The sequence below is a fragment of the Podarcis erhardii genome (genome assembly GCF_964252035.2).
Source record: "Podarcis erhardii genome assembly, chromosome: 1".
Taxonomy (NCBI): domain Eukaryota; kingdom Metazoa; phylum Chordata; class Lepidosauria; order Squamata; family Lacertidae; genus Podarcis; species Podarcis erhardii.
In genome coordinates, this window is record NC_138497.1 from 84,561,776 (window position 1) to 84,683,671 (window position 121,896).

Consider the following 121,896-nt stretch of genomic DNA (forward strand, 5'->3'; position numbering starts at 1 on the left):
GAAAAATGGATGAGTTTTTCAGACTAAAACCAGGACTGAAGATAGAGCTATATTGATTCACAAAGGCGGCTTCAACTAGCCAGTGGTATTGGGGGGGGGGTAATAAATGGTGTTGTTGTGTAATATAGAAAGTTGAAATGTCTGATTTTGGTGTGAAAAGAGGTCCTTGCCATTGTTATTTTGGTGGACTACAATTCCCATCTTAAACACTGACTTTGAGGAATAAATGTTGTGTGTGTTTCAGTTTAAAGCAGAGGCTGGGTAGGAGTGCTTTAGTTGAAGTGCAGTACTTGGAAAATCCTGTTTTGATATCCAGTGCAGTCTTCCAGTTGTTTAAAACACTAACAGAGAAAGTTCCAGTATTTTCCCTTTAAGTGACTTTAGCAAAAACAGATGTCACCGGAGACAGATTCCAGCCAGGAGCATTTGTTGTTCCAATTACTGTTAAACATTTTCTTCATGGTTTCAGCCAACAGGAGACTGAATCACTGTGACATAGTAACATGCAGACACACTTTGTGTAAGGGAGTAAAGAATTACAGGAATGTGACATTCAGGACTGTCACAGGACTGTGTAAGGACTATGACAAATGTGGTCCTCAAGTAAGTCTAAGTCCATAGGACCCTTCCAAGCTAACACTTCCTCACTAGACAATGCCTTTCATTAGCCTACCTTCCTCAAGGATTTTTGCCTGCCTGGAAGGTGATACTGAATTCTCCCACTGAGCTTGAGGTTATGGGAGGTGATAGGAAGAATCAGTCCCAGATTTTTGAGTGGATTTTTGAGGTCCACTAGCGACGAAGGTTAATTATTTATTTATTTATTTATTTATTTATTTATTTATACCCCACTCATCTGGCTGGGCCTCCCCAGCCACTCTGGGCGGCTTCCAAAAGAATATTAAAATACTGTGATACATCAAACATTAAAAGCATCCCTAAACAGGGATGCCTTCAGATGTCTTCTAAAAGTCTGGTAGTTGTTGTTCTCTTTGACATCTGGTGGGAGGGTGTTCCACAGGGAGGGCGCCATTGAATTTTGTTTGCATTTTAGTGGAAATGATTTAATTTGTACTTCTTGAACCAATATGCAAACCAAAATTCAGCTATCCTTAGAAATGTGAACGTCCCTGTATTTTATGATGCCACCTTCTAAAAAGAACATTAGGTACAAAAATGCATATATTAGTGAAAATAATCTTCAAAACAGGATTACATTAGGGAAAATCACTTCAAAAAAATTCGTATTAGTTAAACAGCATAGAAAAATGTTCTTATTAGAAGAAATTTGCACTAAACTGCTAGGAAATTTTCATGAGGATTAAAAATATATACAGTACTTGTTTCACAATTTCATTTTCTTCCTCCTAGGGAAACTTTGGGGTAAATAATGGAATACATGAATCAAAGCATTGTGACTGAATTCATCCTTCTGGGCTTCATGGACCATCCAAAGTTGTGGACCATTCTCTTCCTGGCATTTATCTTGATCTACATTGTCACAGTCTCAGGAAATCTTGGCATCATCATCCTAGCTGCTCTTGATGCAAACCTTCATACCCCAATGTACTTTTTCCTCAGCAACTTATCCTTGGTTGACGTTGGCTATTCCACCACTATCGCTCCTAGGTTGCTGATGACCTTTCTACAAAAGAATAGCACTATTTCGTTCACAGAGTGTACTGTGCAATTCTTCTTTTTCTGTCTGTTTGTCACAGTTGAAACTTGCCTTCTAGCTGTTATGGCTTATGATCGCTTTACTGCCATTTGCAACCCGTTACTTTATTTTGTTGCCATGTCTAAAAAGCTCTGTCTGGTGTTAGTAACAAGTGCATATATTTGTGGCTTTGTAAATTCAGCTGCTCAGACTTCATTCATATTTAGCCTGTCCTTCTGCAGCTCCAATGTTATCAATCATTTCTTTTGTGACGTTCCTCCCGTACTGAAACTTTCCTGTTCAAGCACAGCAGTGGCTAACACTGTGCATTTCATCTTTGCTACTGCAATAATCATGAGCACTTTGTTGATTATCCTCATCTCCTATACCTACATCATTTTTGCCATCCTGCGGATTCGCTCTGCCCAGGGCAGACACAAAGCCTTTTCCACTTGTGCCTCTCACTTTATGGCCGTTACAATCTTCTATGGGACTATCATCTTTATGTATCTGAGGCCCAATTCTGGGGTGTCAAACGATGAAGATAAAATTGTTTCAGTGTTCTATACTCTTGTGATCCCAATGCTAAATCCATTGATTTACAGTTTGAGAAATAAAGATGTGAAGGATGCTTTCATAAGGATGAGGGGGAAGATTTCATTAAATTAATTCATTTCCTTTTCAAGATGAGTTTCAGTTTCCAATAGATATTAACCAAAAAAGAAAATGTGTATTTGTTGCTTGTGAGCAGCCTACCGAGTTGCTTCTTTTTCTACACCTGCTGAGTGGCAGTTGTAGTCCATAGTGTGTAAATGGGTTGATTCAATCACTTTTGGTGGTTAGGTGCAGGAAGCAAGTTTAGCCTAAGCGATCTTCTTAGGAGTTGGCCACAAGGCTGGCTTTTTGGACTCTTTGGCCCAGGGGCTCCCCTCGGAGTTCACAGTTGATTTCTGCACTTACAGAAGTTTCCTTCTGCAGGTTTTGATTGGTTTGGTTTCGGAATCAATAAAGTGGCTTAAAAGCCAACCTAATGTGTCTGACATTTTATTCAGCCATCAGGTCACAACAGCAGTACTCAGTGATCTAAATACTGGAACAACTGCTAGACTGTGAGTGAATGGTCTTTGTCCACTCTATGTTACTCTCTTTTATTTACTTTAAAAATTATACCTCACATTTATTTATCAGATTAATTCACAGTGGCTCCCATCTTAAAAAGCCAATATAAATAGTCCAAACTGCTAAAATCAATATTTGTACTCCCTTTAAATTAACAATTTACACCAACAGAAGGGTAAAATAAAGCCACACAAAAACTAGGCAGAGTAAAATGGTTCTAGCTGCTAATCTGAAGTTAAAAGTGGGGAGATAAGATGAATGTCTCTCAGGAGAGTGCTTAGAAAGAAAAGGCCCTGTCTTGTATCCCAATCAGTTATGCTTCTCAGCATGGTGAGACACACAAAAGAACCTCTGAGCTTGGTCACAATTGATGCACAGGACTGTGTGAATTGCAATGGGTTTTATTTTAGGCTGAAATAGGCTGGGGCCCCTTTTGCCTGGTGGGGTAAGGACTAGTGGAGTGTCAACTGAGGGGCAGAGTTCTGTCCATGTCATGCTTCTGTGGGGTTTCACAGGAAGAAGATCTCCCTTTGAATTTTGGAAAAGAAGTTTGTTTGTACAGATGCAGAAATGGCACTGGGCAGGATTGACTCTCCTTCCAACTTGACAATTCCATGATTCTCTAATATAGGGGAATAGTAAAATGCTTAACTCATTGTGTTGGTATAGAATTTTAAAATATACAGGGGAAAGATTTGGGGCTGTATGATCCCCAAGGGCTGACCTGAAGTCTCCAGTTTTGCCTGGCTTTTTCCAGGTGGCAGTGGGAGAGCCTGGATCTACTGGTGGGCAAGAGTGTCTTAAAAATATATATTTTTAAAAGAAGACTGCAGGTGGAGCTAGTCAGCTTCAGCCCAGCTGGAATCAACTGCAAATTATTGCATACATTCTCTGAGGAGTCTGCCTTCCTTCCCTCTCCCAATTAACTCCCATCTCTGCAAAATATTGCATAGGATCTCCACGGGGCTGCGTCCTCCCCTCCCTATTAGCCTCAGTCTCCAGGGCTCAGTGGTGGGAGGGAGAGCAGATGAAGAAAAAGAACTGGGCTGGCCTCAAGAGGAAGATGGGGCTTTGAGTCAACTTGCACACCTGGCGTGAGATGCAGGGCTGGAAACCAAGTAGAGCAAACTAAAGAGCTGGAGTGGCAGGAGACTAGCATTGCTGCCTCCACCACCTGCATTATTTTTTTGGATGGCCTATGGAGGCTGGAGTGCTGAGAGACAGGACTGGAAACTGGAGAGTGTGGACCAGAGGAGGTGTTTATTATTTATGTTCATTTGCAGTGCAGTGGAGACGAGAGGGATCATTTCTCGAAGTTGATGGGGTGGGAGGCTGCATCAGAGGCTGAATAAAAGTAAATGCTGGATTGAGAAATTCCCAATCCCACTACAGGACTTTTCCCCTTTTCATCTCCATAGAAGTCCCCACACTAGCTCATCCTTGAAATAATCCAGTTGGCAACCCTGGGAATGGGTATAATAAATCAGTTTGGATGTGGGAAAGAAAAGAAGGGAAGTGTATTTAAGAAAAATGGAGGACTTTTCTAAACTAAAATCTGGATTGAAGATAGAACTTGATTCACAAAGGGGACTTCAGCTAGCCCAGTGGGATTTTTGTCTCCCACCCCCTATGTTTCTTAAACTCAGTGCTTGGGGAATAAATTGTGTAGGTGTGTAATGTAGACGTTTAGAAGTGTCTGTTTTGGGTGTGAAAAGAGGTCCCTGCTATTTTTACTTGGGTAGACTACATTTCCCATCACATTCTGTGTCTTAGAAATAGAGTTTGAGGAATAGGGTTTTGGTTTTTTGTTTTGTTATGTGTTTCAGTTTAAAGGAGAGGCTGGGAAAGTTAATCTGCTTTGTGCTACTGTCCCCACTTCTGCCACATTGCTTCCTGTGCCATACAGGTAGACCTGCACAGGTGATCTTATTTGTGGATGTTAATGTTATGTGTTCTAATGAACTCAGGCAGGAATCCCTTGTGGCACCTTAAACAGTACCAAATTCTGTAATGGCATAAGTTTTGTGGGAGTGGGGGGTCAATCATGAGGTCAGGAGGAAAGGAAATGCATACAGCACTGACTGGCAATTGTGTCCTTATCACTGGCTACTTGCAAGAGTGGTTCACGACAAGTAAATGTTGCAAGGGCCTCTGTTCTTCCTTTGCATGTGCTTTATTTTGGTTAGTGCTTAAGGTGTGTCCTGCTTAATGCCATTGTTGTGGCCTGCCCAATGTGATTAATGAGGCCTGTCCCTACGTTTCAAGTTTAGAGCCTATAATATCAGCAACTCCTGACCTGGAATGCTTCTGACCTGGAAACCCCAGAAAGGATATATTTTTCAGACTTTTCCTTCTCCTAGATGGGCCATCTTCCCAAGTTGACCAGCCCCACCTGCCCCTCACCTCCCTCTACAGCAAGGGCAGAAATGGCCTTCTTGGCCATTGGACCCACTATTGGTCTTATCTGCTCAATTTGATGGAGCCTGTCTTCACGCAGGGGAAGTCCCTATCACACCAAAGGTTTGAGACCATTGGCTACCATCATGTGGCTTAGCTGACCAGTCGAAGCTATATCCCGGGGCTTAGACACTGTCACATGCTGATAGCTTCTAGGAGCCACAGGTGAGTATGGGGTGGGACCAAAGGTGGACAAAATACTCCTGAAGGAGCATGATGTGTCTCTCACAAGAAGTACTAACCATTCCCTGACGCCCAAACTACTTAACTCATACTTTTCAAACTAATATGCAAACCCAAATCCTTAAGTGGGCACTTCACTGAATTTTGTGGTGTAGTGCTCCAAAAAAGGGTTAAAAATGCATATATTGGGGAAAGTGTTCACAAAATGCGCATATTACTGCAAATAAACAAACTTTATCACCTTGGGGTAAATCCATTGCAAAAATCTGCATGTTACTCAAAACTGCATATAGAAATGTGTTTATTAGGAGAAATTTGCACTAAAATTCTGATAAATTTTCATGAGGATTTTTAAAAAATACTTGTTTCAAATGTATTTTTTTTCCTCCTAGGGAAACTTTGCGACAAATCATGGAATACATGAATCACAGTATTGTGATTGAATTCATCCTTCTGGGCTTTATGGAACATCCAGAGCTGTGGGCCATTCTCTTCCTGGCATTTATCTTGATCTACATTGTCACAGTGTCAGGAAATCTTGGCATCATCATCCTAACCACCCGTGATGCACACCTTCACACTCCCATGTACTTTTTCCTCAGCAACCTGTCCTTGGTTGATATCGTGTATTCCACTACTATCGCACCCAGGTTGCTGATGACCTTTGTAGTGAACAACAATGCTATTCCGTTCACAGAGTGCACCATGCAATTCTTCTTTTTCTGTATGTTTGCCATAGTTGAAGCTTGCCATCTAGCTGTTATGGCTTATGATCGCTTTACTGCCATTTGCAACCCATTACTCTATTTCGTTGCCATGTCTAAGAAGCTCTGTTTGCGCTTAGTAATTTGTGCATACATGTGTCGTTTTGTGAATTCAGCTATTCATACTTCATTCATATTTAGCCTGTCCTTCTGTAGCTCAAATGTTATCAATCATTTCTTTTGTGACGCCACTCCCATCCTGAAACTTTCTTGTTCAAGCACACAGGTGGCTGACACTGTGCACTTTATCTTTGGTATTGTGGGAATCCTACCCACTTTGATGATTATCCTCATCTCCTATACCTACATCATTTTTGCCATCCTGAGGATTCGCTCTGCCCAGGGCAGACACAAAGCTTTTTCCACTTGTGCCTCTCACTTCATGGCCGTTACAATCTTCTATGGGACCATTATCTTTATGTACCTGAGACCCAACTCCAGTGTCTCAAAGGATGAAGATAAATTTGTTTCAGTGTTCTATACTCTTGTGATCCCCATGCTAAATCCATTCATCTACAGTCTGAGAAATAAAGATGTGAAGAATGCTTTCCTAAGGATGACAGGGAATATTTCATTCAATTAAGTCACTTCTTTTTCAAGATGAGTTTGAGAATAACCAAGAAAGCGTGTATTTCTCTCTCCCTCCCTCTCTCTCTCTCTCTCTATGTGCATGTGTGTGTGTGTGTCTAATTGTCCTGGTGTGTTGCATTTTTTTTGCCCATTCCACACTTAATAGTCAGTAAGTGGCATTAATAGTACATAGCATGGCTGGATGGTATCTGTGTGTCTTGGGAGACAATGGATGAGTTTGTTCTCAGGGGTGAAGCTAAATCTATTGATCTACAGTCTGAGAAATAAAGATGTGAAAGATGCTTTCGTAAGGATGAAAGTAAAGATTTCATTAAATGATGAGTTTGAGTTTCAAATAGATAAAAATGTGGATTTGTTCTCTATGAGCGGCTAGATGCATGTTTGTCTACCCCTGCTGAGTGGCAGTTGTAGTCCATGGTGTGATAGGCTTGATAGGCTTGATTCATTCACTTTTGGTAGTTAGGTGGAGGAAGCAGGTTTAGCGTAAGTGATCTTCTTAGGAGTTGGCCCCAAGGTTGGCTTTGTGGACTCTTTGGCCCAGGGGCTTCCCTCGGAGTTCACAGTTGATTTCTGCTCTTGCAGAAGTTTCCTTCTCCAGGTTTTGATTGGTTCAGTTTCAGAATCAATAAAGTGGCTTGGAAGCCAACCTAAAGTATCTGACTTTTTATTCAGCCATCAGGTCACAATAGCAGTACTCAGTGATCTAAATAATGGAAAAACTAGACTGTGAGTGAATGGTCTTTGTCCTGCTCTATGTTACTCTCTTTTATTTATTTTAAAAATTATACCTCACCTTATTTATCAGATTAATTCACAGTGGCTCCCATCTAAAAAAGCCAATCTAAATAGTCCAAGCTGCTAAAATCAATTTTTGTACTCATTTTTAATAATCCGTTTACACCAACAGAAGGGTAAAATAAAGCCAAACTAAAACTCAGCAAAGTAAAATGGTTCTAGCTGCTAACCTGAAATTTAAAGTAGGGAGATCAGATGAATGTCTTTCAGGAGGGTATAAATCTGGGTGCTTTGAAAGAAAAGGCCCTGTCTTACATCCCAATCAGTTATGCAACATGGTGAGACACATAAAAGAACATCTGAGCTTGATCACAATTGGTGCACAGGATCATGTGAATTGCCACTAATAGCAGTGGAATTTATTTTAGGCCAAAATAGGCAGGGCCCCCTTTTGCCTGGTGGGGTAAGGACTAGAGGAGCGTCAACTGAGGGGCAGAGTTCTGCCCATGTCATGCTCCTGTGGGGTTTCACAGGAAGTTCTCCCTCTGAGTTTTGGAAAAGGAGGTTGTTTATACAGATGCAAAAATGGCATTGGGCAGGATCTACATAGTAAAGGGGGCTCCTCATAAGGCGTCAGTGGAGGGGGATGGGCCACGGCACCCCATGCTCAGATGTTGAATTCCTGGTTGGAATTCTCACCCTGATCAGCCAGCAAGATGATGCAAGCTTTGCTTGCACCAATAGGTCCAACGCTATAGGCACATACCTCCACATTTGGTGGGAATGCTCTAAAATTCAACACTTTTGGACATCAGTCCTACAAGAAATCTGCAAAATAACAAAACAGGTATTAGAAGCAACCCCAGAACTGATCCTATTAAATATCTTCCAAGAGAACAATGCACACTCAAAATACAAAGAATTCATAAGACACTATCCAATGACAAGTATTTTGGCACAATTGGGTTGGCTTCAATGTTCATGAGTTTGGGAATAGACTATGATACCCCTTTTTGAGGAGTGAGCTTATTACCCCTCTACTAATATCCATACCAGGTCTTTCTACCATTACTACTGTGTCCTTTCTTCTAGCAGATCAAGATAATCAGGTGACAGCAAAAACTGCATTTTTTTAGCAGGGGCAATTAGAATAAGATATTTTATTTGATTATTGATGTATACCTCCGGAACGTATTTTGTATAGTTAAGTATTTATCCCTGTCTTCAGTATATTCCATTTTATTTCATTGCTATGGCTAGTGGCTGATGCAAATAAAGAGTCTTCTGATTCTACCATACTCTTTATCAATGAGCTTATTTGAAAACAAGGTAGAGAACTAATGAGGATTGGGACCATATTGTGTGGGCTGCATGGAAAGCCAGTAGTCCTGTTTCAAACCAATTAAGGATGAACAGTGGGAACAAGAACAAATTCCCACACAGCATGTCCTCAGGTGATTATGCTGAGAGGTCCTACACAACATTTTAATGATACAGCTCTCATTCGTATATTTCAGGGATTTGGTTTCTAGACCAAATGAAGTATAAAATGAGCAGTTCTATCTACGCATCTTGATTTGGGGGGGTTTAGAAATGACATCTATCATCTTCACAGGTAAAGTTACTTGGGCTATGTTGACTAACCTGATAAAATCTCAGTTATACAGATTTATTTTCATTTTCTGTTCACAAAAGTTGTATGGCTGGCAGACCTTGCTACATGTTGTCTCCTGCATGTTGCCTGTGACTGTTAAGAGACCAACAGATAATGCAGATCTCCATAAATGTGGACTGAAACTAATTAGCCAAGCAGTGTTTTCATGAGGCTTTGCAGCCAAAGGGAAGAGATAGCTCAGTTGGTAGAGCATGAGATTCTTAATCTGAGGGTTGTTGGTTCAAGCCATATTGCAGGGGATTGGACTAGATGATCATTGTGGTCTCTTCCACCTCCAAAATTCTCTGGTTCTATGTATTTGCAGCTTAAACACTGCAGGCATGTTCCTTTTTTATTTGGCACAGCAGCCTAACAAATGAATGGGAAGACACCCTTTCAGTAGGAAGAATAGCACAATTCTTCCCAGCTTTAAATTTCTGTTTACTCAAGTGGCAGAGATGATGACATTAAAGTAAAAAGAATGAGAAAAAAGAAACATGAAACTACATGGAAGCCTAATATTGGATGGATTTAGGAAGGCTAGATGGAGCTGTCCCTTTGCTGTAGTAGCGTGCTACAAGGGCTGATTAAGGATGTTCTAAAAGATCAACGTTTTGTGAACAAAACATATGGATGATGTGGAGAAACTTGTGATGCTAGTCATAATTAGACATTGGTGAATCTGTCAATTTCAGTTTCTCTTAGTGCCTCATTTTTCCAGTGACTAATTCTATTTTCCCCGTTTCCACAGCAGTTTGCAAAGTTTTATTTTTTAAAAAAATGCATATCAATTTTTGATGGTATTTTGCCTAATCAAGAAAAAATATTACAGAATCCAAACACTTCCATTTATCATTATAAGCTGCTTGGGGAAAGTGGGTACTATGTTTGTAGATATCATCCACTCCTGTCAAAACGTATAGTCATTTTTTAAAAAAAATCCTAGTTAGTGAATGGGCAAAATGAATTAGGCTAAGACAGTGCCATTCAGTGCCACACTTTTCTAACCATTCTGTCTGTGCACACATTACTGCTTGTCAGATAAAATGACCCCTGTCTCTTTCCTCTGTGTACTGGTTACCCAACCCCCTTGCGTCAATTTCTGGGGTGTTGGGGGAAGAAGAGGGGGGAAAGTGTAAAAGTGTAAGTCTGTGTCTTCCTCTGACTGGGCTGGTTAGGTGAATCCTGCCTTTAGTTTCTAATCTCAAATTGCATCTCAGAGAAAAGCAGGTGTGTGAGCATTTTGCAGTGGAGAGCAGAGATAGGGTTCAACACCCTCTCCTGCCTTTCATTTGAAATTGCTCCCTACCCCGCTGTTTTGTGCCAATCTTTGGCACAACCTGCATTCTTAGGTCATAAGTCTGTCCTGTACTGACTTACAGTTGCATAACATTGAAACCTCAGCTCGGAGTTTGCAATATTATGCACATGTATTTGGGCATAAAATCTACTGAGGTCAGAGTAGCTAATGCCTCAGTAAAACAAGATAACATGGGATTGAAAATTTCCACCTTCCTTTAAAATATGGAAAAACTCTGCCTCTGCTATATATTTTATTAGAGGTCCTAAAATGTGAACAGTGAAAATAAGGAATGGGTGACAAACCTACATTTGTGCTAGGTCAAAATATTATCTTCTACAGAAAACAGCATATGATAAAATAAAGATGACTACCAGTGCATCACATCTGAGGTCGACAATATGAATGGCACATTGTGAATTATGAGTGAAATGACCATGGCTTCCATTGGTTTGGCTCAGAAATAAACCACACACACACACACACACACACAAAGAAATGGGGGAAAGGAGACTGAACATTTATGTGCCAAACTGTTTTTTGCTCCCTGACCCTCATTTGGTAACGAGAACTCTCCTGGTCATTTGCCATTAGTAGGCTGTGGAGAAGAATCCGAACATCCACAGAGGACCCTTGGGACAAGAGCAAGGGAAGAATTCCTGGTAGCTAATACTATTTCAACTTTTTTTTCATATTTTTATTTACACAGGAGAATACAACTTGTGACAATGTCAGAAGGAAACTTTACCACAATTACTGAATTTGTTTTGCTGGGATTCACAGATAATCGGAGTATGCAGTTTCTTCTCTTCATAGTGTTCTTACTGATTTACTTGCTCATCTTGGTGGGGAACGTTGGCATGGTGACATTAATCAGGATTGACTCCAGGCTTCACACTCCCATGTACTTTTTCCTGAGCAACCTATCAATCTTAGATATTGGCTACTCCACTGTCATTGCTCCCAGGACACTGATGACACTGGTAGCAAAAAGCAAAACAATTTCCTTCACTGGCTGTGCCCTGCAGTTTTTCTTCTTCTGCATTGCAGTATCCTGTGAGTGCTTCCTGCTGGGTGCGATGGCGTATGACCGCTTCATCGCTATCTGCAATCCACTGTTGTATACTACCATCATGTCCAAAAAGTTCTGTTATCTGCTCGTGGCTGTTTCGTATCTAACAAGTTGTGTGAATGCAGCGGTCCAGACTTCATTTATATTTAGTTTGTCCTTTTGCAGATCCAACATCATCAACCATTTTTTCTGTGATGTACCCCCTATCCTAAGGCTCTCATGTTCAGATACAGGAGTCATTGATATAATTCATTTTAGTTTCTCCACAGCAATCGCATTAGTAACGATCCTGACCATACTGATCTCTTACATATACATACTTGTTGCCGTCCTCCGGATGAACTCAGCTGAGGGCAGACGTAAAGCCTTCTCCACCTGTGCCTCCCACCTTACAGCTCTCACTATATTCTATGGAACAGCTGTTTTCATGTACTCACGGCCCAATTCAAAATATTCTGTGGAGCAGGACAAAATAATCTCTGTGTTTTATACCCTTGTAATACCAATGTTGAATCCACTCATCTACAGTCTGAGAAATAAGGAGGTCAAAGAGGCTTTCAAAAGGCTGCTTGGGGAAAAGGCTATCACTCAGAGCCATTGAACTTCATGTTAAGAGGCCTTATTTCATCCTTAACTGCAGTGTCCATATTATTAATTTTTGTCTACATTTTGGGTTTGGTCCTGACTACTTACCTTAAGGTAAGCCACTTTGAACTCTGAGAGTCTTTTTTCTGCATAGAGATGTATGTGATTGCTCTGTTCATTAACTGTATTTATGTCCCACTGAAATGGATGAAAAAGGTTGTAACTCAGTTCCCTTTAAAATTAACTGAAAAATTAACATGAACTTTACTGCATGTTACACCATCAAAGAAAATAGGATGAAAATGCAGTTTTGGTTGTACCTTACACCATCAAAAATCTCCAAAATGTATAAAAATAGTCTGAATAAGTGTTGGAAGTGTGGAGAAAAAAATGGAGATTTTTATCATATGTGGAGGACATGCAGAAAGGTCCAAAGATTTTTGGAATATTGTTTATGATGAGATGAAAAAAATGTTCAAATTAACATTTTTAAGGAAACCAGAAGCCTTTCTGTTAGGAATATTAGGTAGAGACATTCTGAAAAATATAAGAGAAATATTTTTATATACAACAGCGGCTGCCCATCTATTGATAGCATCCAACTGGAAAGGGAAAAAGATACCAACACTAACAGAAAGGCAAAATAAATTATTATACTATGTGGAAATGGCTCAATTAACAAATAGGTTAAGAGGTAACACCAAACAATTATTTTCTCAAACATGAGCAACGTTTAAGAGATACTTACAAAAAAATAACAGCAACATATTATCTATGGTAGTGTTTGAATGACACTTGTGTACATAAAATATTAAGAAATAAAGAAAAATTGGTACGCTAGGTTGTAAGAAAGTATTAGAACGTATATTAAGGGTAAGGTAATAATTATAAGTACATTCAAAATCACAAATGTCAACTATATCGGGAAATGATGGGAAGTCTATATATATTATACTTTAGTTTGTTGTTGTTGTTTTACTTTATTTTATGTACCATTATATGATTTTAGCTTAGCTGATATCTAAGTGGAATTAGAAGGTTAAATTAACATTCTAAGTTAAACTAATTTAAGAATATATGTGTGTGTGTGTGTGTGTGTGTGTGTGTGTATATATATATATATTCTTAAACACATACACATACATACTATATATATATACACACATACACACACACATACATAATTGTATGTATGTGTATGTGTGAAGTTAAATGTGTAATGACATTAATGAATTCTAATAAAGAATTTTTTCATATTGGACTTAAACATAACTAATTTAGGCTGAATGCAGCTTATTGATTTCAAGCAAAGTGCTGGAGTTTAAGTTTTATAATATATTAAATGAAACAGAGGAATTCAAATGTCTGTTCTCCATCAGAAAGAGAGAGAGTGAGGACTGGGCACTGCACTGAATAGCAACAGAGAGTTTGCTATTAGACATGTAACTGATTTAAATACTAGACATATGCCTGTTTACTCCCAATTATGCCTGTTTTTAGATGCCATAAAACATGGGAGATATGAAATGAAAGGGGACCTTCAAGCACAAACAGGTCTATCTAGAGGACTGGCAGAGGTAAAGTGTTGGCCTTATAGTTTCTCTGCTACAGGGGTGCAGAATCTGCAGCCTTCCAGATGTTGCTGGATTATCTCTCCCATCATCCCAGCCATTCTGGAGTCCAACAATGTCTGGAAGGTTATAGGTTCCCATCGCTTCTCTTCTAGATGAGTTAAGGTCCTTGCACAGGTATCATGAAGAAGCACATGTTTCACATATTGGCCAGTGTATCATTCTGTACATTCTAATTGTCAAAATCAGTTATTTGTGACCAGGTTCCCTCACAATCTCTTTGTAAAAGTCATTACAATATGGCCAGTCTCTTTTCCAATTGAATCTTTTTCTTCCTGGTTTGCCACCACCAGTTGAGACCCTAATATATGTGAAGTTAGATCCCCCCCCCCGAATGTGTCTCATTTTAAACTCGCTTATGTTGTGTTTTTTTTTAATGTTTTTTATTAAGGATTTTCTTGTTTTACAGAAGTGTAGTGCCTCGTATTTTTTTTTCCTTCTTCTTCTTCCATGTAACGTTTTTACAAATCCGTTTCATTTGTTGAGGCATTAGGGGGAAAAGAAAACAGAAAGAAAAAAGAAAGGGGGGGTGGGGAGAGGGAGGATGGATGGGGGTGGGGTCGGGTGGTGGTGTTTCTGTTATGTTTAATGTATGTAGAGTTTGGTGTCAGCGTTGCTTGTGTTGTTCACTTGTGTTCCTTTGGTGGTGAAACAGGTTGGGGTTGGCTTAGGGTGTGATTGTTTGCTTGTGATTGGCTGTGGTGATCTTTGATTTCGTGTGTGAGTGAGGTGGGTGGGTGTTTTGTTTGTTTTTTTATAATATTTATTAGAAATTTCCAATTACAAAAGAAATAAAAAGAACAAAACATCCCAATTTAAAATCTTATTTTCAGTAACATCTTTCCAGGACTTCCCCTCCCCTCCCCCTCTTGTATTCCAATTTTTACAAATAAATTCAGCAAATTCTTATCCCAGATTTTGAACTTATTATCATTAGCCCAGTTTTAAAAATATTTTCCCATCCCCTAAAATCGACCTGTTCCCTTCCGCGCGTTCCCTCCTTTAATATACAATACAGATTAAAATAATCAAATATAATTAATTAAAATAAAATTGTAAAATATAATTAAGATAATCAAATATAATTTTACGCCCTTTGGATTCCAAATTTCCCTCCCCCCTTTCCCGTTTGCGTTCCCAATGTTCATCAACGTCTGATATCTTCCTGAAGCTCCCACATCTATCTAGGCCATAGTCCTTTACCAGTCATCTTTAATTTCGAATGTCCAATCTTGGAAGGAGTCTATCTCAAAAAGGCCCATTTCTTCCATCCAGATTTTTATATTTAGGAGTAAAAACTCCAATTTTATTTCTTAGACTTTTCAAATCTGGATGTCCCAAATGTTCCCACTTCCAACTTTATCCAATTCTTGTTGTTCTTGTTGTTCTTGTTAATCCCTCTCCTCCTTTTTTTTTTTTTCCTGCTCTCCTGCACAAATGTTCTAATTCCAAAAGCTTCTAATTCCTCTGCAGAGGCTCTGTTATTCAGGAACAAAACATTATGCCAAGTCCCTTCCATTCTTCAATAGATAAATCTATTGTCTCCTTTAGTGTGTAGACCTCTGTAGACAAAATAGTGTTCCATTCCTGCAGTTTCCCAGGAGATAAAAAGTTCTATTCAAGTTCCAAGCCAACAATACTTGTAATATCCCTCAGCTCCTCTAGGTGGATTGCAATAACTCAGTTCCCTTCCAGATCACGCCCACCAGTCAAAATAACTTGTTATTCCTTGTTTTAAGCAATTTGTATCCAATTTATAACAAATGTAACCAGCAAAGTCCTCGTAACAAAGTTCTCATTTTTGTTCTTCCGCTTTGACAGCTCTTTGACAGCTGTCAAAACCTCTCTTTCTCTTCTCCCGGCGCTCTCACAAATCGCTCCCAGGATTCCGGGGGGGGGGGGGTTGCTTTTTAATTCAATTCCACTTTTCTCCTCCAGCTCAGTCTTATAATTTTCCATCGCGAAGTTAGTAACTTTGTCAAAATAGGGTTGCGCTCGATCTTAGTTGTCAAATCCTTTACTTTAACTCCTCTACGACGGGGGGGGGGGCTGACTTCCTTTTTGCGCCTCCCCCGCTGCTCAGAATTTTTTAAAAAAATTATCCCCCTTTTTAGTCCAGGTTCCAATTACTCACGGGTTATTCTTTTAAGTCCAAATTTTCAATAGAAGAAGTCAGCGCTCTCCATCGAATGGCATGCGGCTTCGCTCGGCAGGGGAAGCGGAGGACTCAAAGCACCACCACCCCCCGTCACCCGTTCCGCAGCCTTTAAAAAGGCTCCTTCGCGGGTCGGGGGGGCGCAAAAGGTGCCAGCCGAGTCACCATGTCCATGGGTTTCAGTGCCCATGGTTTTGGAGGGTCCCCGCGTCGCCGGCGCGGTAGGACCCAGCCCCTGCCGAGCAGGCTCCCTCCGGAGCTCGGAGGGAGTCCGCCATTCGGCGATGGCGCCAACCCGGAAGTGAGGTGGGTGGGTGTTTTGGATCAGGTTAGCCATATTGATTTGTATGCTGTTGGTGGATTATTGTCATTGTCCTGTTGGGCTGTGTATGTGATAAAGGGGAGCCATACGGGGGTGAAGGCGTCTTCTTCTGTTTGTCCCCATGTCAGTTTCAGTTTATTAGTTAATTTTTCTAGTAGGGCTGTTTCCCATACTATTTGGTACCATTGGTCCATGCTTACTCCTGACAGGTCTCTCCAGTGTCTGGTTATGATGTTTCTGGCTGCTGAGAGCAGGTGGGTTATGAGTTCTTTGTGGTGTAAATGGGCATTGTTGTCTTGGAAGATGTTTAGTAGGGCCAATTCTCGGGTGATGTCTATTACTTGCTTAGTTATTTTACATATTTATGTATGGCTGTTGTCCAGAATAGTTGAATTTTGGGACACTCCCACCACATGTGGAGGTATGTGCCTGTGGAGGTGCACCCTCTCCAGCATTTTGGTGAGGTTCCTGGGTGTATTAGCGCTAGTTTCCTTGGTGTTAGGTACCACCTGTAGGTGAGTTTCAGTGTGAGTTCTTTTCTTTTTGTTGATATGGATTTAAAGGGGGGTTTAGACCACATTCTGGTCCATTGAGTGGGGTTAATCTCATAGCCTATGTCATTCTCCCATTGTTTTTTGATTGTGTCTAGGGGATTTGCGGGATTTTGGAGTAGTATTTTGTATATTGCGGATACCGTCCCTTTACCGTTTCCCTTTGTTGTTAGGAGGAGGTTTTCGAAGGTTGTCAGGGGCCTAGTTGCTGCTAATTTTACTGTTGGGTTGTTTAAGAAGGCATGTAGTTGGTGTTGTGTTAACCAGGTCATTTGGGTGTCTTCTAGTTTGTCTTGTATTTCTTGTGTTGACAAGGGTTTGTTATTTTTATAAAAGTCTATTAGGCGATATAAGCCTTTGGTTCGCCAGGTTTTTGTCTGGAGGTTTTGTGCTGCATGGTAGAATAATGGGTGGTACGCCAGGGGGATTAGTGGGGATGGGGTTGGGGATAGTTTGCCTATTTGTGTTTTCCATGCTTTGAGCATGGTCTGTGTGTACCTGTTAAGTGTTGTGGGAATTTTCTTTAGTTTGTTTGGGAGGAGTGGGTATGTTGTGGTGCAGGTGTTTTCAATTGTGTCCCTCTCTAGGTGTACCCATTGTTTTGTCTCATCTTCTAGTATATATGGGATTATATGGCGTATTTGGTTGGCATTGTAATATGCTTCTATGTTGGGGATTCCCCATCCTCCTTCTGAGGTGGGGAGGTGCAGGTATTTGGGGCTTATTCTTGGTTTTTTATGTGAGAAGATGAAAGAGTGTAGTTTTCTCTGCAAACTGCGAAGTTGGGTTGAGGGGATCCAGATTGGGAGGGTTTGGAATAGGTAGGTTAGTTTTGGGAGTGTGATCATTTTGATCATGGCTATTTTGTCTGAGAGAGTGAAAACTCGCTTATGTTGAATTTCATTTCTATTTTGACATTCAAATATGGAGATATTCTTTTAGAGCTCCTCACAATCCCTTTTTGGAATACTATTCTACCGAGATGCAGGGGCGTAGCTAGCTGCTCTAGCAGTGGGGGCGGGGCAATCTGCCCACAGGGGCAGGGTGATCTGCTCACGGGGGCACCGTGGCGATCTGCCCGGGGGGGGGGGTGCCACAACGAGCTGCCCACGGAGCTGCCTGGCGGACGCAAGCCCCATGCTGCAGTTTCTGGCAGTGCAGGGGCCCACGCCACCGTATCACTCCCAGGAGAGACGTGTGGCTCTGGCGTGCTACAGGCCAGGCTCTGCGGTAAGTGCCACCCCCGTGGTGTGCCATTTTGTCACCCCCTCAGGGATGACACCCGGGGCAGACCACACACCCCGCACCCCCATTCCTACGCCCTGCCGAGATGATCACCCTGAAGGGGTGGAAGCTAACATACATTTCATATTTGGCCAGCTCAAGGGAACAAAGAAAGGAACTGCCCTCAGAGCCTTTTGTCTACTGCATGCTGATCCACAGGGGTGGGTTGGAGCAGCCAGTCGTGCCCTTGATGTGCTGTATATTGAGCACTGGCGCCAGCTCCAGTGGGCCCTGGGAGCTTGGGCACCCACATTTTTTTGCTATGGGTGCCTGGCCTCCCCCACATGCCACCGCCGCTTGCCGCCCCAGTAGGTGGCAAATTGTTCCACCTACTCATTAGACTTTGAGGCAGTTAGGGATCCTTTTGCTATTAAGATGAACATGAATGATTTGCTGCCTGGTTGTGTTGAGTATGTGTGTAATCAAGGTGTCTAAAGCAACACCTATATGCACTGTCTTTTTCATTCCATGTAATAAACCAAGCTTTCTTTATTCTGCTGATGTGCTATCTTTCTTATTGGGCATGAAGTTAAGAATAGAAACACAGAGTAGAAACACACATATTAACTCCAGCAAAATATCCTTAACCTATAGGGCGTGTGTAGAGTATATAGGGAACACATGAGTGGTGGACACAAAATGGGGCTTCAGTTGCATACTTGCACAGTTGTATTGATAGGGAACAGTTCTCTTTGAAACTAATTAAAGAAGAATAGTGGAAAGAACCACAAATTCCCAAATAGCAGGTGCTCAGGTAATTATACAGAGAGGCCATAGAGAGCATTTTAATGATATGGGCTTCACTCATGTGATTCAGGGATTTGGTTTCTAGCTTAAAATGAGTGCTCCTTATTCCAAGCATGTCATATTTGCCACAGAGCACTTTTTTTTAATGCAGTTGGTAAACTCCAGCTCCATAAAACAAAGGCAATATTTCCCAGACAGCTGCAGGTTTGTGGCTTGTGGGTGCTGTGGGAATGACACGTGCTGGACAAGTGTTTGGTTAAATAAAGCTACAACTTTATTGATTGTACAGCAGGTAAGTGGGGTTGGCATGGCAGTAGTGTGAGGGTTGACTCTTCATTCCCATCAGCCCTTGGCAATGGAATGACATTCTGTTTGAATAGTTGGCAAGCATCCAAACTTTTTCCACCCTTTGTACAGTGGTACCTCAGGTTACATATGCTTCAGGTTACAGACTCCACTAACCCAGAAATAGTGCTTCAGGTTAAGAACTTTGCTTCAGGATAAGAACAGAAATTGTGCTCTGGCAGCACGGCGGCACCAGGAGGCCCCATTAGGTAAAGTGGTGCTTCAGGTTAAGAACCGTTTCAGGTTAAGAACAGACCTCCGGAACAAATTAAGTACTCAACCCGAGGTACTACTGTACTGTGTTAAGGAACCAACAGAGAGAACAGGTCATTTGCAGAACAGAGAAAAACAGTGACATGCCAGCTAACTTACATTTAGTTTCTGTATTAAGAAAGCAGAAAAGAGGACACACAGAGACTTCTAAGGGTGGCTCCTGTCAGGCAGCTTCCACCACTCCTCCTCATCCAGCCAGTCCCTGACATGGTGCCTCGGTAATGCAGACATCTTATAAAAAGAGAGAAATGTATGCTGCAAGCAAAAGTAGTATTTGTGTAAGGAGGCCAGTTATAATGAAGCAACACACATTGTTTGGAGTAAACTAGAATCACCTTATGAAAAATAATGTTGGAACACAATAAACTTATGGAACTACAGAAAGCCCTCTATCAGGCTCCTATGGCTGTTGACTGGGTGACCCTACCCTGCAGGAAGTAAAATTTATGAGCTAAATGGATCAGCCTGCAAAGCACCTCATTACAAAAAAAATTGATGTGGGGAACAATAATTTCTGAAGTTTATAGCAGGGACGATTTGATCAGAGGAGGAAGTGTTCAACAGTTCCTTGCCATTCCCCTCCATTTTAATGCAAGGCCTCATGAAAATGCTTTTGGTTCTTGTTTTTGACAAATCAGTGGACAAGTTAATATGTGCAACATCTAGTGTTGAGCTAGGAGTATTTAAATATTCTCATTTTTTACTTTTTTACAGAGAGCACACCTTACTAAAATGTCAGAAGGAAACTTCACCGCAATTACTGAGTTTGTTTTGCTGGGATTCACAGATAACCAGAACCTGCAGGTTCTTCTCTTCACTGTGTTCTTTCTGATTTACTTGGTGATCTTAGTGGGGAACATTGGCATGGTAACATTAATCACAATCGACTCCAGGCTCCACACTCCCATGTACTTTTTCCTGAGCCACCTGTCAATCTTAGATATCGGTTACTCCACTGCCATCGCTCCCATGACACTGATGACCTTTGTAGCAGAAAGCAAAACAGTTCCCTTCACTGGCTGTGCCCTGCAGTTCTTCTTCTTCTGCATTGCTGTATCCTGTGAGTGCTGCCTGCTGGGTGCAATGGCATATGACCGCTTCATTGCAATCTGCAACCCACTGTTGTATACTGTGCTCATGTCCAAAAAGCTCTGTTTTTTGCTTGTGGCTGGTTCCTATCTAACAGGTTGTGTCAATGCAGCGGTCCTGACTTCATTTATATTTACTTTGTCCTTTTGTAGATCCAACATCATCAACCATTTCTTCTGTGATGTGGTCCCTATTCTAAGGCTCTCCTGTTCAGATACAAGAGTCATTGATATAATTCATTTTAGCTTCTCAACAGCAGTTGTATCAATACCTATCCTGGGTATTCTGGTGTCTTATAGTTACATACTTGTCACCATCCTTCAGATCAGCTCAGCCGAGGGCAGACGAAAAGCCTTCTCCACCTGCGCCTCCCACCTTACAGCTGTCACCATTTTCTATGGCACAGTTGCTTTCATGCACTTACGGCCCAGTTCCAAATATTCTGTGGAACAGGACAAAATCATCTCTGTCTTTTACACCCTTGCAATACCTATGCTGAATCCACTCATCTACAGCCTGAGAAACAAGGAGGTAAAAGAGGCTTTCAAAAGGATGGTTGGGGGAAAGATTATCTCTCAGAGGCGATAAGCTTCATTATCAAAATCCTGGTTCCGTATCTTATTGTACCCTTTATCTCATTTTCCATTTTAAATTTTTATCTCTAAAATGGGTTACATTCACACTTAGTCTACAATCCTTTACGTACTCCCATTTCTGAGTATGGGATTGTTCAATTTTTTATGTATAGTTAGGTCCCATTGAAGTTTGATTTGGGCCCTCTCGATTTTTATTGGAATGAAGTACAACTAATTCTGCCTGTTTCCAAGCAATGTATTACAATTTGAGGTTTACAGGCTATTGATTTACTGAAGCACAAAGGAATTCTAATGCCTGTTCTCTGTCAGCAAGGGAAAGAATGAGAACTGAGCACCATTCCATTGAAGGTTAACAGAGAGTATACTATTTAACCTGTAGCGAATGAAAATCCCTGGCTTTCCAGATGTTGCTGGATTACACTTCCCATCATCCAAGACCACTGTCCATTCTGGTGTCCAGAAACATATGGAGAGCCACTGGTTTCCATGCCTGCTCTAACAGATGCTGGAAGCTTCTGACACAGGTATGATGAAGGTGCACATGTTGCACATGTTGGCCGGTGCATCATTCTCTGTTACCGCAAGGATTAATATAAGCTATTTGTGACAAGGGAACTATATGTATGCCATGGCTCTGATTACCCCTCTTCGGACCAGGAATGGTTGCTTTAATGCTGATTTTCTTGGTGAGGATCTGAGGATACTTAATTTGAGTCTGGGTGCCTTCTTCAGAGGATTGTTAATGTGTTGCAGTAGTGATACTTAGACAAGACAGTCACACCATTCACTGATGGACATGGAGAAGTGTCTTGACTGTGAGTGAATGCCGCATTGCCTGCAGCCCATTATGTTGCTCCTTCACAGTAGGGTCCAGTGAGGGAGCCTGGGTGAGGCACCATTGCTCTTCTAGCGTTCCAACATAGCTAATTGCCGGCACTTGCAGAAAGAGAAAGGGGTGGGACAAGGGAGGGTGAAACAATGGTGCCAAACTATACATTTTCTATGGTTCACTACTGTATATATTTATTCTGGTAATAATCTTTATCTTAAATGTGACCGGGAAGGTATGAGTACATATCCAGACCTCCTAATCGTTAATGTAAAGAGCAGTGCACTCATCTGCTGTTACAAGCAAAGCTTATTACCTCTTCTAATGAAAAAAGCCCTGTTTTGCTTACACGGTAGGCTCTTCCTCAAAAAATAATGGTTTAGAAAAAAATATAACCAGCTAGTCATTTCTTATGGAGGTCATGCTCTTTCAACTTCAGACTGTACAAACTATACAAAATAGGGGGGGGATGGAAATTATTTATCATCATCATCATCAAATCTTTATTGGCATCACATACAAAAATTCAGAATAAATAGGCCAGTGCAATCTCATTGCCATTTCAACAGTACAGTCATTTGCCAAAGGGAAGAAGAGGCGAGCAATCTATTTCATCTCCATGGGTCTCCAGGATCCTGTAGTGTACTTCAGCGACAAAAATAAATTATTTATGATGGAAAGGAATAAGTATGTTATAATGCTCATTCCAAGAAGACCCCTCCCCTACACATCATGTTACATTGGCTCCAAATAGTATTTAAACCACAGATTTCCATGGTTGGATAGCTCACACACTTCAATGGGACCACCTTTTTGCCTTACATTCTCAAGGACCAGCTACCCTCTTTGCTGAACTGCAGACTTAGGATTGAGTGAGGGAACGGCTGGAGCCTTGCTGATATTAATGGGAAGAGCTTAACTCTCACATGGAAGGCACACATCTCTGATCCCAGACTTCAGTTCCTCTTTCTTCAGAAAAACTATACCCCCTCCCTTTTTCTCTTTACTTTTAGAGTGTGGCTTTGTGGCAAATTGCAGTACCTGCTCATCAGGCTTTGGGTAGCTTGGGATGCTCTTAAGATCAAGGAGCAACTGTACTGGGGGATTTGTTACCTATTGATATCTCTATAATCAGGGTGTCTGAAGCAGCACCCGTATATTCTGTCTGTCATTTCACGTAATAAACATAATAAAGATTCTACTTTCTTTATTCTACATTATTCTACTTTCTTGTTGAGAATAAGATTTAAGGTAGAAAAAACATGTGGTTTTTTTTAGTATATGTGCTGCCGAAGCGAGCACGAAACATGTTCTTAATGGAAAGAAACATTGACTCCAACAACATGTTGGGATCTTGTAAAGGGAAGATTTGGTTGCTGGGCATGCTTGTGGGTTCAGACGTGCACTTTTTTACATAGGGAGCTGAACCCAGAGAAGAATATGGCTGCAGAGTGAACCAGAAGGTCCTGCCATGATGTGCTGCACCAAACCCGTTCCCTGCACCTTGCACCTGCCCTCTCCCTCTCCTAGCAACCCTCTGTGTCGGGAACGTGGGAGTGCAAAACCCATTCCACCTCAATGGCCAAACTGATTTCCAAACTAACTCAGCAATCTTTGATCAAAAAGATTGGGCTTGTTTCTGAAATGTTTTGAAGCCCTTCAAAACCTCTTTGACCAGAAAAGATAATGGAAAAGGTGGGGGGGATGTAGGTGTCATGAACATTGACGACTCTGCAATCTCAAAGTTCCCAATTGCTGACGTGTGTGTATGTGAGGATGATGATGGAAATGTTTGCAAATGCAAGATGTTCCACTGGAAGCTCACACTTCACATTTTCAGTATGAATCAGCATGCCATATACTTGAAGAGCCTATTCTTGTGAAAGGCATACTACAAATTTCCCCATGAGAAATAGCTTTGCACAGTTGAGTTGGCAAGATTGGGACCAGACTGTCTTACAAGTTTATCAACAAACTTAATTTGACAGAAAATAGAGGCAAGTAATAAATAAAGATTCACATTGAATTGTGGACTGAATGGAGATGAAACACTTCTGCTTGGAACCAATTAAAGATGAAGAATGGAAAGAACGAATTCCCAAATAGCATGTTCTCAGATGATTATGTTGAGGGGTCATGGAGAGCATTTTAATGATATGGGCTTCACCCATGTGTTTCAGGGATTTGGCTTCTAGTTGATGCTAAACTAACTATAAAATGACAGATTCTATCTACAACTGTTGGTTTGGTGTTCTTGGAATGACATCCATCGTCTTCACAGGTAAGGTGAGATATGCTATGTTAACTAACCTGATAGACTCTCAGAGTGCTTGTGAATTTTTATGTCTAGCAGTCAGATCTAGCAACAGCTTGGTTCTCTGGGGGCAAATCAATTACCTTGAATTTATTTTGACTTTTTCTTTGACAAAAGACTTTTTTATTCTCTGTATATGATGTAGCCTGCTAGTTGCCTGTGACTGTAAGCAGCAGCGGATCATGGAGATCTGTAGAAATGCAGATGGCAGTCTTTCTGCATTGACTTGTTGTAGAAAACATAGTCATGTGCAGCTGAAGGATAGCTTACATACTGCATAACAAATATGAAATATTGGGCAAGAGGTTTTATAAAAAAATATTCCTGTTAGCTTACACAGTTCCAAAGGAGAGAATATGTCCCTCCATAGTTGTTTTCATTGTTGTTGCCTTTGGGAGGAAGGGAATGTATGTGAGCTTTTTCACATAGGTTTTGGAGCATGTACTCCCCTTTCCCAAGAGCAGGAATCACCTTGGTAGGCAGACAAAAAACCTTTAGAGTCATAGACTCTTACATATTGAAAGGGCATGATGGTGTAAAATAGGAACACCATCCAAAGCAGGTTCCTTCACACCTCAGGCTGCTGTAAATAAGTGAACAGCATTGACAATCAAAATTCCGCTTCATGAAGACCATCTAGTACCAGACAGCTAAAGCAAGTTGCTCAAGATGCCTAAGTAGCTGGAGCCTGGTGTGAAAGATTTTCCCATATTGGTAGAATGTGGATCTGTATTGAAAATAAATTACCACTCACCCCTTCCAAGAGGTGGGCGGGGTTTGTGACACCATGCAAGACTTAGTTCAGTGATGGTCAAACTTGGCCCTCCAGCTGTTTTGGGACTACAATTCCCATCATCTCAGACCACTGGTCCTGTTAGCTAGGGATGATCGGAGTTGTAGTCCCAAAACAGCTGGAGGGCCAAGTTTAGCCATCACTGGCTTAGTTCCATTAATTATTTTGTTTTTGTGGGAGTGTGGAGTCAAAAGTCAAAGTTCATTTTCAGAGGTTTGTGACATAATCCAGTTCCATAAAATGAATGGAATGTTGCCAATAATATCAACAGATAGTGCAAAAATCTATGTTTGTAGTTTGTGAGGCTGATTCATTCCTACAGTGTTCTCCTATGAGATATTGTTGCCATAATTGTGGTGATTCATTTTAACGTAGTGTGGTAGTCATCCAGCTGCGGACATTCTTTTGGGTTGCATTACAGAGCAATATGCAGTAAAATAAAATTATACTATTATGAACAAGTTCAGTTTTGTAGGATTCATTGATCACCCAGGGCTTCAGGTCCCCCACTTCATTTATAAGACTTTCCAACATTTCTGGTAATCTATGTTGCCATACTAGTGCTGAGCATTGTGATAATTGTATTAATGAGTGTTGATTCTTTGGCCTTGTCCTGTTCAAGTATATGAGGAGCAGAGAGTGGAGATGGACTCCTAGACTACAGGCTCCTCTGCTACATCCCATTACTGTATTACCACCCCTTGCATGCTGGAGGCAAATATCTGCAGTGAGGAGTCTTCTGTATGCATGTAGTCCCCATATATGATTTGAACTTTGCACAATCAGTGTTCTAAATGATGCAAGCAGCCCACACACACAGAAAAGATTTCTTCCTGGAAATCTTTCTCCTCCAATGTGTGGAAGGCAATAAAACAAGACAACACAACACAACACTGAATTATTTCATAGGTTCATGGTCAAGCTTTAAAAAAGCACATGATCAAGGAGGGCCGTTTGGTACGTACACATTTGTAGCTCTCAGCAACGTCATTTCTCATGACACATTTGAATACTGTTGCTCACATCAGAGAGAGTACCGGGATGTATTCAATCAACACACATGATCTTTTTGTTTCCCCTGACCCTGAAACAACATTTCTATAAGGTGTCATTTGTCTGTACTTGACAATTGCAATGGAATGGTTGCGCTCCTCTTTCAAGACTTAAACATGTGGTTTCCTGAAGTTTTTGGTGGTGATGGACATAGCACTCAGTGTAATATGGGATCTAATACTATTTTATCACTGTTCTATTTTTATTTGCAGAAGATAGCACACCTTACTAAAATGTCAGAAGGAAACTTCACCGCAATGACTGAATTTGTTTTGCTGGGATTCACAGATAACCAGAACCTGCAGGTTCTTCTCTTCGCTGTGTTCTTACTGATTTACTTGGTGATCTTGGTGGGCAACCTTGGCATGATAACATTAATCACAATTGACTCCCGGCTCCACACTCCCATGTACTTTTTCCTGAGCAACCTATCAATCTTAGATATCGGTTACTCCACTGTCATTGCTCCCAGGACACTGATGGCCTTCACAGCAGAAAGCAAAACTATTTCCTTCACTGGCTGTGCCCTGCAATTTTTCTTCTTCTGCATTGCTGTATCCTGTGAGTGCTGCCTGCTGGGTGCAATGGCATATGACCGCTTCATTGCAATCTGCAACCCACTGTTGTATACTGCGCTCATGTCCAAAAAGCTCTGTTATTTGCTTGTGGCTGGTTCCTATCTAACAGGTTGTGTGAATGCAGCGGTCCAGACATCATTTATATTTACTTTGTCCTTTTGTAGATCCAACATCATCAACCATTTCTTCTGTGATGTGGTCCCTATTCTAAGGCTCTCCTGTTCAGATACAAGAGTCATTGATATGATTCATTTTAGCTTCTCAACAGCAATTGTATCCATAACTATCCTGGCCATTCTTGTCTCTTACACATACATCCTAGTTGCCATCCTTCGGATCAGCTCAGCCGAGGGCAGACGTAAAGCCTTCTCCACCTGTGCCTCCCACCTTACAGCTGTCACCATTTTCTATGGCACAGTTGCTTTCATGTACTTACGGCCCAATTCAAAATATTCCATGGAACAGGACAAAATCATCTCTGTCTTTTACACCCTTGCAATACCTATGCTGAATCCACTCATCTACAGCCTGAGAAACAAGGAGGTAAAAGAGGCTTTCAAAAGGATGGTTGGGGGAAAGATTATCTCTTAAAGACATTAATGTTCAATACAATAAATCTAATCCTGCAGCTTACTTCATCCTTTATTACAAAGTCCTTATTACTATTATTTCCTTCCCAGTGAGTCAGATCCAGGCTAAAGCTACACTTCTATTCTTAATTTGAGTAGTTCACACTAAACTCCACAGGGTTTATTTCTCAGCAGGCACTTATTGTATTGTTCTGTACATTAATTTATATCAAGTCCCATTGAAATGTGTGTGAGTTCTAAGAGATAGGTATGGATCATTAACATTTTTGATCGAGTGCATAAACTATGGTGGTCACACCCAGTACGGAGACTGAAGAGAGTATTCCCATCTCTCTCCCCAAAATAGGCTACCCTCGCATATCTTATCACAATGTTTAGAAGTTATTATTCATTGGCTTTCCCCCTACTGCTGTCTCGTGTCATAATGCCTGGGGGTGATGGAATGATATGTGCACATATACATGAATAAATGAATGGAATAGGTTTACATGGAAATCTCTGTCATTTACTCATAATGTGGTATTAGAGTGGCCTGGCTTGGCCTTTAATGGTGGCCTTTAACGATGTTCATCTCTTTAGCATTGCTGGATGAACACTTTTACTGTTATGTTTTATTCCATGTTGTGAATTTTAAATGTTTAATGAGCTGTTTGTCTTCTAGTATGGTGTAAGTCACTTTTTCAGAAGTTTTGTAAAAGGCAATGAACATATATTATTAATAAAAAATAAATAAATATGTTTTAGCAACCAAAAAATTGAATCCTTTGTTCCCATGTCTATTTAGGTACACACATAGCCTCTTTACTTTAGTTTTTCAGCTCATTTAACTAAGCCATTTCTATTTGGCTCGGCAGGGGGTTAGTGAACATTCAGTGAACACTAACTCGAAACATTTTAGAGGTTCAGTCATTTGATGTTACATCATCTGTCACATGAGGGGGTGAACAGCATGACCATTATCTATTTGCATGTATTAATAACAGGACTTTTTTTCACCTGGAATTTACTGGAACCCAGTTCTGGCACCTCAGGTGAATAAGGGGGTGCTCATTTTGAGTTCCAAAAGAGTTCCTATTTTTCTAGAAAAATAGCACTGATTAATAATGTAGATCTTTAAAAAGCCATTCACCATATACAATGGGCTCATTCCTCAGCAAGGCATTATTCAGAGGTGGATCCTAGGCCCGCACTGCCCAGGGCAGGCGCACTCCCGAGGAGGGCGGGATATGGAGGGTGCCCTTCCAGGCGTGAGACAGCTGCTCGGGTGCACAGGGCGGCGCACACATGCCCTGCAGCCGGGGACGGAGTGAGCCGCCCATGTGGCCAGAGCGAGACATTTGGTGTGCTGCATGCCCACGACTGCTAAATGTCACCCCCCCCCCTCAGCGAAGACACCCTGGGCAATTCAACCCCACTGCACCTCCCTTCCTCCACCCCTGGCATTATTGCCATATATTTGGCATGTGTCCATTTACAGGTTCACATGGTGCCACTAAGAAATAAGGTATCTCCAACCCTCTCTGCCTGGTAGTGCCTCATTGATGCTGAATAGCTGGATGTAGAAAAGACTCAGAAGGAGCTTGAGGAAATAAAAAGTTATTCACTGCTTACCCAAAACTTGAAAGAGAGGTAGTCAACTCTGTGGAATGGTGATCTACAACCTGTGTGCCACAGTAGAAAAGGCCCTGTCTTGTGTCCCAACTAATCAGGTTTATGAACATGATGAGGCAGATTAGTAGAGCATAAGATTTTGAGCACAATGTCAGAAGAAACTTTGGAAAGAGGCTATCAAGCAGATTTCCTTCCATCTGCCCATTCAACAACACCTGCTGTGAAAGCTATGCACTTTAGTTCTCTGCAAGGAATGTTGTTCCTTCTTAATGTGTACTCAAATAGTAACATAAATTGCTTTGCAATATTTCATTCTCGGCAAAGGCAGGTGTACACTAAGACACTGCAAACCTAATTGTGTGTACTCAGAAGTAAGGCCCGTTGAATTCAGCTGGACTTATTTCCCAGATAATAGATTTAAGACTGTTCATTTGAATTTTATTACTGCTCCTCAGTTCAAGTCCTAGTCTCTTTATCAAAATGGATACAGTAGAACTGCCTCAGGTTACAAACGCTTCAGGTTACAAACTCCGCTAACCTGGAAGAGTTACCCTGAGTTGAGAACTTTGCCCCAGGATGAGAACAGAAATCGTGTGCTGGCGGCGCAGTGGCAGCAAGAGGCCTCATTAACAAAAGCAGTTAAGAACAGTTTCAGGTTAAGAACAGACCTCCAGAATGAATTAACTTCGTAACTAGAGGTACCACTGTAGAACCATCTGGATTTGACTGCCCATTTTTGACCACTATAGATATTCACTTTTAAATTTAAATTTAAATTCATTTCCCTGCCCCCTGACATTTTCTGGACATAGATAGTACCTACTCAATGCCTGAGTGAGGGCTATTAGACAGCATAACAATTTTATACTGAACTGTGAGATTCTAATCCCACGTACCCAGGAGTGACCTGCACTGTTAATGAAGCAGCTCAGCCCTACCAAGTGAACTGTTCTGGATGGCTCTGTCTAACAATCATCATGTTGCAAGCACCTTTCGGTCCTGCAGGTCCCAATGACTTTGTTGGTATTGTTAACTGGTGTTAATAGCTTTGGGAATGTGCAACAAACTTACTCTAAAACAGCGGTTCTCAACCTGTGGGCCCCCAGATGCTGTTGGACTACAACTCCCATCATCCCTTAGCCTTGCTGGCTGGGGTGATGAGAGTTGTAGTTCAACAACATCAGGGAAACCACAGGTTGAGAAAGGCTGCTCTAAAACAAGATAGAGGAAAGTAACTAGTGAAGATTCCTACTGAATTGTGGGCTGAATGGAGAGGGGCAACTTCTGTTAAAAACTAATTAAAGATGAATAGTAGAAAGTAAAAGAAATTCCCAGGCTGTATGTCCTCAGGTGATTATGCAGAGATGTCATACAGAGTATTTTAATTTATGCCTTTGAGGAATTTGGTCACTAGGTGGTAGCAAAACAACTATAAAATGAGCATTTCTCTCTACATCCCTTATTCTAGGGCTCTAGGATCAACATTGATCATCTTCACAAGTAAGGTTTCTTAGAATACATTTCCTAGCCAGATATAATCCAAAATTCCTGTTAATCTCCCCACTAGCAATCCAATTTATCAACAGTGCATTTCTCTGGAAGCATCCTGCAGCCAATTGGAAGCCGTGAAAGCCGTGCTGGATGTTCGGCTTCCAAAAATGAATCGAAAACCGGAACAATCACTTATAGGTTTTGATTGTTTAGAAGCCAATTTGTTCGGGAGCCGAGGCGTTTGAGATCCAAGGTATGACGGTACTTCATTATTTTCCACAGCAGCCTCACAAATGAATATGGGGAACACCAGGGCAAACAGCATACTTTAGAACATCAACCCAATTCTGCCTTGTTTTTAGATTCCATTTGTTGCAGCAAAATTTGATAGTGCATTCTTTTTTAAAAAGGGGAAAGATGGGGGAAAGATGCAGGAACCTTAACTTAAGGGGGATTGAGGAGGTTTGCTGCAGTGACATAGCAAGAAGTGGCCAGCATTTGAAGGATATTTTAAAAATAAAAAATGGGTATTAGGCGCATCAAATGGTGCTGGTTTTGGTGAGTAAGTGGTGGCACTGGTCACTAGTGGGAGCCAATGGCCAGCACAAGAGCTTTCTACAAAACCTGAATGAAGGCTGAAAGAGGCCATGTGTTTGAGAACCAAACCTCTCCTGGCAATTTGACGCAAGCAGACTGCAGAGTGATGGGAAGAATCCCAATTTACATACAGGGCCCTTGGGGCAAGAGCCAGAGAAGAATTCTGGAGCACTCATATCTTCTTTTTGACAAACATTAGGAGTTTCTGAAGCTTATATCTGAGGTGTTTAGATTGGAGGAGGAAACGTTAAGCATCTCATTGACATTCCTCTCCAGTGGCAAAGTGTGTGGAGGGCCACGGGGACGGCTACCCAGGGTGCAAAATTGTTAGAGGTGCAAAATTTCAACACCCTGTGCTGCCTCAGTACTGCTGTGCACTTCTGTCTCTGGGCTCCCTTGAAAATGGCTCCCCCATGTGAAAAAGGAAGTGACCTCTCCAGACAATTCTTTTCTTAGCTATGTGGCTGTGCGAGGTTTGAGGGAAATGCAAGGAAGAATAAGGACGGCCTATTACAAAAATGATACCATGTGTACATTGATCTGGGAAGCTTGGATGGTGATGGAGATGATGCAGGAAGGGTGGGTAAAGGGTATGAGAGCCCACCGTATGTGGTGGCAATGTAAAATTATTAAGAAAGCCTGGGAAGTGGTATATAAAGATTTGAAGAAAATGTTGAAAATTACTTTTATTTTTAAAAAAATGAAGCTAAGATCCTGGAAGGTACAGGACTTAAATCTATTAAGTCCCTTATCATGCAAAAGACTTTGAGAGCCAGTGTGGTGTAGTGGTTAAGAGTGGTGGACTTGTAATCTGGTGAACTGGGTTCGATTCCCCGCTCCTCCACATGCAGCTGCTGGGTGACCTTGGGCCAGTCACACTTCTCTGAAGTCTCTCAGCCCCACTCACCTCACAGAGTGTTTGTTGTGGGGGAGGAAGGGAAAGGAGAATGTTAGCCGCTTTGAGACTCCTTTGGGTAGTGATAAAGCGGGGTATCAAATCCAAACTCTTCTTTGTTCCTGCATCTGAGAACGGACGCCAGGGCAAGACCAGCCCATCCCTATAGAAGGAAGAAGCCACCGCCAAAGAAGATGAAAGAGATTGGCAAAACAAACTAATAAACTATAACTGGACAAAGCAGACAATTTCTCTCCCCCCCCCCTTTCCTCAAAAAGGGGATACGTGTATAAATAAGTATAGAAAATGGAACCCAGAGGAGGGGTTGGAGGGAAGTCAATTAAGATGTATGATTTTGATTGTGATGTTTTTTATGATTGGGTTTTTTTCTTTTTGTTATTATAAAATTAATAAAAGAAAAAAAGAAAATGGCTTCCCCATGTGAAAAAGGAAGTGACCTCTCCAGACAATGGAACGACTCTTCTTTTCTTATTTCTGTGGCTGTGATCTCCTGAGTGACACAGATGCTGTTAGGCAGTTAATGTGCATGCATACTCTATCCATTTCCCTTTCTCCACACCCCCCTTCCCCATGTGGCCACAGGTACTGGCAACCCATTCTACATCACTGTTCCTTGCCAGTTAAATGTGGTATCTCCGGAAACTACTTTTGGTTGTGGAGCTAATACTATTTCAACTTTTTTCTCATACTTCTATTTACACAGGAGAATACAACTTGTGACAATGTCAGAAGGAAATCTTACCACAATTACTGAATTTGTTTTGCTTGGATTCACAGATAACAAGAGTCTGCAGTTTATTCTCTTCATATTGTTCTTACTGATTTACTTGTTGACCCTGGTGGGGAACATCGGCATGGTAACATTAATCAGGGTTGACTCCAGGCTCCACACTCCCATGTATTTTTTCCTCTGCAGCCTGTCATTTTTGGATATTGGTTATTCCACTGTAATTGCTCCCAGGACACTGATGACCTTTGTGGCAGAAAGCAAAACTATTTCCTTCACTGGCTGTGCCCTGCAGTTTTTCTTCTTCTGCATTGCTGTATCCTGTGAGTGCTGCCTGCTGGGTGTGATGGCATATGACCGCTTCATTGCTATTTGCAACCCACTGCTGTATACTGCTATCATGTCCAGAAAGCTGTGTTATTTGCTTGTGGCTGGCTCCTATCTAACAGGTTGTGTGAATGCAGTGGTCCACACTTCCCTTATTTGTCCTTTTGCTGTTCCAACATCATCAACCACTTCTTCTGTGATGTGCCCCTGATCCTAAAGCTGTCCTGCTCGGACACAACAGTCATTGATATTTTTCATTTCACCTTCTCAGCAGCACTTATATTGGTAACTATATTGGCCATTTCCATCTCTTACACATACATACTTATTGCCATCCTTCGGATCAACTCAGCTGAGGGCAGACATAAAGCCTTCTCCACCTGTGCCTCCCACCTTACAGCTGTCACCATATTCTATGCAACAGGAGCTTTCATGTACTTTAAGGCCCAGTTCAAAGTATTCAGTGGAGCAAGACAAAATCATCTCTGTCTTTTACACCCTTTTGATACCTATGTTGAATCCAGTCATCTACAGTCTGAGAAACAAGGAGGTAAAAGAGGCTTTCAAAAGGCTGGTTGGAGGAAAGGTGGTCTCTAGGTAAATTCCTACTGAATTAAAGATGAATAGTAGAAAGTAAAAGAAATTCCCAGGCTGTATGTCCTCAGGTGAGATGTCATACAGAGTATTTTAATTTATGCCTTTGAGGAATTTGGCCACTAGGTGGTGGCAAAACAACTATAAAACGAGCATTTCTCTCTACATCCCTTATTCTAGGGTTCTAGGATCGACACTGATCATCTTCACAAGTAAGGTTTCTTATAATACATTTCCTAGCCAGATATAATCCAAAATTCCTGTTAACTGTTAGGATATAGTTCCTTTTCACCTTAAAAGTGTCAGGCATGATTGTTGTGTATCACATGCCTGTTTACTCCAAGCACTATCTGCTGGGAACTTCTGTTGTACATAGCTTTTGTATTCTGGCTGTTTTTCCTGGACACGGAGGCAAGCTGTCATGTTTTTCCTTTGTTCTGGACTACATTGAATAAAGCTGTAAATATGCTCTTCTGTCTCCACCTTTCATTACGGTGACTCTGCTCAAAGGGTATGCACGGGTCTTGGAATGTCTCTGAGGCTCGTGTCGCTAATTGACTGATGCTGTTCCACGGGAGACCGGTGATCGTCCAGAGACAACAGGGGGCTTGCCTGATGCCTCTGTCTCCCTGGCAGTATCCCAACAATAGGTTTCGGGCCCAGATTCACGGCGCTTACAGGAGAGTAAGACTGCTGATGCCTGCTGAGATCCTGGCAGCAATAGCAACAGAGGTATGTGGAAAAGCGAGGCTTTTCTGTGCCGTGGAAGCAAGCTACGTCTGATTTACGACGTGCTAAAGATAAGGAGCCCTTGAAGGGAATAAGGCTCATGGCTGAAGTAAAGTGCTGGGATGGATCTTTTACAAGCCTCTGCTGGGGCTCTGTGCCCAAAGCTTAATGGCCACAATTATCAGACCTGGGCAAGGTACTGTGAGGGCCAGATGAGAAGGCTTGGTCTGTGGCACACTGTTTCTGAGGACCCCCCCTGTGCCTCTGACAGATGAATGGGTGGCACAAGATTCAAGAGCCATGGGAGTGATTTTGCTCTCAGTAGCTCCTGAAGAGTTAATCACCCTGGCTGGCAAGGCCAGCTCGCATGAGATGTGGGAAGGGCTTCCGGTCTGTCATCCCTGACAAGAGGCTGGGTCTGTGTTGCTTTACTTCAAAAAGCTGCACAGGAAGCATTTGGAGCCAGGGGGAGACCTTGGAGCCCACGTTTTGCATTTGCAGCATCTCAGACAGGAACTGACTCATAGACGGTTGATCCGAAAGGCAAAGTGTCTAGCAGACAGGCTTCCAAACCCTATCAGCTAGTCCACGCAGACCTGGTTGGTCCACTTGCGCCCTCTTTGGGTGGAGCAAGGTACTTCATGGTTTTAATTGATTCTTTTTCCAGGTACATTCATGTGTTTATGCTCCAGCAGAAGTCAGAAGCGTTCCCTAAGTTCAAGGCGTTCTGTGCTTGGTTGGAGAATGCTCACAATAAATGCATTGGCTGTTTATTTTCTGATCAAGACGGTGAATTCACTTCTCATCAGTTTGAGGCTTTCCTGACTGAGAAGGGAATCCAGCACAACCTCTCAAGTCCTAGATCTCCATGGGAGAATGGACTTTGCGAGCGGGTAAGCCAGACTTTGCTGCAAGGCCTAAAGACCTTGTTGCATGATGCCAGTCTCCCTGAGAAATATTGGGCTGAAGCTCTATTGTGTTTCCTTTATTCCTATAACAGGAGACTGTCATCACCTATTGGTTGTACTCCCTATGAGAATATGTTAGGTAAGAAACCTTACGTCAAGCATATGAGAATCTTTGGTTCTGACATGTGGGTACACACCCCACAGAGCAGCAAGCTTGGGAAGCGAGGGGCACATGGTTTGTTCATGGGGTACGACAAAGGTGCATACAGGATATTCATGACTGACTCTCAGTCCATTAGGTTCACAAAAGTTCATAAATCCAATCCTATAAATTCATTCATTATTGCAGAGTTCATATCATCATCATCATTATGGGCAACAAATGGTGACCAGCAATATAGGATGCTATTCCTATGACACTGCTCTGATTAACAATCCTCAGACTTGCAACAATTATAGTTCAGAAATTTTGGGGTGTGGGATGGAGAGAGATGGATACTTGATCAGAGTCTGGGCACCAGCTTCAGTGGGTAAGTAATATGATGAGGCAACACTATCACGCCAATCAATGATCTACCTGGTGCAGTGTCTGGACTTAAATAAATGTCACATTTGTGCTGGTTCAGGGGGGAGGTTACAGTGGGGTGAGGTCCAGGACCTGAGTTGAGGGTTGGCAGACAGTCCTCCACGGGGGTCCACAGCGAGAAGCCGGGCAAGGACAGGAACTCTGGGGGAACAGGACTGGATGCTGGCCAAAACAGCTCTTCAACGACATTGCTCCCACAACCTGGGACCGGGCTGACTGGCCTTTATCTTCTCTGACGCCAGGGGCGGTCCCGGCCTCCAGGAGACCCGCCTCTCCTGGCCTTAAGGCGAGCACTCCTCCTGGGAGAAACCAGTTCCCTTCGCCTCTCTGCCCTGAGCCTCTGCAGTTCAGGAGAGGCTGAAGGATTACTGGACCCAGGGAGAGACTCACCTGTAGGCACTGAGTCCTCAACCACCTCCGGAGCCAGAGTGGATTCACCTGGTGCCTGCTCCTGAGGATCCGGCACAGGTGCAGGCGCTTCAGAATCAAGGCCCTGCCCCAGCTCAGCCGGCCCTGGAGGCGGGGACTCCTGTGCAGGCTGGGATTCCTCCAGTTCAGCCTCTGAATCAGATTCCCAGACCATCACAACATTACCTACAACAGACAGTGTCAATGGTCCTTTTATATTCCAGATAAGGGTGAACCCATGTTGACCACTCAAACCTCATTGAACATGGAGCAGCAACCAATCCTCACTTTCACGTCAATGTGTGATGAGCATGTTTTCAAAAGCATGTGGTTCTCACTTTACATTTTGAGTATTACTCAGCAAACTGTGCACGCCCAAGAGCTCACCCTTTTAAAAACCATACTACTACAATGGAGTGCACTGCTTGTTCCGTGTGTGCAGGATCCATTTCCTTTATTGCAACTGGGTCTGGGGGAAAGCTGCCTTGCTCACTTTTATTGACCTTTTCTTAGCCTTTGATACCATTGATGGTGATATCTAGTGACTTCTAGATTAGATTAATGCAATGAACTATATACGAGGCTGCACTTGAAGATGACTTAGAAACTTGAATTGGCTCAAAATGCAGAAGCCAGGCTACTGGCTGGGGTTCGACTGAGATAACATATAACCCCTGTTTCCAAAAAAAGTTACATTGGTTTGTTTCCAGGCCCAATTCAAGGGGCTCATGTTACTTTTTAACCCCCAAATATCTGAACATCAGCATCCTACAGACCTTCTTGGGTGTTGAAATCAGCAGAGGAGGCTCTATTGGCAGTTCCACCTCCCTAAAAATGTCATGTGACGGTGACCCAGGAAAGATAAATTTCTTTGGCAGCCCCTAAGTTGTGGAATTCCTTCCCCACAGAGATGCATCTGTCTTCATTACTCCCAACTTTCAGTGAAAACTGAAGATGCACATCTTAACATCTGCTTTCAGGGCAAACCCTCTTCCGGTTACTGTAATCTCTTTGAACTGTTTCGAATTCTGGTTTTTAGATTGTAAGCCCCTTTCAGTCCTGGTGGTCCCAATGACTTTGTTGGTATTGGTAACTGGTGTTATTGTTAATAGCTTTGGGAATATGCAACAAATTTACAGTACTCTAAAACAAATTAGAGGAAAGTAACTAGTGAAGATTCCTACTGAATTGTAGGCTGAATGGAGAGGGGAAACCTCTGTTAGAAACTAATTAAAGATGAATAGAAGAAAGTAAAAGAAATTCCCAGGCTGTATGTCCTCGGGTGATTATGCCGAGATGTCATACAGAGTATTTTAATTCATGTGTTTCAAGAATCTGGTTTCTAGGTGATACCAAAACAACTATAAAATGAGCATTTTTCTGAACATGCCTTATTCTGGGACTCAGGTATCAACATTGATCATCTTCACAAGTAAGGTTCCTTTTGATACATTTCCTAGCCAGATATACTCACAAAGTTCTTGTGAATTTTACCCCAGCAGTCAAATTTATCAGTAGGGTATTTCTCAGGAGCAAATTTAATGTCTGGAACTTATTTGGGCTGCCTGTTCATTTATTTGGGTTTGTGGGTTGACACACTTTATGATGCTGCATGAAATCTCTCCTGCATGTTGCCTGTGATTGTAAATGTATCTCCAGGAATGCAGGTTCTAATTGATTGGCTAAGAAGTTTATTTCTCTATTGTTTTCATTGGGCTTCACAGCCAGCTTCGACCCATACAGGGTAAAAAAAGAATAAATTTAATAGCCACAGCATATTACATGTGCATTGAGGGAAGGTTATTTCTTGCTTACAATATCTCTGCTTCCTACAAGTGCATATCCATTTTCTGGAGATCCTTCGAATGCTGACCACATCTTGATATGCCACTGCAACAAGGGAGATCCCCATCTAGCCTTCTCAATACCCCCTAAGTTAAGGTTACCCCATCCTTTCCTATTGTTTGCCCTTTAAAACAAGAATGGACTATTCAAATCTTGCTCTGCCTGCAACTTGGGTCAACAGAATCTAAAAGCAAGGCAGAATTCAGTTTATGTTCTGTAGTATGCTATTCCCCCTGGTGTCACCCATATTCATTTCTGGGGCTACTGTGGCAAATAAAGAAGTAAATTTCCCTGCAGGAGGAAAGCTGTCTTCCATTTGCTCATAAACATGTCTGTTGGACTGAGGTGATAAAGAGAGGATGCAAAAATACTGTAACTGAGTGTTAACTCGCTCACTTCAATGCACAGATTCAATGCACAATGTGTTTCTTAAATTCAATTTGATTTCCCCCCTTTTTGGTTGACTCCAATGGCAGTGCCAGATAAAAAAGATTAAGCAAATAAACTGCTTATCTGGTGATTTAAAATTTTCATTTCTGAATTTCTTATTACAATCACACACAACTTGCAGGAAAGATCTCATGCAGCATCATAAGAAGACAACCTCTCCAACTTCAATGAAACTAAGCCAAAATAAATTCCAGATTTTTTTGCTTCCAGAGAATTGAGCTCTTCATAGATATCATCTGGCTGTCAAAAATAAAATATCCCAAACACTCTGAGAATAAATCAAACTAGAAGGTTTACCTGTGAAGAGGACAGATGTCATTCCTAAAGCCCCAAAGTAAGGTTTATTGATAGAATGGCTAATTTTATAGTTGTGAGGTTGCTGCAGAAGAAAAAGAATGAATTCCTCTGCAGTATGTTGGTGTCCTTCATTTGCACATAAACATGTTTGCTGGATCAGTGCAAAAGAGATAGAATTCAGAGATACTGTAACGAAGCAAGAACACCCTCCCCTCAATGCTTAGATAATGAGGTGTGTCTCTTAAATTCAGTCTGGTGTTTTTTTTTTCCTGTGGGTTGAAGCTGGCAACCATGTCAGATGAAAATAATAAACCCAACAATTGCTTGGGCAAATATTGTATGTAAAATGAAGGGCACCTTATGTATTCCAGAGCAAAATACTTCATTCTTTGTGACATCAGCCTCTCAAATTAATGGGAAGGTACACTTTCTGCAGGAATCCCAATTTACATACAGGGCCCTTGGGGCAAGAGCCAGAGAAGAATTCAGGAATGCCCATATCTTCTTTTTGACAAGCATTAGGAGTTTCTGAAGCTTATATCTAGGGTGTTTTGATCAGAGGAGGAAAACTTAAGCATCTTGTTGACATTTCTCTCCAGTGGCAAAGTGTGTGGAGGGCCACAGGGGTGGTAGCCCTGGGTGCAAAATTGTTAGAGGTGCAAAATGTCATCACCCTGTGCTGTCTCAATAAAGCTGTGCACTTCTGTCGCTGGGCTCCCTTGAAAATGGCTTCCCCATGTGAAAAAGGAAGTGACCTCTCCCAACAATGGAATGACTCTTCTTTTCTTATCTCTGTGGCTGTGATCTCCTGAGTGATGCAGATGCTGTCAAGCAGCTGAATGTGCATGCATACTCTGTCTGTTTCCATTTCTCCCCCCCCCCCCCGCATCCCCATGTGGCCCCAGGTACTGGCAACTCATGCTACACCACCGTTCCTTGCCATGTAAATGTTAGTGTGGAGCTAATTCTATTTCAACTTTTCTCTCATATTTTTATTTACACAGGCGAATACAATTTGTGGCAATGTCAGAAGGAAACTTCACCACAGTTACTGAATTTATTTTGCTGGGATTCACAGATAACAAGAGTCTGCAGTTTATTCTCTTCATATTGTTCTTACTGATTTACGTGTTGATCCTGGTGGGGAACATCGGCATGGTAACATTAATCAGGATTGACTCCCGCCTCCATACTCCCATGTATTTTTTCCTCAGCAACCTGTCACTCTTGGATATTGGTTACTCCAGTGTCATTGCCCCAAGGACATTGATTAACTTTATAGTAAAAAGCAAAACTATTTCCTTCACTGGCTGTGCCCTGCAGTTTTTCTTCTTCTGCATTGCTGTATCCTGTGAGTGCTGCCTGCTGGGTGCAATGGCATATGACCGCTTCATTGCAATCTGCAACCCACTGCTGTATACAGCTATCATGTCCAGAAAACTCTGTAATCTGCTTGTGGCTGGCTCCTATCTAACAGGTTGTGTGAATGCAGTGGTCCAGACTTCCATTATATTTAATTTGTCCTTTTGTAGTTCCAACATCATCAACCACTTCTTCTGTGATGTGCCCCCGATCCTAAAGCTGTCCTGCTCGGACACAACAGTTATTGATATTATTCATTTCATCTTCTCAACAGCAATTGTATTGGTAACGATATTGGCCATTTCCATCTCTTACACATACATACTTATTGCCATCCTTCGGATCAACTCAGCAGAGGGCAGACGAAAAGCCTTCTCCACCTGTGCCTCCCACCTTACGGCTGTCACCATATTCTATGCAACAGGAGCTTTCATGTATGTCCGGCCCAATTCAAAATATTCCATAGAGCAAGACAAAATCATCTCTGTCTTTTACACCCTTGCGATACCTATGTTGAATCCAGTCATCTACAGTCTGAGAAACAAGGAGGTAAAAGAGGCTTTCAAAAGGTTGATTGGGGGAAAGGTTGTTTCTCAGAGACATTAACGTTCAGAACAATAAATCCAATCCAATTCATTCATTCAGTATTGCAGAGTCCATATTATTATTATATCATCATTATCATCATTATGGGTGACCAACATATTTAATAGGGTGCTTTTTTTATGACACTGCCCTGGTTAAGAATCCTTAGACTTGAAACAATTATCATAGACATTTTTGGTTTGGGATGGGGAGTGGGATACTTGTTCAGAGTCTGCGTACCAGCTTCAGTGGGTAAGTAATATGCTGAGGCAACAATAACACACCAATCAATGATCTTCATGGTGCATGTGTGGTGTAGTGGTTAAGAGCGGTAGTCTCGTAATCTGGTAAACCGGGTTCACGTGCCCGCTCCTCCACTTGCAGCTGCTGGGTGACCTTGGGCCAGTCACACTTCTCTGAAGTCTCTCAGCCTCACTCACCTCACAGAGTGTTTGTTGTGGGGGAAGAAGGGAAAGGAGAATGTTAGCCGCTTTGAGACTCCTTTGGGTAGTGATAAAGAGGGATAATAAATCCAAATCCAAACTGCAGTGCCTGGACTTGAATAAATGTCACATTTCCTACAACAGGCAGCGCCAATGATCCTCTTATATTTCAAATAGGGGTAAGCCCGTGTTGACCACTCAAACTCCATTGAACAGGGAGACGCAACCAATCCTCACTTTCACGTCAGTGTGTGATGAGCATATTTCCAAAAGCGAGTTGGTTCCACTGCTGACTCCCACTTTACATTTTGAATATTACTCAGTTGCCTGTGCACGCCCAAGAGCTCACCCTTTTAAAAACCATACTACTACAGTGGAGTGCACTGCTTGTTCCATGTGTGCAGGATCAGTTTCCTTTATTGCAATGTAGTCAAGCTGTTGAATAAGTGTGGCCAACCACTTTCCCATCTTGGCTTCTTGAAGCTAGCTGTTGGGGATTGACTGGGTGGGCCCAAGACTTCAATGATGCTTCACTGAGAGAGGGGAGAGTGTCACCTTCCTTGAAAGAGGCTGTGGGGCATCCCTTCCTTAAGAAGTCCTCCCTGGCCCCTGAACTGCTGGATAACTATCGCCCAGTATCTAATATCCCCTTTGGGGGCAGCGTTCTGCCAATCTAGCTTCAGGCATGCTTGAAGGAGACAGGGTATCTCTGGATCCATTTCAATCTGGCATTTGTTGGAAGAGAGATGGTGGGGGAACATATGCTCCAACTTTTCTCCAATGAAAATAGGGACGTCCTGAGGAAAAGCGGACACTCCAGGATAAAATCGGGACGGCTTCTTTAAATCCAGGACTGTCCCTGGAAAATAGGGACACTTGGAGGGTCTGGGGGAGTGCTGCCTTGCTCACCCTTCTTGACCTTTCCTTGACCTTTTGATACCATTGATGCATCTTTCTTCATCACTCCCAACTTTCAGTGAAAACTGAAGATGCACATCTTAACATGTGCTTTCAGGGCAAACCCTCTTCCGGTTACTGTCATCTGTTTGAACTGTTTTGAATTCTGATTTTTAGATTTTAAGCCCCTTTCAGTCCTGCTGGTCCCAATGACCTTGTTGGTATTGGTAACTGGTTTTATTGTTAATAGCTTTGGGAATATGCAACAAACTGACAGTACCCTAAAACAAGATAGAGGAAAGTAACTAGTGAAGATTCCTACTGAACTGTGGGCTGAATGGAGAGGGGAAACTTCTGTTAGAAACTACAGTAATTAAAGATGAACAGAAGAAAGTAAAGGAAATTCCCAGGCTGTATGTCCTCAGGTGATTATGCAGAGAGTATTTTAATTCATGCCCTTCAGGAAATTGGTTTCTAGGTGATACAAAAACAACTATAAAATGAGCATTTTTCTGAGCATGCCTTATTCTGGGGCTCTAAGATTGACGCTGTTTATCTTCACAAGTAAGGTTCCTTTTGATACATTTCCTAGCCAGATATACTCACAAAGTTCTTGTTAATTCTCCCCCCACCCCCAGTAGTCAAATCTATCAACAGTGCATTTCTCTGGAAGCAAATTTATTTTCTGGAACTTTGTTGGGTTTTCTGTTCATTTCTTTGGTTTTGAGGGTTGGCACACTTTATGATGCTGCCTGAGATCTCTCCTGCATTTTGCCTGTTATCGTAAACACATCTCCAGAAATGCAGATTCAAATTGATTGGCTAAGAAGTTTATTTCTCTAGTGTTTTCATCTGGCTTCACAGTCAGCTTCAACCCCAAAGAGGTAAAAACAGATTAAATTTAATAGTCACAGCATATTGCATGTGCATTGAGGGAAGGTTATTTCTAATTCCTTTGTTATCTTCTGCAGCAACCTCACAACTATAAATTAGCCATTCCACCAATAAGCCTTTCTTTGGGGCTTTAGGAATGGCATCTGTCCTCTTCACAGCTAAGGCTCCCAGCTTGCTATATTCTCCATGAGCTTGGGATATTTTATTCTTGGAAGCAAGATGATATCTATGAACAGCTCAATTCTCTGGAAGCAAAATATATATATATATATTGATTTTGTTTTATTTTCACAGAAGTTGGGGAGGTTGACTTCTTATGACGCTGCACAAGATCTTTCCTGCAAGTTGTGTGTGATTGCAATAAGAAATCCAGAAATGAAAATTTAAAATCATCAGATAAACAGTTCATTTGCTTAATGTTTTTAATCTGGCACTGCAGTTGGATTCAACTCCAAAGGGGCTGGGGAATCAGATTGAATTTAAGAGACACATAACCATATCTGGGCATTGAAGGGAGCGGGTTAACACTCAGTTACAATATTTTTACATCTTCTCTTTATGGCCTCAATCCAACAAACATGTTTATGAGTAAATGGAAGATAGCAGGCCTGCTGAAGGGCAATATACTTCTATATTTGGCTCAGCAGCCTCACAAATGAATATGGGGGACACCAGGGGAAATAGCATACTGCAGAAGATAGACCCAATTCTGCATTGCTCTTAGATTCTGTTGACCCAAGTTGCAGGCAGAGCAAGATTTTAATAGTCCATTCTTTTTTTAAAGGGCAAACAATGGGAAAGGATGGGGTGACCTTAACTTAGGGGGGAATGAGAAGGCTAGATGGCGTCTCCCTTGTTGTAGTGGCATAGCAAGAAGTGGTCAGTATTTGAAGGATGTTTTAAAAATTAAAAAAACAGCTATTGGATGCACAAAATGGTGCTGGTTTTGGCGAGTAAGTGGTGGCACTGGTCACTAGTAATATAACAGTAGCCAGTGGGAGCCAATGGCCAGTACAAGAACTTTCTACAAAAACTGAACGAAGGCTTGCAGAGGCTAGGTGTTGTAGGAGACATTGTAGGAGACATCGTTGTAGGAGACATTATGTAGTGCTCATCAACTACAAGGAAAATGTATGCTAGAGAAATTACACCTGTAACCACTGGTGGAGAAAGAGGAGTGTGGGCAGTGCGCCCCACCCCCAGGATGCACGCCAGCCCCACTGCCACCTGCTCTCTGCCCCCCCCCCCCGTTCCTGGAGCATGAAGCTCCGCCACTGCCTATAAGATGTGCAAGAAGATGGTGACACATTAGTAGATTTCCTCTGCCCACAGATTACATTTTGTCAGAAAGCGCTTGTAAATAATAATGACCACACTCTCCAACAGAGAGGCAAGGCAAGTTCCAGAAATAAAGTATTTCTCTCCACCCACCCCCTTTTTAAAAATGTAATTTTGGTACACGCTACCTTACTTAGGTTTGGGTTTTCCTGCACTCTGATCACTTAGGCATTTTGGCTGCTGAATTGAACAGGAATTCTTCCACAGAGGTTCTACATATACCCCTGATGTAGTAGTAAGGTACATCCTAGTGGGCAAACATAAAAGCCACTCCTAAATTGCCCTCAAAATCCCTCTCTATATTACTATATGCAGATGACATGGTACTCCGGTATCAAAACAAAAGTAGGCCAAAAAAGATTGATGAGGGCACTCTCAGGATGTTGCCAAAAAGAACAGCTGGTTGTGCATTACAATAAAACCAAAATCATGGTGTTTTCAAGAAACAATAGGGCCCATAGTTGCTACATGGATAATCAACTGATTGAACAAGTTAAAGGCTGGATCTAAACATAGGGGGGATAAAACCTATAAGCAAGTCAGAAATTAGATAATTATAACAGAAGAAATAAATCTCTGGAAAATCACAACTTGGGCCTGTTGGTCCTGGTCTTTCAGTCAACAGGGTCATGGGCAGCACATCAGAAATATGCAAAGAAAAAAGCTCTTCAAAGTGTCAAAATTCTGACATGCTTTTTCCATACAATAGGTGGCAATCAAATACCTTCAGCACTTGAAGAGTTTAAAGGTAAACCCCTAGCACAGTTATTATACGAGGCTCAGATCTGGACATGTACTCACTTTGGATCTACAGAAACTGTTCAGTCCAATTCCTAAGGCATTTCCCCCCCCCCCCTCTTCCATCCTTTGTTCCAAATGCTTCATTGTGCTTACAGGCTAGTCTTCCCTCTGTTGAATTACAGATTTGGCATAGAATATTTAATGATTGGCTTTGGCTCAATTTAACCCCCATCAATCTACTGCCTCTAGTATTGCAAGACCGTCATGAGTGTGCCTGGACTAAAATTGTCATCCCAAAGCTTTATTCCTCTGGTTTATGTCTACAACAGTTATTAACACTGGGCTTCATCAAAGCAAATAATTTAAATAGACAGTGCCTATATGACATTGAACAACTGAATAATTTGGCCACCATAAGGAAAAATTGCCCATGGTATGATTATTTTCCACCTAGTTTTCTTGATACATTGGCACCCTACTTGCAAAATTTAACAGTTCCAAAATACAGATGTAGAATCCCATAAACCTGATGTAGATTAACCCACAAAGCCTAAGTGTAGATAAATATGCTTCCTGCAGACCAGATAATATTCAGTGATACAAACAAGTGCACCACGTCACCTCAGTTGTTAGAACTCAATGTGGAATAGAGGGTTGTTGTTTTTTCTTTCCTTTATTCTTTCTTTTTTGCTTTGGGGTGCTTCAGCTGAGAGCCCAAGTTCATATGCACAGAAAGGTGGTCTATCAAAATCAAAAGAGGTATTGTAAGTTTTGGTAGAAACTTTTATTGATGATGTTTAAGAAAAGATGAAGTGTGGATAAAAGTTAATTTATTGCACAGTGAAATATTTTAAAATGTTGCTGTATGTAAAATCCAGTTTTATAAAATGAAGGGAATTTTGCCACTAATTCCAACTGAGTGTGTAAATAGCAGCTCCTGTAATTCAAGAATGGAGGTAACTGGACTCCAACTCCCATTATCTCTGACTATTGGCTCTGCTGGCTAGTGCTGATGGAAGGCCACAGGAATCTTGTAGTGCTGGTTTATTTTATTTTTAAGGAAGCCTGGTAGCCATCCAGGTTCAACTACCATGTTATTTTTAATTCTCTTACAGAGGGATATAGAATGAAGCAAAATGAAAGCACTGTAACAGAATTCATCCTTGCAGGATTCATGGTCCACCCTGACCTCCAAGTCCCACTCTTCTTCTTGTTCCTTATAATCTATGTAGCCACAATAATAGGCAACCTTGGGATAATCATAGTGACCAGTGTGGATGCCCAGCTCCAGACACCAATGTACTTTTTCCTGAGAAACCTCTCCATTATCGATATTGGTTATTCAACTGCCATTGCCCCCAAGATGCTGACAACATTTTTGGCAGAGAAGACAACCATTTCCTTCAAGGGATGCACAGTGCAATTCTTCTTCTTTGCCGTCCTCATAACCACAGAAGGTTGCCTTCTTGCAGTGATGGCGTACGATCGCTTCACAGCCATCTGCAACCCACTGCTCTATTTTGCTATTATGTCAAGGAAGCATTGTACCATATTGGTGGTGGTTGCATATGCTTGTGGACTTACAAGTTCAATTCTCCAGACTTCTTTTATTTTTACTTTGTCCTTCTGCAGTTCAAATATCATTAATCATTTTTTCTGTGATGTTCCCCCAATACTCAAGTTGTCCTGTTCAGACACCCATGTCACTCACACTGTGCATTTCATTATATCCACTATAATTGGGCTGACAACTTTTCTCATTGTCTTGGTCTCTTACATCGCTATTCTTTTTGCCATCCTGAGAATCAGCTCTGCCCAGGGCAGATACAAAGCCTTCTCCACCTGTGCTTCCCACTTGACCACTGTCACTATCTTTTTGGAACCATTATATTCATGTATATACGTCTTGGTTCTACTTTCTCAATAGATCAGGGTAAAGTAGTTTCTGTGTTCTATAGTCTTGTGATCTCCTTCCTTAACCCACTTATCTATAGCCTGAGGAACAAAGATGTGAAAGACGCTTTGGGTAGGACCATAGAGAAGGCAACATTCTTCAAGTAAAAATGACATTTTCTTTACACTAAAGAAAGATATAACAAGGTTTAGTGTGTACATAAGCTAGCCGAATGCTTTCTAACATGATGGCCAGGTTATCAAGCTACTGTGTAGAAGTAAGGTATAGTGCCTTTTGCAATTGATATATTTCATTTTAAGGGTATATTTTAGGATATGCCCTACCAATGAATCCAGTAACAGGGCTTTTAGGCTCCATAAGGGCCATATTCTGTCAGATGATAGAGAAATTATTAGACACCAACTATTGCTTGATTGACAATTTGTTAGCATTAGAGGAAACAAATCACAAACATTTGGGAGAATGTTCAGGTGGTTGACCTGATGAACATTAGAAGAGTAAGAGAAGATAGACAGGCAGAATCCTCTTATTATTTGCTGGAGTAACAAAATTTAGGAGAATGGAACCACAAATTGGATTGTGAGCTTTATAAAAATGTTATGATTTCTTATCTTCATGCTGTTTTTGATTGTATTTATTGTTCCTTTGTAAAATAAGGTGAATATTTTGTAATTACTTATTTCTGCTTTGTATCTATCAAAGGATGCATAATGTTGTGCAGTTGTTCTGGATCACTGATCAACTCCTCTTTGGGAAACATTGTCACCCTTGTCGGTTCAAGGCAGTTTAAGTTCATCCAAAAAGGGGGAGGGACTCTGTTAGGAGCATCCTACTCTCATGTAGGACCCTGGCAGAGACACAATCCCAACTGGCATGTTCTCGCCCTCCTGGTCGATCATTTGCGAGCTTCAAAATATTTCTCCAGCCCGAACATCACAGAGATTGATGCCAAGAAGCATCAGCACACTCAGGGATCCGAAGAGTATTCCCAATTTGTGTAACAGAACCAATAGCACAGCATTTAGGCTAATCTGTGTTTATTTACATATAATACATATAATACACTCGGATCATTCTGCTTTAGCTCCTTCCTCTTTCTCCTCAGACAGCAAAGAGAAAAAACAAAGGACAATAGTCCCACTTCATGTAACACAGTAACACAAACATCGTGTCTCCATCACTTCCCACACTGTGGAATGAAAGCATACACCGTCATGTGATAAACCACAATCTCATGACTGCAAATACAGAGCAGGAATCTTAACATTTGCTGTCACTGAATAGAAACATAATCTTATTGAGTTTGTCTCTTACACATACATACTAGTTGCCATCCTCAGCCAAGGGCAGATCAACACAGCCAAGGGCAGAAGAAAAGCCTTCTCCACCTGTGCCTCCCACCATATGGCTGTCACCACAGCTATTTTCATGTACTTAAAGCCCAGTTCAAAATATTCGGTGGAGCAAGACAAAATCATCTCTGTCTTTTACACCTTTGCAATACCTATGCTGAATCCACTCATCTACAGTCTGAGAAACAAGGAGGTAAAAAAGGCTTTCAAAAGGCTGGTTGGAGGAAAGGTGGTCCCTCAGAGACATTAACATTCAGAACAAAAACTCCAAACCTATAAATTCATTCATTATTGCAGAGTCCATATCATCATCATCATCATCATTATGAGCAACAAATGGTGACCAACATTATAGGGTGCTATTCCTATGACACTGCTCTGATTAACAATCCTCAGACTTGCAACAATTATAGTTCAGACATTTTGGGGTGTGGGATGGAGAGAGATGGATACTTGATCAGAATCTGGGCACCAGCTTTAGTGGGTAAGTAATATGATGAGGCAACACTATCATGCCAATCAATGATCTACCTGGTGCAGTGCCTGGACTTGAATAAATGTCACATTACCTACAACAGACAGTGTCAATGGTCCTCTTATATTCCAGATAAGGGTCAACCCATGTTGACCACTCAAACTCCATTGAACAGGGAGCCACAACCAATCCTCACTTTTACGTCAGTGTGTGATGAGCATGTTTCCAAAAGCATGTGGTTCTCACTTTACATTTTGAGTATTACTCAGCAAACTGTGCACGCCCAAGAGCTCACCCTTTTAAAAACCATACTACTACAGCGGAGTACACTGCTTGTCCCATGTGTGCGGGATCAGTTTCTTTTATTGCAATGTAAAGGTAAAGGTAAAGGTACCCCTGCCCGTACGGGCCAGTCGTGTCCGACTCTAGGGCTGTGCACTCATCTCACTTAAGAGGCCGGGGGCCAGCGCTGTCCGGAGACACTTTCAGGTCACGTGGCCAGCGTGACGAAGCTGCTCTGGTGAGCCAGGACCAGCGCAGCACACGGAAACACTGTTTACCTTCCTGCTATAAAGCGGTACCTATTTATCTACTTGCACTAAGGAGTGCTTTCGAACTGCTAGGTGGGCAGGAGCTGGGACCGAACGACGGGAGCTCACCCTGCCGCAGGGATTTGAACCACCGACCATACGATCGGCAAGTCCTAGGCACTGAGGTTTTACCCATAGCGCCACCCGTGTCCCTTATTGCAATGTAGTCAAGCTGTTGAATAAGTGTGTCCAACCACTTTCCCTCTTGAACTTTTCCCATCTTGGCTTCTTGAAGCTAGCTGTTGGGGATTGACTGGGTGGGCCCAAGACTTGAATGATGCTTCACTGAGAGGGAGGAGAGTGTCACCTTTCTTGAAAGAGGCTGTGGGGCATCCCTTCCTTTAGAAGTTCTCCCTGGACACTGAATTGCTGGATAACTATCGCCCAGTATCTAATATCCCCTTTGGGGGCAACATGCTTGAAAGCGTTCTGCCACTCTAGCTTCAGGCATGCTTGAAGGAGACAGGGTATCTGGACCCATTTCAATCTGGCTTCAGACCCTTTCATGACATTTGTTGGAAGAGAGATGGCGGGGGAACATATGCTCCAACTTTTCTCCAATGAAAATAGGGGCAACCTGAGGAAAAGTAGACACTCTAGGATAAAATCAGAAACTGATTAAATCCAGGACTGTCCCTGGAAAATAGGGACACTTGGAGGGTCTAGGGGAGTGCTGCCTTGCTCACTCTCCTTGACCTTTCCTCAGCTTTTGATACCATTGATGCATCTGTCTTCATCACTCCCAGCTTTCAGTGAAAACTGAAGATGCACATCTTAATATCTGCTTTCAGGGCAAACCCTCTTCCGGTTACTGTCATCTGTTTGAACTGTTTGAATTCTGGTTTTTAGATTTTAAGCCCCTTTCAGTCCTGCTGGTCCCAATGACTTTGTTAGTATTGGTAAGTGGTGTTATTGTTAATAGCTTTGGGAATATGCAACAAACTTACTAAAACTTACTAAACAAGCTTTGGGAATATGCAACAAAGTAAAACAAGATACAGGAAAGTAACTAGTGAAGATTCCTACTGAATTGTGGGCTGAATGGAGAGGGGAAACTTCTGTTAGAAACTAATTAAAGATGAATAGTAGAAAGTAAATGAAATTCCCAGGCTGTATGTCCTTGGGTGATTATGCAGAGATGTCATACAGAGTATTTTAATTCATGCCTTTGAGGAATTTGGTCACTAGGTGGTAGCAAAACAACCATAAAATGAGCATTTCACTCTGCATGCCTTATTCTTGGGCTCTAAGATCAGATCAACACTGACTATCTTCACAAGTAAGGTTCCATATGATACATTTCCTAGCCAGATATACTCACAAAGTTCTTGTTAATTCTGCCCCTCACCAGCAGCAGTCAAATTTATCAATAGGGCATTTCTCTGGAAGCAAATTTATTATATGGAACTTCTTTGGGCTTCCTGTTCATTTATTTGCGTTTGTGGGTTGGCACACTTTATGATGCTGCATGAGATCTCTCCTGCATGTTCCCTTTGATCATAAACACATCTCCAGAAATGCAGATTCAAATTGATTGGCTTAAAAATTTATTTCACTAGTGTTTTCATCTGGCTTCACAGCCAGCTTTGACCTATAAGGGGTAAAAACAGATTTAATTTAATAGCCACAGCATATTCCATGCACATTGAGGGAAGGTTATAGCTTGCTTGCAATATCTCTGCTTTCTACAAGTGCATACACATTTTCTGGAGGTCTGTTTACAATCTTAGTGAACCTGAGGTCTACTTCCTGCAGTGTGTAGAAAGGGTATCTTCCCATTCATTTGTGAGGTTGATTTCTCAAAGAATGAAGTATTTTGCTCTGGAGTACATAAGGTGTCCTTCATTTATACATACAGCATTTGCCTGAGCAATTATTTGGTTTAATATTTTCATCTTCAACCTGTGGCGGGGGGGAGCAGACTGAATTTAAGAGACACAACTCATCATCTAAGCACTGAAGGTGTTCTTGCTTGGTTACAGCATCTCTGCATTCTGTCTATTTTGCAGTGATCCAACAAACAGGTTTTTGTGAAAATGGATGACAGCTTTCCTCCTGCAGGGCAATTTACTTCTTTATTTGCCACAGTAGTCTCACAAATGAATATGGTGGACACCAGGGGGAATAGCATACTGCAGAACATAGTTCCAATTCTACCTTGCTTTAGATTCTGTTGACCCAAGTTGCAGGGGAACAAGATTTGAATAGTGCATTCCTGTTTTAATGGGCAAAAATGGGGAAATGATGGGGTAACTTTAACTTGGAGGGGGATTAAGTAGGCTAGATGGGGATCTCCCTTGCTACAGTGGCATAGCAAGATGAGGTCAGCATTTGAACCATGTTTTAAAAAATAAGAAAAACAGCTATTAGGTGCAGCAAATGGTGCTGGTTTTGGCGAATAAGTGGTGGCACTAGTCCAGGGGTAGGCAACCTAAGGCCAGGGGCCTGATGCGGCCCAATCATCTTCTCCATCCGGCCCACATAAAGTCCGAGAATCAGCATGTTTTTACATGAGTACAATGTGTCCTTTTATATAAACTGCATCTCTGGGTTATTTGTGGGGCACAGGAATTTGTTCATTTTCTTTCCAAAATATCGTCCGGCCCACCACATGGTCTGAGGGACTGTGGACTGGACCAGGGCTGAAAAAGGTTGCTGACCCCTGCACTAGTCACTAGTGATATAACAGTAGCCAGTAGGAGCCAATGGCCAGCACAAGAGCTTTCTGCAAAACCTGAACAAAGGCTGGCAAGGGCTAGGTGTTGGAGGAGACTTTATGTAGTAGTCATAAACTACAAGGAAACTGTATGCTAGAGAAATTGCACCTGTAATGTGTGCAAGGAGATGGCAAGGACACTTTGGTAGCTTTCCTCTCCCCAAAGACTGCATTTTGTCAAAAGGTGCCTGTAAATAACAATGACCACACTCTCCAACAGAGAGCCAAGTCAGGTTCCAGAAATAATGCATTTGTCTCCGCCGGACCCCTTTTTAAAAATGTAATTTTGGTACACGCCATTCAGTTAGGACTAAGATTACCTTACTTAGGTTTGGGTTTTCTTGCACTCTACTCACTTAGGCATTTTGGCCTGTGAATTGAGCATGAGTTCTTCCACATAGGTTCTACATATACCCCTGATGTAGTAGTAATGTACATCTTAGTGGGCAAACATAAAAGCCACTCCTAAATTGCACCAAAAAGCCATCTCTATATTACTATATGCAGATGACGTGATACTCCGGTCTCAAACAAAAGTGGACCTAAAATGATTGATGAGGGGACTCTCAGGATGTTGCCAAAAAGAACAGCTGGTTGTGCATTACAATAAAACCAAACTCATGGTGTTTTCAAGAAACAATAGGGCCCATAGGTGCTATATGGATAATCAGCTCATTGAACAAGTTAAAGGCTGGATCTAGACATAGGGGGGGATAAACACTATAAATAAGTCAGAAATTAGATTATTATAACAGAAGAAATAAATCGCTGGAAAATCACGTTTTCCTGCTCTTTGGCGCTGTCTGGTGTAGCATGTTTATAGCACATTCAAATCACTATTTCTTTACTAATGTAGCTGTGTCCAAAATCTTTAAATATCTTGGTCTTGTTGGTCTTGGTCTTTCAGTCAACAGGGTCATGGGCAGCACATCAGAAATATGCAAAGAAGAAAGCTCTTCAAAGTGTCATGCCTTTTCCATACAAAAGGTAGCAATCAAATACCTTCAGCACTTGAAGAGTTTAAAGGTAAACCCCTAGCACAGTTATTATGCGGGGCTCAGATTTGGACAGGTACTAACTTTGGATCTACAGAAGCTGTTCAGTGCTTAGAGGCTAGTCTTCCCTCTGTTGAATTACAGATTTGGCATAGAATATTTAATGATTGGCTTTGGCTCAATTTAACCCCCATCAATCTACTGCCTCTAGTATTGCAAGACTGTCATGAGTGTGCCTGGACTAAAATTGTCATCCAAGAGCTTTATTCCTCTGGTTTATCGATACAACAGTTATTAACATTGGGCTTCATCAAACAAATAATTTAATTAGACAGTGCCTATATGACATTGAACAACTGAATAATTTGGCCACCATAAGGAAAAATTGCCCATGGTATGATTATTTTCCACCTAGTTTTCTTGATACATTGGCACCCTACTTGCAAAATTTAACAGTTCCAAAATACAGATGTAGAATCCCATAAACCTGATGTAGATTAACCCACATAGCCTAAGTGTAGATAAATATGCTTCCTGCAGACCAGATAATATTCAGTGATACAAACAAGTGCACCAAGTCACCTCAGTTGTTAGAACTCAATGTGGAATAGAGGGTTGTTGTTTTTTCTTTCCTTTATTCTTTCTTTTTTGCTTTGGGGTGCTTCAGCTGAGAGCCCAAGTTCATATGCACAGAAAGGTGGTCTATCAAAATCAAAAGAGGTATTGTAAGTTTTGGTAGAAACTTTTATTGATGAGGTTTAAGAAAAGATGAAGTGTGGATAAAAATTAATTTATTGCACAGTGAAATATTTTAAAATGTTGCTGTATGTAAAATCCAGTTTTATAAAATGAAGGGAATTTTGCCACTAATTCCAATTGAGTGTGTAAATAGCAGCTCCTGTAATTCAAGAATGGAGGTAACTGGACTCCAACTCCCATTATCTCTGACTATTGGCTCTGCTGGCTAGTGCTGATGGAAGGCCACAGGAATCTTGTAGTGCTGGTTTATTTTATTTTTAAGGAAGCCTGGTAGCCATCCAGGTTCAACTACCATGTTATTTTTAATTCTCTTGCAGAGCAACACAGAATGAAGCAAAATGAAAGCACTGTAACAGAATTCATCCTTGCAGGATTCATGGTCCACCCTGACCTCCAAATCCCACTCTTCTTGTTGTTCCTTATAATCTATGTAGCCACAATAATAGGCAACCTTGGGATAATCATAGTGACCAGTGTGGATGCCCAGCTCCAGACACCAATGTACTTTTTCCTAAGAAACCTCTCCATTATCGATATTGGTTATTCAACTGCCATTGCCCCCAAGATGCTGACAACATTTTTGGCAGAGAAGACAACCATTTCCTTCAAGGGATGCGCAGTGCAATTCTTCTTCTTTGCCGTCTTCATAACCACAGAAGGTTGCCTTCTTGCAGTGATGGCGTATGATCGCTTCACAGCCATCTGCAATCCACTGCTCTATTTTGCTATTATGTCAAGGAAGCATTGTACTATATTGGTGGTGGTTACATATGCTTGTGGACTTACAAGTTCAATTCTCCAGACTTCTTTTATTTTTACTTTGTCCTTCTGCAGTTCAAATATCATTAATCATTTTTTCTGTGATGTTCCCCCAATACTTAAGTTGTCCTGTTCAGACACCCATGTCGCTCACACTGTGAATTTCCTTTTATCCACTATAATTGCACTGACAACTTTTCTCATTGTCTTGGTCTCTTACATCGCTATTCTTTTTGCCATCCTGAGGATCAGCTCTGCTCAGGGCAGATACAAAGCCTTCTCCACCTGTGCTTCCCACTTGATCACAGTCATTATCTTCTATGGAACCATCTTCTTCATGTATATACGTCCTGGTTCTACTTTTTCAATAGATCAGGATAAAATAGTTTCTGTGTTCTATAGTCTTATGATCTCCTTCCTTAACCCACTTATCTATAGCCTGAGGAACAAAGATGTGAAAGACGCTTTGGGTAGGACCATAGAGAAGGCAACATTCTTCAAGTAAAAATGACATTTTCTTTACACTAAAGAAAGATATAACAAGGTTTAGTGTGTACATAAGCTAGCCGAATGCTTTCTAACATGATGGCCAGGTTATCAAGCTACTGTGTAGAAGTAAGGTATAGTGCCTTTTGCAATTGATATATTTCATTTTAAGGGTATATTTTAGGACATGCCCTACCAATGAATCCAGTAACAGGGCTTTTAGGCTCCATAAGGGCCATATTCTGTCAGATGATAGAGAAATTATTAGACACCAACTATTGCTTGATTGACAATTTGTTAGCATTAGAGGAAACAAATCACAAACATTTGGCAGAATGTTCAGGTGGTTGACCTGATGAACATTAGAAGATTAAGAGAAGATAGACAGGCAGAATCCTCTTATTATTTGCTGGAGTAACAAAATTTAGGAGACTGTGGAACCACAAATTGTATTGTGAGCTTTATAAAAATGTTATGATTTCTTATCTTCATGCTGTTTTTTACTGTATTTCTTGTTTCTTTGTAAAATAAGCTGAATATTGTGCAATTACTTATTTCTGCTTTCTATCTATCAAAGGATGCATAATGTACTGGGCACAGATGTTCTGGGTCATTGATCAACTCCTCTTTGGGAAACATCAGATGATGCATTGCCTCGATTGCTTTCTTTAGAATCACAAAACAGTGGGGATATGCAAGGCTGGCATGGGAGGAGTGAGAAACTGACCCTGTGTTATGGACCTCTGATACTCCAGTAAGGTTCCTCCTGGAATCTTACTGGGTCATGATCCAAATTGGTGAGGGTTGAGACCACTGCTTCCTCTGTCCTGAGAGTCTCAACTGCCCTGCCATCTCCAACCCACTCAGGCTCTGCTGAGCCCACTTCTCTGCCACAACCCTGACATGTCCCTCCATATGTCCCATAAACTACTCTGAGCCACCTCAGGCCACTGATGCTGCCACCTGTCATGGACTGGCTGGATGCAAAGGTGTGGTGAGAGGCACCAGCTGGGGGACCTCAAGGGAACTCACAAGGGAACTTACTCAGAGCCAGGAGATAGGTGGTGGGGGGACGATCAGTGTTCAGACGAAGAAGAAGGAACAAACTGGAGGGAGGTGGTGTCAGAAGCTGAAGCGGTAACAGGGTTTAATGAGCAGGAAGACACTAAGGCAGATAGCGGTCCAGAATCAAAGGTAGAAGTGGAGGCTGGAGAGGAGGGGGAGCAAAATTCAGAGGTGAGGCAGGCTGCTGAAGAAGCCAGGGGGTCTCCTCCTTGTACTGTGACCAGCTCCCCCCCCCCCCCCGTGGTCTCCCAGATCCTGCAGAGGTTTGAAGAGGGCAGAGCACAAAGTCAAAGAAGTCCCAGATTGCTTGGAAAGGACCCAGAGGAGGAGGAGACATAGAGAGCTGTAGGAAGGCGGGGACCGTCAGCCCTCACAATTGCATCATTGGAGTAGGACCAACTGGTAAGAATTGCTGTGTTCACTAAGCCTGAGCTGGTTTTGTTTCATTGAATAAAGAGTTTTCACTGGAACCTTGTGAGTTTTTGCTGACCTGGCCCCCACTTCCGCCTTGACAGCAGCACTGCCAACAGCCTCCTATTCAAGGCCTTCCAGTGCTGGTTCCTCACTGCACACCTCCTTGCCACATCAGCATCTCGAGAAGGAGGAGGAGGAGAGGGTTGGGAAACCCTTTGTAGCCTCTGCCTGCTACTCCTCACTCCTCCTGTCTACTGAATATGCCAGTGATATCAATAGGAAGGGGCTTCTCACCCTCCTCCCAAAGGTGCACCCGCCAGGACTCCTTTTGGAGCTATGTAGTGGAGAGTGACATTATCTGTCCTGAATCTTTCACCATTAAGCTTCATTGGATGTTCACAAGTTCTAGTGTAAGGAGAAGGGGAGGGCGTGTTTCATCTACAGTGGTACCTCAGGTTAAGTACTTAATTCGTTCCGGAGGTCCGTTCTTAACCTGAAACTGTTCTTAATCTGAAGCACCGCTTTAGCTAATGGGGCCTCCTGCTGCAGCCGCGCAGCAGGAGCCCGATTTCTGTTCTCATCCTGAAGCAAAGTTCTTAATCTGAAGCATTATTTCTGGGTTAGCAGAGTCTGTAACCTGAAGTGTATGTAACCCGAGGTACCACTGTATTTCCTTTCCCTATGCCATGCATACTTTTATAAACATATTTATTTGTATTTATGTATTTTCTATACCATCCTTCATCTGAGGATCACAAGGAGGTTTACAGTATAAAAACACAGAAATACACAACAGGTAACAAACCGTCTATCATATCCCCTCTTATTCACCTTTCCTCTAAACTACAGTGCCTCCTCCAATTTAAAATGGGTGTGCTTTTGCCACATCCCAGCTCCCCTGGAAAGGAGGCTACACTTGGTTTTGCCTGTGGGAGAAGTAAAAGAGTTGACCATAGGGCGGTTTGGCCAATGCAGGAGAGCAGTCAGCCAGGCCATTTATTTGCCTCCTTCTCACCAAACTTTCCTGTATACTTTTGCTGCACCCTCCCTCCCTATTCAGTATTGGTCGTTTTGGTTAGCTGCCCTTTGAAGGTGCTTTGTATGAATTATTTTTTTGGGGGGGAGCCAATGTCACATAGGAAAGAGTGAAAGCTGACCACAAAACTGGTAAGAAATAGTTAAGGGGGAACCTAATGGCTGAATATTAAAGTGAAAAACAACCCCATATGAGGTACAAGGAGGATTCTGATTCCTGCAGGGAACAATAGATTAAGTTGCATTTCAGGGTCTGTAGTTGGAGGGGAAATGGTGAGGTGCTGGGATGGCAGAAGGTGATTGGTTGAAGAACGAACAGCTAAGATGCCCTATATTTCCTGCATAGCAGGTGTCATAATTGAAATGCTGTTGGAAGCTTTTTCAACTGGCCAGTAATGCAGTACTGAAAAAAGTTTGACTGATTTGGAATTTGGTGTGAGCCTCTGTACCTGGACTCCCAATGGTAATTTCACCCCAATACATTACATATTATATACCATATTACACCTAGGAATTGAAAACAAAATAACAGGCTCAGACATTAGCACACGTTAAGCCTGATATGTAGATTAAAATTCATTCAGCCATACTTCAGAGGGGAGGAAATTCCACAATTGGGAAACTTACTGTAAAAAAAAATAGAGGAAAATAACTAATGAGAATTATTACTGAATTCTGGAATGTGAATGGGGAGGCAATAATTCTGTTTGAAACTTCTTATAATGACTAGCAGAAACTTGAATGAATTGGAACACTGTATGTCCTCAGGTGACATAAAAACTCATGGAACTTACTCATCAGTTTCAAGCATTTGACTTCTAGCCAATATCAAAGCAACTATAAAATTAGCCTTTCTATCATTATGCCTTACTTTGGGGCTTTAGGAATGGCATCTTTCCTCTTCACAGGTAAGGTTCCTAGCTTGATATATTCTCAGAGTGCTTGGGATGTTTTATTTTTCACCAGCCAGATGATATCTATGAACACTTCATATTTCTGGAAACCCCAAAAAAACTATTTGGAATTTATTTTGGCTTTCTTTTCACAAAAGCTGGGGAGGTTGACTTCTTACGACCCTGCATGAGATCTCTCTTGCAGATTGCCTGTGAATGTAATCCAGAAATGCAGATATTTTTATTCATTGGATAAGCAGTTTATTTGCTTAATGTGTTTTACATTGCAGCTGGATTCAAACCACAAGGAAAAAAATCAGATTGAAATTAAGAGACACATTACCATTGAAGGGAGTGGTTTATCACTCAGTTACAATATTTTGGCATTCGGTCTATATAGCCTCAATCCAAGAAACATTTTTAGGAGAAAATGGAGGGCAGTTTACCTGCTGTAAAACAGTTTACTTCTTTGTTTCTCACAGCAGTGTTGAAGATAACCTTCCTACAGGGAGTACAGTTCATTACAAGCATACAGTGGTACCTCTGGTTAAGAACTTAATTCATTCCAGAGGTCCGTTCTTAACCTGAAACTGTTCTTGACCTGAGGTACCACTTTAGCTAATGGGGCCTCCCGCTGCCACCTCATGATTTCTGTTCTCATCCTGAAGCAAAGTTCTTAACCCGAGGTACTATTTCTGGGTTTGTGGAATCTGTAACCTGAAGCGTCTGTAAACTGAAGCGTCTGTAACCTGAGGTACCACTGTACTTAGATTCTTGCTTTGCTTTAAAATTCTGCTAGCCCAGGTTTCTGAGAGAGCAAGATTTGAATAGTGCAGTATTGCAGTAATAATATTTTTAAAATGAGGGAAAGAAACCCTGAAATGATGGAGTAGCCTTAACTTTTGGAGGACAAAAAAGCTAGATGGAGCTGTCCCATGCTGAACTAATTAGAGCTTTAAAGATGATCTGAACACACACACACAGAGAGAGAGAGAGAGAGAGAGAGAGAGAGAGAGACTTTTAGATACCGAAAATGGTGTTGTTTTAGGTGGGGAAAGTGTTACAATGCTTGCTAGGGATGTGGCACATTACCAGTAAGAGTCCCTGTCACTGGCAAAAGAGAACCTGCAGAGACTTGACAGAGGCTGAGAGATGGAGTAGAGAATTACACAATCCTGACAATTTTATTTATTACTCTGAACTGCTTGTGAAAGAATGGCAGGATATGTGTGAGAAAGAGGGAGGGAGAGTGAAGTGGTCCTATGCTACAGTTGTCCCACAAGGAAAGGGTTTTCTGCAGAAATGAAACATGGAACACATGCAAGGAGATGGAGGCACTTAAGCAGTCTTCCTCTGTCCACAGACAACATTTTGTCAGGAAATGCCCATAACTTAAAATGGCCGCACTTTCCAGGAGAGAACGAAGTCACAAAGAAAGTTTTTGATGAAAAGGCTGAGATAAAATTTAATTTTTAAAAAATGCCCCTGTTGGTGCACACTATTCAGAGATAAGTAGGAATACCCTTCACATGTTGGTTTTTCTTCCACTCTGCTCACTTTGGTGGTCAGCCCTGTGGAATGAATATGAACTCATGCACATAGGTTTTGGTGCAGGTATCCCTAACAGAGTAGCAATGTACACCTTAGTGAGCAGACATGAAAGCCTTGGTTTCATAGAATCTCAGCTGTCACACATCAACCTGCTACAGATTAACCCACACAATCCCAGTGTAGATAGGTACACTTCCTGCAGGCCAGATAATATCAGGTGACTCAAGGAATTGCTCCCAAATGCCTAAGTTGTTGGATGTGAATATAAAAGGTTCTCCCGTAGAGTAAATTAAATTCTAAAACTTGATTTAGTTTGTGTTAACTCTTTCTTTGTGGATGGGAGTACTTCAGTTTAGAGCTTAAGGGCATACGCACAGTTCAGTGGCCTAACTTTACTTCCTGGTGTTTAAGAGAAGGTGAAGTGTGAATAGATGTACCTTTAAACTATGTTAATTGGTCACAGGGTGCAATATTTTTAAGCATTATAGGTAAAATGTTATGGGTAAAATCCAGTTTTATAAAATGAAGGGAATTTTGCAACTAATTCCCATCCAATGTGGAAATAACAGCACCTGTATTTCAATAATGGAAGCAATTAAATTCCAACTTCCATTAGCCCTGACCATAGGATTTGCTGGCTGGGGCTGATGGGAATGGAGACAAAAAAAACCTGGAGGACCAAAGGTTCTACACCCAATGCTGTAGTTTGTGGTATTTGTTCATTCCCCTCAAACGTACAGTTTACTTGAATGAACGAATTTTAATGCAGTCTGGTAGCCATCCAGCTTCAAAAACCATATTCTTTTTAATTCTCTTACAGAGGGATATAGAATGAAGCAAAATGAAAGCACTGTAACAGAGTTCATCCTGGTAGGATTCATGGACCACCCTGACCTCCAAGTCCCACTCTTCTTCTTGTTCCTTATAATCTATGTAGCCACAATAATAGGCAACCTTGGGATAATCATAGTAACCAGTGTGGATGCTCGGCTTCACACCCCAATGTACTTTTTCCTGAGAAACCTCTCCATTATTGATATTGGTTATTCAACTGCCATTGCCCCCAAGTTGCTGACAACCTTTGTGGCAGAGAAGACAACCATTTCCTTCAAGGGATGCACAGTGCAATTCTTCTTCCTCGCTGTTTTCATAACCACAGAAGTTTGCCTTCTAGCTGTGATGGCGTACGATCGCTTCACAGCCATCTGCAACCCACTGCTCTATTTTGCTATTATGTCAAGGAAGCATTGTACTATATTGGTGGTGGTTGCATATGCTTGTGGACTTACAAGTTCAATTCTCCAGACTTCCTTTATTTTTACTTTGTCCTTCTGCAGTTCAAATATCATTAATCATTTTTTCTGTGATGTTCCCCCAATACTTAAGTTGTCCTGTTCAGACACCCATGTCACTCACACTGTGCATTTCGTTTTATCCACTATAATTGCACTGACAACTTTTCTCATTGTTTTGGTCTCTTACATCGCTATTCTTTTTGCCATCCTGAGGATCAGCTCTGCCCAGGGTCGATACAAAGCCTTCTCCACTTGTGCTTCCCACTTGATCACAGTCATTATCTTCTATGGAACCATCTTCTTCATGTATATACGGCCTGGCTCCAGTTTCCCAAAGGATCAGGACAAAATAGTTTCTGTGTTCTATACTCTTGTGATCTCCTTGCTCAACCCTCTCATCTACAGCCTGAGGAACAAAGATGTGAAAGATGCTTTTGGTAGGACGGCAGAGAAGGTGATATTTTTCAAGTAAAAATAGTAAAAGCATGACCTTTTCTTAAGACTAAAGAAAGATATTAAAAGGCTTTGTTTTTCAACTCCCAGTCCCCATCATATGTTAGAGGGCAAATAATGCTATCTAACATGATGACCACCTCATCATGCTAGCATGTAGAAGGAAGCTATAGTGCCTTCTGCAATGATAAATAGGAAAGAGGATTCTCTTAGTTAAGCCACTGAAATAACTAAGATTGTATCTGACTATCTTTCCAGAATAAATAGGTGGAATCACAATGGAAGTATAAGACCATTTGGCAAGCACCCTGTTTAAACAGATGGGGTGAGTGTGGGGATTCACTCTCCAGTTCTGCCCCATCTAATATTTTTCCACTCCTAGTTCCCATCATATGTTAGAGGGCAAATTTGTGCAAAGAAGAATGTGCTCCATGTGTGTTTAGGCTCCTCGCATAATTTAGAAACCTTCATGGTCATGGTTCTAAATAACTCAGGAAATCAATAAGCATAGGGCATATTCCTCTCTGCAGACCTTCATATCCAAAATATTGAAGGGCAGCGGGGTGAAGTAATAGGAATGCATTGGTTCACATGAAGCCTGGAATGCCTGGACATGCCTGTAGCATATAGGAATGTTAAAGAATCTCTGGAATCTTCAGCCTTCCAGATGTTGCTGGATTACAGCTCTGATTGTCCCAGGACCCAGACCATTGGCCCTTCTGGAGTCCAGCAGCATCTGGAAAGCCACAAGTTCCCTTGGAATGGTCCTGGCACAAGTATGATTGAGATGCACACATAAGACAATGTATTATATGGTAATAATGTAGGTGTCAAAACCAGTTGTGTCGTAGTATTCCAATTAAAGTTCCAACATAGATCTATATAAAGTATTATGATTTTGTGGATTTTAATTGTCCATCTCAAAGGGCCCAGTTCAGATGCTGATCTTGTACATGCGAAGTTACATGGTTTTGCCCAAATGTAAATCTTGTTAACTTGCTTTCATTGAACTGCATTTTCCATTTTTATGTCCAGTTTTCAAGAAGTCATTTTAGAACACCGTGCAATCCCTTCTTGTAATACTAGTAGAACACTTGGCCACCCTGGTGAGAACCCTAAGGTACCTCATTTCTAGCTTGCTCGATAGGCTATATAAAATGAGGTGTCCTTGAAGCCTTTCATCCACTGAATGCTGACCCATCAGAAAAGGATAGAGTAGCCATGTGGTTTCCTTGGCGTGCTACTACCCAAGTAATCAGTGATAAGCACAGATAAGCAAAATCCTGGCTTCAGTGTGTGAAAAATGAAGGTGGTATTACCCAACAAGGAGAGAGAAGGATGTGTTCTGGTCACACCCAAGAAAAAATGCTTTTTGGACATCTGTGCTAAAAGAAATGTAAAATATGAGATGAGATGAGATGAGATGAGATGAGATGAGATGAGATGAGATGAGATGAGATGAGATGATGATATGATATCCAGTAGTGGTGCTTTTTGGTTACATAAAATGGTACGTCCTGTCAGATGATAGAAAAAATGTAACACACCTCTTAACTATGCTTGATTCACAATTAGTTACCATTAGAGGAAAATAAGCACCTCATAATGGATAATTGGATCATGAATACTTGGGAGAATGTTCACATAATAAAATTGGTGAACATGATAAGAGTAAAGGGATGTACATAGGTAGATAATCATTTTGTTGAGACATGGTGCTCCTTTTACTGTGTTTGTGGAAAATTACACAGATAAATGTTGAAACACAAATATTGTTGGGTGTTTTATAAAAATGTTACGTTTTCCTATCTACAGGCTGTTTTTATTGTATTTTTTACCTATTTTTAAAATAAGTTGAATCTGCTGTAATTACTTTTATATGTAATCATTTTTGAGAATAAAAAGCTGAAAACAAGAGAAGGATAAAATAACATTTTTTAAAGAATTGTCTCTAGCGTTAGTCAAGCCCACTAAAACTAATGAACATGACAAACTTAGGTCCTTTAAGGTCAATAAGTCTACACGCAATAAAACTAAGTTTGATACAACCAAAACCAGGAAGTTCTACCCACACTAAAAACTTGGTGAAATAAAAAGGCATTAGATCTTCATCTGAAGTTAAAAGAGATGGGGCCAAATGAAGTAACTAGAAAGAGGGTATTCTACATATTGGGTGCCACAATAGAAAAATGGCCAGTCTTGCATCTGAACCAATCATATTTTTGAACATAGTGGAACACATAGTAAAGACTCTTGAAATTGAGCACAATCAGGGAACAGGATTGTATGGAAGAAGGATGCCCTTCAAGTATACTACTTTGAAACCCTTTAGCACTTTACAGTTAGGAAAGGACAAAGTAAGCAACATCTATTCTGCCGTCTTGTTTGGAATTATCTTTTTTTTCAAAGTAAACAAAGTAGCTAATGGCCCATGAAGATGTCACACTTTGGGGAGGGAGGGGAATTTGACGCCACCTTCATACCATATATTTTAAACACTATAAATAGTAGTGGCTTCTTCCAAAGAATTTTGGGAGGTACTGTATAATTTATTAAGGGTGCTGAGAGTTCTTAGAAGACCCCCCATTCCTTCCCAAGAGCTACAGTTCCCAGTGATATCAGTAGGAAGGGGCTTCTCACCCGACTTCCTCTCTTCCCAAAGGTGCACCCGCCAGGACTCCTTTTGGAGCCGTGTAGTGGGGAGTGACATTATCTGTCCTGAATCTTTCACCATTAAGCTTCATTGGATGTTCACAACTTCTAGTGTAAGAAGAAGGGGGGGCGTTTCAACTATTCACTTTCCCTATGCCATGCATACTTTTATAAACATATTTATTTGTATTTATTTATTTTCTATACCATCCTTCATCTGAGGATCACAAGGAGGTTTACAGTATAAAAACACAGAAATACACAACAGGTAACAAACCGTCTATCATATCCCCTCTTATTCACCTTTCCTCTAAACTACAGTGCCTCCTCCAATTTAAAATGGGTGTGCTTTTGCCACATCCCAGCTCCCCTGGAAAGGAGGCTACACTTGGTTTTGCCTGTGGGAGAAGTAAAAGAGTTGACCATAGGGCGGTTTGGCCAATGCAGGAGAGCAGTCAGCCAGGCCATTTATTTGCCTCCTTCTCACCAAACTTTCCTGTATACTTTTGCTGCACCCTCCCTCCCTATTCAGCATGGGCCGTTTTGGTTAGCTGCCCTTTGAAGGGGCTGTGTATGAATTATTTTTTTTGGGGGGGGGAGCCAATGTCACATAGGAAAGAGTGAAAGCTGATCACAAAACTGGTAAGAAATAGTTAAGGGGGAACCTAATGGCTGAATATTAAAGTGAAAAACAACCCCATATGAGGTACAAGGAGGATTCTGATTCCTGCAGGGAACAATAGATTAAGTTGCATTTCAGGGTCTGTAGTTGGAGGGGAAATGGTGAGGTGCTGGGATGGCAGAAGGTGATTGGTTGAAGAACGAACAGCTAAGATGCCCTATATTTCCTGCATAGCAGGTGTCATAATTGAAATGCTGTTGGAAGCTTTTTCAACTGGCCAGTAATGCAGTACTGAAAAAAGTTTGACTGATTTGGAATTTGGTGTGAGCCTCTGTACCTGAACTCCCAATGGTAATTTCACCCCAATACATTACATATTATATACCATATTACACCTAGGAACTGAAAACAAAATAACAGGCTCACACCAAATAGAGGAACATAACTAATGAGAATTATTACTGAATTCTGGAATGTGAATGGGGAGGCAATAATTCTGTTTGAAACTTCTTATAATGACTAGCAGAAACTTGAATGAATTGGAACACTGTATGTCCTCAGGTGACATAAAAACTCATGGAACTGACTCATCAGTTTCAAGCATTTGACTTCTAGCCAATATCAAAGCAACTATAAAATTAGCCTTTCTATCATTATGCCTTACTTTGGGGCTTTAGGAATGGCATCTTTCCTCTTCACAGGTAAGGTTCCTAGCTTGATATATTCTCAGAGTGCTTGGGATGTTTTATTTTTCACCAGCCAGATGATATCTATGAACACTTCATATTTCTGGAAACAAAAACAAAAAACTATTTGTAATTTATTTTGGCTTTCTTTTCACAAAAGCTGGGGAGGTTGACTTCTTACGACCCTGCATGAGATCTCTCTTGCAGATTGCCTGTGATTGTAAACCAGAAATGCAGATATTTTAATTCCTTGGATAAGCAGTTTATTTGCTTAATGTGTTTTTATCTGACATTGCAACTGGATTCAAACCACAAGGAAAAAATCAGATTGAGATTAAGAGACACATTACCATTGAAGGGAGTGGGTTATTATTCAGTTACAATATTTTGGCATTCCGTCTATATAGCCTCAATCCAAGAAACATTTTTAGGAGAAAATGGAGGGCAGTTTACCTGCTGCAGAGCAGTTTACTTCTTTGTTTCTCACAGCAGTGTTGAAGATAACCTTCCTACAGGGAGTACAGTTCATTACAAGTATACAATGGTACCTCTGGTCAAGAACTTAATTCGTTCCAGAGGTCCGTTCTTAACCTGAAACTGTTCTTGACCTGAGGTACCACTTTAGCTAATGGGGCCTCCCGCTGCCACCGCACAATTTTTGTTCTCATTCTGAAGCAAAGTTCTTAACCCGAGGTACTATTTCTGGGTTTGTGGAATCTGTAACCTGAAGCGTCTGTAAACTGAAGCGTCTGTAAACTGAGGTACCACTGTACTTAGATTCTTGCTTTGCTTTAAAATTCTGCTAGCCCAGGTTTCTGAGAGAGCAAGATTTGAATAGTGCAGTATTGCAGTAATAATATTTAAAAATGAGGGAAAGAAATCCTGAAATGATGGAGTAGCCTTAACTTTTGGAGGACAAAAAAGCTAGATGGAGCTGTCCCATGCTGAACTAATTAGAGCTTTAAGGATGATCTGAACACACAAACACACACACACTTTTAGGTACACAAAATGGTGTTGTTTTAGGTGGGGAACGTGTTACAATGCTTGCTAGGGATGTGGCACATTACCAGTAAGAGTCCCTGTCTCTTGCAAAAGAGAACCTGCAGAGACAAGGTGGATTTCACTTGACAGAGGCTGAGAGATGGAGTAGAGAATTACACATAATAAATAAAACTAAAACTTAGTTTTAGTTTTATTTATTATGTTTTATTTTAAAACATAATAAAGTTTTATTTGGTTGTATCAAACTTAGTTTTATTTTAATAAAAATAAAACTAAGTTTGATACAGCCAAAACCACGAAGGGTATTGCACAGACAGGTGAAAACCCCCACCCCCCACCCCAAGGCCAGCTCCCGCATGGAATAAAGACACACGACACTGTCTTATGGGGTTAAAATTGGCCACAACTTTATTTAAGATTCAGGTGTAGGGAGACCTTGGCTTAGACCTTGGGCCTTTATCGCCCCCCAGACCCCAGACCCAATCTGGGGAACATCAGATTGAGTGAGGATTGAACTGGCTCTGGAGAACGTCTGTTCAAGCAGAGAGCCCACCCACCCCCCAATTTGCCGCTACATGGGGGAGACCAATGACAACCTCTCAGTGTATGTTCAGTGACTCCCCTCAGAACAATCCCTTTAATGGGGAAACCTGGGATCGTTGCTACAGGGGGTGGCATGTGTCACCGCTTCACGCCCCCCTCAAAAAAAAAATTAGGGAAGAAAGACTAAAGGATTCCATCCAAGGCCTGTAACCACCAAAGTTGTAACGTTTTGCTACGGGGAAGGCAAAACCAGCCAATGCAGGAAAATTCCTTTCTGGCCCTTTAACAGTGACCAATACATAGCAGCGCAGGCATCCCTGTGAAGAAGAAGTTAACCTGCAAAAGAAAGCTTAACCGAGGGAGGGCGGGGTGGGAGGAGCTCTGCAGCTGACTATGATCCCCCAGGTAAGTTCCACCCTCTATTGTGTGGGTAGGGAAGTCCCACCCCCTACCTGGCCCACTCTCCTGGCAACGCCTCCCCCACCGGGATTGGTTGACTGTCCGAGGTTGGGGGGGAACCCTCCAGTTATCCAGCCTCGGGGGCGGGGGGGGCAATGCCAGGCAATACTGCTAGGAGCCATGTAGGATCACGGGTGCTGAGCGCATCCACGCAAAGTACGCCCCCCATTTAATGTGGGGAGCATTCATTCTACAAATTGGGTGCCACAGTAGAAAAATAACCAGTCTTGCATCTGAACCAATCATATTTTTGAACATAAAGGACCTGACCATTAGGTCCAGTCACAGACAACTTTGGGGTTGCGGCGCTCATCTCGCTTTATTGGCTGAGGGAGCCGGCGTACAGCTTCCGGGTCATGTGGCCAGCATGACAAAGCCGCTTCTGGCGAACCAGAGCAGTGCACGGAAACGCTGTTTACCTTCCCGCCGGAGCAGTACCTATTTCAAACTGCTAGGTTTCAAACTGCTAGGTTGGTAGGAGCAGGGACCGAGCAACGGGAGCTCAGCCTGTCGCAGGGATTCGAACCGCCGACCTTCTGTTTAACCCACAGCGCCACCCACATCCCATTGTAAAGCCTATTGAAATTGAGCACAATCAGGGAACAGGATTGTATGGAAGAAGGCTGCCCTTTAAATATGCTTCTTTGAAACCCTTTAGCACTTTACAGTTAGGAAAGGACAAAGTAAGCACCATCTATTCTGCCATCTTGTTTGGAATTATCTTTTCAAAGTAAACAAAGTCGCTAATGACCCATGAAGATGTCACACTTGGGGAGAGAGGGGAATTTGATGCCACCTTCATACCATGTGTTTTAAACATTATGATACTACTTTAAACAGTCATGGCATTTTCCAAAGAATTTGGGGAGCTATAATTTATTAAGGGTGCTGAGAGTTCTTAGAAGACCCCCATTCCTTCCCCAGAGCTATAGCTCCCAGAGTAGTTTGACAACCAATGCTTCTTCATGGGGAACACTGGGAATTGTAGCTATGGCAGAGGAATAGGGGTCTCCTAAAAGCTCTTAGCACGCTATAATAATATATTATAGCTCCCAGATTAATTTGGAGAAAGCATCTTGCTTCTGCACTATACAGCTTTCAGTGAATGCTGAAGATGCACCTTTTTGCCCTGGTCTTTGACAGCTGAAATATCCATTTTCAGAACCCACCACATTCCTGTGATTCTACCTTTCTTTTAAATAGTGCTTGTGGCGATCACACAGGGTCCCCGGACATTTGACGGTCTATTGCTCCCTGTGCCACCACTATGATCACTTTTCCGCTGCCACCAACCTGCTTCTCTTGGGTACACATGGAGTCCAGACAGTTGTTAACATTAAAACAAATAATCAAGTTTATTTTGTAAGCCTGAACAAGTTTATGGTTTCAGTTAATTTTTCTTGTCAGTTTCTTATCCTTAGTTTACCAACCCTCAGACTTATCCTCCCTCTTCCTTCTCCAACTCCCAACAGATTTCCACACAACTCCAACTCTAACTCTAACTCCTCCCCTTGGGTTCCCACTGGCCAATCACTTCACACTCAACTCATTTAACCCTTTCCTTATGACCCACCTAGGAGGGCAAACGCCACAGTGCTTAATACTAAGTGTCAAAGGATAGCCAGCAATAAACCACACTGTGCATGCTGTGCATGCTCTTTATTAGCAAAAACCCGTTCCACACAGGAGGGTCTTTGCCTACTGGGCACAGCAACTCATCTCTGGTAGGACTTGCCCCCATGAAGCAGTTGCAGAGACTGAAGTTCCTTGCCTCCTGGCAGGTGCCTAAGTCCCCTCCACTCCAGGGTTTTTCCAAGCAATAGGATACAAGGTGCACACATCACCAATCTCCCCTCTGCCCTTTTCATGCTTCTCCTGGATCTGGCAAATCTCAGCTGGGCCAGCCAGAATAAAAAGCTGGGCAGGAGACCTGAGCAAAGACTGCCTCATTCAGGTCTGCTCCCCAAGCCACGCCCCCTAGGCTGCCACGCATCAGCTCATTCAAATCTAAGGGTTTGGCGGGAACCCATGAGCCTCTGCACCAGCCGAGAGGGACAACTGCATCGGGCCACCACCGCTGCTTGCCGTGGAAGTGTGGTAAGCAGCCATTCTGGCACATCTCAAACCCCTTGGGAGTGATCTCCTTGCTACTAGCTAATTCATTATTTCTTGCATCAGTTGTGTTTGAAATCTCTAAAGATGGGTTTGGGGAATATTTTTCCAGAAGCCTCAGCTACTGGGGATTAATAATAAAATTCTTGGGGCATCATTACAATCTTTTCCCCAATAATTTCGTCTATAATTTGTCAACAGGAAGCAAATGGCACTGGGAATATTTGGATAGAACATCTAAATGATGCATTATTCTCACTATAGAAATAATGGTCCCAATCCAACTAAAGCTAATTTTAATGCAGTCCCATTGAAAGCAATGGAACAAGTTATTTCCATAGATTTAATTAATCTGCATTGTTTTCTCAAGATTGCAGATTTGGGCTAGGATTCAACTAACAAATCCTTTCAGAAGAAGCCCTGCACAAGGGGTCAGCTTGCACAATGGGGCTTCCCCCACCCCCACAAAAAAAGAACACCTGGGAGGACTCCCAGAATAGCATGCAGGTGGTGAAGGCAGGTTGTTCCATTTGGTCATCTCATATGCTTGTGCAGAAGGAGCATTTGCAGTAGAACCAATCAGATAAGAGGGCCAGAGAGACAAACGGAGGAATGTGTTGATTTCCGATTCCCTCAGATTCTCAGTTTTCAATCTTAATTTGGTTCTCCACAGTTCTGTAGCAAGTAGCAATTATTGTTGTTGCTGTTTTAAAAGAAGTCCTCATTGAACTGCATCAGTATTTTAGTGCAATTACCTCCTAATAAACACATTAATTTTGACTAAAATACACATATTTGTCAGCAGATGTACCCAAGAGAATGCATTCTTGTATGCTGTAAACCTAATGTGAATTTTATGCACACTTTCACTTAATATATGCATTTTTGTGCACAATATTTGATTGGAGAACTGCATCACAAAACTCAGAGAAGTGTGAATTTTGAATGATAGTTGTGTTTCATTAGTTGGTGCAAGACATGTGACTTAGGTAATTTCTCATTAAAATGCAAACAAAATCAGTTTTCTCCCTCATATCTTAACACATGATATCATGGCATGCATCATGATGACAGACTATGCACAGCATGTTCTCATTGTGCACTTTTCAATGCACATTCACAGAATCAAACATGCTTATAAGACATCCGTAGGAGCCAGCTTCTAGGGGCTGAGGTCCCTTTGTCCTCTCCCCCAATAAAATATTTGACCATTGTCATTCAAATGGTGAGTGTGTACCTCATCTTGTGATGCAGGGCAGGGTTTGCTGAGCTCCCCAATATTTTATTCAAGTTGCCACCCTTATTGTGAGATTTCAGAATAATCATTATCTCCGCTTTCTTTGTTTTCATAACTTAATCTAATTTATCCCACCATCACAAATAGTTGCTCTGTAGCTGGTATTTATATTTATTGTTCTATCCACATGCTGTGTCATGTAATTTCCTGTTTCTCAATCCAGCACAAGTTGTAGGGCAGGGGTAGCCAATATCATGCCAACCAGACATTGCTGGACTACAGGGGATGAGGGTGGTGCTTTGGTCTAAACCACTGAGCCTCTTGGGCTTGCAGATCAGAAGGTTGGCGGTTTGAATCCCTGCGACTGGGTGAGCTCCCATTGTTCTGTCCCATCTCCTGCTAACCTAGCAGTTAGAAAGCACGCCAGTGCAAGTAGATAAATAAGTACCACTGCGGCAGGAAGGTAAACAGCATTTCTGTGCACTCTGGTTTCCATCACGGTGTCCCGTTGTGACAGAAGCAGTTTAGTAATGCTGGCCACACAACCCAGAAAGCTGTCTGTGGACAGACACCAGCTCCCTTGGCCTGTAAGCAAGATGAGCGCCGCAACCCAATGGTCGCCTTTGACTGGACTTAACTATCCAGGGGTCCTTTACCTTTTAGCTGCTGGACTACAGCTCCCATTAGTCCCACCAGCATGACCAACAATAAAGAATAATGGGAGTTACAGCCCACAACATCTGAAGGGTACCACATTGGCTATTCCTGATGTAGGGCATGATGCACACAAACATTATTAGGACAGAGCTGACCCTGGAGGGAAGAAAGATGCATTTAAAGGGGTACATTGTCACCCTTGTTGGTACAGGGCTGTTGAAGTTCATCTGAAAAGAGGAGGGGGACTCTTCATTTGCTGTCACTGAATATAAAGATAATCTTAATGAGTTTTTCTGTTTGTGGCTTTATGATTATTGCCTTGAGACCTTTCAGGGACTCTGTTTCAATGTACTTATGAAAGGAATGTTTTGCAACTCATGCTCACCTAATCCAAATCTCTTTGGGACCAAATAATGGCATCTACCTCCCTCCCTCTTTGAGGCTTCCTCCTTCTTGCTTTAAGAGATATAAATGCACCACAGTCTTCTCATTCTGCCAGCCTTCCTATTTGAAGATTAGGATCACCATGCTATCAAAACAACCTGTGTTTGTCATCATAAGGCTTCTTGTTCTATGCCTGCTTTAGAATGCAAGAGAATGCAAAGGAAATCTTAGTCGTGTGGGAAATGTTGCAGGCAATGTTGAGGAATCTCTAGGTAAGTCAAATGTGCTATTATAAGTTTTAAGGTAATGGCAGCCTGTAAATATTAATCAACATATATATGGCTCTTTTGACATCTGTAGCATAGGGAAAGATCTCCTAACTGGGGATAGTCCTGTTCCCTGTGGCCTCTGCAAATTGTTTGCTTGAGAGGGTGAATCTAACTCCAGAATAATTGCCTTTTCTTGTATTGTCTTTGCACACATTAGAGAAAAAATTGCTATGGAGAAAAGGAACGAAAAAATGAATCAATTTATTTCGGTCACTGACCAGAATGGTATGGAGGAAACGGTGGAATGAGAAAAGATTAAGCAGCTCTATGTCACCCCCTCCATTTAAGCATGTGGCCCTTTGAAACTATTGCTGGCTGGAAAAAAATGTGAAGGGCTATATGCTATTCTGTGTTCCTTGTTATTCCTCCACTTAAATGTGTGGCCTCCAAAAACGGCCTTTGATTAAATGAGAGATGGAGGGGGGAGAGAATATCCTGTTACATGTGTAACACCTAGAGAAAAGGTTAAGCAGGACTATGTCACCCTAGGCATGTGGCCTCATGAAACTACTGCAGTTTGAAAAAAATGTGAATGATGATATGCTATTCTGCGTCATGTCAAGAATGGAAATAATTCTCTTTCACCTTGTTCTCATATTCTTGTTTACAGGTGAGAGCACACCTTACATAAATGGCAGAGGGAAACTTCACCACAATTACTGAATTTGTATTGCTGGGATTCACAGATAACCAGAATACGATGTTTGTTCTCTTCACTGTGTTCTTACTGATTTACTTGTTGATCCTGGTGGGGAACATCGGCATGGTAACATTAATCAGGGTTGACTCCAGGCTCCACACTCCCATGTATTTTTTCCTCAGTAGCCTGTCACTTTTGGATATTGGTTATTCCACTGTAATTGCTCCCAGGACACTCATGACCTTTGTGGCAGAAAGCAAAACTATTTCTTTCACTGGCTGCGCCCTGCAGTTTTTCTTCTTTTGCATTGCTGTATCCTGTGAGTGCTGCCTGCTGGGTGTGATGGCATATGACCGCTTCATTGCAATCTGCAACCCACTGCTGTATACTGCTCTCATGTCCAAAAAGCTCTGTTATTTGCTTGTGGCTGGCTCCTATCTAACAGGTTGTGTGAATGCAATTGTCCAGACATCATTCATATTTAATCTGTCCTTCTGCAGATCCAACATCATCAACCATTTCTTCTGTGATGTGCCCCCTATCCTAAAGCTCTCCTGCTCAGATACAGGCGTCACTGATATAATTCATTTCACCTTCTCGACAGCAATTGTATCAGTAACTCTCCTGACCATTCTTGTCTCTTACACATACATTCTTGTTGCCATCCTTCGGATCAACTCAGCCGAGGGCAGACGAAAAGCCTTCTCCACCTGTGCCTCCCACCTTACGGCTGTCACCGTATTCTATGGGACAGCCATTTTCATGTACTTAAGGCCCAGTTCAAAATATTCAGTGGAGCAAGACAAAATCATCTCTGTCTTTTATACCCTTGCAATACCTATGTTGAATCCACTCATCTACAGTCTGAGAAATAAGGAGGTAAAAGAAGCTTTCAAAAGGTTGGTTGGAGGAAAGGTTGTTTCTCAGAGACAGTAACTATCATCGTCCTATGTCTGATCCTGTTTCTTCCTGCTACCTTTATTGCAATGTCTAAATTATGAATTTTGGCCTTTACTTTGTGCTACATCCAGGTAATGCTGTTATCCTATACATAGCTTACAAATATTTGAATTGACCTCTGCAAGTTGGAGGGCTGCTTGCCCAGCCTTGGGAAGGTCCTAGAGTCCACACATCTCCTTCCCAAAACCTGGTAAGCGATTGCTCAGCTTTGTGAAGGAAGTGGGAGGGCTCTACAACTCCGCCATAGCCCTTGCATCATCTTTCCAAGGCCAGGTAAACCTGTGATCATAGTATGCTCAGGTGGTGGTGGTGAATAAATAAATGTAGAGTGGATTTCCTCTGCTCTCCAAGCATAAGTAAAAGAAGTGTAAGATGTGAGTTACCTTTCACTATATGCAAATAAAATGTAAGTTTTACTGACCAGTGGTTATTAAATTTACTGAAACACAGAGGATTCAGATATCTGTCTTCTATCAGAGAGGGAATGAGACACTACATTAATGTGCAACACAGAGTTTACTTTTTAACACGTAAGTGATGGAAATACTTGGCACATCTATGGGAGAGATGAATATCTCTCTTCTATCACTCGGGTGTACAACGCGTCAATCCTGAGCCCCCAGTCGATCCTGGGCTTGTTTCTGTACTACTTCTTCTCTCTCCAGCCTCCTTCCTCCGAAGCCGGCTTACCATCCTTCCTTCTGCGCTCTTGGGGAATAGAGCGCAGGTAGTGGGGAGGGGGATGTTGCCTTCACGGAGGGAGGGAGAGGGAGAGGGGGGGAGGGGAGGGGAGGGGAGGGGGAGAGGGAGAGGGAGAGGGAGAGGGAGAGGGAGAGGGAGAGGGAGAGGGAGAGGGAGAGAGAGAGAGAGAGAGAGAGAGAGAGAGAGAGAGAGAAGCAGTGGAGCCTTCCCCCCCCCCCGAAAACCCCGGGTGGATACACAGAGCTTTGCGAAAGAGGCTCTTCCTGAGCGAGGACAAATCGAGGGCTGGCAATGGGCAGGCAGCAGCGGTGGACGGTGGAACAACGTCAAGATGTTGCCCGATGTCAGTTTTCCCTTTGGAGACTTGCTTATTTTGGAGGGTCTCCTCACTGAGGGAGAGACTGGAGGGTTCAGCACCCCCAGCCCCGTCCCCCAAAAGAGACAATTGATGGAGCAAAACAGTTTAATGTTGGAGCTTTCCGTCTCCTGCCAGCGAGCTGCAAAGCGGGCAACAGATCAGGGTGCATTAAAAGCAAGCGACGAATTAGTGAGACGGAAAGGACTCCAAAGTAACACCACAGGAGGCAAACATGTCTTCCTAAGCAGCGGAGGGTTTGCTAGTAGGACATTGGCATGGCCACTTCTCTTTGGTTCAGATCCTACTGCCCCCAGGAGACAGCTGTGCACACTCATTCTGCACTTTTGTCATCAGAAGCTCCTTTCTCCGGAAACCCTGATGCTGCTGGAAGGTGCTGTTAGAGGACCTCCCCAGAGCCAGTCCCCTGCGCTTGGTCCCAGAGCTGTGGGGAGCCTCAGCACCAGCAGGGTCCAGGCTGCTTGGCAGCAATGTGCCTCCACTGCCTCTTGTCGCTATTGGCCAGGAAAAGTGGTGGTGGCGGCGGCAGCGGGGTGGGATCAAGCAACCATCCTTGCTGGCATGTTGTGTGTGTTGCTGCTGTGGTGGGGGCTTGAGGGGGGGAGAGAGAGTGCTGCTTTAAACTCCCCCCCTCCCGCGTCCAGTTAGCCACCTCCTTCCACACAAGCACCCCGCCCACGCACTCCTCGTCCCTCCAATTCGAGTGTTAATTGGTCCTGTATTTGGCTGGTTTGGATGGTGCTGCTGCTGCCCTGAGCGGACAACACAGATGTCACTGGCCTACTTCAGAGTTTCTTCCTCTAGGCCAGCTAATACCGGGAGGAGAAGCAGCGCCCGGTGAGAGCTCTGCAGCGCACTCCACTAACCCGGCCAGCGATCTTCTGGGGTGGGGCGGGCGGGAGAGACCATCAGACAGACCAGTTTGGCCCTGAGGGGGTCTAAAAGAAACACAGCTTAAAACACACATGTTAAGGGAGGGGGCGGGGAGAGTATGTTTAAGTTGAAGAATGAAAATGGGTAGATCACTGCCATTTTTTGATACTGAGTTTTGATCACAACCTATCTGAAGTTGGACATGCCTCTATCAGAATCTCAGATTAAGTCCTTTTCAAGTGCTCTCCTCCACACCAGTGCTCTTCAACCCTGGGTCCCCAGGGTTGTACTGCAGCTCTCATCATCCCTGACCATTGTCTAAACTGGCTGAGAACAATGGGAGTGCAAATTCTGGAGAGCCAAAGTTGAAGAACATTGTTCCATATGATTGTGATCACATGGAACAGGAGAGTGGGACCACAGCTGCTGGCCATGCCTCCATCACCACATCACTAAGGGAAATGGGTGTCAAATGAAACCTTTGTATTTTCCTTATTATGGACAGAATCCCTGATATATGAACAGTGGAAAATTGGACTAACGTACTAACAGTGGAAAATTGGACTAACAAGTTTAGCTAACATACCTTTCTGCTAGATCACAACGATATCTTCCTTTCTGCTAGATCACAACGATACTTTTCCTGCATTGCAAAAGTATTGTCAGAAGATCTGGGTCATATGAGAGAACCCTATGGTATTGCTCCTCCCTGCAGCACTCTTCCCCACCCATAATCAAGGACAAGGTAGGCATTCTAAGGAAATGTACTATGGATTCATTTCATGAGGTCTAAAGTTCCCGATATTCCCAGGATGCAAAAGGAACATTAAAAGGACCCCTGGAAACATCCTGGCTTCTACGTCACATTCTGTAATCAAGAGGAACCAGTCCGTTAGACATTCTGCTAACAACTGGACAGAAAAGAATTCCAAAATATTTCAGTCACCTCAGAAACAGCTGGAAAAAATACTCTATTGTGACATGCACAAGTATATTTTCTTGCAGTATTATTTCAGATAAATCATTCAGGTTATTATTGTAATTAATGTCTGTCAATGTTAAAAAAACATTTGATTATGTCAATTGGCCATTCTTACATGAGCTAGCATGGGAAATGTTAACTTCAGGCACATTTTTTAAAAGTAGATAACGGTTCTGCATAATCAGCTTTGAACTTTAGACACATTTCTAAATCTGGCTGTTTATCTGGGCTGGCCTTGACTGACATTGTTATTTATATTAGATTGGATCCACTCAGCAAATGGAGGGGCTCCTTCCAGCCATTTTACTCATTGGTGGAACGGAGAGGAGAAAACCTTTGCCAATTCCACCTTCCCCTTTGGAGGCCTGGGCACCACCTTCCAAACTGGCCCATATAGTACTCAAACCCATTGGAGCAGATTTTCAGGGAGTACTGCCAGGAACTGCCAGGGGAAGGGGAAGGGGAAGGGGAAGGTCCTCCTGAGTGGACAACCACTCAGGTGATGCACCTGTTAATGAGAGCCAACAGGCTTGGAACTATTGGCAATAAATAAAAGAAACATACAGAAAGAATAAATAAGCAAGAAAAGTAAAGGTAGGTCCAGTCACGAACGACTCTGGGGTTGCGGCGCGCATTTCACTTTACTGGCCAAGGGAGCCGACGTACAGCTTCGGGGTCATGTGGACAGCATGACTAAGCCACTTCTGATGAACCAGAGCAGTGTACAAAAATGCTGTTTACCTTCCCACTGGAGCGGTACCTATTTATCTACTTGCACTTTGACGTACTTTCGAACTGCTAGGTTGGCAGGAGCAGGGGCCGAGCAACGGGAGCTCACCCCATTGCGGGGATTTGAACCACCGACCTTCTGATCGGCAAGCCCTAGGTTCTGTGGTTTGGACCACAGCACCACCCGCGTCCCTAAATAAGCTAGTAGTTGGAACTAAAATGCACAATTTAAGCAAATAAACAGATGAAACATGTATCACTAATCTAGCAGAAATAACAGAAAAAATTAATAGTCTCATTGGAGCTTGAAATCTTGGCTAGACTTACTAACAAAAAATATTAACATTGTTTCAGATGTTTTTGTTGGTTTCTGCTTCCTTCACTGTGCAGCGAAGTGCTTGTCACAAGACATTCCACAGTCAGCGTACTGTTGGGTTTCCCACGGGAATAGGAGACTGGATGTGACGTACACTGGTTTCCTGTTTTTCACAGTTCTCTCGGTGCTTCCGAAGAGAGAGGTTGTTTCTCTGCTCTCGCAGAGGCAAGATGCATTTCTGTAATCTATCAGCTTTGAAGTGTAAATAAAGTAATGTAAAGTATGTGGCACGTACTCCTCATCCTTCCGCTGTGCACAGGAGCCTGCAAAAACAACATTTTTCAGATAAATACAGTATCAAGAAGTTGTATTACCCAAACATGAGATAGCACTATATAAAATATTTTTTATTTATGTATTTATTTTATTACATTTATATCCCACCTTTCCTCTAATGAGCCCAAGGTGGCATACATCCTAATCCTGCCCTGAACAGAATCAGAAATGTCTTGCAGAGCCCTAGCTCTTATCCTTGGAAAGTTTCATTCAAGGAAGAGAGACGGGTTAGATATATAGATCTTAGGTAAGAAAATAATAATTACTATTTAGGAACTATGAAAACTTTAACATGAATCACATGAACATACTATAGTTCCCCCCTTTTTCTTTTAGAAATGTCAAAATACTATGGAACAAGCATAATTTTGAATAGCTAATAAATTCAAACAATTCAAATTAATACTCAGCTTTATTGGCAAAACCCTTCACCTCTACCATCTACCTCCAAAGATTAATTGTTTTATTTATGTTTTGCATGGCCAACATTATCAGGGGAATATGTTCCCAAGTGATGAACCAGTCCTTGAATTAATAAGATAAAATCAAATTGGGGTAACTCACAACTGCAGTGCTGATTGCTTCTAGCCAGAGGTAAGATACTTGAAGATAGTAGCATAGCTTCATTCATTCATTCATTCATTCATTCATTCATTCTTACATGTATGCATCCATCCCTGCTAGTCTCCATCTTCGTTTCAGTGCTCATTTTTAAAATGTTATTGACAAACTGAACAGGAGTTGCCTTTAAAGCCTGAGAGAGAAACAGAAGCTGTATAAAGAATGATTCAGTAAACTGTATTCAGCCCTACACCATCTATTAGGGTTAGATGAAGGATCTTGCTCACCAGTGTAATGTAACAAAGGCAGAGATCATTTGTTTTCAAAGTGCTACTCTGCCTAAAAATACGTGGTAGGGAGTGGTTCATCGCAGTAGGGAGGGGGGGATTTTTGGTTCTGTTCTTGTTTTAATGTGAAATGACCTAGTTTGCTGTTCCTAAAACAATGCGCAGACCAAGACTCATCTGTCCTTCAAAATTTGCACTTCTTTGTATCTTGCAATGCAGTTCTTCATATGTGCATATTAAGGGGAAATGTTCATAACCATGCAGAGAGAGAGAGAGAGAGAGAGAGAGAGAGAGAGAGAGAGAAATATACATAGATTAATTATATTAAGCAACATTGTTTGCCAAAATATGCATGTTAGGAGAAAATGCCCACGAATCTGCAGATAAATTTCCAAAAGGGCTTTTTTAAAATATTCGAACTGACATGGCAATATGGAATATTGCAGGAAGGGAAAATGTGAACCTTAGAGAAATTAAATGGATAAATTTCTCCAGCAATACATTTGCAATCATTCCAATGTATTTCAAAACCTCAAGACAGGGTTAATGCCAAGAGCTAGATCAGAAAGATTTTTAAAAACTAATAAGACTTCACTTCCTTTTTCCTTTCAGGTCAGATAACATTACTGGTAACATGAATAAGGGAAATGACAGCTCAGTGACTGAATTCCTCTTGCTGGGCTTTTCTGTCTTTGGAAGGAAACCAACTCTACTCTTCCTAGGTTTCTCTCTTATATATGGCACGATCCTGGTCTTCAACCTCACCATCATGTCTGTCATCCTGTTTGACCGGACTTTACACAGCCCCATGTACTTTCTACTCTTTGCATTCTCCGCATCAGAAACCTGCACTACATTTATCACCATCCCTAAGTTGTTGGTGACCCTGGTGACAGGCAGTCAATCCATTTCCTTTGTTGGGTGTGCCGTGCAGATGTTTTTCATTTCTGTATTTGGAGCGAACAACTGTTTCCTGCTTGCTGCTATGGCTTATGACCGATATGTGGCAATATGCTGCCCACTTCAGTACCAGGTGCTGATGAACAAAAGAATTTGTACCCAAATGGTAGCTGCTTCATGTGTAACTGGATGTATCATAGCACTGAGTATTAATACTCTCATTTTCAGGTTGCCCTTCTGTGGGCCAAATGGAATCAGGCATTTCTTTTGTGATTTCCTACCTGTGCTGACGCTGGCTTGCACTGATGAATCGGTCTTGCACCTGACTAATATTGCAATCATTATTTTCTGTGCCATTGTTTTGCTGGGCACAGTCATGGTGATGTTTGTTTCATACCTGTACATCATTTCTGCCATCCTAAGGATCCCTTCCAGCTTAGGAAGGCAGAAAGCCTTCTCCACATGTGCCTCCCACCTCACAGTGGTGATAACACACTTTGGGTGTGCATCCTTTGTGTATTTGAGACCCAAGTCTTCCTCATCGCTAGATCAGGACATATTGATCTCAGTGACCTATGTCTTTCTAACCCCTCTACTGAACCCTGTGATTTATACCTTAAGAAACAGGGAGGTTAGAATAGCCATAAAGAAATTACTAGTGCACTCGTTCTGTTCTCAGAAACTGTGAAGAGAAGGCACTTTGACATTTTTGTCAATTACGGTAGCAAGCAAGTCCTGATTGAGAATGTAGTTGTTTAAGCTGTGACAGCTATTTGACATGAGAAATAAACTTCGATACGTTTTAGGGTTGGGACCATGGTATAGAAGATAAGGGTACCCCACTTCTCCCATACTCTCTGGTTCCAATCCTGATCATGTCCACCAATTACGGTCATTTTCAGTCTTCAAAATACAAGGAATGTCAATCCAAACCTCGAACATTATGGGTAGTTTGGTTTTAGTTTTAATTAACAAAATACCATTCTCTAATACAGTTTGCCAGTCCACTGTTTCAGTATTTGTACCTCAATAAATATTTAAGTACTCAAAAAATCTGTAGGCAGTGATTTGTAATCAAAGGGTTGGTATCTGTTAGATCAGAGAGAGTCAATGTCTTCCCTTCAGATATTTGGGGGACTAGAACTCTCATCAGGGTGAACTGACTGGCCAGCCATTTCCTTGGCTGTTGTGGGAACTTCATCCTCAGAAAGTGGGGAAGAGACTGACTCAGTAGGATCCCCTTCCTTTCTGTGATATCTGGGAGCAAAGGGGTAGAACCCTCTCCCTTGTCACTTCTTCATCTGTCCCAAATCCCAACTTCTGAATGCTCTGTCTCCTCTTGTGACAGACCCACCATGTCCCACTTGGAACCATGGGGTCCATAACGATCAGTCAGTATGATTGCAACTATGGAGGCAGAGCATAGCCATCAAGCATTAGCCATCAAGCATAGCCACACATAGCCTTTGAAACTGTCCAGGTAGGATGCAAGAAGCCTTTAGAGCTCTCCTTCTCTGGTAGGAGAGGGAAACCTAAGATTTTAACCATTCATCCTTTACCCATCCACCTTCTCCCACCCTAGTCTCTTACAATCATTCATCCAACCACAGTCCTTGGACATACTTACTCAACCCATTTTTCACTGTACATGTCAGAACCCTCCTTGTACTCTATATGGAGTGGCTTTTCAAAGGTCGGTCCCACCTGGAGCAATCCAGCGTTTGTCAAAATGGAGAGGAAGTCAGGTGGTGAAGTAAGTGGGAAGTTGATGATATAATCAGACAATCCCACCTCCATTGTCTCCCTCTTCCCCCACTACTTATTGCCAACCACATGTTTCATTAGGGCTTAATATCCTGGTTGAACCTGGGCTAGGAGGGGGAAATGAGACAAGGTCACCAACCACATTGAGTTGTATAACCCTGATTACACCTTCTCCGGTGGGGCAGGAAGACACACTGGCCACTGGATCAATTAGAGCTTAAACTGTTATCTTTTTAATTACGGCCTTTATAAAACTCAATATTAAATTTAGGGCCAAGGTTGGCTTGGGTTCAGATCTATCTGAGCCAGATTGAAGCCTAATCATGAATCTTGAATTTATTTCACAAAATGCATCTAATGAACATTTACGGCTCCAAACCCTAATCCTGCGAAAAGCCATCTGATTAGATTTTAATTTGATCCAGACTTGTATTTGGAGGTAATATATTTATTGTTTGATTTTATACCAATGTTATATATTTGATGTTAGCTGCCCTGAGCCCAGTTATTATTATTAATCTATCATAGTAAAAAACAAAAACAATGCATTCTAAGCCCTCAAAGCGGTTTCTAAAACAATGGTTTAAAAAATCAGGATTGTCAAATTGGGCCTGGGCCAAATTATGAGTACTGTGCACAGCACTAGTTTTTAACCCCATGGGCAACTGAAAAGAAAGAAAATTTATCTTTCTACAACTGAGGTGAGAAAACAGAAATTATCACTGTTTAGGATTTATTTAAAAAGACCCACCATTTTAGTCTTAATAACATGACACACTATATTTTTGCATATTTTTCTTTTTAAGATGTCATAAACTTGGGGAATAAACATAATTTTAAATAAAAAATAAATTCAAGCAAATTATATCAATACTCAGCTTTACTGACCAAACCCATTTCCTTTACCATCTAACTCCAGAGTGGAATTATTCTATCTAAGTTTTGCATACTCTGTATTATGTGGGGAATATGTTCCCAAGTGGTGAACCAGTGCTTGTATTAATAACATAGTACCAAAGTGTGGTCTCCCACAACTGCAGAACTGCGTTATTCAAGCTGGAGGTAAGATACTAGGAGATGGTAGCATCCACCTCTTCATGCATTCAAGCTAGTCTCCATTTTGTTTTTAAAAATGCAATTGACAAACAGGAAAGGAGTTGCTCTTAAAGCCTGAGAGAGTAACAGAAGCTGCATGAGGAACGAATCAGAAAATTTGTTTGTATTCAAATTGGAGCCTTTCTTCAATCCTCTGCCATCTATTGGGATTAGATGAAGCATCTTCTTTACCTGTGTTATGTAACAAAGCCTAAAAAGACAGAGATCTCTTTTTTTTCAAAGTGCTACTCAGCTTCAGAAAAGGTGACATGGTATGATTCACTGCAGGAGGCAAGGAAGAAATTTGGTGTTCTTCACACTTGAATGTGAAACTACATAGTTTGCTATCGTTAAAGCAATGCACAGGCCAAAACATGCCTGTCCTTCAAAATTTCCACTTCTTTGAACTTTCCCATGCAAAAGCTGCATATTGAGGGAAGGTGCTCATAAATATCCACATATACCATATCTTTCACTCTATAAGATGCACCCAACCATAAGACGCACCTAGTTTTTAGAGGAGGAAAAAAAGAAAAAAGATATTCTGAATCAAATGTTGAAGAGGCTTCTCGCGGCTATCCCTGAAACTATTCCCTCTTGTATCCCTCTTGCTGTTCTGGCTTCAACGATAGCTGTGAAGCCTGCATTCGCTCCATAAGATGCACACACGTTTCCCCTCACTTTTTAGTAGGGAAAAAGTGTGTCTTATGGAGTGAAAAATATGGTAAATGAAATACAACATATATAGATTAATTATATTAAACAAGGTTGCTTACAAATATGTGAATATTAGGAAAAATGAATACTAAACTGCTTATAAATTTACAAAAGGTCTTTAAAAAAAAATACTTGAACTGGCAAGGAATTATGGCATGGTGAAGTTTTGAAAAATTTATCCAGGCATACATTTTCAGTAATACCAATGTATTTCAAAACCTCGAGGCAGGGTTAATGCCAAGGGTTAGATCAGAAAGATTTTTTTAAACTAATAAGACTTCACTTCTAAGGCTAATTATGTTTGGCAACTTTGCTTATGGGTTTGTGCATATTAGGAAAAAATGAATACTAAACTGCTTATAAATTTACAAATGACTTTAAAAAAACAGTTGCTTGGGTGAAGATTCAAAAAATGAGAAATTGAAATAGATAGATTTCTCCTGCCGTACATTTGCAGTAATTCCAATGTATTTCAAAACCTCGAGACAGGGTTAATGCCAAGGGCTAGATCAGAAATATTTTTTAAAACTAGTAAGACTTCACTTCCTTTTTCCTTACAGGTCAGATAACATTACTGGTAACATGAATAAGGGAAATGACAGCTCAGTGACTGAATTCCTCTTGCTGGGCTTTTCTGTCTTTGGAAGGAAACCAACTCTACTCTTCCTAGGTTTCTCTCTTATATATGGCACGATCCTGGTCTTCAACCTCACCATCATGTCTGTCATCCTGTTTGACCGGACTTTACACAGCCCCATGTACTTTCTACTCTTTGCATTCTCCGCATCAGAAACCTGCAGCACATTTGCCACCATCCCAAAGTTGCTGGTGACCCTGGTGACAGGCAGTCAATCCATTTCCTTTGTTGGGTGTGCCATGCAGATGTTTTTCTTTTCTGTATTTGCAGCAAACAATTGTTGCCTGCTTGCTGCTATGGCTTATGATCGGTATGTGGCAATATGCTGCCCACTTCATTACCAGGTACTGATGAACAAAAGAATTTGTACCCAAATGGTAGCTGCTTCATGTGTAACTGGATGTATCATAGCACTGAGTATTAATACTCTCATTTTCAGGTTGCCCTTCTGTGGGCCAAATGGAATCAGGCATTTCTTTTGTGATTTCCTACCTGTGCTGACGCTGGCTTGCATTGATGAATCTGTCTTGCACTTGACTAACACTGCAATCATTATTTTCTGTGCCATTGTTTTGCTGGGCACAGTCATGGTGATGTTTGTTTCATACCTGTACATCATTTCTGCCATCCTAAGGATCCCTTCCAGCTTAGGAAGGCAGAAAGCCTTCTCCACATGTGCCTCCCACCTCACAGTGGTGATAACACACTTTGGGTGTGCATCCTTTGTGTATTTGAGACCCAAGTCTTCCTCATCGCTAGATCAGGATACATTGATCTCAGTGACCTATGTCTTTCTAACCCCTCTACTGAACCCTGTGATTTATACCTTAAGAAACAGGGACGTTAAAAGAGCCATAAAGAAATTACTAGCGCACTCATTCCGTTCTCAGAAACTGTGAAGAGAAGGAATTTTGACCTGTCAATGAACATGCACATCCTGATTAAGAATGCAGTTGTTTAAGCTGTGGCCATTATTTGACATGAGAAATAAACTTGGATATGATTTAGGGTGGGGAACATGGTTTAGGAGATAAAGGTACCCCACTTCTCCCATACTCTCTGGTTCCAATCCTGATCCTGTCCACCAATGACTGTCATCTTTAGTTTTCAAAAATACAAGGACTGTCAATCCAACCATCGAATATTATGGGTAGTTTGGCCTTAGTTTTAAATAACAACATACCGTTCCCTAATACAGTTTGCCAGTCCACTGTTTCAGTATTTGTACCTGAATAAATATTTACTCAAAAAATCTGTACGCACTAATTTGTACTTAAGGGTTGGTATCTGTTAGATCAGGGAGAGTCAATGTCTTCCCTTCAGATATTTGGTGGACTAGAACTCTCATCAGGGTGAACTGACCGGCCAGCCATGTCCTTGGCTGTCATGGGTACTTCATTCTCAGAATGTGGGGAAGAGACTGACAGAGGAGGATCCCCTCCCTTTCTGTGATATGTGGGAGCAAAGGGGTAGAACCCTCTCCCTTGTCACTTCTTCATCTGTCCCAAATCCCAACTTCTGAATGCTCTGTCTCCTCTTGTGACAGACCCACCATGTCCCACTTGGCACCGTGGGGTCCATAACAATTAGTCAGCTTTCAGAATATCCTGAAGAAGGACGGGGGAAGGAACTTGATTACAGGTTACCAGGCAGAGGGCCTTCTCAGTAGTGGCGCCCGCCCTGTGGAATGCCCTCCCATCAGATGTGAAGGAAATAAACAACTATCCAACTTTCAGAAGACATCTGAAGGCAGCTCTGTTTAGGGAAATTTTTAATGTTTAAAGTTTTATTCTGTTTTTAATGTTCTGTTTAAAGCCACCCAGAGGGCCTGGGGAAACCCAGCCAGATGGGCGGGGTAGAACTAATAAATTGTTGTTGTTGTTGTTTATTCAGTTCACACTTTAGGGTGAATCTAATTTGCACATTCCAAAACCATATTTTAGTTTTAAATGCAGTTGCTGCTTCTGTATCTTTACTGTTTACAACTAAGTTTATTATACATCACCTTGAGAGAGGTGTTTATGAGGAGATTAGTAAATTGAATTGAGATTAGTAAATTGAATTCTGCAATGCGATTCTGCAGCCCGGTAATGTGTTCAGAATGAATATACTAGTATAAACAGTGCATAAAATGCATACATGGTACATTGTAAAATGTGTCTAGTAATCACAACTGCATAAAAAATTGTGACTATTAAGATACATTTACACAATGACCGCTCCCCACTTAAAACGGGGGGCGCCTTTTGCGTGGACGCGTGCAGCCCTGGATCTGGAGTGGCCCCATCAGCATAGGCTTTGCCTTCCCCCAGGTGGGATACCTGGAGGTCCCCGCCTACCCCAGCGAGTTGTCCAATCCCACCTGGGGGAAGTGTTGCCAGGGAAACCAGGCCAGGTAAGGGGAGGGATTACCTGCCCACACAATAGAGGGTGGATCTTAATTGTTAATCCTCACTTGGCTCCAGAGCTTCTCCCACCCTACCCACCCTCAGTTAATGTCTTCTTTTGCAGGTTAACTTTTTTTTTTTTTTCATAGGTTTTGCAGGTTAACCTGTCTCCACAGGTATGCGGGCGCTGCTACGATAAGGTCGCTGTTAAAGGGCCGGAAAGGAATTTCCCTGCATTGGCAGGTTTCGCCTTTCCCGTAGCAAAACGTCACAACTTTGGCGGTATCAGGCCTTGGGCGGAATCCTTTAGTCCATCTTCCTCTTTGCAGCGGCGATACCAGGGTTCCCCGTTAAAGGGGTTTTTGAAGGGAGGCTTTGGCCGTACGCCGAAAGGTCGTCATTGCTCTCCCCTGCGGCGGCGTAACGGGGGCGGCTATCTCTGCTTGAACATATGTTCTCCAGAGCCGGCCCATCCCCCACACACACACTGGATAACCCTGATGCTCCCTAGGTCCCCGGCTGGGGACTAGGGAGGGAGAACGCCCAATGCCTGAGCCAAGGTCTACCCACATTTGAAATTTAATAAAGTTGTGGCCAATTTAATCCCATAGCACGTTGTCTAGAGTCGTTATTCCACATGACGGGGGGGACCACTCGGGATCTGGGGACTCCGCCTGTCCACGCAAACAGGTTGATAAAATTTCATTGAGGACTTTTTTATAAATTGCACATTCATGGAAATGTGGAGCGCTGAACTTAAGATTGGAAAAATGAGAGACAGAAATTGAAATTGACACAGAAGAATAGAAGAGGAGCATCTAGTCCAATATCCTGTTCTCACAGTGGCCAACTGCAAGCCTCTGGGAAACCAGCAAGCGGGACCTGCGCACAAGAGCCCTCTTCCCTCTTGTAGCTTCTAGCAAGTGGTATTCAGAACCATTACTGCCTCTGACTATGGAGGCAGAGCACAGCCATCAAGGCTAGCAGCCACACATAGCTGCCTTCTCCATGGATTTGTCCAATCATCCTTTGAAGCTGTCCAGGTCGGATGCAAGAAGCCTTTAGAGCTCCCTTCTCAGGTAGGGAGGGGAAAACCTAAGATCCTTTGAGGCCCAATACACACCTTCAAAGCTTCCCTTGGGGGTTCAAATATGGAGGCTCAAACAAAATTCCCATTCATTCAGACTTTGTTTAGTAATGGTTTACAGGGCAGAATTCAAAGAGTCTATGAGAGCATTCCCTGTATGGTAAGATATATGTCAACTTAACCATTCATCCTTTACCCATTCGCCTTCTCCCATGCTAGCATCCTACGATCTCTCATCCTACCACAGACCTTGGACATACTTACTCAACCCATTTTTCACTGTACATGTTAGAACCCTTCTTGTACTTAATATAAAGTGGCTTTTCAGTTTAACATTCAGATGTTTGGTGTTAGCAGGCTCAATGAAACCCCTAAGTTTTGAGGCCTGATCACAAAACTCAGAAGACAAGATAGGGAGGAATCTAAAGTGTACGGGTGCTTCTTTGCTTTCACAGCACTCCATGAAGCTTGGAAATACATGAGATGCTTGTGGCTTTTATTCATCCTGTGCATCTGCTCAGAGCAAATCCTTGATCCCAAACTCATTCCGGCTGAGTGAGTCAAGGCAGCCCATGATTCTCTTATATCGGTCCCACCTGGAGCAATCCAGTGTTTGTCAAAATGGAGAGGCAGTCGGGTGGGGAGGAGAGTGGGAAGGAGATGATGTAGTCAGACAATCCCACCTCCATTGTCTCCCTCTTCCCCCACTACTTATTTCCAACCACATGTTTCATTAGGGCTTAATATCCTGGTTGAACCTGGGCTAGGAGGGGGAAATGAGACAAGGTCACCAACCACACTGAGTTGTATAACCCTGATTACACCTTCTCGGGTGGGGCGGGAAGACACACTGACCCCATGTTCAATTACTGCTTAAACCGTTATCTTTTTAATTATGGCCTTTATAAAACTCCTGATGATATTTAGGGTCCAGGTTGCCTTAGGTTCAGATCAGTCTCAGCCAGATTGAAGCCTAATCATGATTCTTGAAATTATTTATTTCACAAAATGTATCTAATGTTTCATAGTAAAAAAACAAAAACAAACCTCAAAGCAGTTTGTAAAACAATGGTTTAAAAAATCAGGATTGCCAAATTTGGCCATGGCCAAATTATGAGTACTGTGCACAGCCCTAGTTTTTAACCCCATGGGCAATTGAAAAGAAAGACAATTTATCTTTCTACAACTTAGGTGAGAAAGCAAAACGTATTATTATATAGGATCTATAAAAAGACACACTATTTCAGTCTAAATAACATGACACACTATATGTTAGCATTTCTTTCATTTTAAAATGTCATAAACTTGGGGAATAAACATAAATTTAAATAAGAAAAAAGTTCAAAACATTTATATCAATACTCAGCTTTATTGACCAAAGCCTTTACCATCTAACTCCAGAGCGGAATTATTCTATCTAAGTTTTGCATACTCTGTATTATGAGGGGAATATGTTCCCAAGTGGTGAACCAGTGCTTATATTAATAGCATAGCATCAAAGTGGGGTCTCCCACAACTGGAGAGCTGCGTTCTTCTAGCTGGAGGTAAGATACTAGGAGATGGTAGCATCCATCTCTTCATGCATTCAAGCTAGTCTCCATTTTGTTTCAGTGCTCATTTTAAAAATGCAATTGACAAATGGGAAAGGAGTTACTTTAAAGCCTGAGAGAAACAGGAGCTGCATGAGGAACGAGTCAGGAAATTGGCTTGTATTCAGATTGGTGAGTTTCTTCAGTCCTATACCATCTATTAGGATTAGATGAAGTACAGTATATTTTTTACCTGTGTTATGGAACAAAGTGCTACTAGGCCTCAAAATAGGTGACAGGGGATGGTTCACTGCAGGAGACGAGGGAGAAATTTGGTCCTCTTCACACTTGAATGTGAAACTACATAGTTTGCAGTTGTTAAAGCAATGCACAGGCCAAAACATGCCTGTCCTTCAAAATTTCCACTTCTTTGAACTTTCCCATGCAAAAGCTGCATATAGAGGGAAGGTCCTCATAAATAGTCATATATACATGAAATACAACATATATAGATTAATTATATTAAGCAATGTTGATTACAGATATGTCCATTTTAGGAAAAAATGAATACTGAGCAGCTTATGAATTTCCAAAAGGACTTAAAAAAAATACTTGAACTGGCAAGGAATTATGGCATGGTGAAGATTCAAAAAATGAGAAACTGAAATAGATAGATTTGTCCAGCCATACATTTGCAGTAATTCCAATTTCAAAACCTCAAGGCAGGGTTAATCTCAAGGGTGAGATCAGAAAGATGTTTACAAACTAATAAGACTTCACTTTCATTTTCCTTTCAGGTCAGATAACATTATTCGTAACATGAATAAGGGAAATGACAGCTCAGTGACTGAATTCCTCTTGCTGGGCTTTTCTGTCTTTGGAAGGAAACCAACTCTACTCTTCCTAGGTTTCTCTCTTATATATGGCACGATCCTGGTCTTCAACCTCACCATCATGTCTGTCATCCTGTTTGACCGGACTTTACACAGCCCCATGTATTTTCTACTCTTTGCATTCTCCGCATCAGAAACCTGCAGCACATTTGCCACCATCCCCAAGTTGCTGGTGACCCTGGTGACAGGCAGTCAATCTATTTCCTTTGTCCGGTGTGCCATGCAGATGTTTTCCTTTTCTGTATTTGGAGCAAACAACTGTTTCCTGCTTGCTGCTATGGCTTATGATCGGTATGTGGCAATATGCTGCCCACTTCAGTACCATATACTGATGAACAAAAGGGTTTGTACCCAAATGGTAGCGGCTTCATGTGTAACTGGATGTATCATAGCACTGAGTATTAATACCCTCATTTTTAGGTTACCCTTCTGTGGGTCAAACGGAATCAGGCATTTCTTTTGTGATTTCCTACCTGTGCTTAGGCTGGCTTGCATTGATGAATCGGTCTTACACTTGACTAACATTGCAATCATTATTTTCTGTGCCATTGTTTTGCTGGGCACCCTCATGGTGATGTTTGTCTCATACCTTTACATTATTTCTGCCATCCTAAGGATCCCTTCCAGCTTAGGAAGGCAGAAAGCCTTCTCCACATGTGCCTCCCACCTCACAGTGGTGATAACACACTTTGGGTGTGCATCCTTTGTGTATTTGAGACCCAAGTCTTCCTCATCGCTAGATCAGGACACATTGATCTCAGTGACCTATGTCTTTCTAACCCCTCTACTGAACCCTGTGATTTATACCTTAAGAAACAGGGACGTTAAAAGAGCCATAAAGAACTTAGTTGTGCACTCATTTCGTTCTCAGAAACTGTGAATAGAAGATATTTTGACCTTTTTGCCAATGCAAACATGCAAGTCCTGATTGAGAATGCAGTTGTTTAAGCTGTGGCTGTTATTTGACATGAGAAATAAACTTCGATACGTTTTAGGGTTGGGACCATGGTGTAGGAGATAAGGGTACCCCCCCTACCCCATACTCTCTGGTTCCAATCCTGATCATGTCCACCAATGATTGCCATTTTCGGTTTTCAAAAATACAACGAATGTCAATCCGCACATTGAATATTACAAGTAGTTTGGCCTTAGTTTTAAATAACAACATGCCGTTCCCTAATACAGTTTGCCAGTCCTCTGTTTCAGTATTTGTACCTGAATAAATAGTTACTCAAAAAATCTGTATGCAGTAATTTGTACTCAAAGGGTTGGTACAAAAATGTGACCATTAAGATACATTTACACAAACAGGCTGATAAAACTTCATTGAGGACTTTTTTAAGAAATCGAAATTCATGGACATATGGAGCGCTGAAGGGAGAGTCAATGTCTTGCCTTCAGATATTTGGTGGACTAGAACTCTCATCAGGTAGAACTGACTGCCCTGCCATGTCCTTGGCTGTTGTGGGAACTTCATTCTCAGACTGACTCAGGAGGATCTTGATTCAGTTCACATTTTATGGTGAATTGTAATTTGCACATTCCAAAACCATATTTTAGTTTCAAATGCATTTGCTGTTTTTGCATTTTAACTGTTTACAACTAAGTTTATCAGCTTGAGAGAGGTGTTTATGAGGACATTAGTAAATCATTCATAATAATACTGAAACACAGGAATCCTTTGAAATTCACACTTCTCTGAATTCTGCAATGCGGTTCTGCAGCCCAGTAATGTGTTCAGAATGAATATACTGGTATAAACAGTACATAAAATGCATACATGGTACATTGTAAATTGTGTCTAGTAATCACAACTGCATAAAAAATTGTGACTATTAAGATACATTTACACAAACAAGCTGATAAAATTTCATTGAGGACTTTTTTAATAAATCGCAAATTCATTGACATATGGAGCGCTGAATTTAAGATTGGAAGAATGAGAGACAGAAATTGAAATTGACACAGAAGAATAGAAGAGGAGCATCTAGTCCAATATCCTGTTCTCACAGTGGCCAACTGCAAGCCTCTGGGAAACCAGCAAGCGGGACCTGCTCACAAGAGCCCTCTTCCCTCTTGTAGCTTCTAGCAAGTGGTATTCAGAACCATTACTGCCTCTGACTATGGAGGCAGAGCACAGCCATCAAGGCTAGCAGCCACACATAGCTGCCTTCTCCATGGATTTGTCCAATCATCCTTTGAAGCTGTCCAGGTCGGATGCAAGAAGCCTTTAGAGCTCCCTTCTCAGGTAGGGAGGGGAAAACCTAAGATCCTTTGAGGCCCAATACACACCTTCAAAGCTTCCCTTGGGGGTTCAAATATGGAGGCTCAAACAAAATTCCCATTCATTCAGACTCTATTTAGTAATGGTTTACAGGGCAGAATTCAAAGAGTCTATGAGAGCATTTCCTGTATTGTAAGATATATATCATCTTAACCATTCATCCTCTACCCATCCGCCTTTTCCAACCCTAGCATCCTACGATCTCTCATCCTACCACAGACCTTGGACATACTTACTCAACCCATTTTTCACCGTACATTTTAGAACCCTTCTTGTACTTCATATAGAGTGGCTTTTAATTTTAACATTCAGACGTTTGGTGTTAGCAGGCTTAGTGAAACCCAAAAGTTTTGTGGCCTGACCACAAAACTGGTAAGACAAGGTAAGGTGGAACCAAATGTGTACAGGTGTTCTTTTGCTGCAACAGCACTCACTCCATGAAATTTGCAAATACAGGAGATGCTTGTGGCTTTTATTTGGCCTGTGCATCTGCTCAGAGCAAATCCTTTATCCCAAACTCATTCCGGCTGAGTGAGTCAAGGCAGCCCATGATTCTCTTAGGTTGGTCCCACCTGGAGCAATCCAGTGTTTGTCAAAATGGAGAGGCAGTCAGGTGGGGAGGAGAGTGGGAAGGAGATGATGTAGTCAGACAATCCCACCTCCATTGTCTCCCTCTTCCCCCACTACTTATTGCCAACCACATGTTTCATTAGGGCTTAATATCCTGGTTGAACCTGGGCTAGGAGGGGGAAATGAGACAAGGTCACCAACCACACTGAGTTGTATAACCCTGATTACACCTTCTCCGGTGGGGCAGGAACACACACTGACCACATGTTCAATTAGAGCAGCCTTTCTCAACCTGCGGGTCCCCAGATGTTGTTGGTCTACAACTCCCATCACCCCTAGCTAGCAAGGCCAGAGCTCGCGGATGATGGGAGTTGTAGTCCAACAACATCTGGGGACCCACAGGTTGAGAACTGCTGAATTAGAGCTTAAACTGTTATGTTTTTAATTAACTCCTGATTAAATTTAGGGTCCAGGTTCCCTTGGGTTCAGATCAATCTCAGTCAGACTGCAGTCTAATCATGATTCTTGAAATTATTTATTTCACAAAATGTATCTAATGTTTCATAGTAAAAAAACAAAAACAAACCTCAAAGCAGTTTCTAAAACAATGGTTTAAAAAATCAGGATTGCCAAATTGGGCCAGGGCCAGATTATGAGTATTGTGCACAGCCCTAGTTTTTAACCCCATGGGCAATTGAAAAGAAAGGCAATTTATCTTTCTACAACTTAGATGAGAAAGCAAAAATTATCACTTTATGATCTATAAGAAGACACACCATTTCAGTCTAAATAACATGACACACCATATTTTTGCATTCTTTCTTTTTAAAATGTCATAAACTTGGGGAATAAACATAATTTTAAAGAAGAAATATTTTCAAAACATTTATATCAATACTCAGCTTTATTGACCAAAGCCTTTACCATCTAACTCCAGAGCGGAATTATTCTATCTAAGTTTTGCATACTCTGTATTATGTGGGGAATATGTTCCCAAGTGGTGAACCAGTGCTTATATTAATAGCATAGTATCAAAGTGGGGTCTCCCACAACTGGAGAGCTGCGTTCTTCTAGCTGGAGGTAAGATACTAGGAGATGGTAGCATCCATCTCTTCATGCATTCAGGCTAGTCTCCATTTTGTTTCATTGCTCATTGTAAAAATGCAATTGACAAACAGGAATGGAGTTGCTCTTAAAGACTGAGAGAGTAACAGAAGCTGCATGACGAACAAGTGAGAAAATCTGCTTGTATTGGAGGGTTTCTTCAGTCCTATACCATCTGTTAGGATTAGACGAAGCATCTTTTTTACCTGTGTTATGTAAGAAAGTCTAAGAAGACAGAGATAATTTCTTTTCAAAGTGCTACTCAGCCTGAAAATAAGTGACAGGGGATGGTTCACTACAAGAGACGAGGGAGAAATTTGGTCCTTTTCACACTTGAATGCGAAACGACATAGTTTGCTATTGTTAAAGCAATGCACAGGCCAAAACATAGCTGTCCTTCAAAATTTCCACTTCTTTGAACTTTCTCATGATAAATCTGCATATAGAGGGAAGGTGCTCATAAATATCCATAAGTATACCATATTTTTCGCTCTATAAGACACACCCAACCATACGATGCACCTAGTTTTTAGAGGAGGAAAACAAGAAAAAAATATTCTGAATCAAATGTTGTATGAAAGACAACATATATAGATTAATTATATTCGGCAACTTTGCTTACAGATTTGTTCATATTAGGAACAAATGGATACTAAACTGCTTATAAATTTACAAAATGACTTTAAAAAAACAGTTGCTTGGGTGAAGATTCAAAAAATGAGAAACTGAAATAGATAGATTTGTCCAGCCATACATTTTCAGTAATTCCAATGTATTTCAAAACCTCAAGACAGGGTTAATGTCAAGGGTTACATCAGAAACATGTTTATAAACTAATAAGACTTCACTTCCTTTTTCCTTTCAGGTCAGATAACATTACTGGTAACATGAATAAGGGAAATGACAGCTCAGTGACTGAATTCCTCTTGCTGGGCTTTTCTGTCTTTGGAAGGAAACCAACTCTACTTTTCCTAGGTTTCTCTCTTATATATGGCACGATCCTGGTCTTCAACCTCACCATCATGTCTGTCATCCTGTTTGACCGGACTTTACACAGCCCCATGTATTTTCTACTCTTTGCATTCTCTGCATCAGAAACCTGCAGCACATTTGCCACCATCCCCAAGTTGCTGGTGACCCTGGTGACAGGCAGTCAATCCATTTCCTTTGTTGGGTGTGCCATGCAGCAATTTTGTTTCTTTGGATTCTCTGGAAGCAACTGTTTCCTGCTTGTTTCTATGGCTTACGATCGGTATGTGGCAATATGCTGCCCACTTCAGTACCATATACTGATGAACAAAAGGGTTTGTACCCAAATGGTAGCTGTTTCATGTACAATTGGATGTATCATATCACTAAGTATTAATACTCTCATTTTCAGGTTGCCCTTCTGTGGGCCAAATGGAATCAGGCATTTCTTTTGTGATTTCCTACCTGTGCTGAGGCTGGCTTGCATTGATGAATCAGTTTTGCATTTGACTAACATTGCAATTATTATTTTGAGTGCCATTCTTTTGCTGGGCACAGTCATGGTGATGTTTGTCTCATACCTTTACATCATTTCTGCCATCCTAAGGATCCCCTCAAGTGTAGGAAGGCAGAAAGCCTTCTCCACATGTGCCTCCCACCTCACAGTGGTGATAACACACTTTGGGTGTGCATCCTTTGTGTATTTGAGACCCGAGTCTTCCTCATCGCTAGATCAGGAAACATTGATCTCAGTGACTTATGTCTTTCTAACCCCTCTACTGAACCCTGTGATTTATACCTTAAGAAACAGGGAAGTTAAAATAGCCATAAAGAAATTACTAGCACGCTCATTCCATTGTCGGAAACTGTGAACAGAAGGCATTTTGACATTTTGTTAATGGACATCCAAGCTCTGATGGAGGATGCAGTTGATTCAGCAGGGCCTGCTACTTAACATGAGAGGGTAGCTTGAGAGCATTTTACTGTTGGAAGGAAACTAAATCCCCTCACCCACATTTTCTGGTTCCAGTCCTGATCACATCCCCCAATGACTGCTGTTTACAGTTTTCCAAAATACATGGAATGCCAATCCACACATTTAACGTTACGTGTAGCTTGGCCCTGAATAGCATAATACATTTCTATAGTACAGCTTGCCTATCCAGTTCATCAGTATTTGTCCTTGAGTGATGAATATTAACTTAATGAAGCAGTACACAGTGATTTGTACTGTGGGAATTGCTGGATGTGATTCATACAGAATATAATATGGAAATCCAGCGTATGTACATTTTCATCTTTTAAGGACAGAATGGATTGTGTATAATTGTCCCTATTAAACTGGAATGTTGTTCCTAAACAATGATACTTTTTCTTTTACCATCTAAACCACAGAGCCTAGGGCTTGCCGATCGGAAGGTCGGCGGTTCGAATCCCCGCAATGGGGTGAGCTCCCATTGCTCGGTCCCAGCTCCTGCCAACCTAGCAGTTTGAAAGCATGTCAGAGTGCAAGTAGATAAATAGGTACTGCTCCGGCAGGAAGGTAAACGGCATTGCTGTACGCTGCTCTGGTTCACCAGAAGCGGCTTCCGTGTGCTGCTCTGGTTTCGGTGTTCACTTGCACCAGAAGCAGCTTAGTCAGGCTGGCCACATAACCCGGAAAAACTGTCTGCAGACAAATCCCGTCTCCCTTCAGCCAGTAAAGTGAGATGAGTGCCGCAACCCCAGAGTCATTCGTGACTGGACTTAACAGTCAGGGGTCCTTTACCTTTTACTGACAATGTAAATGAGCCAAATGAAAAGTGATTTGGGCTTGCAGGATGTACTTTCCTTTTTCCTTTAACCCTGAGGCTGAACTACTGGAGCCAGATGTAAAATAATGGCAAGGTTGGAACCAGACATACTTTGAATTAAAGAACAGGACGCCTCTTTATTGCGCATCACCTTGAGGGAGGTATTTAAAATGTGATTAATAAATCAGTAATAATAATAGAACTAAAACACAGTAATCCTTTGAATTTTTCACTTTTCTGAATTTTGTGATGTGGTTCTACAGCCAAATAATTGTACAAATTGCATATGCTAATGTAAACTGTGCATAAAAATGACATTTTAGTGAAAATTGCTTTGCAAAATGTAAATCTTGGTCACTACTGAATGCAAAAATATGAATATTAATAGCAATTCACACAAACATGCAGATGAATTTTCATGAGGAGTATTTTAAAAAATGCAAATCCATGGACATGTCAAGAATTGAACCTAAGAGTCAACAAATGAAAAATGGAGGGGAATTGAAACTGACAGATTCACCCAACCCAGTGCTGAAGATGCAGCTTTTTGTTATGGCCTCTGAAAGCTGAACCGTATTATTATGACCCTCCTGAAAAGGGTAAATGAATGTATCAGTTTTTCCTTTGTATTGATGGTTGGTTTTATTCCATTTTAAACTATTGTTTACTCTGGAACCTTATGATGAAGAGTGGGTGAGAAATCTAATAAATAAATATAAATACGTTGTTGTTGTTGTTGTTGTTGTTGTTGTTGTTGTTGTTAGAATCATAGAATGGTAGAGTTGGAAGGAACCCCAAGGGTCATCTAGTCCAACTCCCTGCAATGCAGGGGGTTGTTGTTAGTATTCAACACAGGTTTGCTGTCCTGGGATCGTAAATTCACTAATGTATTTTATAGCTTTCTCCTGGAAATGTGGATATATAGGATTGCAACATTATTCTTCATTTTCAGATCATTACTAGATGATTACAGTGGAACCTCTATTTGTGACCATAATCCGTTCTGGAGGTCCGCCCAGAGGTCGAAATGGGTTGCGGGGAGAGGTGCCGTTGTGCACAGGCATGGGCGGCGATTGCCCACATCTGCGCATGTGCAAACAGCGATTGTCGCGAATGGCGATCGCCGCTCCTGTGCATGCGCGAATGGCTGCAAATTCACCGGTTACTTCCAGGTTTGCCTTGGTCGCGACTTGGAATGACTGTAAGAAGAGGTATTGGTAAGCAGAGGTTCGACTGTACTGTGCATGTATTATTAACATGTCAGACATTTCCATGCTGAAGCAAGGTTGGGGATATGCTTTTATCTCTGCTGAATCTGGCCTTGCATCTCCTTCCTGTGACATCTGTGTATTCAGTGTGCTTCTCTGCCATGGAATCCCAGCACCAGCACCAGCACCTGCTTGCAAGTAGAGGCTCTGTGTGTGATTGATGCACCTATAGAGCCATGCATTGGGGTTCCTTTGAAGACACTGATGTTCAAAATAGGGATGTTAGAGAAATGAGATGCAGTGTCAGGGAAGGGGGACAGGTGTTAAAATGACAACTCTGCTCCAGTTTAGCATGGAAATACCCTACACTTGTGTAATGCCTGAAGCTATTTTCTCTTACATGGTGCAATCAGAAATGCATTCCATTTGTTTTTCTTCTGCTTCTGTTTAATCATTTTCCATCTTGTGAACTCTTGGTGCACCTGATTGCCATTTGCAAACAATCTCTGGAGTGCAGGTCTCTGCAACTTCAGGACTGAAATATTGCTGTGTGGTGTGTACTGTGCACCTGGGATTCATTAGAGTAAATATGAACTCTGCCTTTACCCACAGGATATCATAGTGTGGTGTGTGTTTTTTAACACAACCATAATATATTAATTTTCCATGTATAAAATTAGAGAATCCAGTCTTTTCAAACTATAGCATACAGATCATTAAATCAGAAGGCTTTGAAAAGTTTGTGTTCTCTTGCCCTCTTCCACACTTTCCATACAGTAAGTTCAATAATATTCCCTAAGTATAATGTGTTTCACTAACAAATAGAGGGGTGGGATGACAAAGAATAGCCCAACTGAAGAAGCTCATAGCCTAGTGGAGGAGCATATGCATTGCACCCAAAGGGTCCCAGGTCCTTTCTCTTGAATCTCCAGGTCAGGCTGTGAAATGTTGGAGACACACTGTTTGTCAATGTAGGCCACTGGATCAATGGTCTAAATCAGTATAAAGTAGAGATAGAGAGGAAATTTGTTTGAAACATATTTATCAATGGAATTTGGCACTTCTGGCCATACTGGATTACTTCTTACATCAAGTATTCTCTTACAACCAAGCCACTGGTGCATTGTCACTTTAAACAAAATGCACAACTGATTATATTCAAAAATTTAAACAAAATTATAGAGGGGGGAGCATGTTATATGTATAAAAGAGTCAAGCCCAATGTGGTACTATATTTTAATTATTAATATGTAAGAGTTTTTATACAGTTACATGCTTTTTTGTATGCATCTGTTTACGTGCTGGTTACTTTAGGGAACCTGGAGTGCATATGCATATAATACCCAAGAAATGTTCGTATTTTTAGTGGAACCGGGGGAAAGGAATACCTTCCTTCTTGACAAGAGCAAAGGAGCAAGACAAGAATTAGAAAGAAAGAAAAACTCATGTGGATAACTTCAGCATCAAGTTGTTCAGAAGGTTCCATCCCTAAAGGTAGTTTCCAGTGCTTCTGCTTTACTATCTACTTCTGAGTAAACTTGCAGAAGGCCTGCCTTCAGACATAAGGCTCATCCACACTTACCTCTGCTCCACATTTCTAAGGACAGGTTCCAGCTTTCTGGGTCTGTATCCCAGCTCTTTGTTTAATTTTTGGCCTGCCGCTTTCTCCATGAAAAGCTGTTTACCACTGAATTGGAGCAAACAGCAATCCACAGAAAACCCAAATTGTCATTTGCTCTGATTCAGCGATATAGATTGGGTTTTCCTGGCGAAAGTTACAGGGCAGAAACAAAAACAAAAAGTGCTCATACCAAGAAAGAAAAGAAACTTGGACCTGTGCCTAGAAAGCATGGGGCAAAAGGTAAGCCCTAAATCTCACTATTTTCCATACTGAAAGAAGAGGAAGCAGTGAAGAGGTTAGTAGGATGGATTCTATAAAGTTCTCAGAAATGTAATGTTTCCACATTAATTTGATGGGGGCTGTTTTACAACCCCTTGCATGCATCTGCAGCGGAAAAGGCATAGGCAAGCTTTTAAAATTGTGTGCCTGCTTTTTTAATTTATCCTGAGATGTCCTTGAGTGTTAAGCTGCTATTGGGACAAAAATGGGATGGGAGGATTTTACTCATGTAACTTTAGGATAGGGAGAACTCTGTTATTGTTACATTAATTTCAAATTGAAGCCTTTTTGTGTTTTGTTTTCTGGAACCAGTCCTGAAGCTTTATTGAATAGCATAATGAAAATCAGTATCAGTAAATGCCACTTGGGGGAGTTAAATAATAGGGAGGGTGGGGCAGGGTAACTTCAGTGGTAACTGTGCCATTTAAAGAACGCTGTCTTGTGCACCAATTTGACGGGGGCTAATTACCCTTCAGCACTCTTTCCTCCCTTTTCTTATACTCACAACCAGGGTGATTTAAAAGAGAAAGATTCTTATCCCACCCTAAGTCTGAGCTGAATTGGTGATTCAAAATATAGAACCAGAAGGTGGTGATTATTGTGCATTAGTCAGCACTGAATGTTTTGTGGTGGAACATTGTGAGGCGAGGCTTCCTTCTTTATCTGAGCTTCCAGAAATAAAACAACATCATCCCAGAACTCTTCTTTACTTGATCCCCATCCTAGTACACACACACCCTCCCCATGTAAAATGTTCTTAGTAACCCTATCACTGCCAAGCAGTGGAAAAATGTTTTTAAAAGGAGGAAAAGAGCCTGTAAGCCCTTGGGCAATGCCATAAAAGAAAAGAAAAAAACTAGGAATGAGCAGATCAGGATTAGAAAGGTCTGTAGACATGCAATCTAATCTGCATGTCTATGTTCCCATCCAGCCCATCAAATGTAGACCATGGAGTTTTGTCCCAAATTCTGGAACCAACCAAAATCCTCCCCCATCCTTACCTGTCACCCTGCAAATATTCTTCTACTCCACCTCCCATCAGCTACAGCCAGCATGACTTATGCTCAAGGATTATGAGAGATGTAGTCCAAAACCATCTCGTAGCCTCCATTCCTGCTCTCCATCTCCGCTTTATGTGATGCTAGTTATCATGTGTAAAAAAAAAGTCTCTTCCATGAGGCTTCTCACTACTAGCAAAATGGCCAAAACATACAGGCATGCATTACATACACCGTCTTTCCATAGTTAAAACCATGCTCAATGTGGCTTACAGCATTGGGGGGGGGATCATAATTACAAACATAACAAAGTAGTCTTGAACAGTAAATAAAACATTTCAAAGTGCACAACTAAAATATGCAATTTCCACATAAATCATTAGAATCTCTAAAATAAAAATACAAAAATTAATATGAGTAACAGCAACAACCCCTCCAACCCCAATATCCCAGTCCAAGAGTCTCCTCAACAAAACAAGGAGGCCAAGTATTTACTGCTTAGATACACACATCCCTGGAACACAGTCAGAGCACTGACACGGCAACAAATTAGCATAACATGTAACTATTAGATAGGTTGGTATTATTCAGCTTTATTTACTTGCTTTATTCAATTATCATCTTTGCCCTCCAGGTTCTTGATGCTGAAAAAATGGACAAGCAAAATAATCACAGCAGGGTGACAGAATTCATCTTGTTGGGATTCACTGATGACCCAAAGGTGCAGATTGCCCTCTTCTTGCTATTTCTAGCCATCTATGTTATCACTGTGGCTGGAAGCCTCAGCCTGATTGTGCTGATCAGGACTTACTCCCACCTGCACACTCCCATGTACTTCTTCCTCTGCCACTTATCATTCACAGACCTCTGCTATACCTCTGCTATAGCCCCCAAGATGCTGGTGAGCTACTTGGTGGGTGATAAAACCATCTCTTATGCTGGCTGTGCTGCTCAGCTGTGCTCATTTGCTGCCTTTGTGAGTACTGAGTGTTTCCTTTTGGCTGTGATGGCATTTGACCGCTACATGGCTATTTGTAACCCACTTCTGTACTCTGCTGTCATGTCCCAAAGAGTGTGCAGCTGCCTGGTTGTAGGATCATACGCCGCTGGTTTTGCCAACTCAGCGCTGCAGACAGTATGTATATTCAGATTATCCTACTGTGGACACAACATCATCAAACATTTCTTCTGCGATATCCCTAAACTTCTGAAGCTTTCCTGCTCTGAAACCTTCCTTTCAGAGTCACTGTCAGTCATTGCATCTGGAGCAGTTGCTATGACCTCTCTTTCAGCCATTATGATCTCCTACTTCTGCATTTTATCTGCCATCCTGAAAATAAACTCTATCAAGGGCAGGCACAAGGCCTTCTCCACTTGTGCTTCTCACTTGACCTCAGTGGCTCTGCTTTATGGAACGGGGACCTTTATGTATATACATCCCAACTTGAAATCTGGACTAGATGGAAATATGATGGTTTCGGTAATCTACACATTAGTGATACCCATGCTCAACCCCCTAATCTATAGTTTGAGAAACAAAGAGGTGAAAGAGGCCATTAGAAAAGCCACAACAAAAATGAAAGAACATTCCCCTTCCAAAAGCATTGAGAGAAATGATGGCAACCAATGTCGCATCCCAAGACCAAACAACTTAAACCAAAGTAAGATTACATAGGGAGATGCATTACACTGTACCAGACCATTGGTTCAACTTGCTTGCTATTCTCTACTTTAACTGGTGATAGCTCTCCAGGGTTCAGACATAGCTCTCCCTGCCCTACCTGGAGACACTGAACCTGGGACCTTCTGCATGCAAAGCAGATCCTCTACCACTGACTAATAATAATAATAATAATAATAATAATAATAATAATTTTATTTATACCCCATCCATCCGGCTGGGTTGCCCCAGCCACTCTGGGCAGCTTCCAACAGACGTAAAAATCAAAATCAAAATCAAAATCAAACATTAATAGATTCAGGTAGGTAGCCGTGTTGGTCTGACACAGTCGAAATATATATATAAATAAAAAATTGTTCAGTAGAACCTTAGAGACCAACTAAGTTTGTTCTTGGTATAAGCTTTCGTGTGCATGCACACTTCTTCAGATACATATCTATACATATATGTACATATATATATGTACATATATATACATATATACATATACATATATATATATATATATATATATATATATATATATATATATATTCTTCAGATACATATATATCTGAAGAAGTGTGCATGCACACGAAAGCTGATACCAAGAACAAACTTAGTTGGTCTCTAAGGTGCTACTGGACAATTTTTTATTTTTATATATATTCAAACATTAATAGTAACAATCTGATCCAATATAAAAAGTCACAGTAACTTTAAAATAAACCATTTTCAATAATCCAGTAGAATTACAGTTCTTCCCTCAACTACATAGTTGTGTTACATGAACAAAGAATGTTAGACCCCTTTACTTAGTCTGACCCCGTCTGGGATGCTAGTATCTTTATGCATATCTTCTCAATAATGACAACCTTATCCTTAAACTGAGTTACAATGAATCAGTTATGACCACCTTCTACAATGTGATAATCACTTCAAGGAAGTCAGAGCATTTCTGTGTCACAGTGTTATTTCATTGTGATTCCTTCCATCAACATTGTTGCTCAAGATCCTATCCATTCTCTTTCACTAGCTACTGAACGTTTCTCAATATGTCACATTCTTTTTTCAGACACAACACCCAACTTTCCCTTGTTTTCAGAGGGAACTGTGGGTCACGGGGTCTCAGCACGCAATTCCACAAGACCTCACCAGAATGGCGGGATGGGCGAATTGTCCGCATGGGTGCTGCCTCATGGGATTCTGCTGCCCAAGGTGGCTGCTTCAGCCCACCTTATGGGTGGACCAGCTCTAGCCATTGGTCATACTGGGTGGGAACTGGATGATGGGAACTGGAGTGCAAAAACAGCTGGCAGGGCGCAGGTTCTCCATCCCTGCCATAATAATAATAATAATAATAATAATAATAATAATAATAATAATAATTTATTATTTATACCCTGCCCATCTGGCTGGGCCTCCCCAGCCACTCTGGGCGGCTTCCATAAAAACCAAAAATACAGTAAAATATCACACGTTAAAAACTTCCCTAAACAGGGCTGCCTTAAGATGTCTTCTGAATGTCAGGTAGTTGTTTATCGCTTTGAAACAGATGTCAAGGTTCTGAGACATACATTCATGTGTAACATATCGTTCGATCCAAATATAAGGTAAGAGAATATAATAAACTGGAAACCCCAAGGGAGTGGAGAAAAATAAACTATGGTGCCCTGTGCATTCATTTTAATTGCTGTGTGCCTTTAATTGAGTTCAAGGCATAAAGTACTCAAGAGATTATCTAAAGCAGATATTATAAATATCCCATTCTACTAATTCTACCCTACCTGGTTTTCTCAATACTTGCATTACTTAGATCAGGTGGGTCTTGGGTAATAACTTTGTGAGAGCCAGTGATTAGGAATTAAAGGTTCCTTCTGTTCTTCTCTGTCATCAACAGTAATTAACTCTATGTTTACTTCCATCTTTTGCAAATTATGAAAAATATTTCAACAGAAGTACTATGTCTGTTTGGTGATCTGGATATATGAGGAGCTTTTGTATGGGGTAAATGTACACAGTTGGAGTAATTTAACAGTAGTATTAATACTGGGGTGATATATTATGTAGTTTTGCATTTCAAAGCTCTAGAACATAAGCTGGAGTAAGATCCATGGTATACAATGTATTTATCATGCGTGTGTTTCCAGGACCATGGGAAGGCGAGTTGGCCTTTTCTCTAGTCGCTATTTTCCCATGGAAATCCTCTCCAATCTGCTAGTATTTACCCCAAAGATGCCATTTGACTCCCACTGATATTATCCACATTTTCCATGAAAAATAAAAAGTTTATTGCAGGTCCACTCACAGCACCCCTCACCCCCATGGACAAAGATATTGAGCAATGATACTTGGAACAAACTTGATATGACAACCTTCTGGGATTGGAAAGGCGGCCACACCTTTATTGAATACAGATACAGGTAGACTTTGGCTCAGGCATTGGATCAATCAACCTCTGGGTGGAAGGTTGAAGTTTGAAGGGGCTTTTACTATGTTCGCAGCTTATTTCTCACAGCAAATGAGAAAATTCATAGAGATGAAGTCAGTAAGACTCAGTATTCACAACAGTTTGCAGCTTAAAGAAATTCAATTGGTCCAAATTGCATTGCAGTCTTTTTATATTAACAGCTTTATAATCAATTTATAAAGCACCACGCACACTCAAAACCCAGCTTTTTTAAAAAAAGCAAAAAAAAAAGCAGGCTTCCAAAACACCTGAGCAAGAAAAAGATAAGCAAAAGAAAGGGGGTAAAAGAAAAGGGAGATAATGCAAGACCTATCAGCCCAAATTGTAAAGTATTGTTTAATGAGGGGAGGATAGTAAAAATAAAATGAAAGTAGGTGAAAATAAAATTAGAAATGGAAGATGTTTTTTTTTTCACTGTCACTAGATCAAATGTATTTTTCCAGAATTTGAATATGCACAACAGTTTGATTATTGATCCACATTTGTCATGATTATAACAACATTGAAAAAGTCCCACCATCACCTTCAGAGTAACAGTGCTATGTAGAACTCTTCTGCAGCTCTGCAGTAATAAGAAAGATAATGCAAAGCTCACACTGCTTCTAATGTTATCCTTCTAACTAAAGATTTTAAGAGTACTTTTCTCATTTAGAGTTGCTGAAAAGCAAGCACAGAGATCAACTCTTTGATCCATTGCACAGTGACAACAGAAATTAAGCTACGATGTCCATTTCACATCCTTTTCTATCCTGTATGTTTGAAATGTACTTTTGAATTTGGAAGCTGGCTAGCTCCAGTTGATCAAATCTGCAATTTGTGCTGCAAATAAATCTTCAAGTCTAGCTATTTTCTTCCTTTCAAGTTTCCATTTTTACCTCTCCCTGGCAGGTGAAAAGACCTAGAATAAATGACCGCAAAAAATCAAACCCAAGTGACTGTGTTCATATTCTCAGGATTCACAGATCATCCAGAATTGCAAGCTATCCTCTTTATCACATTCCTGGTGATTTACACCATCACTCTGGGTGCAAATCTAGGGATGATCATCTTGATCAGGATGGATCAACAGCTACAAACCCCAATGTACTTCTTTCTCAGTCACTTGGCTTTCCTGGATGCCAGCTACTCTTCTGCAGTTACTCCAAAAGCCATATGGGACCTTTTAGCTGAAAGGAAAACCATTTCCTTTGCTGGGTGTGCAGCACAGTTTTACATGTTTGATGGTCTAGTGATGACTGAATTCTTCCTGCTGTCTGTGATGGCATATGATCGCTATGTGGCCATCTGCAACCCATTGCTTTATTACCTAGTTATGTCTAAGAAGTTCTGCACTGCGACAGTGGCCGGTGTATATATCTATGGCTTTGCGAGCTCAGTGATTCAAACAGCCTTGACTTTTCAGCTGTCCTTCTGCAGATCAAATGTGATCAATCATTTCTACTGCAATGACCCACCGCTTCTCGCTTTGTCCTGTTCTGACACTCGACCGAAGGAAATCCAGCTTTTAGCTCTATCTGCTATCAACTTATGCAGTTCCCTCTCAGCAATCATCGTCTCCTATGTCTACATTCTGTCTGCCATCTTTGGGAAACACTCTGCAGGTAGGAGTCAAAGAGGCTTCTCCACATGCGCCTCACACATGACAGCTGTTATCATTTTCTATGGCACCCTCTTCTTCATGTATCTTCAACCCAGCTCGGCTCATTCTCTGAACTATGACAAAGTGGTGTCCATTTTTTATGCTGTTGTTATCCCTATGCTGAACCCTCTGATCTACAGCTTGAGGAACAAAGAAGTGAAGGGGGCCTTGAAGAGAGTGATGGGAAGAAATTGTTTTTATTGTATGGTTTAAATAAAGTGCAGCCCTGGTCCTGTGTTTAAAAAATAGTAGTATTACAGTTGACCAACTCTACAATTTTATGATTCTGTGACCCTGAGATAAATGCTACACTGATTACCATTTCAGAGCTGTGTTTAGTGATAAAGACCTTCCCATAGGGAGCCCATGGGGTGCCCCCCACATCCCATCAACCAATGCTCAGGGGTGATATAAACTACAACTTTGAGAGGGCACCATGTTGGCTTCCCTTGGAAGGGAATTGTCAAGGCTACGAGAAAGCTATTTCTCCCCCAGTTGCAGCAAGAGCAGGGAAAACAAGGTAAAGTCCTTTTTAATGAGTTTTATTCAATACTAATAGCGAGAGACAAAAGAATGCAACAAGTCTTAACAATGGCATTACTCCAAACTGAGCTCCTTCTCCCTCCTTTCTAGCAAAGACTCTCCTCCCTGGAAGAGAGGGGAATGGTTGTGGGCGGGAGCCCGAGCTCCGCCCCTAGCAAGGGGCGGTAGCCCCCTGCCTCCCCCACTCACCTGGCTGGCACCCATGCCCATTGGCAGGCACCCAACCAGGTGCCTCCAAGGGGGCGTGTTCAGCAGCCTATGTGCTGCGGCGCCAGCCCCTCCTCAGCCTCATTCTCCTCTCCGTCATCTCGTCGCGAGTCACCCACCCTCCACTCCCTTCAAGCTCAGGGTCTTAGTTCCTTGGCCTTGCTATGGACCTTAGGTTGGTCGCCCTGGTTGTCCAGGGGGCCTGGTAGGAATTTTTCCATTTGGCATTAGGCATTTTGGTTTTTTCGCCTACCTCGTAGCAATCGTCACAACTTTCGTGGTATTGGTGGGTAGGTTAGGCATTGGAATAATGTGTTGTAGTGTGTCGAAGAGCTAGGTGTGGCCATCGCCCATGCCTTCAATTTTTGGGTATTCCGTTAAAGGAATCCAGCGGTACTCTGTCCGATGCCTGCTTGGCGGGAGGCCATGGCATGACCCTCGGTGACATCAGGGGAGAGCCTATAGTTGGATTAGCATCAACAGGCTCCACCTACTGGTGAATAAACCCCCTTGTTTTAAACATCCAGTGCCTAAGCCAATACCTTATCACTGCTGTAATCAATAAAGCTGTGGCCTTTTCTTGCCCATTAACCTTATATCACGTGTCCTTGTGTATTCATTCCACATTGGGGGGGTCGGGTCCTCGAACCACAACAGCACCTTCCCTTACAGTGGCCACTTGTGGCCAAATGTCTCTGATTCTGTTGTTCCTGCTCTTAATGAACGAAGCATTCTAGGAAAAGGATGACCATCTGTACTGCCTCCACCACCCACAAGTGGTTATCCATCTATTGGATTTTCTGGTGAAAGGCAGCTGTCACCTTTGGAGTGGCAGGATGGCCAGCCAACTGGTCAGTCAAACCCCTATAGGATGTACCTTGGATAGAGATGAGTGAATCTGCCAATTTAAGTTTCTCATATTCCAGTTGTCCACATTTCTACATTGGTTTGTATTTTTTAAAGTCCTCATGAAAATTCTGCAGCGTTCTAGTTTGAATTTCCCCATATCTGATTTACACATATTTGAAAATCAATTTTCTCTCATGGATTTTTGTATGATGTTTTCAGTAATGATGCATTTGTAGGCATACTTTCCCCTAATCTATGCATTTTTGTACACATCATTTAACTGCACTGCAAAATTCAGAGAAAAGCAAATTTCAAGACATCAGTGTGTTTCATTGTTCCAGAAAGTGGAAATTAGATGGGTTCACCTTTGAATGCAAACTGAATTGTATTTCTCCCCCATCACTATTCATGGAGATGACTTCTCCCCTCTGTTTACTAGCCATGGGTGTTCCATAGGATGCTTCACATACTGTGCTGACCTGCTCAAATTTCCTGCTGGACAAGAGGGCTTCAGGCGCCAAACCACTGAAGTGAGTAATGTCTATCACATCCTTTTCTACTCGTATTACACCTGCATTCACTGATGCCTCAGAGTACACAATGACTATCTGTTCTAAATGTTTTTAAGTTGGAGTCAAAACTCTTTGAATATAGGTCTTGTGTGAAATGGGGTTTACTAGCTCTCTTTTCCCATTCCTCCCTTCCTAAGCAAAAACAGCATAATCATGGTCAGATTATAATGGCACAATTTAAGTCATTGCACTAGGGCCCATGCCTATCTGAGGGCCAATACTCTGAGCTTTATTTTTTATTATTTAAAAAATAGCCCATTCCCACCTTTCAATGCTTTTAACCAATGAGTGAAGACAAAACTATGATTGATGAATGACTGATGAGTTCTGTCCTGGGTCCATTGTTGTTCAACATATTTATAAATGACTTGGATGAAAGAATGGAGGGGATGATCATCAGATTCGCAGATGACACAAAACAGGGAGGGGTAGCTAACGCAGCAGAAGACAAAATCGGAATTCAAGGTTACCTCAACAGATTGGAGAAGTGGGCTAAAACTAACTAACAAAACTAACAAGGTTGTGCACTTAGGCAGGAATAATCAGCTGCAGAAATATAAAATGGGAGGTGGGGAGTACCTGGCTTGCCAGTAGTGCATGTGAAAAGGATCTAGGGATCTTAGTAGACCACAAGTTTAACATGAAACTACAGTGTGATGCAGTGGCAAACAAAAGATAATGCTATTCTAAGCTGCATCAACAGAAATACCCTCTCACTGTTCTGGCTTCTGAGATAGCAGTGCAAAGCCTCGTCAGGGCAGCGGGATGAAGGCTCCCCCTGCCCTGAAGAGGCTTCGTGCAGCTATCCCAGAAGCCAGAACAACAAGCGGGATCACTGCGCAGCAATCCCTCTTGCTGCTCTGGCTTCTGGGATTCAGAATATTTTTTTTCTTGTTTTCCTCCTCCCAAAACTAGATGTGTCTTATGGTCTGGTGCATCTTATAGAGCGAAAAAAAGCGTCCCAATCAAGGGACGTAACAGTCCCCCTCTGCTCTGCCTTGGTCAAACCACACCTGGGATACTGTGTCCAGTTCTGGGCAACACAATTTAAGAAGGATATTGACAAACTGGAATGTGTGTAAAGGAGGGCGACCACAATGATCAAGGGTCTGCAAACCAAGCATTTGTTGAGGGAATTGGGTATGTTTAGCCTTGTAAAGAGGAGGCTTAGAGGAGATATGATAACCATCTTCAAATATTTAAAGGGCTGTCACATGGAAGATGGAGAAAGCTTCTTTTATCCTAACAAGGGCTCTCTCTCCTCTCTCTCTCTCTCTCTCTCTCTCTCTCTCTCTCTCTCTCTCCCCCCAACCCTTACCCACTCCTCAGGGAAGAAGTGGGGGTCTGGTAGGGAACATGGTTCCAAGTTATTAGTCCCCCCCTCCAGAAAAAAAGAATAAACAACAAAAGTGCTGGACAATTCTCTGAGAAAGCAAAATACACACACACACACACACACACACACACACACACTGAGGCAAGCAAGGGGAGAACAACAGAACAACAATAAATTATCCAAATTAGTACCTAAAAGGTTAAAAGGGAAACAGTCTCATTTTAAAAAGGAGTACAGTAATCCCATAATTTATGTGCATTTAACTTGTGCACATTCAGTTTTATGTTTGTGGCAATTTTTAAAAATAAAAAGGGGAAGGAAGGCAGATGGGGTTCCAATAAAAAATGCCTTTGGCAATCCCATCTGCCATTGAACACAATGGGGTTTGACCATACACAATTTTGGCTTTAGGCAATGTCCCTGGAGCGTAACCCCTGTGTAAATTGTGGACTTACACAGTACATTTCCGAGTACAATTCAAGGTGTTGATGTTGACCTTTAAAGCCCTAAATGCCCTCGGCCCGGTATACCCGAAGGAGCGTCTCCACCTCCATCGTATACCCGAAGGAGCGTCTCCACCTCCATCGTTCTGCCCAAACACTGAGGTCCAGCGCCGAGGGACTTCTGGCGGTTCCCTCATTGTGAGAAGCAAAGCTACAGGGAACCAGGCAGAGGGCCTTCTTGGTAGTGGTGCCCGCCCTGTGGAATGCCCTCCCATCAGATGTCAAAGAGATAAACAACTACCAGACATTGAGAAGACATCTGAAAGCAGCCCTGTTCAGAGCTGTGTGTGATATTTTAATGTATTTTTAATCTTTGTCGGAAGCCACCCAGAGTGGCTGGGGAAACCCAGCCAGATGGGTGGGGTACAAATAAATTATTATTACTATTATTATTATTATTGTTATTATTATTATTATTATTATTACCATTGCTGCATTCCCTATGACTGCGGGGGGGGGGGGTTGAGTTTTCACATTTTCCTTCTAAAATAACAAAACAAGCAGAACTGGCCTATTTCCAATGGAGTGGAATTACACAGTTGAGACAAAGTGCGTGAAGAGGCCTGGGCAGGCTCTGTATTTATCCCCCCTAGTGCAGTTTGCCCCTCCCCCAGGGAGGTCCTGCACAGCAGCCCGCCTGTGATTGGCCAATTTTCAGGCAGGCTATGATCTGACTAGGTCCTGCACCCAGCACTGCCACAGGATTGTGCAGGGGAGATGGTGCCAGGCCGCAACACCACCTGCCCAATAGGGAGCAAGAGGACTTGTCAAGTGTCAGGCCTGCTTAAAGCCTTATAGCCACTTAAAGTAAAAGAAAGAGAGGTTAGCGACTTTTGCTTTGTCCCTGCTTACTGCTACAGCCATGGAGGGAATGTGGACCACCATACAAAAGTGATTTTCTCACTTTGTGCAGGACAAATGAAAAGGAAAGAGGGAGGAGACCATGTGGCCTTCTCCCTTAAAAACAGACCTGTGCGCAGTGTTGGGGATTGGGGCCAAGTCTGAGAGATACTCCTGTTTTGTTTTTGTTTTTCAATTTTTTATTAAATTTTCCAACATACATTTATAGTATCCAATCTAAATTTATCACATATTTTCTCTTTTAGACTTCCTTCAACCTCTCTGACAATCATCCATTACTCAAATTTTTTAAATACACATTTCCTAATTTTATATTGCATTTTATAAACCTTCACACACTTAGTTTTCACCAATACAATAGTCCTCTATCATTTACAGAACTTCTTGAAATCCCACTAGCGTTATTTGCTCATCACATACACATTTCAGATAGTCTGAAAATTTTCCCCAGTCTTCAATGAACTTTTGATCTCGTATATATCTGATCTTTCCTGTTAGTTTGTCCAGTTCAGCATACGCCATCAGTTTCATTCTCCATTCTTCGAGCGTCGGCAGTTGTTCCTGTTTCCATCTTTGGGCCAATAATATTCTTGCTGCTGAATACTTCTGAATAATATTCTCGCTGCTGAATACTTCTGAATGGGCTAAGCAACACATTTTGATAGTACTGAGGAACAGGAAAAAATGAACCAAGCCCATTCACGGAAATCTTTTCAAGCCAAGTGCTTTGACCAGAGCCCTTTTAACTTGCTTATTTCTCAGGCTGTAGATCAAAGGGTTTAGCAGGGGAGTAACAACCACATACAACATAGAAACAATTCTGTCCTGTTTGGGGGAATAGCTGGAGGTGGGGCGTACATAGGTGCCCATGGTCGCCCCATAGAACAGGAAAACTACAGTCAAGTGGGAACCACAGGTAGAAAAGGCTTTGCTCCTTCCATCAGCAGACTGCATGCGCAAGACAGTAGAAATGATATAGACATAAGAGATCAGAGTGACCAGGAAAGCACCAGCTCCTAAAATGCCAGGCACAACAAGAAGGACCAGTTCAAAGATGTAGGTAGAGGAGCAAGAAATTGCAACCAGTGGTGGGATATCACAGTAATACTGGTTAATTTTGCTGGGCACACAGAAAGTTAATGTAAAGGTCAGCGAGGTAAGAACCAAGGCATGGATAAAGCTAGCTAGCCAGGACCCAGCAGCCAGCTGCATACACAGCCGTGTGCTCATTATGTTTGTGTAGTGCAAGGGACTGCAGATAGCCACATAGCGGTCATATGCCATCACTGCTAGCAAGAAAACTTCAGTGCCCACAAAATCAATCAGAAGGAAGAGTTGTAATACACAGCCAGCAAATGATATTGTCTTGTCCTCTGACATGAAAACCTGGAGCATCTTGGGCACAGTGACAGTTGGGGAAAGAATATCCAGGAAAGATAAATTGCTGAGGAAGAAGTACATGGGGGTCTGGAGCTGGACCTCTGTTGCTATTGCCAAGATAATTGCCCCATTCCCTGCCAGAGTGATCAAGTAGATCAGCAGAAACACCAGAAAGAGGGAAATCCGCACTTCCGGAACATCAGAAAGCTCGATCAGGTAGAATTCTTTTGTTTCTGTGATGTTGTCTTTCTCCATCTTCCTGCCAATCAAATTAATCAATTAGAATATCTAAAATACACACAGAGAGAAAGTAGATTTGTTAAAGATGTTGGAAGAGAAAGAGCAGGGATCATTCAATTTGTAACCCAAGGGTTAATTCCATCATTAGTAAGACAGCCAACCAAGAGGAGAGATGTAGGTGTTTTCTTGCAATGAATCAGAATGCTGTGATCGTTACTGAGTTCTGATTTGCTGTGCTGTTCTGAATGAGTTTTCCCCCTGTGTAGTTGTGTGTCTCCTTGGCATGTACTAGGCCTGAATGAAGAAACTTTGCTTATTTCTCCTCATATTATATACTGCTCTTGTTCAGTTTACTAAGTGAAGTATTCTCAGTTTCTCTTCTTTCCAGATACTACTTCTGTTACTCAAGTGACTCTGCTAACAATAAGTAGGTCTATATCTTCCTATATACAAAAAAAGTAACACTGTTGTCATGCTGTGGTTCACATGGTGGCCACACCAACTCCTGCATGATGACACAATGACAGGCAGGTGAGTGAGTGAGTGAGTGAGTGAGTGAGTGAGTGAGTGAGTGAGAAGTAAGATGGTCCAAGTGAGCTTCTTAAATAAGGATGAGAGGCACTGTCTGTAAAATGTGACTGCAGCAAGGTTTAATGGAGAGGGGAGGCTTCAACAGTTTGGCAAATAGCCCTGAAGCAGCTACCTCCTCTGTTAAACCTTGATGCTTTAAAGGTGGGAAACCACACTCTCTAAAACACCTCCAACCAGCCCTCCTTTAAAAGGGGTTAGGCCAGGTGTGGAGGTAGGAATTTGCAAAGGGGTTAGTAGGTAAACGGGCTTGGTGAGCAGGAGTGTATAACAGATAGACCATTTGACTTTTAATCACATAGAACTTGTACCATACCTGTATCCCTGCCACAAACACGGCTACCAAGCAGGCCAAGGGGAACTGGCAGCTGAGTGGAAGAGAGTTGCCAAAATATCAATACAGATTCCATTGAACATTATTTGAAACAAGGTCGTATGTACTTTTCACTGTGAAATAATTTGCCATCTTGGCTGTCTCTTAGTGCAGACCCAGTTCATCATCCCTGAGCTTCCACACCCACCACCCACCATGAACCACCACTGGCAGTGTTGATGTTCCTTTTTACTCTCCTTTCAGAGGGATATTTTTAAAAAAAGAAATTTCCCTCTCATTTATTCCATTTGGGAAAAAGTACAAACACTAACTTCAAGGGAGGTGTTGGTTGCAGAGCATTGGATGCAGGGGATCTGAAACCACCCCTTACCCACCCCCAGTAAAACCCCAGAAGGCCCCATTTGTTCCCTCACCACTTTCAGAGCACTAACAGCAATAGCAAGAGATCTTGCGACTGTTTCTGCAGACCCTCCAAGTGTCCCTATTTTCCAGAGACATTTCCAGATTTACAGAAGCCATCCCAGTTTCTGATTGGATCCCAGAATGTCCCGCTTTTCCTTAGGATGTCCCTGTCTTCATCAGAGAAATGTTGGAGGGTATGGAGCTATGCAACCCCCGAGCCAAGGAGATAAATAGCTATACAGCCTTTAGAAGACATTGGAATACAGTCCTGTATAGGGAAGTTTCTTAATGTTTAATGTTTTATTATGTTTTTATATATGTTGGAAGCTATCCAGTCAGATGGGCAGGACATTATTATTATTATTATTATTATTATTATTATTATTATTAGTGCCCCTGTTTTCATCGGAGAAATGTTGGAGGGTATGCTTCTGAAGGGAGACCTCCCTGATCCCTCTCCACTGAAATATCTCTCTTTCTCTGATCATGCAGAGGAAGATCTGCACAATCCTATGGCATAGGAATGCAGACTTGATGAAAATAATAGTTTAATAATATAAACTGTATCATATACTATGTAATGTAAATTATTCTGTTCAAAATTTTAGAGACCACTGGAATGATGGGTAATACATTAGTACCAAAGCCTGAAAGATATTCCTAAATTGCAGGGGTTTGGACAAGATGACTATTGGGGACCTTTTCATACACTCATACAATCATACACTCTACGATTGTATGATTCTAATATACATATATATATATATATATATATATATATATATATATATATATATATATATATATTGCACCGTATCTTGCTTTTAGCATTTAACAGCTATATTTATTAACTTTATCAAATATACTAGTTTGACCTGCAACACAATGTTGCAATGTCCAGCCATAGCGTTCTATTCACTCCTTTCTATCTCCACCTTACCCCAGACAGCAAGCTAGCATTCATGCTCACTGAGCAGGCTGTTTGATGGTTACCCACCTGCTAAAGCTTTTTGCCCTGAAGATGTTGCCCAGTTCTGCAAAATTCAAGGATTCCTACATCAGCTGATACAGTGGAACCTCAGTTGTCGAACGTAAACTGTTCCGGAAGACCGTTCAACTTCTGAAACGTTTGAAAACTGAGGCTCAATGGGCTGTCAGCAATTTCCATTGAGAAAATTGAAAAACACACAGTGGAAGCCGTTCAACTTCTGAGGCATTCGGGTTCCGAAACATTCGGCTTTCGAGACACTAGAAAAACGAGGTTCTACTGTATATGCCAAAGATACTATCATTTTTGGACTGCCGTCACTAAACCTACAGTATACATTCTCACAAATAGATTTAAATCTTGGGTAATGACAACACTATATTCAAAGCTACTAACAATTACTAAACCTACCATATATCTATACATTCCCACCAATGTTTCCATTATACAGATAGGGGACTTATAATTATGAAATGGAAACTTGCCCAACATTATCAACTGATGTCTCAGTGAGTTCTGATCTTTGATCTTTAGTACACTGAATGAATACAATATAAATCCATTTTTTAAAAAAACAGCACTACAGACCTAAAATGTTTGACTGCCTAAGATTGCCAGTATAATGAAATTCACCCACTTGCCTTTCTTGCTTTCCTTGCAATCTGTAGCACCACAGTAGGAGAGGGCAATGTGAAGAACTTATGTGGAGTCAAGAGAAATGTACATCTTCCCGAAGTATAATATAAGAAATATTGCCACTGCCATTTGGCAAAAGGGGAAAGCCTTCTCCCCCCTCCACTACCCCTTTTGCCATGGGGAGAGCTGGCATTAAGGTGAAGTGTCTACATTGGGACAAGTGTCTCTGGGGCATCTTGCTGTTCCTGACTTGAAGTTGCAAGTGAAAAAACTTACTTGGCCCAAATGTGTTTTGAATCCTATGACTCTGATTCAGGGTAGCTGAGTTCTCCCAAAGTTATGGCAAATTCAAGAAGACTTAATTTAGTGATTCCATGATTCAAGGAAGGAAGGAAAGATGGAATAGTTTTTTGAGTAACATTGAGAGTGTTTGGTGTTTTTAATATTATGATTTCAATTTCTAGTCTGGCCATCATTCTATTAATGATACCAGGACAGCTTACAACATAAAACATGAATTCCATTAAAACAAAAGCAAAACATTCACATATAAAATTACAACCTATATAGTACATCAGATGGAATACCAGCAATTTACAGCTAGTCACATCAAGTCAAGTCCCTACAGAAACCTGACAAAGTGGTGCTGAAAAGTAGACACCTATGCCACCAGATGTACCTGGGGGCGGGGAGATACAGTGATACCTTGGGTTACATATGCTTCAGGTTACATACGCTTCAGGTTACAGACTCCACTAACCCAGAAATAGTACCTCGGGTTAAGCACTTTGCTTCAGGAAGAGAACAGAAATCGTGCAGCAGCAGTGCAGCGGCAGCAGGAGGCCCCATTAGCTAAAGTGGTGCTTCAGGTTCAGAACAGTTTCAGGTTAAGAACGGACCACCGAAATGAATTAAGTACTTAACCCAAGCTACCACTGTATAAACATGGTGCCACCACAAGTTGCTTGCTTCACATCTCGACATGAATATAAAGAGAGGTATTGGTTATCATCGTTAAAAAGAATTCAAAGGATAGGTACATGGAAAACAACCTTCCACTGAGCTATGCCACTGACTCGTCTTGTTCAGTAGCAGGTACACTGACTGGCAGCAGCTGCCCCTGGTTTCAGGCAGGATATTTTCCAAATGCCTACTTGGAGGTGCCAGGGATTGAACCTGGGATCATGTGCAAGCAAAGCATGAGCTACCAGGCAAAAATTTCCTCTATAACCTGGCCTTTGGTCTTTAACTATTGGTGGCCATTTAGAAGTGGGTGGTATGTTGTTAATGTATTTCTTTTTCCTCTTGGTTTTAATGTATCTATGTGAGAGGGTTCCTGTCTGTTTCTTTGGTTGCAAGTTGCTAACAAATTTTATAAATAACAACAACAACAACTTCACTTTTAAAATATACATAGCTGTTCATAGTTTTTCCAAGAGCAATGTCTTCCCATTCTTTTTGTGTGGGAGAAGAAGATGGAGCTGTTTAAGTATACTTTTATAACTCTGTTAGGATACACATTTTACAGAGAAACATAAGCAAGAGAGATACTGCCTCAAGGAATGTACAATCTAGAGGCAGGTGGGTTGTGGAACAGGGGCTACAATAGCGGAAGGGATTACATAAATTGAGAGTAAAAGAGAAACAAAGGAAGAAATGGAGCAAATGCATTTTATGCATGTTTACACTGCAACCCTCAGGAGTAACTCCAACTGTGTTCATGTGTAATTACTCTCTCTTTTTTTTTTTGAATAATATTTATTAAAGTTTTGAAAGTTACAGAAACATAAGTTATGTTAAACATAACATAACAAAACCATACAATACAATACAAAAACAAAAATTTTACATATACATGACAAAAATAAAACAAAAACAATTAAAAAAGAAAGAGAAAAAAACACAACCTATACTTTCAATGTTATTAACTTTCTTTTACTTGTTTCAGCGACCTCCTCACACCTCCCTTTTTTTGTATTCCACTTCGATTAATTGTTTCAGCAAATCCTTTCCATCTTCCTCAAACTTCTGTCCTATCATTTAACTTAACAAATTCTAACATTATTTTTTCCTTTAATCCAATTACAATCTATTATACTTAATTCTTTATAACATTTCTGCTAAAGCCATGCAACTCCATTCCAACATCTTTCTAACATTCCTTAATTTTACAATATTTCTGTAGATAATCTTTAAATTTCTTCCAATCTTCTTCCACCGACTCTTCTCCCTGGTCTCAGATTCTGCCAGTCATTTCCACCAGTTCCATGTAGTCCATGTGTAATTACTCTCAGGCAAGGCTGCTACAGTTAGTGTGGACAGGTTGAAGCTCCTGAATCCAAACATTCTTGTTGCAAGGAGCTTGAACCATCAGTACTCACAAATAGTGGAGCCTGTTGTTGTTGCTGCTGCTGCTGTTACCCCAGATGTAATGTTGTGCACTAGTGTGAACCCACAAATGCACAATTAACCCACTCAAGCTTCAATGCAAAAAAATCAGAGCAGCAAAAACAGTCATGGTGTCAAAACTTTACCCTATATCAAAACAAAAGGCCATGTATTATTCTCTTTAAAAGATGTCCTGTGGAAACTGAGGAGGATATCAACCAGATTTTATTTCCTTTCAATTGATCAGTCGAATATTAGTCAAGAATGTGATTAGAAGCAAAACATATTATGAGAGTATTGAAGGACAGAAAAAAGAGAATTTAGCCACTTCATGAAAATGTTTGGAGGTGAAATGCTTTGACAAAGGCCCTCTTAACATCCTTATTCCTCAGACTGTAGATCATAGGGTTTAGCATAGGAGTAACAATCCCATACAACATAGAAACAATTCTGTCCCGTTTGGGTGAATAGCTGGAGGTGGGGCAAACATAGGCGGCAATGGTGGTCCCATAAAAGAGGAAAACCACAGTCAGGTGGGAACCACAGGTAGAAAAGGCTTTGCTCCTTCCCTCAGCAGACTGCATGCACAAGATAGTAGAGATGATATAGATATAAGAGATCAGTGTAACCAAGAAAGCACCACCTCCTAAAATGACAGCCACAAGTTTGCATATCCCGAATGATACGTAACCAGAGGTGCTCGTAAGTAGAGGTACCACTGTATTGTACTTCACCAGATCTTAACCTATTACAGTATTTGTAATAATGGACTCCAAATATCATTAAATTTGTCCATGGCAAGTCTGTGTTTATATGCAAGTTGTTCATATACTGTGAGTTTGTGGAAGTCTTCAATCCCTGTAGAAGGGAGCCACATTTTTATTTTTCCAATTAATCAGTCTTTTTGCTGTGGTAAGGGCACGAAGAGTCCACTCATATTGTCCCTTTGTAAGGTTCCATGTGCTGTGTATATAATTCAAAAGGATATTTTGCTCTGTAAATGTAAGGTTTTCCATGCAGTTCTGATAGTTTCAGTTACCTTCTGCCAAAAATATTTCAATATAGGACAATGAAAAAAACATATTTTATTTAATGTTGTCTATGCAAATACAAAATTAGTATTGTTTAAACGGTTGAACCAAAAAGGTTATTTCCTATTAACATCAACTCCAATTTGGACCAGGTTATAGTATATCCACAGATATTGCCAAAAACATCTATGGTTTGCAGCAATATTGGAACAGAACTGTGAGGTTTTGTGATGAACAGAATAATATCATCTGCAAACATTATCAATTTTTATTAAGAAGATTGAGTTGTTTAGGTATACTTTTATAATTCTATTAGGATACATGACACTTTTCAGAGAAACATGAGCAAGAGTGGTGCTGAGTCAAGGAGCATACAGTCTAGATGCAGATGAGTTACAGCATAGGGGCTACAGTGCCAGGGGGAATTACATATAGTGAGAGTAAAAGATAAACAAAGGAAGAATTGGAGCAAATATCTTTTATAAAATGTTTACACTCAGAAGAAACTCCCACTGCATTCAGGTGGACTTACTCTCAGGCACTACATGAAGACAGATTGAAGCTCCTGATTCCAGAATTCCTTGATGCAAGGAGTTTGAATAATCGGTACTCACAAATATTAAGGCCTGTTGTTGTTGTTGCTGTTGCTGTTACTCCAGGTGTAAGACTGTGAACTAGTGTGAACCCACAAATGTACAACTAACCCCATGGAATCTTCAGTGAAAACTAATTTGAACACCAAAAACAGTCATGGCTTTAGACTTATATTCTTTATGAAAACAACAGTTTAAATGCCCAGGATAAACCCTTTTAAAGGCTGTGTATTCTACTCCCTTAAAATATGTCCTGTGGAAACTGAGAAAAATCTGGACCAGGGCTGATATCAAGACTTAATTTGCTTTCCCTCTCAAAGGATCAATCAAGTATTAGTCAAGAATGAGCTCAGAAGTCCAACATATTCTGAGAGTATTGAAGGATAGGAAAGACAGAACCTAACCATTTCATGAAAATATTTTAAACCTGAGGGCTTTGACCAAGGCTCTCTTAACGTCTTTGTTCCTCAGGCTGTAGATCATAGGGTTTAGCATAGGAGTAACAATCCCATACAACATGGAAATAATTCTGTCCTGTTTGGGCGAATAGCTGGAGGTGGGGCGAACATAGGTGGCAATGGTGGTCCCATAAAACAGGAAAACAACAGTCAAGTGGGAACCACAGGTGGAAAAGGCTTTGCGCCTTCCCTCAGCAGACTGCATGTGCAGGATAGTAGAGATGATATAGATGTAAGATATCAGAGTGACCAGGAATGCACCACCTCCTAAAATGCCACCCACAAGGAGAGCAGCCAGTTCTGGGAGGTAGGTAGAGGAGCAAGAGGCAGCCATTAACGGTGGGATATCACAGTAATATTGATGAATTTTATAGGGCTCACAGAAGGATAATGTAGAGGTCAATGAAGTATGAATCATGGAACTGATGAAGCCGGTTAGCCAGGTCCCTGCAGCCAGCTGAACACACCGCCATTTTGTCATGATGTTTGTGTAGTGCAAGGGACTGCAGATAGCCACGTAGCGGTCATATGCCATCACTGAGAGTAATAAAATTTCAGTGCCCACAGCATCAATCAGAAAGAAGAGTTGTAATACACAGCCAACAAATGATATTGACTTGTCCTCTGATAAGAAGACCTGGAGCATCTTGGGCACAGTGACAGTTGGACAAAGGACATCCAGGAAAGACAGGTTGCTGATGAAGAAGTACATGGGAGTCTGGAGGTGAACATCTGTCACTATTGCCATGAGGATTGATCCATTCCCAGCCAGAGTGATCAAGTAAATCAGCAGAATTGCTACAAAGAGGAAGATTCGCACTTCTGGGAGATCAGAGAGCTCTGTGAAGTAAAAATCTCTTGTTTTTGTAATATTGGCTTTCTCCATTGCCACTCAAATTGCATATCTAAAGTACGGAGAAAACAAAGCAGATTTGTTAAAAGAGCAAGAGCAGGGATCATTCAGTTTGTAACCTAAGGGTAGTTCTGTTTTTAATAAGAGAGCCAGTCAGGAAGCATGGTGCCAATGCCCCACGTCTAGGGGATCGTAGGCACCTCGGTCCCCTTGGTATCAGTTTTAAGGGGGCCAGGCTCCCTCAATTTTCAGACATTTGTTGTCTTTCTTAAAACTACAAGTTTGACCTGCAACATAATGTTGCAATGTCCACCCA

General features: G+C 41.6%; 17 protein-coding genes across 17 annotated transcripts; 15 read left to right on the plus strand and 2 right to left on the minus strand.

The window, feature by feature from the left end:
* Positions 1-1,390: 1,390 nt before the first annotated feature.
* On the plus strand, positions 1,391-2,326 carry LOC309350928 (olfactory receptor 5AR1-like; the record flags this gene model as incomplete). The annotated part of the gene is made up of 1 exon (XM_081878170.1): positions 1,391-2,326. The coding sequence occupies one exon, from the start codon at positions 1,391-1,393 to the stop codon at positions 2,324-2,326; it is 936 nt and encodes a 311-aa protein (XP_081734296.1).
* Positions 2,327-5,827: 3,501 nt separating this feature from the next.
* Positions 5,828-6,763, plus strand: LOC309350961 (olfactory receptor 5AR1-like; the record flags this gene model as incomplete). The annotated part of the gene is made up of 1 exon (XM_081878252.1): positions 5,828-6,763. One exon carries the CDS (start codon positions 5,828-5,830, stop codon positions 6,761-6,763), a length of 936 nt encoding a protein of 311 aa, XP_081734378.1.
* Positions 6,764-9,025: 2,262 nt separating this feature from the next.
* On the plus strand, positions 9,026-12,133 carry LOC309350762 (olfactory receptor 5AR1-like; the record flags this gene model as incomplete). Its single annotated transcript, XM_081877953.1, has 2 exons — positions 9,026-9,121; positions 11,170-12,133. Exon 2 carries the CDS (start codon positions 11,189-11,191, stop codon positions 12,131-12,133), a length of 945 nt encoding a protein of 314 aa, XP_081734079.1. The 5' UTR covers positions 9,026-9,121; positions 11,170-11,188.
* Positions 12,134-20,157: 8,024 nt separating this feature from the next.
* LOC309350779 (olfactory receptor 5AR1-like) lies at positions 20,158-21,102 on the plus strand (the record flags this gene model as incomplete). Its single annotated transcript, XM_081877993.1, has 1 exon — positions 20,158-21,102. The coding sequence occupies one exon, from the start codon at positions 20,158-20,160 to the stop codon at positions 21,100-21,102; it is 945 nt and encodes a 314-aa protein (XP_081734119.1).
* Positions 21,103-26,332: 5,230 nt separating this feature from the next.
* LOC309350862 (olfactory receptor 5AR1-like) lies at positions 26,333-27,268 on the plus strand (the record flags this gene model as incomplete). Its single annotated transcript, XM_081878162.1, has 1 exon — positions 26,333-27,268. The coding sequence occupies one exon, from the start codon at positions 26,333-26,335 to the stop codon at positions 27,266-27,268; it is 936 nt and encodes a 311-aa protein (XP_081734288.1).
* Positions 27,269-32,604: 5,336 nt separating this feature from the next.
* LOC309350977 (olfactory receptor 5AR1-like) lies at positions 32,605-33,537 on the plus strand (the record flags this gene model as incomplete). The annotated part of the gene is given in 3 exon segments (XM_081878304.1): positions 32,605-33,088; positions 33,091-33,374; positions 33,376-33,537. Coding segments are annotated over 3 exon segments (930 nt in total).
* Positions 33,538-39,776: 6,239 nt separating this feature from the next.
* LOC309350785 (olfactory receptor 5AR1-like) lies at positions 39,777-40,721 on the plus strand (the record flags this gene model as incomplete). The annotated part of the gene is made up of 1 exon (XM_081878007.1): positions 39,777-40,721. The coding sequence occupies one exon, from the start codon at positions 39,777-39,779 to the stop codon at positions 40,719-40,721; it is 945 nt and encodes a 314-aa protein (XP_081734133.1).
* A 5,418-nt stretch (positions 40,722-46,139) lies between these two features.
* On the plus strand, positions 46,140-47,074 carry LOC309350948 (olfactory receptor 5AR1-like; the record flags this gene model as incomplete). Its single annotated transcript, XM_081878226.1, is given in 2 exon segments — positions 46,140-46,884; positions 46,887-47,074. Coding segments are annotated over 2 exon segments (933 nt in total).
* Positions 47,075-54,143: 7,069 nt separating this feature from the next.
* Positions 54,144-55,079, plus strand: LOC309350912 (olfactory receptor 5AR1-like; the record flags this gene model as incomplete). The annotated part of the gene is made up of 1 exon (XM_081878169.1): positions 54,144-55,079. One exon carries the CDS (start codon positions 54,144-54,146, stop codon positions 55,077-55,079), a length of 936 nt encoding a protein of 311 aa, XP_081734295.1.
* A 5,770-nt stretch (positions 55,080-60,849) lies between these two features.
* Positions 60,850-61,785, plus strand: LOC309350872 (olfactory receptor 5AR1-like; the record flags this gene model as incomplete). The annotated part of the gene is made up of 1 exon (XM_081878166.1): positions 60,850-61,785. One exon carries the CDS (start codon positions 60,850-60,852, stop codon positions 61,783-61,785), a length of 936 nt encoding a protein of 311 aa, XP_081734292.1.
* Positions 61,786-73,083: 11,298 nt separating this feature from the next.
* On the plus strand, positions 73,084-74,028 carry LOC309350768 (olfactory receptor 5AR1-like; the record flags this gene model as incomplete). Its single annotated transcript, XM_081877967.1, has 1 exon — positions 73,084-74,028. The coding sequence occupies one exon, from the start codon at positions 73,084-73,086 to the stop codon at positions 74,026-74,028; it is 945 nt and encodes a 314-aa protein (XP_081734093.1).
* Positions 74,029-79,848: 5,820 nt separating this feature from the next.
* Positions 79,849-107,031, plus strand: LOC309331271 (uncharacterized protein; the record flags this gene model as incomplete). Its single annotated transcript, XM_081843403.1, has 3 exons — positions 79,849-80,772; positions 101,684-102,710; positions 106,085-107,031. 3 exons carry the CDS (start codon positions 79,849-79,851, stop codon positions 107,029-107,031), a joined length of 2,898 nt encoding a protein of 965 aa, XP_081699529.1.
* On the plus strand, positions 84,273-85,226 carry LOC309350717 (olfactory receptor 10T2-like; the record flags this gene model as incomplete). Its single annotated transcript, XM_081877827.1, has 1 exon — positions 84,273-85,226. The coding sequence occupies one exon, from the start codon at positions 84,273-84,275 to the stop codon at positions 85,224-85,226; it is 954 nt and encodes a 317-aa protein (XP_081733953.1).
* On the plus strand, positions 90,150-91,103 carry LOC309350720 (olfactory receptor 10K2-like; the record flags this gene model as incomplete). The annotated part of the gene is made up of 1 exon (XM_081877833.1): positions 90,150-91,103. The coding sequence occupies one exon, from the start codon at positions 90,150-90,152 to the stop codon at positions 91,101-91,103; it is 954 nt and encodes a 317-aa protein (XP_081733959.1).
* On the plus strand, positions 95,069-96,022 carry LOC309350722 (olfactory receptor 10T2-like; the record flags this gene model as incomplete). Its single annotated transcript, XM_081877852.1, has 1 exon — positions 95,069-96,022. One exon carries the CDS (start codon positions 95,069-95,071, stop codon positions 96,020-96,022), a length of 954 nt encoding a protein of 317 aa, XP_081733978.1.
* Positions 107,032-112,388: 5,357 nt separating the features above from the next.
* Positions 112,389-113,324, minus strand: LOC309331278 (olfactory receptor 5V1-like; the record flags this gene model as incomplete). The annotated part of the gene is made up of 1 exon (XM_081843416.1): positions 112,389-113,324. One exon carries the CDS (start codon positions 113,322-113,324, stop codon positions 112,389-112,391), a length of 936 nt encoding a protein of 311 aa, XP_081699542.1.
* Positions 113,325-120,677: 7,353 nt separating this feature from the next.
* On the minus strand, positions 120,678-121,613 carry LOC309350945 (olfactory receptor 5V1-like; the record flags this gene model as incomplete). Its single annotated transcript, XM_081878213.1, has 1 exon — positions 120,678-121,613. One exon carries the CDS (start codon positions 121,611-121,613, stop codon positions 120,678-120,680), a length of 936 nt encoding a protein of 311 aa, XP_081734339.1.
* Positions 121,614-121,896: the final 283 nt, after the last annotated feature.